A 129,825-nucleotide genomic window follows, 5' to 3' on the forward strand; every position below is an offset into this window, starting at 1 on the left:
TGACCCGATACCACTCCTGCAGTCGGTAGATGGTCCTAACATGAAATTAATGATTGGCGGTACCCTCGTGCAGTCTGGCCAACTTGCAATCGTCCCAAGACTTGGTTCCTCTGATCTCTCGTAACTTGTGCCATGGCGATTGTGTCAAAACAAAAATGATTTCAGGCGAGTTTAGGACTCGCTTTCATTGGTAGGGTTGTCACGATATGCACGTGCATTTTCATTTTCATGAATGTCATACGGAACCTTTTCCCACGTCTGGTCGATATGCTTTTTCATCAGAAAACACACTAATATTGGTAATGTCTGTCAATTTGGATTGAAAAACATTTTAACAAAACGATACAGTCATAATATAAACACCATTTTGTAAGAACAAAATCTTGCGTTCGGTTTTGAAAAGCAACGTTTCTTTTGTGGTTCAGTATATGTTTAGGCATGAAAGGCTGTGCACAGATTACTAGTATATTGGAACGTTTATGAGTACAATACAAAAGAATATATTAATCATGCCCGTATCGTCCTTACTGTAATCACTTTAAGCATTCTTAAAGTCCAAATTTAAATTCTGAGGAGGAACTATTTTCCTATACCGAAATAAAGGCAAATCGAAAGAAACTTTTACCCAAAACAGCATAAAAAGGGCATCTGCGAGTTCTAAAGTAGTTTGCTGCGTGCGTGTGTGCGTTCTCGCAAACGACTCTTTAATGTTAGAGGGGCGCCCATTTATGGTTTCCCCTGCCATGACATTGCTTGAATGTTGGTGAAGGCGGCGTGAAACCCAACACACTTGAATGTTTCACCTTCAAGTACCACGCCCCAGATGTTATGTATGCGTTTGATTGGAGTACGCTATCGCATACATGTGTACAACACATGGAAGAAAACGCCAAGCTGTCCTCTCACACACCGAGAATGTGCCAAATCAAGGGAGCGGTGGGGTAGCCTAGTGGTAAAAGCATTCGCTCGCCACAACGGAAACCCGGGTTTGATTCCCCACATGGGTGCAATGTGTTAAGCCAATTTCTGGTGTCCACCGCCGTGGTATTGCTGGAATATTACTAAACGCGGCGTAAAACCATACTCACTCAATAACATATAAGGGTGAGCAGTTACTTTTTATAAGACATACTAGTCATATAGCATTATATATAACAAAACCAAGCCATCCCCATTTTTAGTCCCAAAAGCTGTGCCCACGTAAGTTCCAACTTACTGTTAACCGCCTCCGTGGTGAAGTGGTTAGAGCGTCCGCCCGGAGAACGGAAGGTCGCGGGCTCGATCCCCGACTGCGTCATACCAAAAAGACGTTAAAATATGGTACTTGTTGGTCCCTGCCTGGCGCTCGGCATTAATGGGTACAACAAGGACTGGTCGGCTCGGAGTCAGTATAATGTGTCTGAGTGGGGTATTCATGCTTCACTGCGGCGTGGTATCTCAGTGGGCTAGCACTATAAAACCAACTTAAGTCTGGGCTAGTACAAGTAGCCGCACATATACATACACACGCATGCACGTCGTCATATGAGCGAAATATTCTCAAGCACGACTTTAAATCCAATTTCACCTCACCTCCAACTAACTGTTGTTAATATCTCTATTATTACCTACGAGGGCGAACATATCGGGTTCATTTTTTTCCATACGATGCCCTAGGGCAAAATATCACTTTGTCATGGTGACGTGACGTCATGAACAATGCTATGACGTCACGTTTCTTCTGTGACGTTGCGTTCTCCATGCGGCGACGGCGGGTAGCCAGCCTGTTTTTGAAAGTAGATTTGGTTTTATGTACCTTAATGTGACGACTTGGGTAATAAACAGAATATTATATTCGTGCCCATACCATACTATGCTTACGACACTAGTGCCTAAATATCGGTATATCCCTCCCACTAGCTCGGGAAATACCAACATGTATTACCCACGAGGTCAACGTATGGGTAGTTGCATACTAATCTCGTACGTCACACGAGTGTCGTATCGCGTTGACCTGTGTCGTAACGACTTGACCTCTCAATTAGGTCACATTCTGACGTAACTATTTTCTCATTCATAACAAACACGTGACTTTATTCATTCTACAACTTACATGCATTGTGGGCATGTGAACATTGCGAACGTTGCCGTGTCGCTGTTTAATTGTGAGTCGAACTGAGACATTATATCCGTCGAAAAACATTAAAGCAATGTTTTCACCAGTGATGTTAGCCGAATGAAGCAACTGGAAACCCAGAAACGAGGTGCTACGGATCAGTTTACTGTAGGAGGCTGTACGAGGCGATGACAACTGACATGAATCGTGACGTCGGTTACCAAGGCAGTGACGTCATTAGAGCGTGACGTCATGCAAATATGTTACAACACTACAAACTCTTCCGCAACCTCTTTATGAAACCGGTTTCGGTTTGAAACCAAAAACATAACAAAAATACGCTATTTTGTCAATTTAATGCATGTAAGACGTGGGTAATAAATAAAATACCACACTCGGTCTCATTACATACGAATTATACGAAACCCGTGACCTTCCTATGGTTTCAGATACCATAGGAAGGACACTCGTTTCGTATAATTCGTATGTAATGAGACCTCGTGTAGTATTCTCTATTTAGGCACTCGTGTCGTTAACATAGTATGATAGTATGACATGGGCACTCATATAATGCCCTCTATTTACAATATGCATGGATCAAAATCGGTTGGAGCTTGTGGTTTTCAGCAGCTTCTGGTCTATGTCTTGATAAGAAAACAAATTTTATATCATATTTATCATTGTTCTTAAGAAAATAAATCTTATTCCGACACCAGTCAGCGAGGCTGAATCAGCCGATACTATTTTTAGACATTTTGTGAATGTTGTGAGAATGCGTGCGCTGACGCAAGATCGTGGGGAACCCCCTCTGAGAAGAAAGTAGTCCCGGTCTAGAGTCGTTTATTCAGTTATAGAAATGTAGTTTTAAAGCTGCAATCTTGAAAAAAAATGAATTTATTGATTTAATTAATTGGTAATTTATGTATTTATACATGTACTATTTCTTTCATTTTCACGAGCATATAACGTCACTGTATGCATGAGCTCACAAATATGATATGGCCACATACGTATAGAATGTATTAATACACAGTGCATGAGTTACAATTGTCTGATTAGTAACTACGAGGTCGTATTAAAACGTTGCATGGTAACAATGTTGAAAAATGCTTCAAGCGTACACTGTATTTAACTATAGAGTGTTCTGAAGCAGACATATACCCAAAAGCACGCCGTCAAGGATACACACACTCGCAAAAAACGCAATTTTCAGGCTCATGTCACCTGAACTATCATTGACGTGATGATAATAAAGTTATTATCACAGTCGTGTAATAAAGTCGCTGATTCAACACGTGATATAATAATAGTGACGTCACTTCAGATGATTACGTCACAATATATTATTGATGACGTCACGTGGGCACAATGGGTATGAACAGTGAGTGAGTGAGTGAGTTTAGTGTTACGCCGCTCACAGCTATATTCCAGCTATATGGCGGCAGTCTGTTACTGAAGATCAATTCTAACCCGGATCTTGAGGGGTCTATTTGAACAGTGACGGGACCGGTGGTGTGGCAGGAGCGATGTGGTTGTGGTCATATCTATTTATTTGATTTATTTAGTATGCGCATGAAAACATGAAAAGATGTTGATGAGGTTGTTATAGTTTACATTTCCAGCTGTTTGTTATTTATTGGCGTGGTCGTATCCACCGCCAACCCCCCCACCCTCACCACTCCGAGGTGAAACACGGACACGGGAAACACAGACATGGGAAACACATAGGCATGGGAAACACATAGACATGGGAAACACGAACATGGGAACATAGGGGGAAACACATAGACATGGAAACACATAACATGGGAAACACATAAACATGTGGAAACACAAACATGGAAACACATAGACATGGGAAACACATAGACATGGGAAACACAAACATGGGAAACACATAAACATGGGAACACGCAGACACATAGACAAAACACAAACATGGAAACACATAGACATGGGAAACACATACATGGAAACATGGGAAACACAAACATGGGAAACACATAAACACATGGAAACACATAGACATGGGAAACACAAACATGGGAAACACATACACATGGGAAACACAAACATAGAAAACACATAGGGACATGGGAAACACAAACATGGGAAACACACAACATGGGAAACACAAACATGGAAAACACATAGACATGGGAAACACATAGACATGGGAAACACAAAAACACATGGGAAACACATAGACATGGGAAACACATAGACATGGGAAACACAAACATGGAAACACATAGACATGGGAAACACAAACATGGAAACATGACATGGGAAACACAAACATGGGAAACACATAGACATGGGAAACACAAACATGGAAAACACATGGGAAACACAGACATGGGAAACACAAACATGGAAACACATAGACATGGGAAACACAAACATGGAAAACACATAGACATGGGAAACACACATGGGAAACACAGAGACATGGGAAACACAAACATGGAAACACATAAACATGGGAAACACAAACATGGAAAACACAAACATTGGAAACACATAGACATGGGAAACACAAACATGGAAAACACATAAACATGGGAAACACATAGACATGGTAAACACAAACATGGAAACACATAGACATGGGAAACACACAGACATGGGAAACACAAACATGGGAAACACAAACATGGGAAACATGGGAAACAAACATGGGAAACACAAACATGGGAAACACAAACATGGAAACAAACACAACACATAGAAACACATAGACATGGGAAACACATAGACATGGGAAACACAAACATGGGAAACACACATGGGACATGGAAAACATAGACATGGGAAACACAGACATGGGAAACACAAACATGGGAAACACATGGACATGGGAAACACAAACATGGGAAACACATAGACATGGGAAACACATGGACATGGGAAACACACAGACATGGGAAACACACATGGAAACATGGGAAACACAAACATGGAAAACACATATGGGAAACACAAACATGGGAAACACATAGACATGGGAAACACATAGACATGGGAAACACAAACATGGGAAACATGGGAAACACATAGACATGGGAAACACATAGACATGGGAAACACAAACATGGAAAACACATGGACATGGGAAACACAAACATGGGAAACACAGACATGGGAAACACACATGGAACATGGGAAACACATAAACATGACATGAAACACACAACATGGGAAACACATAAACATGAGGCATGGGAAACACAAACATGGGAAACACAGAGGCATGGAGAATGGGAACATGGGAACACACAAACATGGAAAACACATAGACATGGGAAACACAAACATGGGAAACACATAGACATGGGAAACAAACATAGAAACATGGGAAACACATAGACATGGGAAACACAAACATGGAAACACATGGAAACATGGGAACACACAAACATGGGAAACATAGACATGGGAAACACAAACATGGGAAACACATGGGGAAACACATAAACATGGGAAACACATGGACATGGGAAACACATAACATGGAAAACACATAGACATGGGAAACACAAACATGGAAACACATAGACATGGGAAACACAAACATGGGAAACACATAGACATGGGAAACACAAACATGGGAAACACATGGGAAACACATGGGAAACACAAACATGGGAAACACATAGACATGGGAAACACAAACATGGGAAACACATAGACATGGGAAACACAAACATGGAAACACATAGACATGGGAAACACAATGAAACACACAAACATGGAAACACATAGACATGGGAAACACAAACATGGGAAACACATAGACATGGAAACACACACATGGGAAACACAAAACATGGAAACACAGACATGGGATGGAAACACGAAACACAAACATGGGAAACACATAGACATGGGAAACACAAGGACATGGGACACACATGGGGAACACATAGACATGGAAACACATAGACATGGGAAACACAAACATGGGAAACACATAGACATGGAAACACAAACATGGGAACACATAACATGGGAAAACACACATAGACATGGGAAACACAAACATGGAAATGGGACATAAACATGGGAAACACATGGAAACACATAGACATGGGAAACACAAACATGGGAAACACATATGGAAACATGGGAAACACAGACATGGGAAACACAAAACATGGGAAACACAGACATGGGAAACACAAGACATGGGAAACACAAACATGGAAACACATAACATGGGAAACACAAACATGGAAACACAAACACAGACATGGGAAACACAAACACATGGAAACACAGACATGGGAAACACAAACATGGAAACACATAACATGGGAAACACATAGACATGGGAAACACAAACATGGAAAACACATAAACATGGGAAACACAAACATGGAAACACAAACATGGGAAACACAGACATGGGAAACACAAACATGGAAACACAAACATGGGAAACACATACATGGGAAACACAAAGATTGGAAACACATAGACATGGGAAACATAAACATGGGAAACACACAAACATGGGAAACATAGACATGGGAAACACAAACATGGAAAACACAAACATTGGAAACACATAGACATGGGAAACACAAACATGGAAAACACATAAACATGGGAAACACAAAGACATGGTAAACACAAACATGGGAAACACAAGCATGGAAAACACAGACATGGGAAACACGAACATGGGAAACACATAGGCATGGAAAACACATAAACATGGGAAACACAAACATGGGAAACACAGACATGGGAAACACAAGCATGGAAAACACAGACATGGGAAACACGAACATGGGAAACACATAGGCATGGTAAACACAAACATGGAAACACATAGACATGTGAAACACAGACACGGGGAATACAAACATGGAAACAGATAGACATGGGAAACACAAACATGGGAAACACAAACATGGGAAACACATAGACATGGGAAACACAATCATGGAAAACACAGACATGAGAAACACAAACATGGGAAACACGTAGCATGGGAAACACAAACATGGAAACACATAGACATGGGAAACACAAACATGGGAAACACAAACATAGAAAACACATAGACATGGGAAACACAAACATGGGAAACACAGACATGGGAAACACAAACATGGGAAACACATAGACATGGGAAAGGCAGACACGGAAAATACAAACATGGAAAACACATAAACATGTGAAACGCAGACACGGGAAACACAAACATGGAAACACATAGAGATGGGAAACACAAACATGGGAAACACATAGAGATGGGAAACACAAACATGGAAACACATAGACATGTGAAACGCAGACACGGGGAATACAAACATGGAAACAGATAGACATGGGAAACACAAACATGGGAAACACATAGACATGGGAAACACAATCATGGAAAACACAGACATGGGAAACACAAACATGGGAAACACAAACATAGAAAACACATAGACATGGAAAACACAAACATGGGACATGGGAAACACAAACATGGGAAACACATAGACATGGGAAACACAAACATGGGAAACACATAGACATGGGAAACACAAACATGGGAAACACAAACATGGGAAACACATAGACATGGGAAACACAAACATGGGAAACACATAGACATGGGAAACACAAACATGGGAAACACGTAGGCATGGGAAACACAAACATGGGAAACACATTGACATATATTTATCAAGAGAGATGTGGGTCAAATAAACATGCATATGTTAATATGGGTTTTCAGAAAATAACACTTCATTCTACAATCTAATCAGGAACATCAGTATGTATATACATGTTTGCCACACACACTCCGTGAATATTGCCTGATCTCGTTAAAAATGATAAATGGTATATGTAGTGTTTTTTTGTGTCATGTCAGTATAGTATAACTTGATTGATTATATATTTTCGTAAACAACATCATAAAAAACACGCTTCAGTAGGCATACTCGTACATGTATATTCCAATAGAACTACTGTACTATTTCCGGTACAACAAATATCAGCGAAGTGTTCTGGTCCAGCATGTATAGTGCGTTTGGCACAAAAGCGGACCGATGAATTACAATCTAACTCTAAAACTAATAAACATATAATACTCAATGAAACGCTGATCATAATCAAAACATCAGACCAGCTCTGTGATTTGTTTGCAGAATTTATGTCCTAAAATTAAAAAAGTTGTTTAACAAACTATCATTAAAATATTGACACAGTTCACTATTTGTTACGAAGGAGGAGTGCAGAGAAAGGGACAGCCAGGTGTTAGAGAAGCACGTGCACAAGTGCCGACAAAGTTAGTGATTCATTTGCCTGTGCTGTGCCGTCTCCATCCTTTCTCGCACACCCGGCTGTCCCTTTCTCTGCTCTCCTCCCTCGTAACAAATAGTGAATTGTGTCGATATTTTTTAATGATAGTTTGTTAAACAACTTTTTTATTTTTAGGACATAAATTCTGAAAACATCTCTCAGAGTTGGTATGACGTTTTCATTATGATCAGTGTTTCATTGAGTATTATATGTTTATTAGTTTTCGAGTTAGATTCGGTCCGCTTTTGAGCCAAACGGACTACACACATATACAATACATATACACTTCGGGTCGGTCCGGCTCGCTGACTTGGTTGACACATGTCATCGTATCCCAACTGCTGATCGATGCTCATGATGTTGATCACTGGACTGTCTGGTCCAGAATTCATTACTTTACAGACCGCCGCTATATAGCTGGAATATTGCTGAGTGCGGCTTTTGGAAACAACCGAATAAAAAACAAAGCATAGACGCTGCGTGAACAGTCGTGTTTTCCATCCACTCCGTGCGATCTGTCCAAATCGATCATAATTTGGCATGAGTTCCACTACTGGACCGCCTCCGTGGTGTAGTGGTTAGAGCGTCCGCCCGGAGAGCGGAAGGTCGTGGGTTCGATCCCCGACTGCGTCAAACCAAAAGACATTAAAATATGGTACTTGTTGGTCCCTGCCTGGCGCTCGGCATTAATGGGTACAACAAGGACTGGTCGGCTCGGAGTCTGAGTGGGGTATTCATGCTTCACTGCGGCATGGTATCTCAGTGGGCTAGCACTATAAAACCAGCTTCAGTCTGGGCTAGTACAAGCAGCCGCACATACACATACACACGCATGCACGTCGTCATATGAGCGAAATATTCTCAAGCACGACGTAAAACCCAATTTCACCTCACCTCACTACTGTCCCATGTCACGTTTCCGAAGCTTGGTTAGCTTGAGACGCACGCTCTCAGCTGACTGCACAGACACTTGCAGCGCCCAGAACTGGGATGTAAACAGTGACGCTGTCATCTCCCGAAAGCATACCGTCGGAGCCGACTGAACATTTATGCCCTTTCGGAGCACCTGTTCGAAGCTCTCTTTTTGCACGGAACAGTATTGTCTTGTTGTGTACGAGTTGTTTACGCACATCGCAAACTGCTTGCTCCAGACATTGCCTGGACTGAGAGACGCACGTACGTACGTATCGCGCACAGGGGCGGATACAGCTTTTTGAGAAAGGGGGTGTGCACACTATTGAGAAAAGGAGGGGTGCACATTTCATTTTCACAAGAGTTTCAATGGTCATTTAACAAACTTTCAGCAAGAGTTTCAATGGTCATTTAACAAACTTTCAGCACGGGGAGAACACCCTGCAAACCCCCCTGGATCCGCCTATGCGCACGTACGTATCGCTAGCTATCTTTCACTGCACATCGTCACTGAAAATTTTTACATATGACACAGACACGACTGATTTTTAATTTGTCTCACGGTCATAACACTGGTTAGGATTATTAAATATATTTCTGTTGACAATCACTGGTTGTTTGTTCATTAAAGTCAATATAAACAACTAGTGCGACCTTAATGCTTTCAAATAAAGGTGAAGGTCTTTTCCGAATATTTGGCCTTGAAAGCGAGATTTCGTTAGTGTTAGAAGCTTTTGGAGGTGCATAACAGACTGTACTTGTTTGTCACGCGCCAAAGAGAAAAGAATTTACAGGTTTGTTATTTGAAATCGTACAATAATTCGTCCAAGAGTTACCAGGAATAAACTTTAATATAAATGAATGTATTAACTCCATGGAACAGATGGGAGTTGTCCTGCATGTAATATACATGGTCCCTGCTGACCCTGGACAGTTGTTGATAATGTTGTGATTGCTGTTATGTCGTATACACTGACTGACTGAGTTTGGTTTTACGCCGCTTTTAGCAATATTCCAGCAACATCACGGCCCGGGACACCAGAAATGGGCTTCACACATTGTGCCCATGTGGGGATTCGAACCCGGGTCTTCGGCGTGACGAGCCAACGCTTTAACCATTAGGCCACCCCACCGCCCCTATGTCGTATTCATCTTCATGATGTCGGCTTTTAGGAACTGGATTAGTTTTTGTCATTGTATTGTATTGTAATGTATTGTATTGTATTACCTTATTCAGACTAATCCACCTTTGATCAGATTCAGCATATGAGCAGTAGTTAAGGTGTTGATGTATCAACTTCATTTTACTGTCAAAACACTTGCAGAATTTGAAACTTGGTTGGCACCTGTCATTGTATCCCAAATTAGTAGATCGATGCTCATGCTGTTGATCACTGGATTGTCTGGTCCTGACTTGATTATTTACAGACCGCCGCCATAAAGCAGGAATATTGCTGAGTGCAGCGTTAAACTAAATTTCGCTCCCCTCACTCCCTCCCTCCCGCACTCACTAGTGCAGCATAAAACTAAACTTCGCTCACTCACTCACTGCCAGCTGACAGGGTAAAGTTCGTGGTCCGTGGACCCAGGAATCATCAGGTGGATGGATCGAACCCTATCACATCCCTGAGAAAGTTTTAGCATATAAAGCCTGTTGCTGTATCTGTTTACAGATACTTATCAATCAATCATTCATCAGTATTTTAAAGGTCACATGCAACAAAAAAATCAAACATAATTAAAACACAATTATCACTTATTCATGACATATAATATACATTGCTGGTTATGAAAAAACATATAATCAAAATTATAAGCGTACAATCGCAAATCAAAAGTGCAATATTTTGTACTTGGGTTTACTTCCCAAGAAACGAAGCAGCCGGGATACCGAACCCAGTCAGAGCGGGTGGCTGTGCACTCAAGTGTCACGGCTGGTTCATTAGCAGATGCCCTCACGGCTCATTGTGTGTGTATGTAGAGATGTTGGGTTTTGTAAATACATGCTCATTTTTTGTGTATAACATTTTGTAATCAACAAACATCATAACATGTCATGTGAACAAGTATCACACCTGCTTGTCTGTGTAATTACATAATGTGACAGAGACCGAACTCGGGTCATAAATCAATGCGTTTTTGTTTATGGTGTGTAGCCTGATAGGTGTTAAGTTCAAATTGCATGTGGTCAGTGATCGAAGTTGTTTATTGAATATTGTCATTAGCAGACAGGCAGGCAGACAAATAGGTGTCAATAAAACAGACATTGAGTTTTATCTGTGACAACGACATATCTATATCACAGTTAGAAATTCTGTCAACGCTAAATAATGACATTGCTTTTAAGTATCGAACTGAGAAAGTGACTCGGTAAGAAGAACGTGTGGTGAAATAGACAAATGAAATTATACAAACAGTTAACCTACTGTCATAACATATAAAAAGCTCGCGCCTGTGAAATATAAAAAAACATTAGAAAAATAGCTCACACCAAAGCCTTCTCCGAGTATTCACCGGACAACCCGCTTCCAACCTGCGCGAACCTATTTCACTGCGCATGTGCAATGAGCGCAGCCCAGCTGTTGAAACCACTTGAATTCCCCCAAGCGCTGGGGGAAAGTTAGTGCATCGTTTGAACTACGATTTCGTGCGGTTTTTTCATCGCGTTATTTTTCAACTTTTTAAGTTGAATTTGCATTTTTGATGATTTGTTTCGGTAAGTCCATACCGAAAGGTATCAGAACCTGCAAAGTTGTGTTTTACATTGCTGATTGTGAAAAAAGAAATAAACAAAATTATAAGCGTACAATCGCAAATCAAAAGTACAATATTTTGTACTTGAGTTTACTTCCCTCGAAACGAAGCACCCGGGAGACCGAACCCAGTCAGACCGGGTGGGTGTGCACTCAAGTGTAACGAAGTCTTTCCATTGGCTGGTTCATTTGCCGATACGCTGAGGGCTCATTGTGTGTGTGTATATAGAGATGATCTGTTTGATTGACAATTTAAAAGTATTGTGAGTAATAAGAAAGTAAGATTCTTTATGGATAACAACTTCTTTAATTGTATATATATGCGACGTTTCGGTATGGATTCTTATACCGTTGTCAAGCAACGTTCGTCCAAGTACAAAGCAGGACTTGAAACTGACAATCTGAGTTTGCACCGGTTTCCGTCTGATCCATTCATCCGAGAAAAATGGATGCAGTTTGTTTGCAACCCCACCACCCACAGACATAATAACATGTCATGTGTACAAGTATCACGCCTGCCTGTCTGTGTAATAATATTACATAATGTGACAGAGACAGAACTCAGGTGCACGAGCCATAAATCAATTTATTTTGTTTATGGTGTATACCCTAATAGGTGTTAAGTTCAAATTGCATGTGTACAATGATTGAAGTTGTGTATTGCATATTGTCAGTAGCAGACAGGCAGGCTGACACACAGGTGTTAAGAAAACAGATAGGCAGACACATAAGTGTCTTTAAAACAGACATTGAGTTTTGTCTGTGACAGAGACAGCTTATCACAATCAACATATTTTTCTGTTTCCATAGACATGTATTAAAATATACTGCAACCAAGTATGGGACCAGTGTAGTTTTATTACTGCAGACCCAAGATGCTTGTAATCACAAGAAACATCTTTTGTTCTCCAACTTCGACCACAGCGATAATCCTTGCACGCATCACTTGCTGTGTTTTTACGAGTCGCCTTCCCGGTTCAAGCCGCGCGAACCTAATCATTGCGCATGCGCTAGGGGCGCAGCGCAGCACAGCTGTTGAAACCAATTTTCACCCCAGCGCTGGGGTGACATCGTTTGAACTTCGATTTCGCTTGCGTGCGCGCGTGCGTGTGTGCGTGCGTGTGTGTGTGGTTTCATCGCGTTATTTTTCAACTTTATAAGTTGAATTTGCATTTTTGATAATTTGTTACTATAAGTCCATACCGAAAGGTATCAGAATCTGCAAAGTTGTGTTTTGCGTTGCATGTGACCTTTAACACTAAGTCTTTGTAACACAGATCTCTTAGAGAGAATTTGCAGTGGATAAGGACATAATATTTTCGTGATGTTTTGTTCACGGAATTATCAAAAACAATGATAGTCAAAACATTTGTGACAAACGCGCACCTGGCCAGTGAATATACGCCATTGTTTTGTCTATAAAACTACATAAACAAATTCAATGAACAAGACAATTCCTTTTAAAATCTGTGCATATACATTTCATGAAGTAAATAAATAAATCATTTTTATCAATTTTGTCAGTTTTACTTAGGTTTAAAATACTAAATGTTGATAATGAAATTAGTTTCATGAAAACATATCTGAACGATACGCAAATTATACATGAATACTAAAAGTGTAATCCACAGGACAGTGTGATTGTGGGAAGTAGGGAGGGGAATCCCCGAATTTAATGAGACTATTTACATTAGGACGTCATTAGATAATGATACGCTAATAAGTGTTTGATACAACCGTCTTTAATGTTGCCATTAACTAATGATGCATTTAGGGTTTAATGTATCATTAGGGTTTAATGTTGACATTAGTCAATGAAGCAATGATACAACCGGATCCTGCTAATGTAATCTGAGACCTGTGAAGATCCTGGTTAGAGCTGGTCTTCAGAACAAATGCTTATCAAAGGTTTGGTGGGTTTGTTGTTTAACGTCGCAGTAAGCAATATTCCAGCTGCATAGTGGCAGTTCCGGTGGCGGTGGCGCATCCCATGTGTGTGGAATAGCCATGTGATCCAGTGTGTGGTATAGCCATGTGATCCAGTGTGTGGTATAGCCATATGACATAGTGTGTGATATAGCCACGTGATCCCCTGTGTGGTATAGCCATGTGATCCAGTGTGTGGTATAGCCATGTGATCCAGTGTGTGGTATAGCCATATGACATAGTGTGTGATATAGCCACGTGATCCCCCTGTGTGGTATAGCCACGTGATCCCGTGTGTTGTATAGCCACGTGATCCCCTGTGTGGGGTATATCCATGTGATCCTGTGTGGTATGTATATCCATGTAATCTACTGGTTGGACGACGCTTCCTGGAGGTCCAGGTGGGCATTGACCTCCCCAAGGCCATGTTGACAATGCTTGACCAGCAGGAGAAGGACTTCTCCGACTTGCCGGACAAGTGATGGGGAACGCCATCATCACCCAGCAGACACCAGAGACCAATTGTCCGATGTAGTCCAGCAATATGAACATTGTTTTGTTACCAATGACATTGTATGTACTCCTTTTTAGCGGTCAAACACATGCTTCTGGAGTGAATAGAAAGAACCATAGATGTCACATTTTGCATTGATCGGGTTCATGAGTATTATCCCCAGCAACGCGTTTACGGGGGGTATTAAAATGGACTCTGTCCGTCCGTCCTTCCGTGCACATCTTTTCCGGAGCATAACTCTAAAACCGTTCAATATTTCTTCACCAAACTTGGCACATAGATAGATCTGGTGGTCTACTGGTGCCTTTTGGTAGTTTTGGATTTCTGAATATAATATATTTTGCATTTCCATGGCATCTAGTTTGACAGACTAAAAGTGGTAGTGTGACAGAACTAAAACCGTTCACTATTTCTTCACCAAACTTGGTAAATAGATAGGTCTAGTGGGGTACTTGTGCCTTCTGGTAGTTTTGGATTTCTGAATAAAGTGTTTTGGGCGTTTCCATGGCAACAAGTTTCACTTTGACTGAAATTGGTGGTAGTGCTCTTTTCTGGAGCAGAACTTAAAAACTGTTCAGTTTCATCACGAAATTTCATACATAGGTAGGTCTAGTGGTGAACCTGGTGCCTTTTGCTAGTTTTGGATTTCTGAATAAAATATTTCTTGCATTTCCATGGCAACAAGTTTGACTTTGACTGAAATTGGTGCTAGTACTCTTTTTCCGGAGCAGAACTCTAAAACCGTGCAATGTTTCTTCACCAAACTTGGCATTTAGATAGATCTGGTGGTGAACTGGTGCCTTTTGGTATTTTTTGATTTCTGAAAAAAATATTTTTGGCGTTTCCTTGGCAACAAGTTTCACTTTGACTGAAATTGGTGGTAGTGCTCTTTTCCGGAGCAGATCTTAAAAACTGTTCACTGTTTCATCACGAAATTTCATGAATAGGTAGGTCTAGTGGTGAACTGGTGCCTTTTGGTACTTTTGGATTTCTGAATGAAATGGAGGTGGGTGGTGGGGTGTGCGTTTCCATGGCAACAATTTTGGCTTCAACTGAATTTGGTGGTAGTGCTCCTTTCTGGAGCAGAACTTTGAAACCTTTCAGTACTCTCCTTCCACTTTTATATACACACCAAAACATTTGACATAATCATAAGTCGTAGACATATTCATGAAGAGTATTTTGTCATTGCGGGGGATATTGATGACTTTGTCTTCTTGTTGACATTCAATTACAAATGTTAAAATTACAATGGTTAGTTTTCAGTCTATTCCAGTTCAGATTTCCCCAGGATCAAGTCTTATGTACATTCAAGCTTTCAAAATCTGGACACCATTGTGGCATAATTGTAACTTGCAACAGTAACTGTATTACTGGAAACTCCTGGGAAACTGCTTGTGCTTTTGCTACTTGCCAGTGTTAGTGTTCTGTATGTGTTGTAACAATATTTCGTCTATTAAGGGAAGCATTTTTTGTTTGATGTTGTTGTGTTTAGTCCTGTTTATGTTTTATAGAAATAGGAAAGACTGTTCAGGTGAGAATACAGTACAGTTTCATATACTGAAGAAGCCAAGGCTCTGTCCCACAAAGAGATATTAACATTAGGATACTACTACACTTGTGACAGTGGTAGGGCTAAGATCACTTTGTGGGTGGGGCCCTGATGCCAGTTCCAGTAACGCTCATCCTACTGTTAAGATTACTGTTTGAAGGCCAAGAGTTGGATGTGGCGTATTGTGCAGATTAAACAACTGATCAAATTTATTATATGGTTTATCAATGGGAGCAAATATTTTGGAGTGAGGACAAGATGGGTGATTGGGTCTTGTGAGGTCATGTGGAAACATTTAGAATAAGGACCATTGTTTCAGCTGACAAGACGGGTGGTTGGGTTTTGTGAGGTCATGTGGAAATCAGGGCTCCAGATAATTTTCAACATCAGGAGTACAGACTCATTATTTGTTCAATATAAGAGTACTGTAAATGATTCTAAGACCTTTCACCATTGCTGTAGTGCGTATCTGATACGTTTTCTAAATTATTTCCTGCTGTATCGTGTATATTTTCTATCCGTACATACGTCGATACGGCCGTTATCTGAAGCCCTGGGAAATATTTAGAATGAAGACAGTCGTTTCAGCTGACAAGATGGGTGATTGGGTTTTGTGAGGTCATGGAAACATTTAGAATAAAGACCAATGTTTCAGTTGTTTAACAGGTTCACAGATTCAACTCAGATTTGATAATTAATAGATAATAAAAGACCACCTTGAAGTTAATGTTTTGCATTGGCGGAGCCAAGGGGGGTCCGAAACACACAGACACACATTCCTGGATCCGCCCATGCCTCACCTACAGTTTCTGCCTCAAATCCAAAACTTGAAAGTTGCTTTAAACGTAGCCGAGAGCTTAAAAAAAAAAGCTGTAACTTTTTGCTGAATATTGCATTAAAAGAGACTGTGGGCCTGAGCTGACTTTGATTATGGCATATTTGTTGATAAAAAATAATGCCCCTTGTGAGTAAATTGTGTTCTCAGTTGTATATTAAGCACTAACTTTCACTAGTGACTATGACCATGTAAATTTATATATCAACCATGGATATAGAAGCATTTAATACTGTTAAAAGAACTGTTTTTTGATGAGCTGAAAATGGTATGTAAAACATATTAAAGCAATAAGAGACATTCAGAGTATACATACACACAAAGTATTAATATACATATATTTTACTGTGAAACTTTTGCCTTTGATACATTAACTGCAGGTTGTTATTTGTCTGCATTATGTGTGTTGTTCTTGTTATCAGTAAAATATATAATCGTCAGGTTTTGTGTTCAGTTTCACACAACCCATCAGTAACTCATGCTTGTCGTAAGAGGCGACTAACGGATCGGTTGGTCAGGCTCGCTGACTTGGTTGACACGTCATGGAATCCCAACTGTTAGATCAATACTCATGATGTTGATCACTGGGTTGTCTGGTCCAGACTCGACTATGTACACATAGCTGGAATATTGCCGAGTGCTGTGCAAAACTAAACTCACTGTTTCACAGAAGGATTTAAAGTTAAGAAATTACTGTGTATTCCAGGCCAGGTGTGACAGCTTGATGATTGGGCTGCAAAGACCATTAAGTAATAAAGTTAAACTAATAAAAAATGATTATTTAGTTATTATTATTATTATCATTATTACATATTAAGATTTTGTTCTGTACTGCTTGGGGCATGGTTAGGTAGCCTAGTGGTTAAAGTGTTCGCTTGTCACACCGAAGACCCGGGTTCGATTCCCCACATGTGTTGACACCTCGTCAACTACTCTAGTATTGGGACTGACTTACTGAGTTTGGGTGTACGCCGCTTTTAGCAATATTCCAGCAACATCACAGCCCGGGACACCAGAAATGGGCTTCACACATAGTACCCATGTGATGATTCGAACCCAGGTCTTCAGTGTGACGAGCCACTGCTTTAACCACTAGGCTACCCCACCGCCCCTCTAGTATTGGGAGAGAGTCTTGTTAACACCTGTTGGGAAAACGAAGACTAATGTTTTTGCAGAAATTTCCAAATAGTATTTAACACGAGTAAAACAGGTCATGGAATTTTAGTTTGAGTTTCCATGTGCTTTAAACCTAACAGGAAGTTATTAAAGTCACGGAGGAATATCATTTTTATACCATCATTATATTTTGATAAAGTTACAATGACAGGACAATAAAACCTAACCATCAGACATATTTCATACTTGATTTACCACCTCCCCTAATTTGATCATACTGGATGATGACGAACCTAAATCAGAGCTCACCTGAGATTCTAACCCATGGTCATGTTCCTGGTACAACCAAGGGATGTAACTCTGCATGGAAATCAGGGCACCTTGGATGACAGTCAATTACACAACTTTACCACTTGACATAATGACAGACAATTAAGGCATATATGCAGATGACCCAGAAAGTCTTGGCTGCCTGGCCATCGAAGAGATATTTATACATGAAAACAAAAACATAAAAATAGGGGTCTGTGAATAGTGATGGATATATCCAAAGTGTACCCTTGCGTCAACCCGACAAAAGTACTAGAATCTGTACTTTACTAAGAAAGTGTAATCCCAAATTTAACATATGTTACTGGAAATTATGATGAAAGATCAGATATGATCATATGAATGACAGTTGGACTTTCATCTCAAACTGATATGTGTTGACCAGTGATTGAGTTGGTGTGGTCGTATGCCACTTTTAGCAATATTCCAGCAATAATATCACAAGGGGGTGGCAGAAAGTACCTTCGCACATTGTACCAATTAATTTTGGACATATTTCAGCCTTCTCTATGCTTTTGATGTTGTTGCAATCATGTGGTTGTTAAAACAAATGAAAAGTCAAGTTCTATTTCACATTTTTAAAAGTTTTGCTCAATTCTAAAATGATGTTGATATTGTCGGCAGCCCTTTTTTGTCCAGCTCTTCTCGTCTTGATCGTTGACTTGAGACTCCATTCTTGGTCCTAATTCCTACAGCTTTGAAGCTCATCACAGCCTGCTGTTAATAAAACACTTAAACAAAAATAACTTAACAAAACAGTCGGGTAAAATATGGAGTTATATTTAGCAGCTTGTTCCCTTCATATATTGGACCTTACTTGAACCGTCAAACCACATTCAAGTTTTAAAACAGAAGTCAAATTCCCCTGTTTGTGGGTTAAACTGGATCTGGAGTGAGATGGTGTGTCCGGCACTGACGATGCGAGGAGTTTTCAGCAGATGCACTCCCTGCCTAGTGTAGTAATCCCAGTCCACATTCTCCCCGACTCGGAGACTTGTTCGTGGACCCGTGGTCACGGTCCCTGTGTCCCTGAACTTCGTACTCTGTCCACAGAGCAATACCATTCAGGCAGCCATTCCTGTAAGTAAAACATGGCTGATGTTATCTCATTAACACTCGTCACATTGCCAATATTTCACAGGGTTGTACACACTATTCTCCATCATCTGTGAAGAGTGAGTGAGTATGGTTTTATGCCGTTTTCCAGCAATTTTATGGCGAGGAACACCAGAAATGGGCTTCACACATTGTACCCATGTGGGGAATCAAACCTGGAACTCAGAGTGACGAGTGGATGCTTAACCACTAGGCTACCCACTGCCTCCATCTGTGAAGACATACAACTGAAATGTGATGTATAAATTTACAAGTGTTGTAACAAGCCTCAAAATATAACAAAGTCATGTAGATCATCAAGCCCTAGTTTCCTTGCATCCTTGATAATCTCCAGGGTATACGTTACGATAAATCTTTCTTCCCCACCAAATCTGAGTCGCACTGCTAACAAACTTTCGCGGCTGCGACTGCTATCCTTGTTGACACTGGCAAGCTCGGTTGTAATGGCGGCTTATCTGATTGGCAACTGTGAGAATGCCAGCAAAGGGAGGTAATAACATCATTGGCTCGAGCTGTAGATGCATCCAGAGTATAGTGGAGATTTATCGGAACGTATACCCTGGAGATTATCGAGGATGAACTCCTTGTACATGTTGAATTAACTTTGTGAGAACCCTGTGGGTGCCTGACACTGTAACAAGTCATAGTTTATAACTAGAGTGGGTGAGTGAGTTTAGTTTTACGCCACACTCAGCAATATTCCAGCTATTTGGTGATGGTCTGTAAATAATCAAGTCTGGACCAGACAATCTAGTGATCAACAGCATGAGCATCGATCTGCGCAATTGGGATACGATGACATGTGTCAACCAAGTCAGCGAGCCTGACCACCCGATCCTGTTAGTCGCCTCTTGCGACAAGCATGGGTTCCTGAAGATCAATATTCTAACCCAGATCTTCACGGGTCTTATAACTAGAGGGTTACATGAGAATTATTGCAGATGTAATCTCAACACTTACTGGCTTTACACTTATTGTAATGAGGCAGTGGTGTTAATTAAATTTTATACGTTGTTCTACATAATAAAGAAGTTGATATCCATAAAATTTCCTTCTTTAAATACTGAATGAGGTCTTTGAATGGCATTCCAAAGTAATACACATGAGGAAGAGAATTTTATGGATGTCAATTTCTTTTTTATGAGGAAATGTTCCATAAAATCGTCCTCCCTAAACACTGAATGGTGTCTGAGGTATGCTCACGAAAAAATGATGGAAGGATGGAGTCTGTTTCTGTATCACTGAGCTTGTACAGGGGATAATTCAATCATTTTGACATGAAACTCAGAAATATTTAGAGCATCAGCACTGCTTACGTTTCTATTTGTAGTTCCACACTGGCTTCAACACTCTTCCCCTTCAAGTCCTTGCAGTGAAGCTGGACGACATCAACAGCGGAGGACAGCGCTTTGCCAGGATACTCCCACAGCGGCTGTGGCTCAACGTTACTGTCCGATATATCAGACGAACTCTGTCAAAACAGACAGGAGTCACGAAAAGATGACAAATCTTCCAAACCCAACAAATTTGAAAAAATTAAACCAAATCTACGTTATCCAGTGATCAACAGCATGAGCATCTTACTACACAATTGGAACCGATGACATGTGTCAACCCAGTCAGCAAGCCTGACCACCCGATCCGGTTAATCAAATCTTATGATAAGCATGGGTTACTGAAGACCAAATCTAACCCGGATTTTCATGGGTCGATATTGATATGGAAACATACCACGGTAATAATCACTTGAATGTAATATCATGTGAACTTATAAAATAACTTTCCAATATTTGCCCATGAACAACAAACAGGGACTGCACATTTTTAGGCCCTGGGGTTAATTACAGATTGCTATTATTTTAATTGTTTACCCTTTAGTCAGAAATAAAACCTCGGTATTAAAATGGAAAAGGCAAAAAACATGATACGAAAACGAATAACACAACTTGAAAGAAACAATTCTCAAACATGGAATGAGAGAACACTTTCACAAAAGAATGATTTTCTTTTCCAAATTAAAAATGATGAATCAAGGACAGGACAATCCTCAGTTTTAAACTTTTATCAACTTGTATGATATATTTTAAATCAAAAGACTTTGATGACTTTCTGTACATCTTGGCACCTACTTCAATTAATCGGTCAAACTCTGTAATATCGAAGCCCTCACAGACACCGACAGGAGCCCGAATCTTCCACAGGTGGTCAAAGTCCATAGCGACAGCTTTTATCACCATCCTCCCTGGCAGAACGACAGCATCAGCAGCAAGGTGAGCTTCAAGGTCGGAAATGGCGTACCACACGTGCACATTGTGCCACGGCAACACGGAGGAGGAGAAATAGGGTTCGCCTACAACTACATCCACCTACAAATAGAACAATATTTTGTTTCAAACTTCACATGTTAAAGAAAGATTTAAATACTGGGTTATAACTTATTACTTCAACTAATCTGAATAATGAATATAGGGTTTAACCCTTTTGTATAATCTTGTTCCATTTTTTCCCAGGCAATTCAATTACTTATTAAATTAGTTTGTTTTGGGACATACTAGTACATTACAAAAAAGGATCAGTCCAAAATGATAAATACAATCTGATCAACAGAAACTCCAAGCCATTGGTTTATGTCACTGACAAGCAAATCTATTATCATTGACCCACGATTTATTGCTAAGCCATAGAATCATTACTTACAGACACCCAAGTTACCTGAACAAAGATTCAAAGATTAAAACAACTGAATGTTTCCTAACATTCTCAACTGCCTATTTGCACTTCTTAATACTTTTTCCCCAAATTGAGAAACATTTATGAATTTCACATTCCATGTTCCAAATCCTCAGTGTATTTTTTAGGGGTGGGTATTGCGCAGAATTTTCATATTGCAATATATTGCGATGCGGAAACATATATTGCGATATGTATTGCAATATATTGCAAGGATTATTTTGTTTAACAAAAACTACTTATAATCGAGTTAATGCTTGATTATAAAGCAAAAACACAACAAAATCACTATGATTGATTAACCTTTTATAAAAACTTTTAATCATGACAAAATAAAAATGTAAGTAATATTTGGCACTAATGAAACAGGGAAATACCTTAACAATCCAGTTAAATGTAATTTTCACCACGATCATTCCCACCACCCTTACCACAATTTCCACAATCATCAAGATTTTCCGAGTGTTACGAAGTTTTCCGAATGCATGTCAAAATACCGGTTTTCAATCAGCAATACGTATCGTTTTCATGTCTGAACTGGTAAATACCGGTAAACTGGTTATATTGCGCAGCCCTAGTTTTTTTACAGAAAGGTATCACAAGTTAGGAAATAATTCCGAGGTCTCAGTATTTTCAGTCTTCTCAACACCTAAACAGGAACAGCTGTAACACAAATGGAGACCACTAAAGATTCTCAAGACAAACAGGAACAATACTCCGCAAGTTATGTTCCAGCTCCTTCTGGCTTTTCTCAAAAAATCCCCAGCACTGATACATGTCATCAATGTAAAAACCTGATAGAATGATCAGGATCAGGGACTTGTTGCCGAGACAACATGGTTTGTCTTTTACTATATCAATAACTTGTGTAACTGTAAAATATACAACAACAATCAAATAAATTTCCCCTTATCATAAAGTGCAGAGATGCCAACCCCAAAGTGTTGCAAATACATGTAGTAGTGTCAAGGATCAAAATTAGTAGTTTGACCATAAAATTAGTAGTCATCTAAATGTTTAAAATCAAGAGTGAAGCTTCAATTTCACATTCCGGTTTCGTATAATCGAACGGAAGGAACGGTCACGTGGTTAAATCATTCAGATTGGATCATCATTTTCCGCCAGTACACAATAAGTGGGTCAAATCGCAAAAGTATTGAAATCAGCTTCAGATTTCTGATAGACAATTTTGCTAAAATTACGCTTGTTACTTGCAATGATTCCAGTTCAAATATGTCATTAAATTTGATGAATGGAAGATAAGTGAAGTCCGAAAATGTATTAAATCGACAAAAATATATGTTTTTGTCTATATATCCGAATTTTAATTAATTTTCTTCAAATTTCTTAGAATTTCTAGTGCAATCGTATTGGCGTAGTTTGAGGCTAAAATTTGTAGCGACTACGATAAACTCATAGAGGTTGGCATCTCTGAAAGGGGTATGTCAGGATCACACCTGTGCTAGCAGGTTACATAGAACTGAAACTCTTCATAAGAGCATTGAATCCAACACCTGCTCACTCACTCACTCACTCACTCACTCACTCACTCAACGTTCCACTGTTTGTACCTGCAGGTTGTCCAGGTCATTCCGGTTAATCTCATGTGGCTGTTTGTCGATGACAGTGACTCGATCTCTGAGACTGTTATGCTGGATGAGAGTATCAGTGATTTTCTTGTACATGGGGTTCGTCTCAATCACAAACACCTGGAAACAAAATCAGGGACAATATCTGGTTTGCAGTGTCACAAAATATAAAGAAAACATCAACAGTCTTGTGATTTATTTCTCTCTCTTTTTCTCTCTGCGACAAGATAACTCGGAAAAGACATACTTTGACAAGACTTTTCTGTTGAACCATTTCAATTTTTGTTGTTGAGCCTGAAGCAAAACAAATGTATGAACTTTTTCACTTGCTGAATTTCATTATCTTTGCCTTCCTAAATTACATCAAAACAGAATCCTTAATATTGTTTCTTTATACAAATGAACTATTTCATTCACTCAGATAAGATATGCATTACCTTCCTTGCTCTTGAGGCGGCCATCAATTACATCAAAACAGAATCCTTAATATTGTTTCTTTATACAAATGAACTATTTCATTCACTCAGATAAGATATGTATTACCTTCCTTGCTCTTGAGGCGGCCATCACAGACAGCAGGCTTCCATCGCTGATGCACAGACATACACTGGTCTCCTTTACATGCTGTAACACAAACATACAGTATCATGATCCATCAGTGTAACACAGGCATATAGTGTCATGATCCACCAGTGTAACACAATCATACAGTGTCATGATCCACCAGTGTAACACAAGTATACGTCATGATCCACCAGTGTAATAAGCAGTGTGTCATGATCCACCAGTGTAACACAAGTATACAGTGTCATGAACCACCAGTGTAACACAAGTATTCAGTGTCATGAACCACCAGTGTAACACAAGTATTCAGTGTCATGATCCACAAGTGTAACACAAGTATTCAGTGTCATGATCCACAAGTGTAACACAAGCATACAGTGTCATGATCCACCAGTGTAACACAAGTATACAGTGTCATGAACCACCAGTGTAACACAAGTATTCAGTGTCATGATCCACAAGTGTAACACAAGTATTCAGTGTCATGAACCACCAGTGTAACACAAGTATACAGTGTCATGAACCACCAGTGTAACACAAGTATTCAGTGTCATGATCCACAAGTGTAACACAAGCATACAGTGTCATGATCCACCAGTGTAACACAAGTATACAATGTCATGATCCACCAGTGTAACACAAGCATACAGTGTCATGATCCACAAGTGTAACACAAGTATTCAGTTTCATGATCCACCAGTGTAACACAAGTATACAATGTCATGATCCACCAGTGTAACACAAGTATACAATGTCATGATCCACCAGTGTCACACAAGCGTACAGTGTCATGTTCCACCAGTGTAACAAGCATAGTGTCATGATCCACCAGCAAAACAAACAGTGTCATGATCCACAAGTGTAACACAAACATACAGTGTCATGATCCACCAGTGTAACACAATCATACAGTGTCATGATCCACCAGTGTAATAAGCATAGTGTCATGATCCACAAGTGTAACACAAGTATACAGTGTCATGATCCACCAGTGTAACACAATCATACAGTGTCATGATCCACCAGTGTAACACAATCATACAGTGTCATGATCCACCAGTGTAACACAAACATACAGTGTCATGATCCACCAGTGTAATAAGCATAGTGTCATGATCCACAAGTGTAACACAAGTATACAATGTCATGATCCACCAGTGTAACACAATCATACAGTGTCATGATCCACCAGTGTAACACAATCATACAGTGTCATGATCCACCAGTGTCACACAAGCATACAGTGTCATGTTCCACCAGTGTAACACAAGCATACAATGTCATGATCCACCAGCAAAACAAACAGTGTCATGATCCACAAGTGTAACACAAACATACAGTGTCATGATCCACCAGTGTAACACAATCATACAGTGTCATGATCCACCAGTGTAATAAGCATAGTGTCATGATCCACAAGTGTAACACAAGTATACAGTGTCATGATCCATCAGTGTAACACAAACATACACTGTCATGACCCACCAGTTTAACACAAGCATACAGTGTCATGTCCACCAGTGTAACAGACAGTGTAATGATCCACCAGTGTAACACAAGCATACAATGTCATGATCCACCAGTGTAACACAATCATACAGTGTCATGATCCACCAGTGTAACACAAGCATACAAAGTCATGATCCACCAATGTAATATTACAATGATAGCGGAATCCACCAGTGATATCAAAACTTGAAGACGAAGAGATCCTCCCGTACCTACCTTCTTCAGAGCAGCCTTGAGGATACTAACTCGGTGTGGGTCACCCATCATCCCGATACGTGTCCGACTCAGAGTCGTGTGGAAAGCACAGGTACACAATGGCCGCTCCAATACCTGTGATGTATCTCTGGAACAAATAGGACATCCTGAAGCACCTGACCACCCAATCCACACAGTATATCCTGTTGCCTAACCACCCAATATATCCTGTTGCCTAACCACCCAATCCACACAGTATTTCCTGTTGTCTAACCACCCAATCTACACAGTATATCCTGTTGCCTAACCACCCAATCTACACAGTATATCCTCTTGCCTAACCACCCAATCTACACAGTATATCCTGTTGCCCAACCACCCAATCTACACAGTATATCCTGTTGTCTAACCACCCAATCTACACAGTATATCCTGTTGCCTAAGCACCCAATCCACACAGTATATCCTCTTGCCTAACCACCCAATCCACACAGTATATCCTCTTGCCTAACCACCCAATCCACACAGTATATCCTGTTGTCTAACCACCCAATCCACACAGTATATCCTGTTGTCTAACCACCCAATCTACACAGTATATCCTGTTGCCTAACCACCCAATCCATGAGACATCCTGTAGCTGGTGACTAACGGGATCAGGTACCCCAATCGCTTAGAGGTTACCAAATGGATCAAGTTCTGCCACTTGACTTATTGTATATTATCATACACCAATTTCCTGGATAGATTCTCTTGATCACTGGATTGTCTGGTCCTGATTTGATTATTTACAGACTGATGTCATATAGCTGGAATATTGGTAAGTGCTGCATAAACAACAAACCAACCAACTGACCAACATATCTGTACAGGGTGTCCTGTAGGCTGACCACCAAATCTTTTTGGACATCTCTTGGTCTTATAACAAAGTTAGGCCACTCGGGACCTATTTTAATCTAAAGTGGCTAAATATCTGATGATCTTGTGTCTGATAAAGAAACTATAAAGGCATTACCTGATTACCTGAGACAAAGTAATTCCCAAATTCAATACCTACCCTTGCTTAGTGGCATCAAACCAGAGACTGTATTCGTCATGGCAACTGACAAGTGTGAAAGGTTCACTCTTAGTCACAGGTAAGGGATTGCTGGGGTAGTAGATAGCCTGCATCCAGTGATCCCGCCACTGCAACACAGACATCATCATCATCATCATCACTACCAACAACATCATAATCACCAGAGGTGAGGTGAGGTGAAATTGGGTTTAACGTTGTGCTTGAGAATATTTCGCTCATATGACGACGTGTATGCGTGTGTATGTGTATGTGCGGCTGCTTGTACTAGCCCAGACTGAAGCTGGTTTTATAGTGCTAGCCCATTGAGATACCAAGCCGCAGTGAAGCATGAATACCCAACTGCGACACATTATACTCCGAGCCGACCAGTCCTTGTTGTATCCATTAATGCCGAGCGCCAGGCAGGGACCAACAAGTACCATATTTTAATGTCTTTTGGTATGACACGGTCGGGGATCGAACCCTCGACCTTCCGCTCTCCGGGCGGACGCTCTAACCACTACACCACGGAGGCGGTACTAATCACCAGAGTAAACATCATCTTCATTATGCTGTCAAATCATTGGGGATGCAAAGACACAGAGACTAATGATTAATCACAACACGTTTTCTTCCGTACAGTCTAAGTAAACTTAGGCTCAGTATTAATGCTGTGGTAAGCTGTGTTCTGATTGGACCGTTGAAACGGTCACCTGACGCGACCTTCCACAAGGTTTTGTTAGACTCAGTATAGCAGTGTAACGAATAATACTGAGCCTAAGTTTACTTAGACTGTCTTCCGTATGACCGCTATCAGCCCTGTGTTGAACTGTTTGTTTGACTAAAAATATGGAATAAAAACATGGTACATACATAACCTGATCCAGACACTTCACCATATTTACAAGGTGACAAATATCAGTAGATATCTCCATACCGGCAAATTGCTTCCATCTGGATGGGCCCATCGAGGTGCACAGCTAAGAGTTATCTCCCCTTTGGGGTCCATCTCACAGTCCCACCACATGAAGACAGCATCCACTGCTCCATCACTGTCTGCAGACACTATGACTTCACTCCTCCGGTCAGGCTTCAGACCTCCTTTACAGTTGAAGTCAAACCTGTCAACCGAATAATCAGTTTGACCCATGGTGACTGGACAACTTCACAAATATGAATTACAGAGTATCCCTTATGATTTGACAAACACCAGAGGGAAGTACTGAAATCCCTGTTAATATGATAATCTTGCTAATGAGAAATACAGCGTAATCTTGTTAATCCAACAACCTTTCTAAAAAGGAAATAGTGAAGTCTTGTTAATCCAACATCCCTTCAAAAAGAGAAATACCATTAAAACTTTGATAATCTGACAACCATTCCATTTACAGTGGAATTTTATTAATTCAGCATCTTTTTAAGTGAGAAATACTGTCAAACCTTCTTAAGCCATCATTGTTTGAAAAGAGATATAACTGAAATCTAGCTACTCCATCATCCCTTTCAAAGAGAAATACTGTGAAATGGTTTTAATCCAAGACCCCTTCCAAAGAGAACAAGTGTATGCCACTGATATGGCAATGTCCCCCGACACTAAAGAATAGAATATTTATAACATATTTACTACTTTTTATTTTTTGGTCACATACAAGATGCTTGAAATGACTGGTGTCTGCATAATCACCCAATGTAGGCTGTCACCTAATTTGAAGACATTGGGTAGAACAGTGCATGAGATATCATGTTAACAACAGTTTGAAAAGTGTTGTGGTGACCTTGAAGGTAAGATCAAGGTCACCCAAATCGACTGGTGTCTGTGTAATCCCCCAATGTAATCTGTCACCAAATTTTAAGACATTGGGTACAACAGTGCAGGAGATATTGCGTTAACAAGAATCGGGATGTACGGACGCCACTGCATACATAGTCCCCCGATCTGCATCACGACGGGGGACAATTAGAGATAAATAACCCTTTCATACAAATAAACAGTGAAACATTGTCAATAGCCTCCTACCTAAACACCTTCAATGGCGTCGACAGCGGTGTGAACTGCTGTTCTGGTATCTGGTCCAGTTGGAGGTCGTGCAGGGACGGCGCTCCACCACACCGCGACACTGCACCTGGAACGCTGCCTTCAATGGTGGAGGTGTCAATTTGGTTCCAGCGTCGTATCAAGTCCGAGGACACCGGCTGTGCGAACATGTTATCGGCTCGGGGGATGACAATACAGTCGTCCTGACAACAGAGGAGAGATCTTGATATCGTTAAAACTCAACAGTGAAATACTGACCCTTACCTACATGACAAAGGAATGAACAAAAATGGCTTCTGGGCTAAAAAGACCAGTGCAACTTCACCTGATCACATACATAGTTTGGAATGACAGTATGGTTTTACCCAGCTTTTAGCAATATTCCAGCAGGTGACACCAGAAGTGGGCTTCACACTTTGTACCCATATGGGGAATGAAACCCAGGTCTCTGGCATGATGAGTGAACACTTTAACCACTCGGTTAACCTAACGACATATTCAAGACTATTGCACTTACAAAGCAACAATATTCAGTGATCAGATGACTTGAATAAGTGGCCGAACAAGATCAGGTTCCTTGTTGACTGTTGTATACAGAGCTCCAGATAAGATTTAGCTCACGTGGGTACTGTACCCACTGTATTTTTTTGGAGTGGGTATCATGAATGTTGAGTGGGTATTTCATTTTCCGTTACCCATTGCTTTCAAATATGTGCATATTTCAGTCATTTCACTCACCTAAGTATTACGTCATTGAGTAAGTTTACTAAGCAGGTATTGTCTGCCTCATGTCATACCTAATCAAAACCTACTTAAATATAATGGAAATGATTTCATAAAAAATCACTCATCCTATACTGACAGTACAACACTTGTCCTATACTAACAGTACAACTTGATAGGAATCGATGTCTTTTTCATTAAGCAAGCGATTTTTATAAATATACTCTGTACGCATTTGTTTTAAACTTTTTGCGTATCTAACATTTTAAATGCGTAAATGGTACGCAACAATTATATTTTCAATGCGTACTTGGAAATTTTCTGTGCGTATTTTACCCGGATACGCAGCTTATCTGGGCCTCTGTGTATACATACATCATGATACATACCACTAGCAGTTCCTTGTGAGCATGGTTGAATGTTCCTATGGCTCCAAACACTTCCGCCAATGAGGCTCTGTGGGGCATGTCATCAAACATAAAGTTATTATGTATACTGACTGACTGAGTTTGACCAGAACATTGGCTCTGTGGGCTTCACTCATTGTACCCATGTGCATGTCACCATCTAAAGATAAAGATATTATGTTTATCATGAGTTATTGTGTATGAGATATTGTTTATATCATGTGTATACAGTGTGCGAAATAGTTTCCAAATTTTGCTAGCCAGTCGGGCTCGATGTGCCTGACAGTTACTAGCCCACAAAATAATTTATTAGCCCGAAATTTAATGTAGGGTTTCTTCATTAAGCTGCTAATATGGTGACTATTTTATCAGGACATAATCTTGCATGATTTAAAAGTGTATTATAACTTAACAAGTCAGAGAGAGTGATATATTTACGAAATGACCCCGTGATAATTCATTAGCCAGTCGGGCCAGTGACTGTGGAGATTGACTGGCCCAACTGGATTTTTACTAGCCATGGGCTGGTGGGCCAGTGGCTATTTTGCACACTGTGTGTATATCAGGTGTATCACATGTACATCAAGAGTGTATCATGTATATATCAAGAGTTACTGTGAAACATGTATTAGATCTTGTTTACAGATGTGTATATCAGGATAATCATAGATCACATATTCAGTCAACATGTCAAACAATGTTGTACATTTCAAGTCCCTTGTAACTCTACACAGAATGACTCACCTGGACCTACTGTCAGTTCAGTTGATCTCTTGGGAATGAGATTAATTTTGTCCCCCAATTTATTTCTCTGCATAATCTTTGCAGCACACTTTGCCATGGGTTTGAATGCCTAGAAATACAAGAAAAGTATCAACATGAACAGATCATGATCACAGACAAGATCTTTATTTGTGGTTTATATCAATACAAAACTCCGGAATAGAGTCACAATATTCTTACCATGTCAGCTTGATGAATGAGGTGAGGTGAAATTGGGTTGAACGTCGTGCTTGAGAATATTTCGCTCATATTTCGTGCATGCGTGTGTATGTGTATGTGCGGCTGCTTGTACTAGCCCAGACTTAAGCTGGTTTTATAGTGCTAGCCCACTGAGATACCATGTCGCAGTGAAGCATGAATACCCCACTCAGACACATTATACTGACTCCGAGCCGACCAGTCCTTGTTGTACCCATTAATGCCGAACGCCAGGCAGGGACCAACAAGTACCATATTTTAACGTTCTTTTGGTATGACGCGGTCGGGGATCGAACCCGCGATCTTCCGCTCTCCGGGCGGACGCTCTAACCACTACACCACGGAGGCGGCGCTTGATGAATGAGTTCTCCTCCTTGGTCATGTAGCAAGGTGTTTGATTTTGGATGAGATTTGTGGTTCAAATCTCACCAAGTATTTCGGAAACGTTATGGATTGTCAGTCAACCATTAACTATTTTGCCAGCTTTGTATCTGCATTTTACATTCTATTCATTCTAGTAGTTAAAGGTGTAATTTGAGATACAAGATAAATATAAAATTACATAACATTATTCCTGAAGGATACTTTGACCAATGTACTTAAAGTCATGCACACATCCTGGTTGGTTGGTTGTGTTTCTGCACATAACTGTGATCAACAAGGGGAAGAGTCTATTTACTGGTTACATAGGTGTGTGAGTGCCAAAGAACACTCCAACAAATGTTATCATCTGATATTGTCCTGTTTTACATCAGTTTTTCTCACCTCACATGCAGTTACAGAGTCAGCCCCAGCTGAGGCGGCCATCATGGACAGAAGACCAGTTCCTGTTCCAATGTCAAGGACATGGGCTTTTTGCCTTTGATCATGTAGCATCTTGATGGCTATTTTCAAAGCATCATAGTACTTCTGGTTCTGCAAGGAACAGGTTCAAGTACAAATTAGTAGACAACATTCATGTATGAATTATGCAATTGTTATTACCTCTAAGAGATTTTACCTTGTCAGATAATGGAACAAATTTGATAAAATCTATGAGCAATATTGTCATGATAGCTGGAAAGTCATTACAGGGATTAATCTAGGCCTGCTCAGCCTGCAAATTCAGCTTGGGTAATCAAATTACAATTTATATTGCAACCATTAGCTCTCACTGCCACCTGCTCTGTTTATTTGCTACAGATGACATCTTGTCATGGAGTATTCTGGTCACAATCTTCATGGGTACATAAATTAATCAGATGTGATAGCCACTGACAATGATGATGATAATGCTTGCTACCATGACTAACATTCATATTAATTCATGTTGATATTAATAAGTAAGTTCCTACATGATGATAGTACATCATCCATTAGTTAATGCAATATGCCACATTCGCACATCACAATGATTAAACTCCCTTTTACAGTTGGTTCAATCTTTAACACGAAATTTAACTTGTGTCATGGGCACAACCTTTATACTGAGTGAGTATAATTTTATGCCATTCTCAGCAATATTTCAGCTATATGGCAGTGGTTTGTAAATAATCGAGTCTGGACCAGACAATCCAGTGAATAACAGCATGATCATCGATCTACACAAAAGGGATACAATGACATGTGTCAACCAAGTCAGCGAGCCTGACCACCTGATCCCGTTTAATTGTTGCCCTCACGACAAGCATTGGTTACTGAAGATCAATTCTAACCTGCTGACCACCTGTATAATTTTATGAAAATGGTAAGTAAGTTTAAGGTTTGATTGGTACATAAATTCCTTACCCTCTCTGTGTCATGCAGCATATCTGCATAAGCTGACCTGAAACAAGATTCACCTTCATCAGAACCACCAAGACGCCAATCATATGTTAATAAACAGTACTGCACTTTACCGGGCGCACTTTTCAGATTAATTAGCGCTAAGCTGTCGTTCCCTAACCACAAGGATCGTCAACTGTAATAATGTGCCTGTCCCTATATTTTCGTATATAATGGCATACCCTAACCCTAAACCCTAACCCTAAGGATCGTTTCAAACAGGAGCAGTCTGGAACAAATATTATTTGAAATAAACCAAACCGGCCATCGTCGTCTTTTTCTTAAAATATGTAATCAGGTTAAAGGAATACCTGCATATCAGTTACCATATCAGTTACTATAATAACAAAAAAACGAGAAAGAATTATATTTCCATCACGATGATGTAACTGACCTGGCTATTTCTTGGTGGTAATCATAATTTTCGTCTTGCATGATCCAGTCCATTTTGCCTGTAACTGGATTTGCATGAGAGACAAAAGTGCTCATCTTAGAGATAAATCGTGATAAAGGTTGTTCGGTTGAATACAGCAGGCGCGTCAGCACACAGACGATCAGCATTACATATTCACACGACTGACATGTTCAGCGAGATCATGTGCGCATGGAAGTCGCCATTTTGTAACATTATCGAAGGGAGGCTACTCTAATGAAACACACATATGTGCAGACCACAACAAAAAGATGACATCACACACAGACGATATGTTGTGCGCATTTCCCCATGCATAATAGTTCATTTCACAATACTTATATTTAAAAAATCTTTTTTTAATTACTGTCACAATTAAGATGCAATAAATTTCACATAGCTGAGTTGTTTCCATTACAGATGTTCTTCATGAAAGAACACCTCAGGTTTAGATATAAAATCTGGACAAAACATTACAACGGACAGACAAGCTGAATACTATACCTACCCGTATTATATACCAGGGGACTAACAAGTGTTGCATCTGTTTCCACAAATAAGACCATAAAGATACACAAAACACTAGAACAACAATAATAATAATACGATGCTTGTATCTCATCCCCGAATTTATAGTACATCGACCCGTGAAGATCCGGGTTAGAATTGGTCTTCAGCAAACCATGCTTGTCGTAAAGGGCGACTAACGGGATTGGGTGGTCAGGCTCGCTGACTTGGTTGACATACCTCATCGTATCCCAAATACGTAGACCTGTGCTCATGCTGTTGATCACTGGAATGTCTATTCAGGACTCGATTATTTACATACCGCCGTCATATAGCTGGAATATTGCTGAGTGCTGCGTTAAACAACAAACCAACCAACTACAGTGTATCACCATATCATGAATATTAACATACACTGGGGAACATAACATCAGAAGAGAGTTGAGATATAAACTTGGACCAAGGACTGTCTTTTATGTCGCTGAACCAGTCCCAAAAATACTAGGGCTGCGCAATATAACCGGTTTACCGGTATTTACCGGTTCACATATGAAAACGATACGTATTGCGATACGCTGATCGAAAACCGGTATTTTGACATGCATTCGGAAAACTTCGTAACACTCGGAAATCTTGTTGATTGTGGAAATTGTGGTAAAGGTGGTGGAAATGATCGTGGTGAAAATTACATTTAACTGGATTGTTAAGGTTTTTTCCTTGTTTCATTTGTGCCAAATATTATTTACATTTTCACTTTGTCATGATTAAAAGTTTTTATCAAGGTTAATCAAGCATAGTGATTTTGTTGTGGTTTTGCTTTATAAATCAAGCATTAACGCGATAATAAGTAGTTTTTGTTAAAAAAACATCTTGCAATATATTGCAATACATATCGCAATATATGCTCTCGCATCGCAATATGAAAATTCTCTGCAATACCCACCTCTACCAAATACTGATATTGTTTTGTGTTTCTTTTGAGAACATATGCCTCCTACCCCATCCACAAAGTCCCCTCCACTTTTGTTTCGTCCATTTTTCATGCCAACCCACACGACCTTGTAATACACGGACTGCTCCTTAGACAACCTGCTGATGGTCTTATGTGCAGTGTTAACATTTCTGAGTTTGAAATATATATTTCGAAAGAAACCCCGACTTCTGCACCAATAGCAGAGAGAAACGTTGGTTTCCCAAAAATGAAATAATTTTGATTAACGGGGGGAAATTGTGAATAGCAAACATAATCTTTTGTGTTCGATTTTTCTTTGGTTAGTTTCACTTCGAATTATTGACAATAACTGACCCGTACTGTGATTTCATATCACGCCGATGGGTACCGGTAGTCTAGTGGTTAAAGCGTTCGCTCGTCACGCCGAAGCCAGGGGTCGATTCCCGACATGGGTACAATGTGTGAAGCTCATTTCTGGTGTCCGCCGCTGTGATACTGCTGGAATATTGCTAAAAGCTGCGTTAACTAAACTCACTCACCCACTACTTCATATCAACGATATCACCATTAGTTTCTCTCTTTCTTTTTGTTGACTGTTTGTAGCAGACACATAATGTACCTAAAACGTCTGTGATTGTATTACACAGTGTCCCAATCACACGAGTTTGCTTGTTTTAGCAGTATACAACTACATAGACCCAAAATGCTTCTACCACCTGCTACCGGAAAATTAAACATTAATGACATTGTTTCAACGACTTGTAGGTCCGGTAACGTTTAAACTACTTTTTTTTAAAGCATTTTCTTATGTCTGGCAGTTCGCTGAGTGAGAGTATGGTTTCACAACCCTTTTAGCAATGTTCCAGCAATATCACGACTGGGACACCAGAAATAGGCGTCACACATGGGGAATCGAACCCGGGCCTCGCCGTCACCTCCCTTGATACGGACCGCCTCCCTCCCTAACCTTGTCTATAAAAGAAATCAGAAGGAATTGGGAATGGTTTTATTCCTTGCGTGCAAACAATGGGTTTGTTTAAAGTGTTTTAGAAACTATGCCACTTTAACAGCTGTTTTATTACACTCAAAATAATACAACGTTGAATGTACAGCTGTTTGTGAGTGAGTGAGTGAGATTTGTACACAGCGTTATCAGTGCGGGGAACAGAGTAAATACAAACATGTGTTAGGTTTAACAGTACACCCGTTATTTTGACTTTTTTTTCTCCACTGCTAAACGTCGCAATCGGCAATATTCCGATAATGTGGCGGCGATCTGTAGATAATCGAGTGATCGACATCATGAGCATAGATCTACGCAATCGATATGCGATCATATGGATCAAACAATTTAGCGAGTCTGACCACCCGATCCCGTTAGACAGCTCTTACCCTTTTTTTACTGTGTGTTGACCAGCTGAATGTGTGAGGATAGATCAAGGTGGGTGAGATGAAATTGGGTTTTACGTCGTGCTTGAGAATATTTCTCTCACATGACGACGTGCATGCGTGTGTATGTGTGTGTGCGGCTGCTTGTACTAGCCCAGACTGAAGCTGGTTTTATAGTGCTAGCCCACTGAGATACCATGCCGCAGTGAAGCATGAATACCCCACTCAGACACATTATACTGACTCCGAGCCGACCAGTCCTTGTTGTACCCATTAATGCCGAGCGCCAGACAGGGACCAACAAGTACCATATTTTAACGTCTTTTTGGTATGACGCGGTCGGGGATCGAACCCGCGACCTTCCGCTCTAACCACTACACCACGGAGGCGGTCGTGAGGATAGATCAAAGTTGTACAGGTCTCGGACGTTTGTCGCTTCGGTGAAATCACACGAGTAGGGGCGTGGCGTTGGCAAACCTTGAAAAATATTCGGGACGGAACTAAATTCGAATCAATAATGAAACATATGGATAACAACTTGTTTATTGCATAGTTCGTCGTTTCGGTGTAGATTCTTAGCTTGATAAACGGCGTAAAATCCGCATCGAAACGTCGCTCTATGCTATAAACAAATTGTCATCCACAAAGTCATATGCTTCACTATTGACTCACCAACTTCTTGAATGCCAATACAACGATTAAATCCGAATCATGTCCAACAACGCAACTCCGCACATCGACACCAGAAGTCTGTCGGAGTAACGTGAAGTTTACACAGTCTGTGCTTGGATGACCAGATCATGCAGTTCAGAATGCAGACAATCACTTCAAATCACATATTGTTTCATTCCGCATGGATTCGCTTTTTGTAGGGTACGAGTAATTCAGTTGTTCAGACACGAGTGGGTTTGGGTTGTCCAATATTTGGGTACGAGACCACCAAAAAGGTTTGGGTACGAATCACCTGGGACGGACTATCCAGTTCCGGTCAGTCTACACTGAACTTGTACCTATATCTGCCCAGTCTCTTGATATACTTCTCTTCAGTTGAGGTTAGGCTTTTGACAGGACAAGTCATAGAAAGTCCCTTAATTAATTGTTATTAAGCGTATTTGATACACGTGGACCAACAAGAAAGGACAAAAGTACAGTAGCTCACCTGGTCTGATGAGCATAATGTTCTTCTGTAGTTAAACTCTCAGTCATAAGAAAATGTTTTCAAAAAGGGAAAAGTAATTTTGGTTTGGTTGTTGCTTCACGCTGCACTCAGCAATATTCCAGCTATACGTCTGTGGTCAGTAAATGTGGACAATCCTGTGATCAACAGCATGAGCATCGATCTACTAAACTGGGATTCGAGTGAGCTTGACAACCCGATCCCGTGTGTTGCCTCTTACAAGCATGGGTTGCTGAACACCAAAGCAGTTAAACGTTACCAAAGCTAACCATCGTACATATACGACACATATACCGTATATAAACTATTATGCTAAAAAACGCCAGTGAGTAAAAACTTCAAGAATTGTTTAACTGTAACAAATGTGTTTTAAAAACACTATGCACATTCTTTAAAAACCAAGAAAACTAAAAACCTCCATGTAAACCATATATCTGACTATCCTATGTATTCAAATTTGTTCCTCTTATGCCAAGAATCCTTGCCTGAGCCTAATAAAAGTTCTGGTCTGTTTTGTTGAAACAGGTCATTATTCTTCTGAAATGCTGTAAGTATTGAGAGATAAGTTCACCATCCCATTCTATGTTAAAATTACATGCTATCAACAGCCACAAGGATCCTGACTAGGGGGATCACGTTGCTGACCTCCACAAGCATATCTTCCTGGAACCCAGTTTCACTATTTTCTTCGGTTATTCAAAACAACAATCTTTCTACATTTGTTTAGTTTATTAACAATATAGACTTTGTACAACCTAACATACAAGCTCAAGGTGGACTCGATCTTCAGATCCTCAACACGCTCTTCTTCAATATGAACGTTTAGGTGAGGGGCTTGGCAGACTGATAGGATGTGGGACAGATCTGAAACACAGAACATCACACACTGGTAAACAATACCCCTGGACAATTTGCTGATCTAAAAAGTCATGATATACAGGTCACGTCTAGAATAGTGATCTGGTTGTGCTTCGTATGTACATTACATATATCTTTCATGTACATTACATACACTTTTCATGTACATTACACATATCTCTCGTGTACATCGTTGCAATATGGGTGAAACAAGGCCTTTGCGATGCACTCACTCTCATGGAGTCATAACATGTATATCTCATGTCAATATGGACAAAGGCTTTCATGTTTGGTAATGAAACGGCAGGTAGACGGAAATACTGTCACTGTGGAAAACATCTTCTGTTCAAGTTTCTTCACTCCATAGTTTATTTGACATACTAGATTGACATCTTGAAAGAGTGATAAATTGAAAGACTTTATTTTTCCATGGTATAAAATATCACTGAGACATGGATTGAAATTAGAGAAAAAAAACAGGCTGCATCTGAGTGCAGATGTACCTACAGCGGTGTCTGTGACCTGTGGAAGTCGTGGATGGGTGTCACTTGACTGCTGGCTGAAACCACAGATACAGAAGCAGGGTTATCATGGCCAGTACATTAGGGTTATCATGGCCAGGACATTAGGATATCATGGTTAGTACATCAGAGTTATCATGGCCAGTACATCAGGGTTATCATGGTAAGTACATCAGGGTTATCATGGTTAGTACATCAGGGTTATCATGGCCAGTACATCAGGCATATCCTGGCCAGGGTTGTCATGACCAGTACATCAGGGTTATCATGGCCAGTACATCAGGGCATCATGGTTAGTACATCAGGGTATCATGGTTAGTACATCAGGGTTTTCATGGCCAGTACATCAGGGTTATCATGACCAGTACATCAGGGTTATCATGGTAAGTACACCAGGGTTATCATGGTTAGTACAGGGTTATCATGGCCAAGTACATCAGGCATATCGTGGCCAGGGTTGTCATCATCAGGGTTATCATGGCCCAGTACATCAGGGTTATCATGGGTCAGTACATCAGGGTTATCATGACCAGTACATCAGGGTTATCATGACCAGTACATCAGGGTTATCATGACAGGTACACCAGGGTTATCATACAGTTATCATGACCAGTACACCAGGGTTATCATGACCAGGTAGTACATCAGGGTATCATCATGTACATCAGGGTTATCATGACCAGTACATCAGGGTTATCATGACCAGTACATCAGGGTTATCATGACCAGTACATCAGGGTTATCATGACCAGTACATCAGGGTTATCATGTACATCAGTACATGACCAGGGTTATCATGGCAGTACACCAGGGTTATCATGACCAGTACACCAGGGTTATCATGACCAGTACACCAGGGTTATCATGACCAGTACATCAGGGTTATCATGACCAGTACATCAGGGTTATCATGACCAGTACATCAGGGTTATCATGACCAGTACATCAGGGTTATCATGACCAGTACATCAGGGTTATCATGGTTAGTACATCAGGGTTATCATGGCCAGTACATCAGGGTTATCATGGTTAGTACATCAGGGTTATCATGGCCAGTACATCAGGGTTATCATGGCCAGTACATCAGGGTTATCATGGCCAGTACACCAGGGTTATCATGGTTTAGTACATCAGGGTTATCATGGCCAGTACATCAGGGTTATCATGGCCAGTACATCAGGGTTATCATGGCCAGTACATCAGGGTTATCATGGTTAGTACATCAGGGTTATCATGGCCAGTACATCAGGGTTATCATGGCCAGTACATCAGGGTTATCATGGTCAGTACATAGTCAGTACATCAGGGTTATCATGACCAGTACATCAGAGTTATCATGGCTAGTACATCAGGGTTATCATGGTCAATACATCAGGGTTGTTATGGCCCATATATCAGGGTTGTCATGGCCCACATAAAAGGGTTGTCATGGTGAAAGTACATCAGAGTTGTGATGGCCCATATATCAGGGTTATCATGGCCAGTGTTGCAGGGTTATCATAGCCAGTGTTTCAGGGTTATCATAGCCAGTGTTGCAGGGTTATCATGGCCAGTGTTGCAGGGTTATCACGGCCAGTGTTATCATAGCCAGTGTTGCAGGGTTATCATGGCCAGTGTTGCAGGGTTATCACGGCCAGTGTTTCAGGGTTATCATGACCAGTGTTGCAGGGTTCTCATGACCAGTGTTGCAGGGTTCTCATGACCAGTTTTGCAGGGTTATCATGGCCAGGGTTGCAGGGTTATCATGACCAGTGTTGCAGGGTTATCATGACCAGTGTTGCAGGGTTATCATGGCCATCATGGCCAGTGTTGCAGGGTTATCATGGCCAGGGTTATCATGGCCAGTGGTGCAGGGTTATCATGGCCAGTGTTGCAGGGTTATGACGGCCAATACTTCAGGGTTATCATGGCCAGTGTTGCAGGGTTATCATGGCCAGTGTTGCAGGGTTATCATGGCCAGTGTTGCAGGGTTATCATGGCCAGTGTTGCAGGGTTATCATGACCAGTGTTGCAGGGTTATCATGGCCAGTGTTGCAGGGTTATCATGGTCAGTGTTGCAGGGTTATCATGACCAGTGTTGCAGGGTTATCATGACCAGTGTTGCAGGGTTATCATGGCCAGTGTTGCAGGGTTATCATGGCCAGGCCAGTGTTTGCAGGGTTATCATGGCCAGTGTTGCAGGGTTATCATGGCCAGTGTTGCAAGGTTATCATGGCCAATACTGCGTCAGGTGTACAGCAGGTCAGTCATCAAGGACAAGTACAGAGCAAAGTTATGGTTGATTCTCACACACACTTTTATACAATATCATATCCTAACAACTGGACATTCATTTGGCCGACAACCATCTGAAACGTAATACTGTGCTATGCACAAGTATCAACACCTTCATTTTGAATCATCTAAAATAGAGCTTAGCCAGTGTAAAAGACTGTAACTGAAAATTAAAAACAAAATATGCTACCTATTCTGCCACCAGAGGGCGGTGTCCTCACAGAGATGCGGCCAGAAGTCATTGGTGAGGTTCCTGAAATCTGCTGCTAGAAAGGATACAGAATAAAACATCTGAGGAAGGGGTCATAATTAACTAAACCCACCAAACCCAAGGCCTTCTTAAGCCATCTTAAATGCAATGATCATACATTTCAGTGATAAACAGTAAAATTTACGTTTAATTTCAAACAGATTAATTTCAGCATCTTTACTAACACTTCCTCAAATGACAAATCTTACCATTTCTACAATTCCCAATACAGTCTTATTCCACTGTCTTGTTTCATAAATGGAAAACATAAATGGCACGAATGTTGCATTTGGCGGAATATATCTGGTTTGTTTGGCTGGCTTGTTACTCAAGTCTAGTGGTGTTCTGATTAATTGAAATAATCGAAGATTGCTTGCAGTGACCAAATGACCAAGCGATCGATCACCTTTTCTCATAATCAAACACAAACAATTTTAGAACTACTGTTTTAGTATTTGAAACACTTGATGATGGAACATATCTTCGAAAGTTGTCAGGGCCTGAAAACATGTTTAATTCTTAGAAAACTCTCTTCACTTACTGAAAAGTCATGACTGAATATTTCTTGAAGATTCTGGGAAGTTTATGTTCATGAGTCATCAATTTAAAGTAGCAATTTGCATCATTTTGCATTGGATGTGAAATTTGCAAATGGAATTTGCGCAGTTTCTAAATAAAAAACCACAAAACAACAACAGAAAACCATGTTATACTTATCTGTAATAACAACCTGAATAGGAAAATCTGAAAAATGATGCTAATAATTTTTTTCGATGATTGCTCGTTGGCAAGGAACCAATTATCAATTGTGAAATTTCAACCAATTCCCAACACTACTCAAGTTCCACGACAACATGGATGGCGTTCCTTCTCTAGTTTGGAGTGGTGAGGTAGTCTAGCGGTTAAAGCGTTTGCTCGTCACATTGAAAAGTTTTCGCTTTTATGAGGACGGTATCCATTGCCATAACATAATTGGCTGCCTTAGGTCATGTGTCTGATTTTGACCAATCACGACCCATATAGCAGACTGTGGTGAAAAAGCGTCATTAGAAACGAATCTTTATCCAATAAAATCGCTTCTTACAACTGTGAAAATACTCTCGACAAGGGTACAGTGATATTGTTGATGTTCAGAGCTTTCAAACGATACCCGACATCAAACGATTCGCCTCGCATGTTATTCATACGAAGCTTCAAAAATGGGGGTATTTTCCGCTGTTGTGTCATGTTACCGAGCGGAAGCTACTGATATCGGGAAATTGGCGACCATACATATTATTTAAAAAATCTTTTTATTATAATTTTCTGATTACGTAAAAATGAAAATATAAAGGAAAAAGGCACGGGCATGTTATGACATGTCACAAATGGAAAAAAATCGCCATAGTTTCTGCTTCTTTCATGGTTTATCTGGACATTATAAATGTAAGCTTGCATTTTCACATAAATAACGAAGTTTACTGTGAATTTTATTTCTAAATAGCAGTAATGAAAAAAGAAGTTTTAACCCCATATAATCGCCCACCTAAAATAAGCGCCCATGGGCGATTTTTTGAGTGGGCGGCTTTCTGGAAAATCCTGGAAGACCTGGTGATTATAGTGTATGAAGCGTATTTCTGGGGTCCCTCTACGTGATACGGCATGAATATTGCTAAAAGTGGCGTAAAGCCATACTCATTCACATCTCTAGAACTTACCGACTGAGGCTGGGAACTGGAGTAACTGAAAATCAGAGCATTTCATCATCAAACAGTCAGCATTTCTTTTATTATAGTTTATGTTTTAAATTGAAAAAAGAACATATCAGCTTTTATATTCCAATGTAAGGGCAATTGTAACATGAAATAAGGTGTTGATCAAATGGGTATATCAAAAGGGTATATCAGTGTCAAGGTTTTATTCCAAATGTGCTTTTGGCAGAATTGCTGGCAACTTTGGATCAAATTTGGGACATTTTAAATTTATTGTAGGTTTGTTTTCTTGAAATTTTCTTCACATGCAAGGATTCTTCATTGTTTTGCTAAAAAATATTTCACATTTTACTGCTGTGAATACACCATGAAGTATCTATTCATAGCAGTCTGTGCCAGAGCCTTGTGAGCAGCTGTTTCAAATATATGTTTTTCAGCTCAGTGACTAAGCTTGACTGAATTTTTTTCTAGACTCTGTTTTAAGACTACTTGTCAGTATGTGTGCCTAGCCTATTATAAACACCAGAATATGTTAGTTTAGAGTGGACTTACTGCGTGGGGGCAGAGTGTGCCGCGCCCCTGGATTTGTAGGGTGAAGTCTGGGTGCCAGGGGATCTGGTTGGGGAAGCTGCAACCACAGGGAAAAAATAGCATCTTATGATGAAACAGACTGTTTTTTTTTAATTTTTTCCTGTTACCCGTGAAGGTCCGGGTTAGAAAATTGATCTTCAGTAACCCATACTTGTCGTAAGAGGCGACTAATGGGATCGGGTGGTCAGGCTCGCTGACTTGGTTGACACATGTCATCGGTTTCCAATTGCGCAGATCCATGCTCATGCTGTTGATCACTGGATTGTCTGGTCCAGACTCGATTATTTACAGACTGCCGCCATATAGCTGGAATATTGCTGAGTGCGGCATGAAACTAAACTAACTCACTAATTTTCCTGTTTATGAAATGCAAATCACCTATGTAACATCAGTTATTACTCAAATACATTAATTTATTTATGTTTTAATTCCAATTAAGTATGGGTTTTTTCAGACAGATTTGGGTCAAATATCGGCCTTTGAACAGGTCCAGATAAATCCTGCAGTCCCAGTTAATCAAATTGCCAAGCAACAAATTTTCATGTCAACAAATCACATTGTGTAGTTGAGTCTCTTACGCAATGACTGTAGTCTGGATATAATAAAGTCTGGACCAAACAGAATATTGATACTGTGAACAATTCACTCCTTTTGGGGGCGGTGGGTTAGTCTAGTGATTAAGGTGTCCACTCATCACGCTGAAGACCCTGGTTTGATTCCCCATGTAGGAACAATGTTTTAAGCCCATTTCTAGTGTTCCCCGCTGTGATACAGTTGGAATATTACTAAAAGCAGCATAAAACTAAACTCACTCACTCCTTTTGTACAATGACACAATATCAACCAAGTAAAGGCACCCAACCACTGATTAAGTTGCCTTTAAAGACCAGCAAAGGTTGATTAAGACCAATTCCAAACCTGATTCACCAATGTTGCATGATCTCCAAGAGAATGCACTAGCATGCATGTTAATAATATGATACAGTATATTTAGTCATGAAATACTTGGGATAAAAATTTACTGATGAAATTGTCCGACATATCTTTGCCAGTTATTGATCTTAATATGCTGATTAGCGAAATAGCCTGATGAATATAACAAGAGTGCTTTAACTAGCAAGACTATAAGAAGTGATACAAGGCTGTATCTCGGCAGTGAGTTTAGTTTTACGTCGGTTTTTAGCAATAATCCAGAAATATAACAGCAGGGGGCCATGAGTCTTTGGCATGACAAGCGAACGCTTTAACCACTAGGCTACCCCACATCCCCTGTACCTCGATAGCTCCCCGGCGATGATGATGCTGGACGCATGCTCCCGGTACTGGACCCCGGGCCTGTGGTACAGAGGGAAGGAGTGATTACCACAGAGGGAGGGAGTGAAAGGCATCCTCGTCAATACAAACAGCAGCCAGAGTCAACATTAACTTTCCAGTAAATGCATCTTTATTTAACATCATATTTCATAATTTATAAATTAATAGTCGGTTTTGGTTAATTACGTCGCGATTACCCAAGATGCTTGTCATATCATTTCTCGCTCCCAGGTCAAGAGACACCAGTAAGCGAGAGACCCAACATAACAGTTGCTGCATATCAAAATGTATACATCACACAATGTTTTAGTTTTATTATATTTATGCTACTTACCTAGAATGACTCCCAAGTCCCTACACATTAAAGAAAAGAATATAATTCACCACATTTAAAGTATAAATCACAGATGTCAACATATATCGCATTACAATAAAATATTATGATCATGCTCTAATGATACAAATTAACAATTACTGATGGTAAATTAATAATCTTGTGTTACAAAAAGTATTTTTTCAATTAACACGTTAAGATGGACAATAAGAAAGGCAAAAATTCAAATTTTAAAATTTAATGGATCATGCTAGTACATATTTTGCATGAAGTCAATTAAATGCAGGTACCAGAAATTGTATTCATCTCAGGGCTTCAGACAAGTAGCTAAAGCCACTTCTAAATCTCACTACCATTTCTGGTGTCCCCCACCGTGATATTACTGAAGGCCTGTGTCACAGTATTGATACCATATATTACTGAAGGTAAGTCTGTGTATTCTTAGTCACTGTCTACTTCACATAATCCTCTCTCAAGACTAAAATATATGACAGCCCCTAACCTGTGCCCAATAGAACTTGTAAAGGGCTAGTGTAAAGTAGAAGGCTACATGTTGACTAGTTCTGTTTTACAGAAGAAATTTATTGTTTCCTGTGCGACTAACAATTTCAATTATTAAATGTTGATATTTTTATTATTACTTTATTTTAATTATTTTTCACATAATATTACTTTGAGATAACCCGTGAAGATCCGGGTTAGAATGAACCTTCAGTAACCCACGATTGTCGTAAGAGGCGACTAACGGGATCGGGTTGTCAGGTTCGCTGGCTTGGTTGACACATGTCATTGGCTTCCAATTGTGCAGGTCGATACTCATGCTGTTGATCACAGGATTGTCTGGTCCAGACTCAATTATTTACAGACCGCCGCCAGCTGGAATATCGCTGAGAGCGGTAAAACTATAATCACTCACTCACTTTGAGATAACTTGTCACAACCAAAACAAGAATAACTCACTTTCCAAGTTTAATCTTTGTCACTAGCAAACATGGCTTATGACTCTCTTATATTTATCTCCCAAGCTCAATGTTATCCAAAGTTCAATTCTTGTTCCTACAGGACATACCTGCGGCAAATAACACCATTACCTTTTCTGATATCAATCGTTTCAAATATGAGTTTTCTTCTCTCAACCGTATCAATTCTCTGAAAGAATAAATACAACAATCATGTAATGATGAAAGATAATGAACCATCAATCTCATGTACACACCCTTTACCATGATTTGATACCTCTCCCCCTTAAGACCTGTGAAACTTTCCATTAGGAGTGTAACAACACTGGGAAAACATCTAGGACTCTAAAATAACTTGACTGTGGCAGGCATTTGAGGAAAGCATCATCATTTTGTTCAATAACGTAAAACTAAGCATTAAAACCTCTTTGTCTTTCTTGGACTGGTCCTTTTATAAGAAAAACATAGGCAGCCTCCTTAAAGTCATTAACTTAGGTATAAGTTACTGTAATTACAATGTTTCAGGCAATTTTCAATGCCATTTAAATTTAAAATTCTAAGAGAGACTTAATCTGCTCACGTAAATTATTTCCTATGGAGGGCATATCTGCCGTACAACATTGGAGCCCTGAACAACATTAACTTTACAATAACACTTCCAGGCCTTACCTCTCTACTTGCTGGTATTTCAGTATAGAATGCTGGGCCTTGTCCAACACCTCCTGCTGCTTCGAGACCTGAGACGAATGTGGTTCAACAAATGTCTTGTTATAACAGCAACAGGAGAAGTGACAAACCTCTATCAAAATAGATCGTGCAATTATTCCAAATTTCTGTTCATTCAAGCTGTCATGGGGACAGATTTTTCACTTTTCTCCAGGAACAGTATCTGTATTGTTAGTCAGCATATTCATGAAGGAGGCGGTGGGATAGCCTAGTGGTTAAGCGTTCGGTTGTCACACCAAAGACCTGGATTCGATTCCTCACATGAGTACAATGTTTGAAGCCCATTTCTTACCAAGTGTCCCCCGTCCTGACATTGCTGGAATATTGCTAAAAGAGGCACAAAACCATACTCACTGTCACTCATGAAGACAGGGAGTATTTACAAAATCCTGGCCCGATTTCTCGAAACAAACTTAAGTCTTAGTTTCGACTTAAGTTAGAGTTTTTACTCAAATTTGAGAAAATGCATTTCCCAGAATGAACTAAAATCGATATTAAACTCAAACATAGTAAACGATTTGAGTTTGGTGGATAGATTACTTAAGTTGTTTGGGCTTTTTTATTTAAAAAATGCAGTTGAGTTACAAATTCAGCTGTTTCAAATTGTCCAACTCAGTTTGAAATTTGAGAAAAAACTTAAGTTTGTTTTTAGAAATCGGGGCCTGAACATTGTTAGTGTTGGAACTGTACCTTTCCCTTAAAGTGACTCAGCATCCTCCCGCGATGGTTCTTCTGGAAGTCTAACACCTACAACATAATGTGCAACATGATGACAACATGATGACAATGAGGATATGGATTGCTGTGCACTACATTTTCACCCTCAGCTCCTTAGGGAGTATAAATCCCAAGTTGCTCGAAGATGAACAGTCACATTACCATCAAATATTCAGCAGAAACCCATGTGATGTCGGGAGAACATGCAAACACCTGTCTGAAGATACACTTCAATCTGGGTGCTGCAAATTGTTCTGAGCAAAATTTAAATTATTAAAGGTCACATGCAACGTAAAACACAACTTTGCAGATTCTGATACCTTTCGGTATGGACTTACCAAAACAAATCACCAAAAATGCAAATTCAACTTATTAAGTTGAAAAATAACGCGATGAAAAAACCCGCTCGAAATCAGAGTTCAAACGATTCACTAATTTTCCCCCAGCACTTGGGGGAAAAGTGGTTTCAACAGCTGGGCTGCGCTCATAGCACATGCGCAGTGAAATAGGTTCGCGCAGCTTGGAGGCGGGTTGTCCGGTGAATACTCGGTGAAGGCTTTGGTGTGAGCTATTTGTCTAATGTTTTGTTGATATTTCACAGGCGTGAGCTTTTTATATGTTATGACAGTAGATTACTGATTTAACTGTTCATATAATTTCATTTGTCTATTTCACCACACGTTCTTCTTTCCGAGTCACTTTCTCAGTTTGATACTTAAAAGCAATGTCATTATTTAGCGTTTACAGAATTTCTAACTGTGATATAGATATGTCGTTGTTACAGACAAAACTCAATGTCTGTTTTATTGACACCTATATGTCTGCCTGCCTGTCTGCTAATGACAATATTCAATACACAACTTCGATCACTGACCACATGCAATTTGAACTTAACACCTATCAGACTATACACCATAAACAAAATGCATTGATTTATGGCCCGAGTTCGGTCTCTGTCACATTATGCAATTACACAGACAGGCAGGTGTGATACTTGTACACATGATATGTTATGATGTCTGTTGATTGCAAAATGTTATACACAAAAAATGAGCATGTATTTACAAAACCCAACATCTCTATATACACACACAATGAGCCGTGAGGGCATCTGCAAATGAACCAGCTGTTACACTTGAGTGCACACCCACCCGCTCTGACTGGGTTCGGTATCCCGGCTGCTTCGTTTCTTGGGAAGTAAACCCAAGTACAAAATATTGCACTTTTGATTTGCGATTGTACGCTTATAATTTTGTTTATATGCTTTTTCATAATCAGCAATGTATATTATATGTCATGAATAAGTGATAATTGTGTTTTAATTATGTTTGATTTTTTGGTTGCATGTGACCTTTAACAATCACTCTTTGTAAGTTAATTCATGTTGTAATAGTTTTAACTAATATTTTGGCTTTGTAGCGTTGACTTGTATTTCAGTTTTCATCTCATATACATCCAATGTTGCCTATAAGGAACAAGACAGTGAACCTATGCATAGAGTAGATGGGGCCTAGATGTTAAAATGTAATTCGCAGAATGAATGAAATGTCAAAACACCTCTGAAATTAAGTACTTAAGAAAGAAAAGAAAAGAATTACAGGGTTCGAAATACCCCATATACTAGTGTGCCATGGCACGGTAAATACAGAAATGGCACGGCTAAAAAATGTTCTCGGTGCCCTTTTGACACGCCTAATTTTTTAAGAGACATAACTCACATTTAGTCATTTAATCCCCCAAACAATTATTTTTTTCCAAATTGAATAATACCATACATATTTGAATGCTCATAAACCCATTTCTTTATTTAACAATAAATTTCAAATGATCATCATCATTGTCATTTATTCTAAAAACATGTGGGCATACTTGATTTCAGAAAGGCAAACCTAAATATATTTGTCTGGTGCCCTAAGGCACACTTAGAAAAAAAGTATTTCTATCCCTGTTTTAAATTATTTGTGCCCAATTTGTTTTGAATCCAAGACAAGTACCAGGCATAAGATCATCTACTGTACCTGTATGGCTTGCTTCAAACATTTCCTCAGGATGTCCACAGGATCAGTGAAAAACAGTTCCACTTCTGGTTTCATCTGAAAGTGTTGTAATGCTTCATATCAACAAACCAAACAAGTAATTTTAAGATTTAAACAACAGTAATCATGATACATATCTCTTTACAACATACTCAGGGCTCGATTTAAGAGATGTTAACCTACTTGATAAAAACCTAGTTGCACCAGTCAAATTCCAGTTGCACTGTTTTTATTGCAATATGTAATATCAGAAATATGCTATTGAATTATTTAGATGTTTTATTCAGAAGTTTACCCACTCAAAAACTGACTAGTGCAAGCAACAAAGCACTAAATCGAGCCCTGATACTGCATGAAAAGATCACTTCAAATCCCCAATAACTCTAGAATTATAAGATGACTGCTTTAGAGTTACCTATGAAAGTTGTTTGATCGGCATTCAAGAAGTTGGTGAGTCAATAATACAACACACGTTTAGCTTTAAAACCATGTAAACATCTACGCAAAAACATTGCAGGTCATGCAATAAACAAGAAGTTATCATAATACACAGGAAGTTGTATGTTTTATTAGGCCACATAAACATATTCTTGTTTCTCATCACTTTTAATAAGAATTATGGGTTGGACAGGTGGATTTTATATTTACATTTTATTTTATTTTATGTCCAAAACCCCTTGATTTCTGTGGAAATTTACACCTTTTCTCCAACAGAAAATCAACACTTAGAAGTGTGAAAAATTCATGCACACTTTGAGAGTCAAAGTTGCATTTCCAGTCAGGAAATAATAGGTCAGGTTTAATAACAATTGACTTTGTGGTATATTATTGTTATTTTGTTACGGCTACTATCATTATTATTTGCTAAACTTAATCGAACTGAGTTTTTATTTTGGGTTTTATCAATTACTGCTGGACTAGTATACCTAGGTACATAAATATATCTGAGTACAGGGTTTGAAATACCGTACCCCATATATTAGCGTGCCATGGCACGGTAAATATCGAAATGGCATGGATAAAAAATGTTCTCGGTGCCCCTATGGCACGCCTAATATTTTTAGAGACATAACACACCTTTAGTCACTTAATAACCAAACAAAACACTTATGCAAATGACAACCAAGCAAAAACATTTATTGACTTTATCACCTAGGAAATCACTGGAATTATGATGGTTCATGTAAAGAAATCTGGTAGGGTTTTTTTTCATTTAGAGTGATAGTTCAGTTATTGAAGAGGAAATTATGTATGTTAGATTTATTGAAAAAATTCTCACACAATTCTTAGCTATTAAAGGTGTTGGGAAAGCAGAACAAATGAAACATAAGAAAGCCAACTTAAACAGAAGACATATTAGTGATAACAGAAAACTGGTTACATTTGTTGTTTTCTGACAATAAATTTCAAAAGATCATCATCCTTGCTACAGTCATTTATTCTACAAACGTGGGCACACTTGATTTCTGAAAGGCACACCTAAAATATTTGCCTGGTGCCCTAGGGCACACTTAGAACAAAAAGTATTTCTATCCTGGAGTAGACAGACAGTAGGTTTCAACATGATCTAACAAGCTAGAACTGTCAACTGCTGACAAAGCCAATTACGTCTCCGATTAAGTTAATTACTGAGAAATATGTGACTCACATTTGCAGATAGCTTGATGATTGTGCAGTTGGATCCACACATCCGACATCGTTCTTTGCAGCCTGAAACATCAACTATTTCTGAAAGTTTCTTTTATTTTACTTCATGTATAAAGTTGTTAAAATAGTTAGTGAGAGAATGAATTGGGTTATAATTTGAACACGAGATCATACATTTCTGGCATTCACAAGGGAGGCAACTCTGCAAAGCTAATTGCCATCAGATGGCTGCACCGGCCATGTCCCCATCATAAAATACTGACCCTCATGTGGTAAAACAAGAACTTGTACACTCAGAGGCAGTGTTCCATGTCTGATTGGGGTACCTGGTGCATGCACCTTGCTATTTCAGCACAAACAATATTGTATGTTAAATGCAGGATACAATTTTACCTTACTGCACCTAATCCCAACATTCTAATCAACCAAAGTACATAAAATCAGCTGGCAAACAAAAAGTATTATTTGACTCACCTTCTACCAAACATTTCTCACAGTAGATATGTCCACAGTTGGTGAGGGAGAAGTTGGCTCCTGCACCAGGCTGTATGAAACACAGGTTACAGTGGAGCCAGTCCACCATTTGTGGAGCCAGGAGGTTATTCTCTAAGGAAAAGATTATTAATTCTAAGTAAAAACAAACAAACCAGGATATTCTTGGCAATTTCGTTTTGTTGCATTTGCTCTGGTTCGGGCACATCGTCTTTACTCATTTCATCTACATAACATATTATTTCTACAACTTGTAAAAACTGAATGTACGAAATGCGAAAAATCTCTGCTGTGAAATCAGAAATGGCAGCATGATCGCTCCACACGAATGAATTTTGGTGTCAATAATGAGTTGACGATTGTGTTAACGTATCTTTGAGACACTTACTTGTTCGCTGTGTTATAAAATTATTTGACTTGCAGAAAAACGCAACACTTTTTCATGAAGTGAGCTCTGGGGATTCTAACATCCTATTCCGTTTCGAGTGTACAATCATAAACGTTCCCGCCAAGCAAGTACTTTCAGAGTTATCGCCCCTTACAAGCAGTCGGCACACCCCAATCAGAACATATCGTGTGACCTCTGATTGACGTATTACACTTTCACTGTTGATAGAGAATTTCTAATGGAAGATTGACCCAACATTGGGCCGAATATATTACAAAAGTGTTAAACTTGTCAGTAGATATGGTGATGGATTTAGAATATATTGATCTAGAATTATATAACATTAAATAAATAGCACATGTGTTAATATGAATTTTTAATGATAGAATACCTTCTTTAATAACAGGCTACGTACATATTCTTCACTTTCAAAAACCATATGTCTGGTTCTTCAGCAACCCATGCTTGTCGTAAGAGGCGACTAACGGGATCGGGTGGTCAGGCTCGCTGACTTGGTTGACACGTGTCATCGTATCCCAATTGCGCAGATCGATGCTTATGATGTTGATCACTGGATTTTCTAGTCCCGACGGAATTAAGGCCGCCATATAGCTGGAATATTGCTGACTACGGCGTTAATCAACAAAGCAACCAACTGAGGCCTGCATCACTTAGTGATTTCCACCCACATCAAGAGGACACGTTGTGAATAAAAACACGTAACTTCTTTTTATCCCCCGCCACAACGAAGTTGCGGGGGATATAGAAACGAGTTCCGTCCGTCCGGTCACACTTTGTCTGAAGCATATCTCCTAAACTATTCGTGATAGCTTAACCAAACTTGGTACACTTGTCAACCATGATCCCTAGATGTGCCTTTTGGGGGTTAGACCGAGATATGAATTTTATTTTTTGCTGTTTCTATGGAAACGTGACTTGGGCTGTGGCTATGAGGATGTCATCTTGTCCGCAGCATATCTTCCAAACTATACATGCTAGCTTCATCACACTTGGTACACATATCAAGCATGATCCCTAGATGTGCCTTTTGGGGGTTAGACCGAGATATGAATTTTATTTTTTGCTGTTTCTATGGAAACGTGACTTGGGCTGTGATGTCATCTTGTGAGGATGTCATCTGGTGTAGATGTGCCTTTCTGGGGTTAGATCTTAGAAACCTTTATTTACTCTCCATGGCAACAAACATTTGAGTTAGGCTTCAACATGAAGAGTTTTGTGGTAGTGCTCCTTTCAATACTCTCCTTCCACTTTATTCTTGATACAGAGCTAAATTTTGCCTCTCCATCACATGAATGTCCTGATATACCTGGAATGGCGTTGAACCCGACCATCTACCTCAAAGGGATAAAATACAACTCACTCCAAGCGTACGTGTATTTGTAGACATGCAGGGATTACTCATACTTATTCGCGACTTCACGTGTATGTGTACAAGTAATTGCTTGTAGCCCGTGTTTTAAATTGTAAATTTTATTGTAATGTTAAAATGTATGTACATTCAGTATTTGGGAAAAGGGGTGTGGGTGTGTGTGTGTGGGGGGTAACTTTGGCTTGTTGTTTAACGCCTCACCCAGCAATGTTACTTGCTGTTTCTCCGGATGAAAAGTAACAAAACGCAAGTGTCCGGATGATTCGATTGTATACCGATTACCTTCGAGAGTGGCCTTGTGTTTCTGATGGACTTGACAGTTGTGTATGTTAATTTGGTCTAGTCGCTATATAGTAGACCTTATATTTGAAGGTTACATGTTATAATTTGGTGTCGTGATCTAATTTTGAGCGTTTGAAGTTTAGGGTTTTCTCCACATACATAAACATACGAGCGTATGTGTTTGCACGTGCATGGGATTAGATCTATATTCATGAGACCAGAAACTTAACTTCACTTACACTTCAGCTTTCTAAGACCACTATTGTATTGATTTGCATACATTATTTTGTGCATCAATAGAGTAGGAATTATTGCACCACTGAAGGTTACAACACTTACCCTGCCTTGGATCTGTGATAGTCGACATGGTAGCCTTGTGGTTAAAGCGTTTGCTCGCCGAAGACAGGAGTTCGATTTCCCACATGGGTACAATGTGTGAAGCCGATGTTTAAAATGTTTGGGATAAATGTTTGAAATGTAAAACAAATACTCGGTACAGATCAACCTGTCCCCCCTCTCAAGTCTCCAATAGTGTTTGTCACTGTCAGTAAAAGATGCATAATTAGTTTGGGTGATTGAGTTTAAAAACCAAAATTTCAAGGAGGTTAATATTTCTTTGTTCAACTATACAATTTATTTATGAACCTGAAAACACAAAATAGTCCCGTCTTCTGAATCCTGTTGTTCCAAGTATCTCAGCAGCAGGCAAAATATCCCTTATCAATTTCGCAAAATGTATGTTCACATCCTACATAAAACTTCTTCATACTGTGATGATTCACTATCAGATGTGGCCCCAAATCTGGGACTTTTTTCAAAATGTCTGTAAAAAATAATTTGTTCCCCTGACAACAAAGACACACAGTTAACACTGACTTGTGACACACTGCTCATCTTGTGTGAATGATTTTCATGATTTATGAACCAGTTCATAAAGTTGTCCTTTGCCATATGTCAGTTTTGTTTTTCATAGAAGATGTGCCCCTTGTCTCACTGTGGTGGTGTGTGGTTCTTGTGCATAGAGCTCATGTCACAAATCAGCTGATGTTAAGCAACGCTGGGCATGGATGGGTGACCATGTGACCGTGTGTGACTCCTGAAAGTTTCTTGGACTTCAGTCCTGCCCCACAATGAAGCACATGTGATACATGTGGTCTCACTTTAGGCAAGTGAGTTTGTTCAAAATTGCTTCTGTTCACCCAGCAGAAAATGGGTACCCGGTGGAATAAGTCATAAGACTATTAACCTTCTAGGCCTCACAGGCAGCTTGGGTTATTTGGGGTAATAACAATAGCGCTTTTAGCAAGATATCAATCCTGGAATGACACTATGGAAGTGGACCATTTATTATTATTATTATTATTATTATTACATTAAATAAAGACAGAACACAAATTAACAGTACAAATATAGTAGATTTATTAACAAGGTCACAGTGTATTCAGGTTGTTGCAAAGAGATGGAGTGTGCCTTTGATCCAGTCAGCGATCTCACTTCCTCCAAGTTTAGATTCTCCATACACTCGGTCAACAAATGAGATGGGAACCTGTTGAAACAAATACAACACAGTTGACATCAGCAAAATGATTTGGATTCTATTCTAAGATTCAGGAAAAGTAAATTCATACTCAAAACATGCAAAATCAAGGCTGTCTAACCCTGTATAATTGTATGAAGTGATTTTCTATGATTCTTTAAGCTTAACTGACAGGCTTCTCCAAATGTTTTACATAACAAATAAACTGATCAATATTCAGCAGCCACTGATCCAACTATATATACAAACATGGGTTTGTTGATGACAACTGCCATCAACATGCTGCACTCGGGTTTGTTTTGTTTTTTTTCAACAATATTTCAGTTATATCTTGACGTGGGAGGAAAACACAAATTGACCCCCGAAGATGAAGACGTTTACCACCTTGGTGAAACCCAATGGTATGGTGCAGACAAACCGTGAAACATTTAATCAGGCTGATGGGATTTGTACCCATGACATCAGATCCTAGCATGCCAATTTGATGCCTTCACATTGCTTTGGAGTACCTCTGACAAAAGGGCCACTTACCAAAGAGTGAGTGTGTGAGTGTGTGAGTTAAGATTGATGCTGCTTTTAGCAATATTCCAGCAATATCGCAGTGGGGAACACCAGAAATGGGCTTCACATTGTACCCATGTGGGGAATCGAACCTGGGTCTTCAGCATGACAAGTGGATGATTTAACCACTAGGCTACACCACCGCCTACAAAAGGAAAAGCAGGCGATTCTGGGATTAGTTTTCTACACATTACAGAGTTGTCTCCCCTACCTCTCCTATTGATTTTCCAAACTGTCTGGCTCGGATGATCATTTCCACCTGGAACATATAGCCCCTGGACTGGCATGAGTGAATGAGGCTTTCCAGTACATCCTTCTTGTACAATCTGCAACCAGAACACATATTGTCTTCCTCTCTTTCATTTGTTTTCTAGTGCCTCACTCAGCAATATTCCTGCTTATTGGCAGAGGCCTATAAATAATCAAGTCTGGACCAGACAATCCAGTGATCCAAAGCATGAGCATTGATCTACACAAATGGGATACGATGACATGTTTCAACCAAGTCAGGGAGCCTGACAACCCGATCCTGTTAATTGCCTCTTACAACAACTGACTGACTGAGTTTGGTTTTACAAATATTCCAAGCAACATCAGGGGGACACTGAGAAATGGGCTTCACACATTGTACCCACGATCCTGTTGTGATTCGCGAGCCTCCACTAGGCTACCCCACCGCCCCTCTTACAACAAGCATAGGTTGCTGAAGATCAGTTATAAACTGGATCTTCTCAGGTGAATTCATATCAAGTTCACACAAGAGGCAACTTCTTGCTCATACCAAACATACAGTAACATACAGTACTGTTCACAGGGAGTTTGAAAAGATAAAGTACTGGTACTTATCATTGCATATGTTTATTTAAAAAGAAACAACAAAAATAAATAAAGATTAAGAAAAATTCTGTAGATCAGCATGGATCATACCTGAAGCTGCCGGTTACATCTGAGGCTCCAGGCCACAGCAACACCTGTGTGATGTAGTTAGCACCACGACTGAAACATCAACATCATCGGTCACTTAAATCCTGACTGAAACATCAACATTTTCAGTCATTCAAATCCTGACTGAAACATCAACATCATTGGTCACTTAAATCCTGACTGAAACATCAACATCATCGATCACTCAAATCCTGACTGAAACATCAACATCATCGATCACTCAAATCCTGACTGAAACATCAACATCATCGGTCACTCAAATCCTGACTGAAACATCAACATCATCGGTCACTTAAATCCTGACTGAAACATCAACATCATCAGTCACTCAAATCCTGACTGAAACATCAACATCATCGGCCATCTCAAATCACTAAATCCTGACTGAAACATCAACATCATCGGTCCACTTAAATCCTGACTGAAACATCAACATCAACATCGATCCACTCAAATCCTGACTGAAACATCAACATCGCCGGTCACTTAAATCCTGACTGAAACATCAACATCATTGGTCACTTAAATCCTGACTGAAACATCAACATCATCGGTCACTTAAATCCTGATTGAAACATCAACCTCAACATCGATCACTCAAATCCTGACTGAAACATCAACATCATCGGCCACTTAAATCCTGATTGAAACATCAACATCATCGGTCACTTAATCCTGACTGAAACATCAACATCATTGGTCACTTAAATCCTGACTGAAACATCAACCTCAACATTGATCAATCAAATCCTGACTGAAACATCAACATCATTGGTCACTCAAATCCTGACTGAACCATCAACATCATCGGTCACTTAAATCCTGACTGAAACATCAACATCATCGGCCACTTAAATCCTGATTGAAACATCAACATCAACGATCACTCAAATCCTGACTGAAACATCAACATCGGTCACTTAAATCCTGACTGAAACATCAACATCATTGGTCACTTAAATCCTGACTGAAACATCAACATCATCGGTCACTTAAATCCTGATTGAAACATCAACCTCAACATCGATCACTCAAATCCTGACTGAAACATCAACATCATCGGCCACTTAAATCCTGATTGAAACATCAACATCATCGGTCACTTAATCCTGACTGAAACATCAACATCATTGGTCACTTAAATCCTGACTGAAACATCAACCTCAACATTGATCAATCAAATCCTGACTGAAACATCAACATCATTGGTCACTCAAATCCTGACTGAACCATCAACATCATCGGTCACTTAAATCCTGACTGAAACATCAACATCATCGGTCATTTAAATCCTGACTGAAACGTCAACATCATCAGTCACTTATATCCTGACTGAAACATCAACATCAGAAACCGCAACCCACTGATGCTTGGAACCATTTTAACATCACATACTGATGCTTTGAACCATTTTAACATCACATACTGTATGTGCACAATTCATACTGTATATACAGCTAGGGAAACCAGAAAAGGGCTTCAGATGTACCTATGAAGGGAACTGAACCCAGACACTTAGCATGATGATCAAACGCTTTAACCACTGAGTTACACAACTGCCTTTTACCTAGTCTAAACTAGACATCTGAAATATAACAGCTGTTTACTTGAAATAAAATATATTTCTTATTAGATATAATTCTGATATTGACTGAATAACATACCTAATGCACTTTCGCTTTACATCCCAGCCGAACACTCCACCATCACCACTGTAGCGGGTTCCAAGCACAATGTCATAATCATGTGTCTTTTGTTTCCTGTAAGGTAAATTATTCTGATATACATTTGTAGACAAATAGGAATAAGTATATCTGGCCAGTAGTAACACATGATCACAATATTAGGCATCATTTGCATCTGATGAGGCAGTGTTGAAATTGCTAAAAAACGATGTACAAACCAGGGGAGATAATAATGACATTCATTTCTTCATTACCTCCCCTTGACTATTCACAGATTGCCATTTGGCAATTCTGATATATGATAATTCAAACTATTTTTAACATATCTATATTGTTAAATTGTTTTTTATTTAATTACCAGTTTAGTTTAGTTTAGTTACATAGAATATTGTGGTAAACATTTGTCCAGGAATGTGGCATCACTTGCATGTTTATACTTACTCAATAAACTGTGAAATGAATTTTGGCTGAAAGTAAAAACATTTTCTTCATTATAATTAAAGAAAGCTAAAATACCTAATATAGGTTTGTACTTTTAAAGATCCAAGTTTGATTTCTTTTTTGATGGATATTTTTACATATTCAAACAAATACATGTATGGTATAGAATGGTACACAAAATAGTACTCTGTAACCCCAGTTCACATTCACTAAGGAGAAATGATGATTGTACACTTTTCTGACTCTGAGAACAGTTGACAGATACATGTGCTGTGAAATTAAATCATTCATAAATCATAGCATACTAATTATTATGTGTTATGATGATCATTTGCTCTGCAGTATTCTGTGTACCCCAATGACAACAACATGCACTCACATGGTGGGAGAGATCTGCATCCATTATAAAGATAAAGTTTCCTGTAGCATGTTTGATGCCATGGATGTAGGCCGTCCCTGAAACAGTATAATACCCATAATTACAATAATCCTTTTTATGGAACCCTTTCAAATAGTAAAGATCAGGACTTGGGCTAAAAGATATAAAAAAAACAATTTCTGTTTTCTCGAGATTACGGAGGAAGTTTGGTTGAAAATGTGAATAAAGTTTACATGCTTTTCATGACTAATTTCATTGCAAGGATTAATCTGCACAGTTTTAGTTTCATAATCCTGCCACAAAGATTCACAAGATGACAAATCCTTTGATACTGGAAAAGTGACAGATGTTGACCTACCTAGTCCAAGTTTCTTTTCCCTTGGCCTGAGGACCTGCAGAAATAAATGTCATGTTGGATACAACTTGTACTTGTACTGATTTGTTTGTTGCTTAATGCTGCACTCAGCAATATTCCAGATTTATGGAGGTGGTCTGTAAATAATCGAGTCTGGACCAGACAATCCAGTGATCAACATTATGGGCATGAATCTATGCAACTGGGATGTGATGACATGTAAGTCAGTGAGCCTGACTACCTGATCCCATTAGTCGCCTCTTACGACAAGCATAGGTTGCTGAAGACCAATTCTAACCAAGACCTTAATGGTTGAACACATATCAAGTTTACACAAGAGTCAACTTGCTGTGCATAATAATCATACAGTGTAATGCATTAATTGTACAGATCTAGTAGAACATTACTGATACATTCATTAATGAAATGTGATAACTTCTTGAATGGCAACCACGATTTTTTATTTTCAAAGTTTTCATTAAAAGAAACTTAGTTACCTTTAACACAAATAAGCAAACATCAACAGAAAGTAATTTGTTTATTGCTCTGCACATGTCAGCTGTAAAATTGTGTCCTGACCAGTAGATACAGCGAAAGAAACTGTAACACTCACAATTCTTTCTTTTCCATATATTCTCTGTAAATCCTTGGCAACGTCCAGAGTTCCATCAGGGCTGCCGTCATCAATGATAATCACTTCATAGTCATAGTCACTGGAGAGAAAATACTTTGTGATATATATAATATCATGTGTAGCTATGCATGTTGAATACTTAGGAAAGGCAAGTCAAGTACTTTTAGTTTTCTGTTTCTATCATTTATATACATGAATCTTTTTGAGCCATTAAAAGCTGTATGGACATATCATTTATATACATGTTTATTTTGAAAATACTGAGTTTTCCTTGTTGTACCCATAAATTTATTACCTTCCGCTCTCGGACGGGCGGCTCTAACCACTACTACACCACGGAGGCGGTCTAAAAGCTGTATGGAATAGTGATTGAATGCGTGTACTAAGTATTCATTAGCATGATGCAGGTGATATTGTTCGTGGCACTTTAACATAGCATTTCAGTTTTGTCACAGCATGTCGGCTTTAATATGGGAGGAAAGTCCAAAGAGATGCACTTTGGTGAAACCCACAAACATGGATATAGTGTTGACAAACCAAGAAACAAAATGGCTCAAAGTCAAACAAGGATTAGAATCCATGACCATACTTTTCTGGCATGTCAAATGGACACCAATGTGTATATGTTAATAGTTACACTGTATTTTTGTATACTCACTGCCAGATTAAAATGTTGGTATATGTTGAACGTAAAAAAATAAAATATTCGTAAATGTGTAGAAGTTTTAACAAGTGTAAAACAACCTGACAGAGTGTGTTTGAGTGAAGATACAAGAATTTCATAATGTTACATATTGTATTTAGGTAACCTTGTCCTTTTTGTTGGATTAGACATGTTAGATCATAGATAATAATCAATTTGTGCCACTTCTGTATGAATTCTCCATGTCCCTTATGACTCTGCTTACATGTGGTTATTGTTGTTAGCAGTTTGACTCACATGATGAGTTAATGAACACCATAATAACAACAGCAGATGTTATCAGACATGGATATCATATCGTCAGATCACAGATGGCAGTGCTTACTCAGACCATAACATGGGGTGTTGCATCACACAGACATGATAAATTCTTGAATATGCTGAATGATAGCTTGTGTTTAGAATGAAGTTAGCTTTTATCATGTTTATAAGTCAGTGACATTTTTACAATTGTTCAAACACCCTTAATCCTAGACACTGGATGTTTTAGTAAAGGGTGTCCGAAAACACATAAACTTCCACACATAATGGGTAACATGACACATTCTAGCCTAAACACAACAAACACAAAAATTACGGTCAAATAGGAAACTGATAAATCAGACTAAACTATAATCGATATGAGTGAAGTCCACGTCACAGCTTTAGTTTATCTGAAAACACGACCATTGACGATATTTCTTTTCAACCATATTACACATGTTCGGCAACAACCCACCCCCACCCCCACACCCCCATTTACTTTGAATCAATATTTCTTTTAGCATCTGAAAGCTATGCTGCGAAGATAAGAGCTTTTCTGATGAAATCATGCCAATTTTGACAGATCCTGCTAGTGACGTTTGTCTGAGTATTGACGACAAGCGGACAAGGATGTAATATTTTCTCATGATTGACACTTGTCTTGCCTAAACTGAGTCATACCTTTCAGAGAAATATTTAACCAACAGCCAAACTATCAGTGGGAGATTTTCTCGCTCGTTGTATGTTGGCAGCAATACCGTGTACTTATTCTTCGACGCCATGTTTGTGGGTTCGAGGTCAACATAAGGGACTCTTCATTTTCATAAATTTTCATGTCACGGAATGTTCAATTTAAATGCCCTTTCAACTTAGACATTGTTAAAAGAACTATAGACTAAAGATATAAATATATCACAGAAACTCAGTCGTTGCTGAAGATTAAGATTGCGTTTGTTTCGAAACCGTGTAAATTACAACAATAAATGATCCTTCATATCAATCACGTGATTTCCTATTTGGAAGGGCAGATAATTCTGTCTTCCGTAGAAAGAAAAGGGCGTTTTTGACTGTGATGGCATTTCTGGAAACTGATACACTTGGGCAGGAAAGGTATGTTTTCATGTATACTGTAACTTTATCTATTTAAGACTAATTATCGAGATCGGGACCTGTTACAAGAAAAACATGTCATTACTTTTGAAATTCAGTCAGATCCGCTTTAGATTAGAATGTCAGTTACACTGTTAACTTAAACTTTATCTTTACAATATTTCAGTTACATCGTGACAGTCAGTTAACACTTGTCACTTTATTTGTGTGAAATGTATTGTATATGTTGAGATGTATAAGATGCATTTATGCGTATTTGATTTATATCAGGTAAACATAATTGTTGTAAATATTAGGAGAGGGCTTCATTAAGTTGGATAACTTGTGCCCAATCCTTTTCTTCAATGAATAAAATTTGTTTAAATCAATCGTTTATTGGATGTGAAAAAATGCATACATGTTAAACACTTATAAGACGCCTAATGAGTAAAATTTCAGTTTGGTAAATATTTTTCAACATTGTAAAATCCCCATAACTTTGTTTGGAGGAAGTCCCTCCCAGTAATACAAGTTGTGTAGCAGGTGGTCTGTACAGTTGTTGGTCAGCTTGATAAATTGGTAGTTTGCTGACTTCAGTTTTAATCAATAAACATTGCTCATGATGATTAAACATGAAAGTCAAGGAGGCCTTGGCCTTACACCTATTGCTTAAAGTTTAAGATTCAGAGTGTCCTGGATTCAAATACTAGACGACAAGGACCCAAGAACCCCACTTAAACTTGAAATGCTGACACAAGATTATGGTGAATTGACATGATTAAGTCACTCAAATTACCATAGACATATCACCTGTGAAGATTCAGGTTATAATTGGTCTTCAGCAACCCATGCTTGTCAGAAGAGGCTTGCTGACTTGGTTGACACATGTCATCTCATCCCAATTGTGTTGATCAATGCTCCTGATGTTGATCACTGGATTGTCTGGTTCAGACTAGATTTTTACAGATCACCGCCATATAGGTAGAATATTGCTGAGTGTGGCATTTAACAGCAAACAAACCGACAGACAAACCACAAAATTATTTACTTTTTCCTATTTCCTATTTTATTCTGATTGTTGTGTTTTGACCAATTTGACTCATTCATTGAGACTTTTTCATATGTACTGCACTCGCTATGTAAATTTGTTCACAGACTTTTAATGAAGCATTAGTGCAAGCAGATGCATGCACATACATCACTCTATAATATGCAAACACTGAAAGCTATTTATCAATATGTTACGAGGTATATAATGAAACCTCTTATATATAGTTTGAATTTGACTCGGCTACATACTTGTGGCTAAAGTAGCAGACAAGAGGGCTGTGTCCTTAAGTCCATGTATTTCAAACAGTAATTTGTTTTTATCAATTTTAGATTTTCCCTCCTGCTGCTGGAACCTGGCGAGATCTACTTTGAGGACTTCAGTGTGTTTTATTATCCAGCAGGATTATCAGAGCAAGATGCTATCAGAAGGTGAGGTTAATATTGGACGACATTCGTCTTTTTTCCGATAATTTTTCTATTTCCGAAATCCCTATTACAAGTAGAGGCTCCTGACCCTTGACAATTCGGGTTAGAATTGGTGGTCTCAATCAATCCATGCTTGCCATTAGAGGCGACTAATGGGATTAGGTGGTCAGGCTCGATGACAACTGTCATCGTATCCCAAGAGTGTAGATCAATGCTCATGCCGTGTTGATCACTGGATAGTCTGATCCAGACTTGATTATTTACAGACACTGCCATTTAGGTATAATATTGCTGAGTGAGGCATAAGACAACACCAACAACAAAAACAAAAGAGTCTCCTGACCAGGGAAGCATGAGCCCCATGTAAAAAAATAGTGTGAAAAAGGATTTCTTGTTTTTGTCTGAGAAAAAGATACCAGGGCAACACATTCTTTCTCGTATTTACTCTCTAAACAAATTTATGATATATTGTACAAGCAATAGACAAAGAAGAGGATTTTAATGAAAAAATAAAATATACTGAGAGAAATAAATAAAGGATCACAGGAAAATTCAAGTATTCCTTTATTATTTTCCAGTTTTCATTGCCACAGTGCTATTCAAAGCTGGTGATTAAAACTGGAAAATATTAAAGGAACACTTGAATTTTCCTGTGATCCTTTATTTGTTTCTCTCAGTATATAACATCAATGAAATTACAAGTACATGTCCAGGTACCTCACTCACAAAGGGAATGGTAGCGCACCCATTTCTGATAAAATTTCACTTGTTGACGGTTTGCATAATAGCCATTCATTTGAACATAATATCTGTAATGTTGGTAGAATTAATGGTTGATTAATATTTTAGTGTTACTATATTGCAGTGTGTATTTTATTACTTACGGTATGCGAGGACGAGTTATGTCTGTTAAGTAGTGTTGGGAATTGGTTGAAATCTCACAATTGATGATTGCTTCATTACCAACGAACAATCATTGAAAAAAATTGGTTAGCGTCATTTTTCAGATTTTCATATCCAGGTTGTTATTGCAGATATGTATAACATGATGCAACTTGCTACTTTAAAGTGATGACATATATCATGAACATAAACTTCCTGGTGTCTTCAAGAAATATTAGGGGCGGTGGGGTAGCCTAGTGGTTAAAGCGTTGGCTCGTCACGCCGAAGACCCGGGTTCGAATCCCCACATTGGTACAATGTGTGAAACCCATTTCTGGTGTCCCCAGCCGTGATGTTGCTGGAATATTGCTAAAGGCGGCGTAAAACCAAACTCAGTCAGTCAGTCAGTCAAGAAATATTCAGTCATGGCTTTTCAGTTAGTGAAGTGATTTTTCTATGAATTAAACACATTTTCAGGCCCTGACAACTTCAACGATATGTTCCATTGTCAAAGACTAAAACTGTAGTTCAAAAATCGTTTATGTTCGATTATGAGAAAATGTGATCGATTGCTTGGTCANGTTTGGTCACTGCGACCAATCTTCGATTATTTCAATTAATCGGGACACCTCCACTGTTAAGACCGCTACAATATCTAACCTAATCAAGCTTAGAGTGGTGGTTTGCATTTGTGAATGTAATGTTTTGCTGTTAACAATATTAAGACAAAGGTGTATTGTGAACAAAATTCTCTTTGAGACAAACAACAACAAGGTCAAGGTCTAAATTGCATTCATATGTACACTTCTCTTTTAACATGTCTGAAAATAACCTCCAAAATGTTTTGATACGAGTACAGTCCCAAAAGAGATGAGGAATTGTTTCTACCTTGACACTGCAGAATGCGCATTAATTATTGGAAGCAATGTGAATTTTGACGTGAAATACTTGGAGTAAAAAAATGGTCTGACTTGAAACCACCATAGTTTGGTATTTGAGGTAGGTTTAAAAGATTTGATATAAATAATTTTCTAGTCCATAGTTAAATGTGATGCTAGATCACAGCATTGATATTATCAATAGACATAATAAAACAAAAGAAATAGTAATAATGGTTTACCATGTTTACTCATCCAATTTCCTTATGTGACATGTGTTGCTGTAGTTTATTTCTGTTTGTAGGCCATCGGCCCATGTATAATAAGCAATACAAATGATATCAGGGATGGAAATAACCCACTGCCCGATGCCCGAGTCCAGTGTTTTTTTCTGTCGGGCAAGCAAATTTGTATATCACACTGTACCGATGTCCAGTTGATATTCCAATGTTAATTATGTTGTTTATTTAAAAAATCAACAAGAAAACGGACGGTATAGTGGAAAAATTATCAGGGCAAGTGATTTTACATGTGCCACTGTACTGGAGTACCCTAGCAATTATTTCCACCCCTGGATATTTTGCATAATGGCAATAAGCAGAACATTTGTGTTGTCAATATATGGAAGATCGACATTTAAGAGATAATTTGATAAATTTAGCTCAATTTAATAAAAGTACCATGTCATTAGAAGTTATTAACTTTATGAATTTACAAGCATTTGTTAAATTATTCCATAGAGGTAAATACGGTTTTCGTAGTGTTTCATATTTATCACATTCAAATAGGAAGTGGACTTATCATCATTTCTGTTACTATTACACATCTTACAAATTACATCTGAGTACATAGTTTCCTTCCATCTTATATTCCATCGTAATGGTAGTGCACTGAATCTTAGCAAACATAACTAGCTTCTTAAGTCTCTTACATTAATTCTTAAAATGAGATTATCAGGCGGCAGTGATGATATTATGCTTTTAAAATGTACAAGACTGGATGAATCCATGATATTGCTATTCTTTTTCACTAATGCGGCTCATATTTATTTGTATTACGGGCTGCTGAGGTGTTATGTTTTGTGTATTTTGTATTTTTTAATTTTTTAATTTACATATATATATTTGTCATTCAGTAATTTGCACCATTACATAGAAAAGTGTTTTATTAGTATTTTATTTTTTCGGCGGTAATAATGCATTACACTAGACACGTCAGTCGTGTTTGCGCCGGTTCGGTCAATGCATTCTATTTATTAGGATTAATTCAAGGGATTGGGGTTAGGGTTAGGGTTAGGGTTAGGGCTAGGGCTAGGGCTAGGGTTAGGGTTAGGGTTAGGGTTAGGGTTTAGGGTTTAGGGTTAGGGTTGGGGTTGGGGACCTAATGCAATATATAGTAGGTACATGTCCGGTGGTTCGGTCAATGCATTCTATTTATTAGGATTATTTCAAGGGGTTAGGGTTAGGGTTAGGGTTAGGGACCTAATCCAATATAGCAGGTACATGACCGGTGTAATACGTGAGTACCATTTGTTGTTTTTCCTTTTTGCATTTTAATACTTTTTTCACACAAAAGCGGGGAAACCAAAAGCGTCGAAAGTACATTATGAAATGGGTTAATGTAGAAATTTTGGGCTAATGGAAATTGGTCTGGAATTTGCACTCAAGCCTCTTTCACGCATACATAAATTTTGTAAAGTAATGATTCGAAGGCTAACTCACCCGAGTGCCGTCACTACACATGCTCATGTCTCCCTCGATTTCCTTAGTGCGATCCACATTATCCTTACAGTGTTCCCTACATCACTTTTCTGTCACAAAATCACCGATTTATATAAAGCGTGTCATTCATGCATGCACCGTGAAATCCACGTCTGACGCCTGGCGTCAACAACCCTTTTCAGTTTGAGGCATATCGGCTCATTCCACGCACACGTTAATTTGTAGATTACAGAATGGGACGAGTGTGCCAAATGGCATCGGATCCATTGACAATTGTCCGGAGAATAAAATCACGAGACACCAAGTCTACCCGTAGCATTCGTAATTGTCCGTGACCTATTCGACTCTTTCCGTTCATTTCCGTGACGTCACAGGAATGACTCGATAAATTTGCACATTGTGCAACAGTGTGGACGTAGCTCAGTCGGTTAGCTGTCGAGCTAACAATCCGAAGGTCGCGGGTTCGCGTCTGACGGGTTCTCACAAACTTGTTGCTTGTCTTAATGACACGTGACCTACGGCAGGGATCGTCCTCACGAGAAGTTGTGGTGCTGTATTCTAAAGGTGCTCCCCAAATCCATACTCATTTTTAAGCTTACGTTTTTTTGAAACCCAAGTAATCCTACCAACAGAATCTAGTCTAAGTATATAACATTGTTTAGGATAATGATCATTAGACATTCATAATAGTTTACACCAGAATGTAACACAAAGATGATGATAATCTACATTCATACTATATCTTCCACATTCAGCTAATGCTGCTTTACTTGATGTATGTTTACCAACCCCTAAAACAAATTTAGAAAAATTGTTATGAAATTTGTCAACAACACTTCTTTCCTGAAATCCCCACACCACAGCAATATTGGTTTTATTTTACAGTCAAAAAGTTTAAATAATACATGAACAGGAATATTTTGTAAAAGTATGTTATAATTGTTTTATAACTAATCAGGCTTTACTGGCTTTTACCACAAGCGTCTTAGTACAAACACTCCAGGACAACCTAGTAGAAAACATGATACCAAGATAATTATAATATCTGGCTGTTTTCAGTTGTACATCATCGAAAAACCATTTTTCAAAATTACGAAGGTAACCCCAATTTCGAAATACTACTATCTCTGTCTTATCCATATTAACTTGTAACCCCCAAGACTTACACAATTTACACAAGATGTTGATTTTCCTTTGCAGTCCAACCACACTGTCATTATGTGACATGCATATTGCCTGACGAAACAAGGATAACCTGAAGTAAACATGTGTAAATGTTAAGGCTGTAACGATTCACTCGCATATTCGGTGAATCGAACCGTAGCCCTTCATGAATTCAATTCGTTATTCGTGGTCACCAGAACCGAATATTAACGATTTTTTAAGGGAGCATGTTTTACTTGAACCCTTGTGTACTTTTGGAAAGTGAGATATGCAAGGATTGAATATGTACTAGCAATGCAGTAGCGCAAGTCATGTTAGTTTGCCAAGGCCGCACATGGTACTGTCGACTATAACTATTACATACCAAATCTGAGTGTCCTGAGATCACTGGTTATTGCTGTGACAAAACAAAACTGTCAACATGGGCATTCAATATTGTACGTTAATCACTTAACTACAATATTGTTTTCGTGAATAATTATTCGTATTCGTTACCCAATATTCATGATACATATCATATTCGCCACCTTGCTTGAAGAGATCCTGTATCCTGTATTAACATTATAAACATGATAAATCGTACACCTATGGTAACGCCAGTGTCTCCTCTACTGTAGTTAAGTCAAGCTTCTGTATATACCTTGTTGTTCTGAGCTTGACAATGCTAAACATGCTAACCGATAATGTTCATCCTCTTGTAGGAAACAAAGGGGACATCTCAAGATGTGTTCCAAGTCCATTGTGTTTGTCCCGAAGGATATACAGTTTCCTATTATTAAGGTATGTGCAATATCAAGAGGAAGGGACCTTAGGACATATCTGAAGTCTTGAACTGTTCCTATCCAAATATCGGTCCTCTCTATCTAGTCCATAGTGTGTTTTGGATTAATGCATTAGGTTAAATGATTAGACTTTGGGACGTTGTGTTCCTCATAATAAAGAAGTTGACATCCATAAAAAGTCACTTCCTTATGTCTATCACTTCTACCGGAGAGCGGAAGGTCGCGGGTTCGATCCCCGACCGCGTCATACCAAAAGACGTTAAAATATGGTACTTGTTGGTCCCTGCCTGGCGCTTCGGCATTAATGGGTACAACAAGGACTGGTCGGCTCGAGTCTCTTCAGCTCCCTTTGTTTTACATGATAAGCAAGTTTCTGGACAGATAACAAATGGATGAAGTTCTTGCATGGTACCGCAATGTTTTGTCAAATAGCCAGCATAGCTCAGCCCGAATTTATGGGTTGCAGACTTCGCCGGTTAACCAAAGACCATGTTGTCCGTGATTTTTTGTCACTGTGTGTGTAACGCTTTGCAAATGGCGGACTACTGTTTGTTCACCGGAATTTTGATGATTAGAGTGACTATGAAGTGCCCTTGCAGAATTCTCTTGGTCCCATGAATCGGATACCAAGTCCAGCCTATAAATGCAAGTAACAACGAAGCGCTGCCATTCCGATGAGAGTGACTGTGTCGGATTTTGACAGCCAGTCGAGAGACTGCTTATTGAGGGTGACGGACAGAAACACCCATGAGCGGTTTGCCTAGTCAAGCACGAAGTTCAGAGGTCACTGCATTATGCAAGGATTGTCACCAGGCAGCGATCTACTACCTATATCACTCCACCTGGCTTAATTCCATTATTTTGTTCGGCCAAAAAGCGTTCCTGAGGTCACCGATCCTCTGAATTTCTACAATTTGTTTATAATGTGAATGTTCCTGTAGATTGACTGACAATCTCCATGCTCGAACATACTACATTGAGCACTCCCTCAGAACTGACTTAGTTGCTTTCGACTTGAACGTTCTTATATCAGGAGATATCTTTTGTCAGAGGCAAGAGTGGTTAGACCTCTCATTTCCCTCGACCTCGCGATGGCCGTGGGGTAGCCTAGTGGTTAAAGCGTTGACTCGTCACGCCAAGACCCCGTTCGATCCCCACATGGGCACAATGTGTTAAGCCCATTTCTGGTGCCCCCGCTGTGATTTTGCTGGATTATTGCTAAAGGCGTGTAAAACTAAACTCAGTCAGTCAGTCAGTCAGTCCCCTCGACCTGTGAGGCGCCTACCTTCACATCCGGATACATCCAGACTATTGGAAGTATCTTCGAATTACTTTTATGGGGTCCATTGATACCAATGGAGGATCCTGCTGTATGGGCATATCGCAGCCCGTGGGTTTTACTCAGATACCCATTCTGTTAACCAGCTACCTGCATTGTCGGCGTGACAATTGACAACAATATCGGCGACTGTGTTCAAGCCCAGCAGGATCCAGTCGTCCTTCCTTTCCACAGACAGTTCATCATCAAGTTGCTCACGCAATTAGGATGGCTGCTAAATTGAACAATCAGGGTAACACCGACCAGCTGTTTCTTCTTATTGGGACAATATTCACCACGCCAGGTCATGATGTTTGTGCCCCAGGAGAGGTGGGACAAGATTCAGTGCAACGCACCACTAGTGTTGGTCCAACCCACACCTTTTCGCCAGTGGCAGAAGTTACTAGGGTGGTTGGCGTCGGCACAAGTGCTGACTGACAGGGGCCAGCTGCAGCTTGCCCTCTTCAGATGGTTCTGTGCCCATACATCGGGACGACAACCCCAGGGAGTTGATTCGTCCCTCCCGCACAACTACATTCAGTCTTTCGTTGGTGGCTCAACAAATTGGAACGTTTGTGTTGGAGTCTCTAGGGTGCCCTTCATACCCGACTCAACACCTATTCGTTGGCACATCTTGCAAGCTGGAGCTCACTTTCTCCATCAAGTGGCCTAGCAGTGGTCATCAGGAGAAAGGGCCCTTCATCACAACGAATTGGAATTCAGCATCGTCATTATCGCCTGTTGGGCACTTGGGACAACCATCAGCTTCAGCGCAGATGATCACCAGTTGCGATTGTTTCTGCTTTGTGTACAATCTGAATAAAATTCTGAATTTTATTTCTGATTTGTGTCTTCGATTCTTCTGGGACTTGTGAGTTTCCGATTCAATTACCCTTTCACTCTCCACGGGACGGTGTCTGTGGGGGTTGTGTCGAAGCAGGGGCTGGCCCGATACTGGTCGTCAGACCTTGGAAATCGTGGTAATGCGACTGTTTACACTCGCTAAGCTGCGTCCTTTCACTTTCATGAAGGTAGTGACTGAACACCACATTGCTCGGGAATCCCGGTCCCTGGAGCACTTGTGTTTAGTAAGTCAATGGGTTCGAACTGACCATTGCAGGTCTCGCTTTTGAGACGCTGGAGGGTCGCCACCTCACTTACTGTCCTCTGCTCCACGGATTAATTACGTCAGTAAAGTGAGTCATTCGAAGTGTTACACTTTGTAGCGTTACCTTAAAGCATCGCAAGAGCCGCCCGCTGCGTAGGAGACTGTTTATACACTTGTCTACTGCTTCCAAGGCGGAAGTCTCTCGCACAACACTCTCATATTGGCTACGAGCTACAATACTACGAGCCTACACTTTTGCCGGTTTGCCACCACCTCCACGGCAGTCAACCCTCATGAAACCAGGGCATTGGCTTCTACTATGGCGCTGCATAGCAACTGCTCGCTAACTGCCATAATGGAGGGTTGTTTTTGGCGATCTGACACAGTATTTTCGCCTCATTACCTCTGAGATGTGTCGGTGACGGATATTCAAGACCTTCATCAGTTTGGACCACTGGCCCTTGCCCAGCAGTTATCAGCGCACAACATCGCAGATAATGAACTTCCTTGTGCTCCGATGCTATATGGATCCCACTGTGCAGTTGATCCCAAGTCAAGCGATCGCTTTCTGCTTGTGTACAATCTGAATAAATCTGAAAAACTTTTCTGATTTACGTCTTCGGGGATTTAGATTTCTCCTCTCATTTGTTTGAGACTACAGAGAGTCGCCACCTCACTTACTGTCCTCTGCTCCACGGAGTAATTAAGTCAGTGAAGTGAGTCCTTCCCGAAGTGTTACACCGTGGCGTTCATGCTCCTAAGTGCCTATACACATCTATGTGATCTTATTGTGGTAAGTAATGGAAGTCATAAGATGATGTTGTGGTACTGAGCGTTAAAATTGTGAGTTTTACCGATTCAATTTCTCTTTCACCCTCCTCGGGGCGGTGTCTGTGGGGGTTGTTTGAAAGCAGGGGCTGGCCCGATACTAGTCGTTAGACTTTTATTACGGGGGTACCTTGGAAATCGTGGCGATGCGACTGATTACACTCGTTAAGCTACGCCCTTTCACTTTGTGAAGGTAGTGACTGAACACCACATTGCTCGGGAATCCGGTCCCTGGGAGCAATTGTGCTTAGTAAGTCAATGGGTTCGAACTAACCCTGCATGCGTAGTAACTTGGTAGTTATTGGCCTACCTTGTAGTTGCTTCCTACGGTTGTTTGGGCATAACACTTAGCTGTTATCGCTTGAATTTCGGGTAATCTATGACCCACCTTCCTACCGTGGGATAAGTGCAAGTCGTGAGATAGGATAAGTTTAAAAATTTGAAATTTTAACTATAAATTGTATATTTATATACTTATCCTATCTCACGCGATAAAGTCCCTCCCTACCTCCCCACTACATAGATTACCACCGTTCCGGTTTTGTCCTTTTATGGCTCCAAGATCGAGAATGAGTATGTGAGGTGATCACGTGGGTGAGGACTGCGCATGCCTCGTGCTGTCATGGACTAGTGAGCACGACTGACACAGAAGGCACGCACAGCACGGGAGAGGGGCAAGGTAGGCCTTGGAGCAAAGTTTTAATTCGTTTCCACTCATGGTCGAATGAAGAGAGAGAGGTGCAAGTCGTGAGATAGGATAAGTATATAAATATACAATTTATAGTTAAAATTTTCAAATTTTGAAAGAAGACCCAACCCAAATATATTCTTTACCATGTTGACAGCACATGTTGTTTGTGTAGATGCCATGGTGTTGTGAAATGGTAAGATGTATCGAATATGTTAAATCACCCTTTTTATTTTACACAGCAGAGAATCTATTTATTAACCTCTTGGTCGAATCTATAATGTCAAACAGTTTGATCATGCCAATAAAAATGATGATGATGATGATGATGATGATGATGATGATGATGATGATGATGTGATGTGGTGGTGATGATGATCATGATGACTGATGATGGTGGTGGTGGTGGTGGTGCTGATGAACATACTGCATAACATAATAACCCTGTCCAATGCTGGTAATGCTGATGATGATGATGCTGCTGCTGCTGCTGCTGCTGACAACTACCACCATCATCATCATCATGATCACAATCATCATTATTATTACAGGCTGGACATCAAGGACCGAGTGTTGAAGGTTGTTTCGGAGCAGGCCGTGGAGATGAAGGAGAAAAATATCATCGCCCCCTTTGTCTTCAGGAAGGTAGGTTTACCCAAGGCCACACTACATTCTGTTTATAGCTGTAACCATGGTAATCAGCTTGGGTAAGAACAGAAAATCCCATATGATATGATACATGAAAGACATGTTCAATAAAAGGGACAGAGGATTTGAAAAATCTATCAATACAAACCTATTGTGTGCAGTAGCAGTGTACATGGGCAAAGCAAATTATGTGTTAAGGGCTATGAAATGAAGAGTGCTGTGTTTGTCAGGAAACAGCGGAGCACCGATTCTCACTGAACTACGCCACCCTGGACGACTGTCTGCCACTGTTCTGTCAGCTACAGAGAGCTTCCACCCTCCCGCCAGCAGACCAGTCTCACATGGTACGGCAAACACTCCCCCTCAGTCATTTTTGTACAAATCATACGAAAGTTGGTATTTGTTCAGTTAATTGTGAAACTTTTCTCACATTTTTCACCCTTCTTAAATGTTTGACCTGCTCTAGTATATTACAACAATGTAACATGTTCGGTTTTTAAATTACATTTAGTGGTCTTAAATCAACGACAAAGGACCACAGAATTAAAAACCTACCGTATATGACCGTCTATAAGCCGAATTTTGAGGACCAAAAAGAGCAGTCTGTAGAAGGGGGTCGTCTTATCCATGGGTTACGCTTTCGTCAAACTTTTTTCCAGGGGTAAGAAAACAACATCGTATCACTTCACATGAACAAACAACAGAAGACGATTTTGTCAGTAGAGACGTCAAATTTGCAATTAAACATCACTAGACAAGATTATTTACCTTTTAAGTTATAAGTTGTTTTGCTGGGCATTGTATTATTTGCAGGGATTAAGATTACCGTGCGTATCCTAGCATTGTGTAATAGTTTTTATGTAAAATATATATAATCAACACTGAGGTTATACGGACCCTCATGAACGTGGTAAGCACGTGACATGGAATGGGGTAAAATACGGAAGCCATTTAAATTCGCACATTTTTACCGATGTTATTGTAAACTAGCAGTCAATGGAAAACGAGGCGGTAATCAGTTCGTGATTGTTGAATGGGGTAAAATAAGCAAGCCAGTTTGTTGCTACAATAAATATGATATTTAGAGAATCTATATTATGCATTTTCTGTCAACTACACTTCGTTTCGATCCGTGAGTAGACACAATATATATGACAGTGAATTCTTTGAATAATGTGGACCAAAGTTATAATTATTGGTAACTGCCAGTTGTCTGTGTTTGCCTCGATTAGGACCCCATCGCGGGGGATCGACTTATGCACGAAACATACCATTTTGACACTGATTTTAAGGGTCAAGTTTGGGGGTCGTCTTATCCATGGGGTCGTCTTATAGATGGTCATATACGGTAGTAGCTTTATCTTATAATTACGTTTAGGCTCTGTAAATAAACCAGTCTGAAGAAGTAGAAATCAGGAATGTTTCTCTTAATGATGAGATATTATTTTGTTTTTTCATTCTATTTTTGTTATAAAGAAAATATTTGACTGTCAATTATGACAGCAACCTTTGTTTAGTTGCTAGCTCTGTGACAGTTTTACACCTATTGGCTCCATATCTAATATAATGTCGTGGCGCTATTGTGTTACTTTTAAGGCTGAACTGATGGAATGTCTTGTTTTGTTTGTCAGGTTTCATGGCAGTCATGATTATTCTTTCAGATCAATGCCATTGTTTTGTCAAGACAGTCGAGAGTGAAATTCAACACTAGCTGGTTAGTTTACTAGTTTCTTTCTTTACAATGATATGTGTTCAGTATAAATATGTATAAATGTCACATTTACAGTATAAAACTGATGAAGAATTAATGAAATGGTGTGTTCAAAAATCATGTACAAGTATGAAGTATAAAATAGGTTTGTAATGACTCTTGGCTGTAGAACCTGAATGATGTGGTATCTTGGCTGTAGGACCTGAATGATGTGGTATCTTGGCTGTAGGACCTGAATGATGTGGTATCTTGGCTGTAGGACCTGAATGATGTGGTATCTGGGCTGTTGGATCTGATTGATGTGGCATCTTTGCTGTAGGATCTGAATGATGTGGTATCTTGGCTGAAGGACCTGAATGATGTGGTATCTTGGCTGTAGGACCTGAATGATGTGGTATCTTGGCTGTAGGCACTGAATGATGTGGTACCTTGGCTGTAGGATCTTGATGATGTGGTATCTTGGCTGTAGGACCTGAATGATGTGGTATCTTGGCTGTAGGACCTGAATGATGTGGTATCTTGGCTGTAGGATCTGAATGATGTGGTATCTTGGCTGTAGGCACTGAATGATGTGGTACCTTGGCTGTAGGATCTTGATGATGTGGTATCTTGGCTGTAGGACCTGAATGATGTGGTATCTTGGCTGTAGGACCTGAATGATGTGGTATCTTGGCTGTAGGATCTGAATGATGTGGTATCTTGGCTGTAGGATCTGAATGATGTGGTATCTTGGCTGTAGGACCTGAATGATGTGGTATCTTGGCTGTAGGACCTGAATGATGTGGTATCTTGGCTGTAGGCACTGAATGATGTGGTACCTTGGCTGTAGGATCTTGATGATGTGGTATCTTGGCTGTAGGACCTGAATGATGTGGTATCTTGGCTGTAGGACCTGAATGATGTGGTATCTTGGCTGTAGGACCTGAATGATGTGGTATCTTGGCTGTAGGACCTGAATGATGTGGTATCTTGGCTGTAGGACCTGAATAATGTTGTATCTTGGCTGTAGGACCTGAATGATGTGGTATCTTGGCTGTAGGACCTGAATGATGTGGTATCTTAGCTGTAGGACCTGAATGATGTGGTATCTTGGCTGTAGGACCTGAATGATGTGGTATCTTGGCTGTGTGATGTGGTGTGTTGTGTTGTCACCAGGCTGAAGGATCTGTTTGTTTGGTGTTTAACAATGCACTCAACAATATTTCAACTGTATGGTGGCAGTCAATCCCATGATCAACAGTATGAGTATCGATCTACGCAATTGGGATACGATGACAATGTCGACATGTGTCAACCAAGTTAGCGAGCCTAACCATGCGATCGTGTCAGTCTTAAGACAAGCATGGTTTCCTGAAGACCAATTCTGACCTTGATCTTCATGGATGTAAGATCTGTATGATGTGTTGTGTTGGCTTTGGGCTAGAGGATCTGTATGTTGTGTTGACTTTAGGCTAGAGGATCTGTATGTTGTGTTGTGTTGACTTTAGGCTAGAGGATCTGTATGTTGTGTTGACTTTAGGCTAGAGGATCTGTATGTTGTGTTGTGTTGACTTTAGGCTAGAGGATCTGTATGTTGTGTTGTGTTGACTTTAGGCTAGAGGATCTGTATGTTGTGTTGACTTTAGGCTAGAGGATCTGTATGTTGTGTTGACTTTAGGCTAGAGGATCTGTATGTTGTGTTGACTTTAGGCTAGAGGATCTGTATGTTGTGTTGACTTTAGGCTAGAGGATCTGTATGTTGTGTTGTGTTGACTTTAGGCTAGAGGATCTGTATGTTGTGTTGACTTTAGGCTAGAGGATCTGTGTGTTGTGTTGTGTTGACTTTAGGCTAGAGGATCTGTATGTTGTGTTGACTTTAGGCTAGAGGATCTGTATGTTGTGTTGACTTTAGGCTAGAGGATCTGTGTGTTGTGTTGTGTTGACTTTAGGCTAGAGGATCTGTGTGTTCTGTTGACTTTAGGCTAGAGGATCTGTATGTTGTGTTGACTTTAGGCTAGAGGATCTGTATGTTGTGTTGACTTTAGGCTAGAGGATCTGTGTGTTCTGTTGACTTTAGGCTAGAGGATCTGTATGTTGTGTTGACTTTAGGCTAGAGGATCTGTATGTTGTGTTGACTTTAGGCTAGAGGATCTGTATGTTGTGTTGACTTTAGGCTAGAGGATCTGTGTGTTGTGTTGTGTTGACTTTAGGCTAGAGGATCTGTATGTTGTGTTGTGTTGACTTTAGGCTAGAGGATCTGTATGTTGTGTTGACTTTAGGCTAGAGGATCTGTATGTTGTGTTGTGTTGACTTTAGGCTAGAGGATCTGTATGTTGTGTTGTGTTGACTTTAGGCTAGAGGATCTGTATGTTGTGTTGACTTTAGGCTAGAGGATCTGTATGTTGTGTTGTGTTGACTTTAGGGATCTAGAGGATCTGTATGTTGTGTTGTGTTGACTTTAGGCTAGAGGATCTGTATGTTGTGTTGTGTTGACTTTAGGCTAGAGGATCTGTATGTTGTGTTGACTTTAGGCTAGAGGATCTGTATGTTGTGTTGACTTTAGGCTAGAGGATCTGTATGTTGTGTTGACTTTAGGCTAGAGGATCTGTATGTTGTGTTGACTTTAGGCTAGAGGATCTGTATGTTGTGTTGACTTTAGGCTAGAGGATCTGTGTGTTGTGTTGTGTTGTGTTGACTTTAGGCTAGAGGATCTGTATGTTGTGTTGTGTTGACTTTAGGCTAGAGGATCTGTATGTTGTGTTGTGTTGACTTTAGGCTAGAGGATCTGTATGTTGTGTTGACTTTGTGGCTTGAGGATCTTTAGGCTGTGTTGAGGATAGGCTAGAGGATCTGTATGTTGTGTTGACTTTAGGCTAGAGGATCTGTATGTTGTGTTGTGTTGACTTTAGGCTAGAGGATCTGTATGTTGTGTTGACTTTAGGCTAGAGGATCTGTATGTTGTGTTGTGTTGACTTTAGGCTAGAGGATCTGTATGTTGTGTTGACTTTTTAGGCTAGAGGATCTGTTGACTTTAGGCTAGTTGTGTTGTGTTGTGTTGACTTTAGGCTAGAGGATCTGTATGTTGTTGTGTTGACTTTAGGCTAGAGGATCTGTATGTTGTGTTGTGTTGACTTTAGGCTAGAGGATCTGTATGTTGTGTTGTGTTGACTTTAGGCTAGAGGATCTGTATGTTGTGTTGTGTTGACTTTAGGCTAGAGGATCTGTATGTTGTGTTGTGTTGACTTTAGGCTAGAGGATCTGTATGTTGTGTTGTGTTGACTTTAGGCTAGAGGATCTGTATGTTGTGTTGACTTTAGGCTAGAGGATCTGTATGTTGTGCTGACTTTATTGTTGTGCTGACTTTAGGCTAGAGGATCTGTATGTTGTGTTGACTTTAGGCTAGAGGATCTGTATGTTGTGTTGTGTTGACTTTAGGAGGATCTGAGGATCTGTATGTTGTGTGTGTTGACTTTAGGCTAGAGGGATCTGTATGTTGTGTTGTGTTGACTTTAGGCTAGAGGATCTGTATGTTGTGTTGTGTTGACTTTAGGCTAGAGGATCTGTATGTGTGTGTTGTGTTGACTTTGAGGGCTAGAGGATCTGTATGTTGTGTTGTGTTGACTTTAGGCTAGAAGATCTGTATGTTGTGTTGACTTTAGGCTAGAGGATCTGTATGTTGTGTGTGTTGACTTTAGGCTAGAGAGGATCTGTATGATGTGTTGTGTTGACTTTAGGCTAGAGGATCTGTATGTTGTGTTGACTTTAGGCTAGAGGATCTGTATGTTGTGTTGACTTTAGGCTAGAGGATCTGTATGATGTGTTGTGTTGACTTTAGGCTAGAGGATCTGTATGTTGTGTTGACTTTAGGCTAGAGGATCTGTATGTTGTGTTGACTTTAGATGCTTGAGGATCTGTATGATGTGTTGTGTTGACTTTAGGCTAGAGGATCTGTATGTTGTGTTGACTTTAGGCTAGAGGATCTGTATGTTGTGTTGACTTTAGGCTAGAGGATCTGTATGTTGTGTTGACTTGACTTTTAGACTAGAGGATCTGTATGTTGTGTTGACTTTAGGCTAGAGGATCTGTATGTTGTGTTGACTTTAGGCTAGAGGACCTATATGTCGCGTTGTGTTGACTTTAGGCTGAAGGTACTGTATGGTTTCGCATGTTGTGTTGACTCGATGCTGAATGATCTGAATTATGTGGTGTGTTATGTTGACTTCAGGCTGGAGGACCTATATGTCGCGTTGTGTTGACTTTAGGCTGAAGGTACTGTATGGTTTCGCATGTTGTGTTGACTCGATGCTGAATGATCTGAATTATGTGGTGTGTTATGTTGACTTCAGGCTGGAGGACCTGTATGAGAAGATCGTGCTGGAGACCCAGGGAGACAGGAACACTCCCCTGGCCAAGAACCCGGGAAGAATCATGCTGACTTCCTCCAGACTCTATTTCCAACCATTCAACAACATCGACAGGGTGAGTGGTTCAAACACTTAATGTTTTGTCTGCAACTGAAGGGACATATCATAAGGGATATGTGTGCGTGAGTGTTTGCCTGCAACTGCTTGTGTGTGTGCGTACACACACACACACACACACACAAGCATGTACAGTGTGAATCTCACTCTCTCTCTCTCTCACACACACACACACACACACACACACACACACACACACACATTTAAGGTCCCTGAAGGTGCTACCTTTAAACCTCGAAAGATGATGCTGTCACTTAGTGATGTCTTTTACTACTTTGGACTGAGAATAAACGAGCTGCCTGGTGGGTGGATGGGAATTTGTAATGGGTCTACTCCTGGATCAGCCTCTACAGGCTCTAGAATGTTAATTTTTCATGTGTCCAATAGTCTGTGATGGTAGAATCTCGTCTTGGTGGCATGACTATGTCACCATATCAGAGTGAGTGAGTGAGTTCAGTTTTACGCTGCTTATAACAATATTCCAGCTATATCTCGGCGGAGGACACCAGAAATGGGCTTCACACATTGTACCCACGTGGGGAATCGAACCCGGATCTTCGGCATGACGAGCGAACTCTTTAACCACTAGGCTACCCCACCATATCAGAAGGAATGACACAGTGAGAAGTAAACCCTAGGAATTGTACCAAGGTCATTTGTGTTATTTTTAGTGGGTCTCTCTTCACACACTTTGAAATGAAACAATGCTTGAATACCCCCCAAAAACTTGTTTTTTCAGTGGCCAGTTTTGAAAATCAGACTCAAAGAAATCAAAAGGCTTATAAGACGTCGATACCTGCTCCGGCAGCTGGTAAGCTGATAAATGAAAAGTCTGGAGCAAGGATGACAAATAAACCTGTTTCTGATGAAGATGATCATATCCACAACAGCATTCTACTCAATTCTCATTCTTAATTCATCTCTAAATAAAATTAATATTTTCACATGAAATTCTGAAAAATTCTAAAGTATTTGTAAACCAAGCCATTAAGAAATTTGATCATTTAAATTAGTGGTGAAACAATTTAATGTATAAGATAGAGATTCATCACAGATCTGTTTTAGAAACAGGATCCTACAAGTGAATGTTGATACAGATTTCTATGTTGTCAGGGTTTGGAGATCTATTGCAGTGACAATGCACCTGTTACACATCTGTTTCTGTCCTTCAAGACAGAGGAGATACGGAACCAACTGTATGATCACATCCTACAACAAGGTAAGACCAACTTTCAATCACATCTTACAACATCAAATTGAGATGAGACAGCAACTCTGAGATGATCACATCAACCCTATGATCACATCCTACATCAAGGTGAGATGAGACAGCAAATCTATGATCACATCAACTCTTATGATCACATCCTACAACATCAAGGTGAGATGAGTCAGCAACTCTATGATCAGTCAGACATCAACTCTATGATCACATCCTACAACATCAAGGTGAGATGAGACAGCAACTCTATGATCACATCCTACAACATCAAGGTGAGATGAGTCAGCAACTCTATGATCACATCCTACAACATCAAGGTGAGATGAGACAGCAACTCTATGATCACATCAACCCTATGATCACATCCTACAACATCAAGGTGAGATGAGTCAGCAACTCATCAACTCTATGATCAGATCACATCAACCCTATGATCAACTCTAGGTGAGATCACATCAACTCTATGATCACATCCTACAACATCAAGGTGAGATGAGTCAGCAACTCTATGATCACATCAACCCTATGATCACATCCTACAACATCAAGGTGAGATGAGTCAGCAACTCTATGATCCTATGATCATCCTACAACATCAAGGTGAGATGAGACAGCAACTCTATGATCACATCCTACAACATCAAGGTGAGATGAGTCAGCAACTCTATGATCACATCAACCCTATGATCACATCCTACAACATCAAGGTGAGATGAGTCAGCAACTCTATGATCACATCAACCCTATGATCACATCCTACAACATCAAGGTGAGATGAGTCAGCAACTCCACATCAACCCTACGATCACATCCTACAACATCAAGGTGAGATGAGTCAGCAACTCTATGATCAGCAACCCTATGATCACATCCTACAACATCAAGGTGAGATGAGTCAGCAACTCTATGATCACATCCTACAACATCAAGGTGAGATGAGTCAGCAACTCTATGATCAACATCAATCAAGGTGAGATGAGTCAGCAACTCTATGATCACATCAACTACAACATCCTACAAACATCAAGGTGAGATCAGCAACTCTATGATCACATCAACTCTATCACATCCTACAACATCAAGGTGAGATGAGTCAGCAACTCTATGATCACATCAACAACCATCATGATCACATCCTCAAGCAACTCTATGATCACATCAACCCTATGATCACATCCTACAACATCAAGGTGAGATGAGTCAGCAACTCTATGATCACATCAACCCTATGATCACATCCTACAACATCAAGGTGAGATGAGACAGCAACTCTATGATCACATCAACCCTATGATCACATCCTACAACATCAAGGTGAGATGAGTCAGCAACTCTATGATCACATCCTACAACATCAAGGTGAGATGAGACAGCAACTCTATGATCACATCCTACAACATCAAGGTGAGATGAGTAGCATATGATCACATCAACAAGGTGATGATCACATCCTACAACATCAAGGTGAGATGAGACAGCAACTCTATGATCACATCCTCCTACAACATCAAGGTGAGATGAGTCAGCAACTCTATGATCACATCAACCCTATGATCACATCCTACAACATCAAGGTGAAGGTGAGATCAACCCTATGATCACATCCTACAACATCAAGGTGAGATGAGTCAGCAACTCTATGATCACATCCTACAACATCAAGGTGAGATGAGACAGCAACTCTATGATCACATCCTACAACATCAAGGTGAGATGAGTCAGCAACTCTATGATCACATCAACCCTATGATCACATCCTACAACATCAAGGTGAGATGAGTCAGCAACTCTATGATCACATCCTACAACATCAAGGTGAGATGAGTCAGCAACTCTATGATACATCAACTCTATGATCACATCCTACAACATCAAGGTGAGATGAGTCAGCAACTCTATGATCACATCCTACAACATCAAGGTGAGATGAGTCAGCAACTCTATGATCACATCCTACAACATCAAGGTGAGATGAGTCAGCAACTCTAAGATCACATCCCACATCAGCTCTAGGAGTCAGCAACTCATGATCACATCCTACAAACATGATCACATCCTACAACATCAAGGTGAGATGAGTCAGCAACTCCCTATGATCATCCTACAACATCAAGGTGAGATGAGTCAGCAACTCAATCAACCTATGATCACATCCTACAACATCAAGGTGAGATGAGCAACCAGCAACTCTATGATCACATCAACATGATCACATCCTACAACATCAAGGTGAGATGGAGATCACATCAATCAAATTCAGGTCTGCTCCTGTATGATCACATCCTACAGCATCAGAAGATGAGATGAGTCAGCAACTCTTACAATTACACTCTACAACATCAAAGTAAGATGAGACATCCGTTGTATGATCTCATCCTACAACAAGGTGAGATGAGTCAGAAACTCTATGATCACATTCCACATCAGCAAGGTTAGATGAGTCTCCAGCTCTGTGATCACATCCCACATCAGCAAGGTAACATCATTCTCCAATGTCTACGATCACATCTCACATCAGCAAGGTAACATTCTCCAATGTCTACGATCACATCATTCACATCAGGTAACATCATTCTCCAATGTCTAATCATCCCACATCATATCATAACATTATTCTCCAATGTCTATGATCACATCCCACATCAGCAAGGTAACATCATTCTCCAATGTCACATCAGCAAGGTCATCATCACATCCCACATCAGCAAGGTAACATCATTCTCCATCCCATGTAACTCACGATCATTCTCCAATCTAAGATCACATCCCACATCAGCAAGGTAACATCATTCTCCAATGTCTACTCATCCCATCACATCCTCACATCATCCCACATCAGCAAGGTAACATCATTCTCCAATGTCTACATCAGATCACATCCCACATCAGCAAGGTAACATCATTCTCCAATGTCTACGATCACATCCCACATCAGCAAGGTAACATCATTCTCCAATGTCTAAGATCACATCCCACATCAGCAAGGTAACATCATTCTCCAATGTCTAAGATCACATCCCACATCAGCAAGGTAACATCATTCTCCAATGTCTGTGATCACATCCCACATCAGCAAGGTAACATCATTCTCCAATGTCTCTCCCCGCCACGATCACATCCCACATCAGCAAGGTAACATCATTCTCCAATGTCTAAGATCACATCCCACATCAGCAAGGTAACATCATTCTCCAATGTCTAAGATCACATCCCACATCAGCAAGGTAACATCATTCTCCAATGTCTATGATCACATCCCACATCAGCAAGGTAACATCATTCTCCAATGTCTAAGATCACATCCCACATCAGCAAGGTAACATCACTCTCCAATGTCTAAGATCACATCCCACATCAGCAAGGTAACATCATTCTCCAATGTCTGTGATCACATCCCACATCAGCAAGGTAACATTCTCCAATGTCTATGATCTACATTTCTTGTGCTTTAAGTTGACAGTTTATATATATCCGAGATACAGCTCAACTCTCTGCTTATCCCAAGTGACCGTTGCTGTGTTTCAGACGCCATTGGACTGAAGTGTTTCAGACGTCCAGCTGGAAGAAGTGGGCCAAGAAGACATGACCCTGAGGTGGCAGAGTGGCTACATCTCTAATTACGAGTACCTCCTCTACCTAAACAGGTTGGACCCCATTGAGATTGTGGTTTGAAATGGTCCCCAACAACTTATGCTGGCTTGGGCCCAATTGAGATTTTTGTTTTGAAATGGTCCCCAACAACTTATGCTGGCCTGCACCCCCTTGAGATTTTTGAGATTTTGGCTTGTTTTTGAAATGGTCCCCAACAACCTATGCTGGCTTGGGACCCCATTGAGATTTTTGTTTTGAAATGGTCCCCAACAACCTATGCTGGCTTGGGCCCAATTGAGATTTTTGTTTTGAAATGGTCCCCAACAACCTATGCTGGCTTGGGCCCCATTGAGATTTTTGTTTTGAAATGGTCCCCAACAACCTATGCTGGCTTGGACCCCATTGAGATTTTTGTTTTGAAATGGTCCCCAACAACCTATGCTGGCTTGGGCCCAATTGAGATTTTTATGCTGGCTTGAAATGGTCCCCAACAACTTATGCTGGCTTGGGCCCCATTGAGATTTTTTTGTTTTGAAATGGTCCCCAACAACCAACCTATGCTGGCTTGGGCCCCATTGAGATTTTTTGTTTGAAATGGTCCCCAACAACCTATGCTGGCTTTTGGAAATGGGTCCCAACAACCCTCTTGGAAATGGTCCCCAACAACCTATGCTGCAGGCCCATTGAGTCCCCAACAACCTATGCTGGCTTGGGATTTTTGTTTAGAAATGGTCCCCATTGAGATTTTTTTGTTTTGAAATGGTCCCCAACAACCTATGCTGGCTTGGGCCCCATTGAGATTTTTGTTTTGAAATGGTCCCCAACAACCTATGCTGGCTTGGGCCCAATTGAGATTTTTATTGTTTTGAAATGGTCCCCAACAACCTATGCTGGCTTGGACCCCAAGATTTTTGTTTTGAAATGGTCCCCAACAACCTATGCTGGCTTGGGCCCAATTGAGATTTTTGTTTTGAAATGGTCCCCAACAACCTATGCTGGCTTGGGCCCAATTGAGATTTTTGTTTTGAAATGGTCCCCAACAACCTATGCTGGCTTGGACCCCCATTGAGATTTTTGTTTTGAAATGGTCCCCAACAACCCAAGGCTTGGACCCAATTATGAGATTTTGTTTTGAAATGGTCCCCAACAACCTATGCTGGCTTGGGCCCCATTGAGATTTTGTTTTGAAATGGTCCCCAACAACCTATGCTATGCTGGCTTGGGGTCCCAACCTATGAGATTTTTGTTTTGAAATGGTCCCCAACAACCTATGCTGGCTTGGGCCCCATTTGGAGATTTTTGTTTTGAAATGGTCCCCAACAACCTATGCTGGCTTGGACCCCATTGAGATTTTTGTTTTGAAATGGTCCCCAACAACCTATGCTGGCTTGGACCCCATTGAGATTTTTGTTTTGAAATGGTCCCCAACAACCTATGCTGGCTTTGAGATTTTTGTTTTGAAATGGTCCCAACAACCTGAGATTTTTGTTTTGAAATGGTCCCCAACAACCTATGCTGGCTTGGACCCCATTGAGATTTTTTGCTTGGTTGTCCCCAAGAACCTATGTCTTTGTGGATCAAGTTGTCAGAACCTATGCTCTTGGGTGCTATGGTTATCATGGATTGCACCAAACTCTCATTGATCATTGTAAATGATATTGATCACTGTATTGTCTGGTCCAGGCTTAATCATTTAAAGGTGCTTTCATGTAGCTGTAACACAAACCTTCCTCACTAAATGTTCAAATATTAGGCTAGGCTAGTTTATGCACCTGTCTTGTTTGTAGTTGAAGAAGTTAATAAGGAGAACAAAATATGAATGATGGTTATAAGAGCTGAGGTATCTTGTTATTTTGGGGTGTGTGGTGGTGTTATGCTTATGTTAATGATTAACTGTTTTCAAGATAATGAAAATTCTCTGTGAAGTAGAAAATATGATAATCAAAATTGGAGTGGCATAACTGAGTGACTAAATGCTTAATATTTAAGGGTTGAGAGGAATGGGATTGGAGATTAGTATTTTTTAGACATTTTTTTAGTCATTGCTTTTTTGGAAAAGAGGAGGTGAGAAATTGATTTTTTTAACCAAAATAAACTTTTATTCTGATGTCCCATGTGGCTAGGGAAGGGTTTTATTTTTGTTGTTGCAAGAGCTGAGGCATATCAGTTTATTTTCCAGAATTTTCTAGAACAAACAATCTCAGGCTTTAAGAATTGTCAGCCCCTAAGGTGATACAAGGCTTTGAAATGCTGATGTGTCATATTGGTGTGTTTCAGTTTGGCGGATCGCAGTTTCAATGACTTGACGCAGTACCCAGTAATGCCATGGGTGATATCTGATTTCACCAGCGATCATTTAGGTAGGTCCGCAGCTCCGACTGGCTTTCATATCTGAATTTTGAAACTGATTTGTAGTTAGATGTAGTTTCTTGCTGTTTGGATGTCACCTTCTCTCATTGCCTCAACAGACTTGCAAGATGAGAAAGTTTACCGTGATCTGAAGAAGCCAATCGGAGCCTTGAACCAGGAGAGACTGGATAGGATCAAGGTGAGTTGGGGAATAGGACCAGGGTGATTTGAGGAATAGGATATGGGTGAGTTGATGAATGGGATATGGGTGAGTTGATGAATGGGATATGGGTGAGTTGAGGAATAGGATATGCTTAAGTTGAGGAATAGGGTATGGGTGAGTTGTGGAATGGGATATGGGTGAGTTGAGGAATAGGATATGGGTGAATTGAGGAATGGGGTATGGGTGAGTTGAGGAATGGGATATGGGTGAGTAGAGGAATGTCGATATGGGTGAGCTGAGGAATAGAATATGGGTGAGTTGAGGAATAGGATATGGGTAGATTGAGGAATGGGATATGGGTGAGTTGAGGAATGGGATATGGGTGAGTTGAGGAATGGGATATGGGTGAGCTGAGGAATAGGATATGGGTGAGTTGAGGAATGGGATATGGGTGAGTAGAGGAATGTCGATATGTGTGAGCTGAGGAATGGGTTATGGGTGAGTTGAGGAATGGAATATGGGTGAGTTGAGGAATGGGATATGGGTGAGTTAAGGAATGGGACATGGGTGAGCTGAGGATAGAAAGAAGATAGGATCAAGGTGAGTAAAGGAATATATAAGGGTGAGTTGAGGGATAAGGTAAGGGGTAGAAGGAGGATAGACAAGGGTGAATTGAGGGATAAGGGTGAATTGTGAAGTGTGAGATAAAGAGAGGCTGAGTTGGGAGTTAGAAAGAAGGTGATCTGTGGTATAGGATCAAGGTGAGAACTAGGATAGATAAGGGTGAGGTTTGGGGTATAGGATCAAGGTGAGAAGGAGGATAGATAAGGGTGAGGTTTGGGGTAAGATATGGGTGAGTTGGGGGATAGGATAAGGGTGAGTTACGGGATGGGATATGGGTGAGTTGGGGATAGGATAAGGGTGAGTTACGGGATGGGATATGGGTGAGTTGGGGGATAGGATAATTGTGAGATGGGGAGAAGATAAGGGTGACTTTTGGGGTAAGATATGGGTGAGTTGGGGGATAGGATTAAGGTGAGTAGAGGATACGACAAAGTGAGCTGGGAGGATAGAAAATGGATGAGTTGGGGAAAAAGGATCAAGATCAGTGAGATTACTAAGATGAGGGATGACATACATGCTCATGAGACTTACTGAAAATAATCTAAAGGTAATGTTGATAAATGTTTTAAATATGCTATCCTGTGGTGCTTCTGTGAGCAGATTATCATGATATGTTCCAGGAGCGGTTCGTCGACATGCCGGAACCGAGGTTCATGTACGGCTCCCACTACTCCACTCCAGGCTATGTGCTGTTCTTCCTTGCTAGAATATGTAAGTGTTTCACTTTATTGTTTGATCAGCATTCTAGAGGTTGATGTGTAAATACTGAAGCATACAATTTTAGGATTGTGAGAATTGAAGCATATGATTTTATATCAACTCTGCAATAAACAAGAAGTTGTTATCTTGTCTCTGTGATATAGTGAATAGAACGTCAGTCTGGATGGCAAATCAGTGGTTAGATCCTTGACAATGTCGTACCAAGATGTTGAAAGATGGCAGAATGCATTTCCTTTTGGTACATTTGTTCTGAATGTCTATAACTAATAAAACACTTTGGACTGATGGCAGAGTTTTCACCACTCTCCCTCATACTGCTCCCTGATTAGAACCCGTGACGGTCCGGGTTAGAATTGGTCTTCAGTTTTTCAAGCTCTCTTAGAGCTAAGATAGTCGCAAGTTAATGTTAGGGGTATGGCACTTACGCCTATCTTAGCTTAAAGAGAGCTTCAAAAATCTAGGTTAAATTGGTTCAGCATCCCATGCTTGTCATGAGATGCGACTAACTGGATCAGGTGGTCAGGCTCGCTGACTTGGTTGACACATGTCATCGTAACCCAATTGCGTCAATCGATGTTCATGCTGTTGATAACAGGGTTGTCTGGTCCAGACTTGATTATTTACAGACCGCCACGATTTTGCTGGAATATTGCTGAGTCGGCGTTAAACAACAAACAAACAAAGCCTGATCAGAACAGTAACCCATGCTTGGTGACATCATGAATCAGATGGTCCAGATACGATTTTATCGTCTGCTGTTAGAAAACTAGAATATTGCTGCCTGGAATGGTCTCAAACTAGAATATTGCAGTGTGTGACATATTTACAACTAACACACTACCCACTGGTCATCAACTACATGATCAAAATGTTAAACTGAAAATCAAAACATATTGTTCATTGACTCAACTTGAAAGGAGGGACCTGGTAATGTCAATGCTTGTCATGTGATCTTCAGTATGGTTGTCATGGTAACTTCAGAGGTTCTTCTCATGCCAGGTCCCGAGTATGTGCTCTGTCTGCAGAACGGAAAGTTTGACCATCCTGACAGAATGTTCAACTGGTGAGACTCTCATATTGTCTGTGTTGCCACATAATATCAGATTGTTTCTGCTTTAAAGTTACTATGCTAACTTAACTTGTCACCAAAACTACTGTTATGATCCAACTTATCTGTGGACCTGTGAAGATCCGGGGTAGAATAGGTCTTCAGCAACCCATGCTTGCCACAAAAGGTGACTATGCTTGTCGTAAGAGGCGACTAACGGGATCGGGTGGTCAGGCTCGCTGACTTGGTTGACAAATGTCATTAGTTCCCAATTGCAGATCGATGCTCATGCTGTTGATCACTGGATTGTCTGGTCCAGACTCGATTATTTACAGACCGCCGCCATATAGCTGGAATACTGCTGAGTGCGGCGTAAAACTAAACTCACTCACTCACTCAACTTATCTGTGATCTTCCTTTTGTCAATGTCATGCACATAGTTTGAGTTACATGTGTCATGGGGTGTGTATATTTTGAACGTCAGTAGATAAACATTACAAAGTTTGAGGGTCGTTCTGTCAGCCATAAAATCCTGTAACCAGTTTTTCACACATTGCAGGGCTTGATTTAGCAATAAAACATGCACCAATGCAACTATTACAACATCAATCTTCTGAACACACTCAATCCCCCCAAGCTTTTTTACATGCTGCATTAGTTATCCCCCAGACCGCCTCCATGGTGTAGTGGTTAGAGCGTCCGCCGGGAGTGCGGAAGGTCGCTGGTTAGATCCCCGACCGCGTCATACCAAGAGACGTTAAAATATGGTACTTGTTGGTCCCTACCTGGCGCTCGGCATTAATGGGTACAACAAGGACTGGTCGGCTCGGAGTCAGTATAATATGTCTGAGTGGGGTAATCATGCTTCACTGCGGCATGGTATCTCGGTGGGCTAGCACTACAAAACCAGCTCGGTGGGCTAGTACAAGCATCCGCACATACACATACACACGCATGCACGTCGTCATATGAGCGAAATATTCTCAAGCACGACGTTAAACCCAATTCCACCACCACCACCAGTTATCCCCCATAGTAATTTGTCTCTCTTCTTAGGGATTGATGTCATTAAAATGTGGGTACTTCAAGATTCTGTAGATTCTCAAGATATTTATTGTACCAGGGAGCAGTAGCAGTCTGGTAGTAACATGCAATATTGTAATTGTTGATCATTTTGTGGCAGTTTCTGTTTTTACCCATAGCTTACCATACCTCCAGATAGAATACATGCACAATATATCACTATTATGCCATTAATATATACATGAAAAGATGAATAAACCTAGTAGTATAATGACCTTGAGCGTGATAACCCAAGGTGACAGTTACTGATTGAAGTCATCGCATATACATGTATTCTTCTGCATTGAAGTCATCGCATATACATGTATTCTTCTGCATTGAAGTCATCATGTATATACATGTATTCTTCTGCATTGAAGTCATCGATGCATATACATGTATTCTTCTGCATTGAAGTCATCGCATATACATGTATTCTTCTGCATTGAAGTCATTCTTCTGCATTGAAGTCATATACATGTATTCTTCTGCATTGAAGTCATCGCATATACATGTATTCTTCTGCATTGAAGTCATCATGTATAACATGTTCTGGAAGTCATCGCATATACATGTATTCTTCTATTGAAGTCATCGTATTTACTGTATTCTTCTGCATTGAAGTCTTGTATTCTTCTGATTGAAGTCATCGCATAACATGTATTCTTCTGCATTGAAGTCAAGAAGGATGTTTGGCTTCTGTTCATTGTTATTTAGACATGTACATTACATGTATTCTTCTTTGAAGCAATGAGCTTGGGAGATTTCTGTAACTCTTGCCACATCCAAGAAGGATGTTTGATCAGAATCATGTATGTTAAAGGTTCACTAATTTAGTTAAAATCACTGAATGGAATAACTGCTAGATAGTAAGAATAAATTGATTTCCAAAAGACAACTATCAATGCCTATTAGAGAAGATAATGTGTTTTGATACTTAAACCAACAATTATCTGCAGCCGTGACACATAAAACTTTTAGTCTCACCCTCTATAGGTCTTCTGCCTTGTCACTAAGTGCATATGTTCTGAACAGCCTCCAAGACACCTGGAACAACTGCCTCCTGGGAGCTGCCGACTTCAAAGAGTTGATACCTGAATTCTATGATGGCGCCACAGACTTCTTTGTACATAAAGGGGTGAGTTATCTCCACGTTGTGTCAAGGAGCTGATACCCAAGTTCTGTAACAACTCAACTGACTTCTTTGCTGCTATAATAGTGAGTTGTCTCCACTTGGCTTCAAGGAGCTGATACCCAAGTTCTGTAACAACTCAACTGACTTCCTTGCTGCTATAATAGTGAGTTGTCTCCACTTGGCTTCAAGGAGCTGATACCCAAGTTCTGTAACAACTCAACTGACTTCTTTGCTGCTATAATAGTGAGTTGTCTCCACTTGGCTTCAAGGAGCTGATATCCAAGTTCTAAATTGGTTCCACACACTTGATTGTTGATGGGAGTGTGAGTTCGTCTCTGGTATGGACTTAGTATTGCCACTTCAGCTGTAGTGTATTGAAGTAACTAGAGTTGTAGAGTAGTTTAGTCTTTCAAGACCTGGACTCTGGGGATGCGTGACTTTGTCGAGTGTTCATATTGGAAGTGTTCAGGTTTTAATATTGGTCACAAGATGTTCAAGGAATTGTTATCCCCTCGACATGTAATGCAGGGGAAGTGGGGGTTGGGGGGAATTGGGGTTGGGGGTATAGTCAATGCCTCGTCCATCTGTCCATAATCATTTTGTTTCTGGAGCATAACTAAAAAAACGTTCAATATTTTTAAAAAAAATTGGTATAAATATCAAACAGAACCTAAAGTGTGCCTTTTGCTATTTGCAGATATTTGGCTTTTTAATTTTTCTTGGTTTCCATGGAAACAATTTGGACTTATTCTCAGAAGGGAGGGCTGGGCTTTGTTTCCAGAGCACAATTTGAAAACCTTTCAATATCTTTCAACAAAATTTGGCAGATCTTGAAGTGGTGCTTTTGCTATTTGCAGATTTTTTCGCATTTTTGTTTGTCATGATTTCCATGGAAACGATTTGGACTAAGTAAAAAAAATCAAGTTGGACTTTAAGTAACTGTCAGATGATTTGTCCTTTCAAATTTGTGGGGGCCGGGGGGGATTTGTCATCATTTGATGACTCTTGTTCTTTTTCAGATCATTAACTTCGGCATCAAACAAGACAGTCGCCCCGTTGCTGATGTTGAGCTGCCTCCCTGGGCATCCTGTGAGTTGGAGCTGTGTTGTGTAGAAAAGATAAAAAAAATAGATCTAGTCTTATTGCACACTCACACTGCATAGATCTTTGAATAGAAATAAATCCTAGCAACATATACGGCTAACGCTGTCAGTATGTGATAACATACGCTGAACCAAATTACCCAGCCAGACCAACCATTCCATTTGGTCGTCTCTATCTTTGTCTTCTTCTTCCTAATTATTTATGGGGCGGTGGGGTAGCCTAATGGCTGCAGTGTACACTGGTCATGCTTTAGGCTGGGGTTCGATTACCCATGTGGGTACAATGTGTGAAGCCCATTTCTGGTGTCCCCTGTCGTGATATTGCTGGAATATTGCTAAAAGCGGCTTAAAACCTACAACCATATCTCCTCCTCCACTCCACCCACTCACTCACTCACTCACTCACTCACTCACTCACTCACTCACTCCTCCCACCCACTCCACTCCACTCACTCACTCACTCACTCACTCACTCACTCATTCAGGTTGGCTGGCAGCCACGTTGATTGGGTGGTCAGACACTGACATATTAGTTGGTGGTGTATCGTACCTTGATGACATGGATCATTGCCCTTAATATCAATCACTGGATTTCCTGGTCCAGTTGCCATCATATTTCCACAATATTACTTGACATTGAAACAACACTCTCTTGGAAGTCAGCCATAGGGTAGTGTTAGCTTGCAGATGTCATATGATGTTTCTGGAATATTACTAAAAGTGGCGTGAAACATAACTCACTCAATCATGTGTTGTGTGTAGTGTTGTGTGTCGCGTGATGTTTCTGGAATATTACTAAAGTGGCATGAATATTACTAAAGTGGTAGTGAAAACATAACTCACTCAATCATGTGTTGTGTGGCGTGATGATGTGGAATATTACTAAAGTGAAACATAAACCTCACTCAATCATGTGTTGTGTGGCCGTGATGTTGCTGGAATATTACTAAAAGTGGCGTGAAACATAACTCACTCAATCATGTGTTGTGTGGCCGTGATGTTTCTGGAATATTACTAAAGTGGCGTGAAACATAACTCACTCAATCATGTGTGTGGCCATGTGTAGCGTGAAACATAACCTCACTCAATCATGTGTTGTGTGGCGTGATGTTGCTGGAATATTACTAAAAGTGGCGTGAAACATACCTCACTCAATCATGTGTTGTGTGGCCGTGATGTTGCTGGAATATTACTAAAAGTGGCGTGAAACATAACTCACTCAATCATGTGTTGTGTGGCCATGATGTTGCTGGAATATTACTAAAAGTGGCGTGAAACATACCTCACTCAATCATGTGTTGTGTGGCCATGATGTTGCTGGAATATTACTAAAAGTGGCGTGAAACATAACTCACTCAATCATGTGTTGTGTGGCGTGATGTTGCTGGAATATTACTAAAAGTGGCGTGAAACATAACTCACTCAATCATGTGTTATTATTGAAACATACCTCACTCAATCATGTGTTGTGTGGACCATGATGTTGCTGGAATATTACTAAAAGTGGCGTGAAACATAACTCACTCAATCATGTGTTGTGTGGCCATGATGTTGCTGGAATATTACTAAAAGTGAAACATACCTCACTCAATCATGTGTTTATTGTGGACGTGAAACATAACTCACTCAATCATGATGTTGTGTGGCTGTGATGTTGCTGGAATATTACTAAAAGTGGCATGAAACATAACTCACTCAATCATGTGTTGTGTGGGTGTGATGTTGCTGGAATATTACTAAAAGTGGCGTGAAACATACCTCACTCAATCATGTGTTGTGTGGCTGTGATGTTTCTGGAATATTACTAACAGTGGCATGAAACATAACTCACTCAATCATGTGTTGTGTGGGTGTGATGTTGCTGGAATATTACTAAAAGTGGCGTGAAACATACCTCACTCAATCATGTGTTGTGTGGCTGTGATGTTTCTGGAATATTACTAACAGTGGCGTGAAACATAACTCACTCAATCATGTGTTGTGTGGGTGTGATGTTGCTGGAATATTACTAAAAGTGGCGTGAAACATACCTCACTCAATCATGTGTTGTGTGGCTGTGATGTTGCTGGAATATTACTAAAAGTGGCGTGAAACATACCTCTCTCAATCATGTGTTATGTGGCCAAGATGTTGCTGGAATATTACTAAAAGTGGCGTGAAACATACCTCACTCAATCATGTGTTGTGTGGCTGTGATGTTTCTGGAATATTACTAAAAGTGGCGTGAAACATAACTCACTCAATCATGTGTTGTGTGGCCGTGATGTTGCTGGAATATTACTAAAAGTGGCGTGAAACATAACTCACTCAATCATGTGTTGTGTGGCCATGATGTTGCTGGAATATTACTAAAAGTGGCGTGAAACATACCTCACTCAATCATGTGTTGTGTGCCACATTGGCCAATAGGTTGCAGTGATTACCCTCAGACCATTATGTTCATGCCTAGAGTCCTAACTTATCCCTATTATGAATAGACAGACCCTGGTAAAGCCTTGATCTCATCACATGTTTGTGTACAATACACATGTCTAAAGTTGGGATGTCTACACAGGTCCAACAGATTTTGTCCACAAGCTTCAGGATGCTTTAGAGTCGGAATATGTGTCCTCCAACATCCATCACTGGATTGACCTCATCTTCGGCTACCAGCAGCGGGGCGAGGAGGCGGAGAATGCTGACAACTGTAAGTTTCAGAACTCCGGAGAAATCAGTCATGTTGATGGCGATCATGTCTAATTGTTGTTGGATTCGTTCAGTGCTACATTTTAAGATACTTATTGTATTTTTGGTAGACTTAGTTGCCTGTGTTTTGTTGGTTTCTCATGTTGTCTATTGTTTCCAGTGTTCTACTACCTGACATATGAGGGAGCCATTGACTTGGACAGGTAAGGCAGTGAGTGTGTGAAGGGGAGATGGGGGGGGATGTAGGGGACAAAGAGTGGGAACTTGGAAAGTGTGAGAAAATATGGAGAAAGACTGTGACAGGGGAGAAAGACTGTGAAAGGGGAGAAAGAGTGTTGGAAGTAGGGGAGAGAAAGATCAAATTACTGAAAGAGACAAATAGAGGGAACTGTTGGAAAATGGTGGAAGAAAGGAGGGAAATGGAGAGTAGGAGGATTGGAGAGAAAGCAGAAGTTAGGGAAAGAGACAAAAAGGGAGGACAGGGAGAGAGAGTGGGAAAGTGAGGAGAAACTGTGGTCAGGGAGGAGGGAGGGTGGAAATAGATAGTAGGTGGGATGGGAGGGGAGACAGGGTGGTGTGTGGGAAGATGACAGGGAAGTGGGAATGGTGTGTGGGAAGATGACAGGGAAGTGGGAATGTTAGGAGGGAGGATGGGAGAGAGAGTTGGAAGGTGATTTCTTCCTCGGAAGTGGTCGAAGTGACAATAATTTTGTAAGTAGTGTTGTGCATGTCAAACAAAATCCTATTGGCCATCAATCAAATACATATTTTACTACCAGTAGAAAGTAGTTTTGATTTTATAACTCAGTGAATACAAACCTAAACAGCATTTATTCTCAGACTGGCGTGTGTTCTCGACAGGGCGCCGCCATTTTTAAAAATCGTGACGTCGTGGGCTAAAGTCTGTTAAAGAATGAATGAGATTACGGTTTGTTTTCATCAAGTTAGAAAATCAAAACTTCTTTCTACTCGTAATTGTATCATTACCAAAAGGATTTTGCATGACACAACTTGTAACATAACCATTTCTTCCACGGAAGCAAGGTGGGGGTCAAAGTGACAATACTGCGCGATAAATTTCTTGCTAGATTCACGTGGTTAACATCCACTCACCAGTATGTAGATACTAGTCAATGTACGTCTTTATATTTGGTCTTATAATCCTACCGGTAATTAGTTTATTATCATATTTGTATGCATTTTGAAACTTAATAAAAAAGCAGACGATCTGCTGATACTTATAGTGAATTTATAACAGGACTGTAATATCTAGACATTTTATAGTTTCCCAATGCGAATCATAATTCGCACAGACACCCTAGTGTATGTTGTCTTTTTCATTACACTTCACGGCGAAAACAATGATTCTGTTGAATGCTACGACAACTGAATAAAAACAAAATGCAAATAAAATTAAGACAGATTAAAGTTATAGGAACAATGTCAGGCTATCACCTTGTTCGAGGAATGTATCCATCAATATCCACATATGCCATTCATCTGCATCTGTTCCAAGTGATGTGTCTTTTAACAGTCTAATATGCGAAAACGTGATATATCGTTTCAGGTTTTTCACATTGGTGTATAGTCTCATTGGTCACCCAAGATAGCACACATGGCAACTAATTGCATAATGTCTGCCATTCTTTAAAAAAAAAGTAATTTAGTTAGCCAAAAATGAGCAATCAATCAATGTATTGGTGGTTAATCCTTTGAAAGAAGGACATTGTTTTTACACAGACACTTTACGACAGAGTGTATTCAGTATAAATTAGTAAATCTACATACATAAACACTACCTTTCGACAAATCCGCTGTGCAAGATAAAAGTAATTAATCAATTAGCGTGTTATTGGTTAATCCTTTGATCGATGTTTGTTTTTGTAACTTGGGTGATAATTCTTCTCGCTGCACTTCCATGCGCATATTACATAACATGTAATACATTTTCCACATCAGACCTTTATTTATTACTCCAGACACAAGAAATGCCAAATGGGAACCTTTGTCGGGTAATCTAAGCGGTGTTACCACTAATTATACCTGTTATAAATTCATTAACTGACTACAAGTGATGATGACAAATAACATGTGTAGGTTTATACCACCTAACACAGGTTACAACAAGGGAGTATTAATTGCTGTATTGCATGTGAAAACTTATGGCCCGACACTGTTTTGAGAATATGAACAGAACTTCATTGTTGCATAAGAAATACATATAAGCATTTGCTGTGTGCTAAAACTGCATGTACCTATTTACCTAAGCAAATTTTCAGATTCTTCTAGCAATGGCAAAGTGGGGTTGTTTAGTTTACGGATTCAAATAAATCAAATGTACATTTTTAATAGCATGCATAATAGATGTCATATTTTTACAAGACATGATTAAATATCGAGGTAAAAAAACCCACAGAAATGGGATCAATTTGGATCAGTCATTTTACCATCCAAGCATTAGAATTGTCTATGAAAACAAGTTGTAACTCGGAAGCTAGGCAAAGCAGGTGACAAAATTAAATGAAAGTAGATTGTGAGAACATAGCTTTCATTTTTCACAACAATTTTCACGATTTCAGGTTTATACAAACCTGTAAACAAGATAATTTACCCCCTGAAATGTACATGAATTCTACATCGGCCCTCATATCTATTCCTCATATGACAAGCCGTCACGGAGACGCGCCCCTCTGATTGCTTGAAATTTTGTTCGTGGGTGAGAATTGTGCACTGTTGTCAAAAAGGTCGAGTTAAGTTAATTAAAGATCGAAATGAGTAGTTTTAATGATGGGGTTTCATTTATGACAATGTCAATTAGTGATTTATGTATTTGTACCCCCCGAGAGTATATGTGATCTTTAAGCATAGTATAGCCGCTATTGTCTTTCTTCCGTGTTTCAGCATCGAGGACCCGAACGAGAGGGCAGGCCTGGAGACCCAGATCATGGAGTTTGGCCAGGTCCCCAAACAGCTGTTCACTACCCCCCACCGCCGGCGCTTCTGTACCACACCGGTGCCCCACCCTACGTCCCACCCAGTCCCCAAACTGGGGTCACAAGTAGAAGTGAGAGGGGACTCCGACTCAGATAAACGATCATTAGGTGAGAAAAAAGTTATTTTGTTTGAATTTAGGATGTTTTATTACTTTTTGTAATTTTTTAATTTTAGAGGTATTTTTACATTTCATTCATTGCAATCATATATTTCCAAGCACTCAGTCCTATACTATTTTACTGGCCTCAACAGCAAGATGTATAAGTAACACCTTTACAAATCTACCTTTATAAATTAAAATCGTTAGCTATTTAAGTATGCAAATAATTTTTGTTAGGATGACAACTTATGTATTTTATGGTATTGATCTACCAGTAAACAGTTACGTTGATTTTATTTAAGAAGTGGGAAATTATATGAAACAATGCAGGAAAATATTTTGGTATATTCTGATATTTATGGGAATAACAAACTGTGATGATTGTTGGTTTCAGAGTCATCCATCGAGAAGAGTCTGGAGGTGGCGGAGCCAATCATCAAAACTGTCGACTTCAGCAAAATCCGAACACATCTTAAATACACACTGCATAAAGAGTGAGGATAGTTTTGTCTCACCAGTTTTAAGTTCTGCATGATATGGTTTTGTTTAGGATTATATTTCATTGTAAACCAAAAGTCACTGTGTTCTTTAATCTGATTGATTGAAAAACGTGATCAAATGGTATTTGATACCCGGAAATTCTCTGCGTATTAATACATACATTCATCGCTCACACCATTGTATTGTTATGTCGTCAGCTGTGATGACGTCATTCAAATCATATTGTGACGTAAAGTCCGAATGACGTCACAAATGAGCAGTTCCAGATGCTACCATGGGAGACAGCCGAAACGGCCGGCTGATGACATTTCACTGCTGTACCCGTACTCGATGTCAATGAGTGCAGACACAAAAACCGTGTGTGGTCCTTTTGGTTTACTTTTGCGTTTACAATGTCGATAAACATCATGTGTTGGCCAATTTCCGGGTGTTATTGAGTATTTGAAGCACGGGAATATTTCATTTGAAACCTCCGGCTTACGCCGTTGGTTCCAAATGAATTCCCGTGCTTCAAATGCTCAATAACACATGATGTTTATCTCCTAATTGGAACATTAAGAAAAGTTTTTGGGGCCTGTTAATTGTTCTGAAGACATAAAAGTCTTAGAGATAACAACTCTGTAACAATACATCTGAACTGCTTTTTGCGCTTTCACCAAGTGAGGGGTGGTGAGGTAGCCAAGTGGTTAAAGCGTTTGTTTGTCACACTGAAGACCCGGGTTCGATTCTTCACATGGGTATGGGTAAAACGTGTGAAGCCCATTTCTGGTGTCCCCTGTGATGATATTGCTGGAATATTGCTAACAGTGGTGTAAAACCATACTCACTCACCTCTGTGACGCCCATTTATGGTGTCCCGGCCGTGATATTGCTGGAATATTGCTAACAGTGGTGTAAAACCATACTCACTCACCTCTGTGAAGCCCATTTATGGTGTCCCCGCCGTGATATTGCTGGAATATTGCTAAAAGTGGTGTAAAACCAAACTCACTCACCTCTGTGACGCCCATTTATGGTGTCCCCGCGCCGTGATATTGCTGGAATATTGCTAAAAGTGGTGTAATGCCATACTCACTCACCTCTGTGACGCCCATTTATGGTGACACCGCCGTGATATTGCTGGAATATTGCTAAAAGTGGTGTAATACCATACTCACTCACCTCTGTGACGCCCATTTATGGTGACCCCGCCGTGATATTGCTGGAATATTGCTAAAAGTGGTGTAATACCATACTCACTCACTCACCTCATCAGGTGAATACTGAGTGCACTTATTGATGCCTTTGAAAGATTTGTCCATTGGTCACTGAATACAGTCCCTCTTCCAAAATGCTAATCCTGAACTACTAATCTTATTGGGTGGTATTTTTTTCATAACCTTGTTTATGGATCCTTTCACCCTACAAATCTGAAATGGTGAAACTGATGTTATATACAGTGGGATCCTGGATACCAGGACCCCAAATATCCGGAAACCTCGCCTTCCTGTCAATTTTCATAAAAAAACAATCTCTTACGTTATAAAAGTGACTGTCTATAACGGATATGCGGTTTCCGTTCCCGGACGGTACATTTTACAAACCAACTAACTAAATCTACACAAAATTGACTGACTTATCCGCATGAAGCTTTGATCTTCCGCTGACATTGTGTTTTGCTTTTATGGGGTTATTTTTTTGTTTCAGCGCTGTGACTGACGCCAAACTCTCAGTTGATGGGAAGAATGTTTTCTCAGTCTCTCAAGGTAAAGCGTTACTCTCTTGAAGATAGTTACATTTTTCATACCAAGTGTATGATTCAAATAGCACCTGCCTGCACAAACATACTTTGTGCCCTTGTTATGTAACAGGGGCGGTGGGGTAGCCTAGTAGTTAAAGCTTTTGCTCGTCACGCTCAAGACCCGGGTTCAATTCCCGACATGGGTACCACATGTGAGGCCCATTTCTGGTGTCTCCTGCTGTGATGTTGCTGGAATATTGCTAAATGTGGTGTAGAAGTAAACTCGCTCTGATGTTACAGAGGTATTAGTTGTTTGTCCTATGTTGTTGCAGACAGCCTGCTGAAGATGTACTCACTGGAGGAACAACGTCAACTCCGCAGTGTCAATCTGTCCAGCATGGTATGTCCTCGTTCCATCACAAACATGTTACAGATAGTATGTGAGATTAGACAAGTACAGTGCACCCTGGATATAATGTCCCTGGTTATAATGCCACCCTGGATATAATGCCACCCTGGATATAATGCCCCTGGATATAATGCCCCTGGATATAATGCCCCTGGTTATAATATATAATGCCACCCTGGATATAATGCCCCTGGATATAATGCCCCTGGTTATAATGCCACCCTGGATATAATGCCCTTGGTTATAATGCCACCCTGGATATAATGCCCTTGGTTATAATGCTACCCTGGATATAATGCCCTTGGTTATAATGCCACCCTGGATATAATGCCCTTGGTTATAATGCCACCCTGGATATAATGCCTCTTGTTATAATGTCACCCTGGATATAATGCCCCTGGATATAATGCCACCCTGCATATAGTGCCATGTTTTGCCAGAACGGATTTCCTGCCTATAATATACCCTGGTTATAATACCACCCTGGATATAATGCCATTTGCCAATGGTTTGGGGAACAAGAGTCATTTTCCCCTGATTATAATGCCAATTACACTGACATGACTCAAATTATTTGCCTAAACTCATTAATGCTTTAGGTAGCCATGTAATCCCAGATAGGATAACACATGTGACAATACACTTCCTGCCACCTACAACAAGTCACCTGCAGCCCCTAGACGCTGGAATTATCCAGTCATCCAAGGTTCATTGCAGGAGAGGGGCGGTGGGGTAGTCTAGTGGTTAAAGTGTTGGCTCGTCACGCCGAAGACCCAGGTTCGAATCCCCACATGGGTACAATGAGTGAAGCCCATTTCTGGTGTCCCCCGCCGTGATATTGCTGGAATATTGCTAAAAGCGGCGTAAAACCAAACTCAGTCAGTCATTGCAGGAGACATCAGCTCAATCACCTTGTTGAGTGCACAGGTCCTCTAACTGTCCTACCTGGTTATAATGCCACCCTGGATGTCATGTCATATTTTCTCCTGGACAAATGGTGACATTATAACCAGGGTATACTGTACAACAAATAAGTCTCGCATGGTAGAAATCAAACTATAACTGAAGCTGGATGGTAGCTGACTCCATCTTGCCTTTGACTGTTTTACATTAATTCTAATTTACTTTTCTAAGTTTGCATGAAAGGTTTGTCACAAAGTAAGGTCAATGGTGGTTTTCCTACACTTCATGTTTCAAGTAAACGACACACAGTATTCAAACATTTGTGTGCACATTGTCCAGTATCTGTGTTGGGCAGTGGGGTAGCCCTTACCATTTTCACAAAATGTATGTTCACATTCTTCATATGCCGTCTTCACATTAGGGACGGTGGGGTAGCCTAGTGGTTAAAGCGGTCTGCTACATGGCACAATGTGTGAAGCCCAATCCTGTTGTCCCCTGCCATGAGATAGCAGGAATTTTGCTATAAGTGGCATCAGGGATGGAAATAACCCATTGCCCAATGTCCGAGTCCAGTGTTTTTCCCAGTCGGGCAAGCAAATTTGTATATCACGCTGTACCAATGTCCAGTTGACTTTCCAATGTTAATTATGTTGTTAATTTAAAAAATCAACAAGAAAATCAGCTGGTATAGAGGAAAAATTATCAGGGCAAGTGATCTTACATGTGCCACTGTACCAGTGTACTCTAGCAATTTTAAAGTTATTTCTACCCCTGGGAAAAGCCATACAGTGTCTGTGAAATTGTTCCTGAATTGGTTTGTGTAATATAATATTGACATGAATCCAACTAGATGTTGTGATGAAATCCTATCTGTTTGTTTGCTGACATCCATTCTTCGTCTCCTGTAGGCCCTGTCTTCGTGTTTAGCTATGCCAGACAACAAGACCATCATAGTGGGTTCCTGGGACAATAATGTGTGAGTATATACGGCTCAGCCTCCTGTCACCATGGCAACAAACAGGCTCTTCCTTTGTTTGAACTCTGAATGAGTGTAAGGCTGAAATGAGCTAGTGAGTAATTGAGAGTGATTTATTTCAGTTGGTCACACTATTGAAAAATGTATTGTCAGGTCCAGACCCAGTGTAAGTAAACTTAGGCTCAGAGTTATTCGTTATACTGCTATACTAACAAGGTCTAACAAACCCTAGCAGAAGGTCGCGCCAGCTAACCTTTGAGCGACCTATGACCATACAATCAAACGCGAGAGGCCGAACAGATTTAACCAATAACACAATGGCTACTATTTAGGGTTTGGCGGGACTTACGAAACGGTTTGGGGATTTTCCATCTCCCGGTCCGCTGACAATGATCTATCAACAAACAAAAATCTGCATGAAACACAGATATTTGACCTGCAATATATACGCTTAGGGGTTTCTAATGACATGGTTACTATTACTACAAGATGACATCCTTGAATATTGACAAAATACGCTATTTTCTGCGATTGCTTACACATTGCGTCCTCAATGTGTATCACTCGGAAGTGATCGTGCAGAAAATAGCATTTGGAATCGTTCGAGTTTTTGAGGTAAAGGTTCAAATGGTATGTGCGAATGTGAACTTTCGCGATTTGGTAAGCTGTGTTCTGATTGGTCAGTCCAAAGGTTAGCTGACGCGACCTTCTACTAGGTTTTGTTAGACTCAGTATAGCAGTGTAACGAATAATACTGAGCCTAAGTTTACTTAAACTGGGTCCAGACTGTTAGACGACCGTCATATGGCTGGAATGTTGTTGAATGTAGCATTAATCAACTAACAAGGTATGTAATCACGGGATAAAGGAACCTGGAATATGCAAACCCTTGAACTAATGATGTGTCTAACATAACAATTTAAATTAAATCTGAATATATCAAAAGATGGATTAATCATTTGTCTTCAGCCATCACTGGTGTACTGAGACAACTCACTCTTACTCGTTTTCTTAACCACATGTTTGTGTGAAAAATTGGACGGCTTCACATGTCACATGCTTCTTGCCTGGGAGGAATTTTGCTGACATATTATTGAATGGCATGGAAGTTCAAGGTCACTCGTTATTAACTATGTGTCAGAGAAGCTTTTGTACTCAAAATTTATCTATTTATAATTTGATGAGGCTTACATGTTCTCCAGTTATAATAGCTGTTGATTTTGTGCGCTTCAGGTACTTCTACAGTATCGAGTACGGCCGGGTGTTGGACACGCTCCACGGCCATGATGATGCAGGTGAGGGTTGTAGTGCTGTGACATGTTTAAACAATCCTTTCTGATTTTGGCTCATAGTTTTGCAGACTGTCGTTATAATAATTTTAAACATACTGAAAAATATGTTATTGTAATCAAATTGTTTTGTCTTTTATGATATGGCAATTAAATCTGTGCTTCCAGTGTCTTCTATAGCATGGAAGTCTGGCACCCTGTACACGGCCTCGTGGGACTCTTCAGTAAAGGTAAGATCGTATTCTAGTACACTGGCACTTACACAGGGGCGGTGGGGTAGCCTAATGGTTTAAGCGTTGGCTCGTCACGCCGAAGACCCGGGTTCGATTCCCCACATGGGTACAATGTGTTAAGCCCATTTCTGGTGTCCCCCGCCGTGATATTGCTGGAATATTGCTAAAAGCGGCGAAAACCAAACTCACTCACTCACTGTCACTTACACTGTCTACATAGAACAGAGGAAAGCAGCCTATATTACACTCATCCTATAACAGAAGCAGAATAATGCTGGTTTATATCAACTGAGCAATACTGAGGATAGTCCAAGTACCATGCTGTTTGTTCCAGATCTGGAGGCTGCCCCAACCGGAACCAGGCCAGGCTTTCTCTTCAGCGGAATACCTGGTGAGTTTAGGAACAATAGTGGTTCATGATAACATAGTTATACCTCCATAGGACTTGTGGAAAAAGGGATCACTTACATCATTTTGACATCTTATTTCATTTTTGAATAATAAGGTCATTTATATAATGCTGAACTCCACGCCACCAGGACCTGCTCTAAGCGCATACAACATGATGGACATTATTGCCCCAGATAACCCAAGCTGCCTGTGAAGCGCTAAGCATAATAATAAGCATATGATTTATCCCACCGGGTACCCATTTTCTGCTGGGTGAAGAGAGGCAATTTTGAAGAGACTCACTAGCCTTAGGTGAGACCACATGTATCACATGTGCTTCGTTTTGGGGTGCAAGACAGAAATCACAGAAACTCTCCAAAGTCAGTCACCCATCCAAGGACTCTCCATGACCATCGTTTCTTAACTGATTTGGGGGAGGTGGGGTAGCCTAGTGGTTAAAGCGTTCGCTTGTCACGCCGAAGGCCCAGGTTCGATTCCCCACATGGGTATAATGTGTAAAGCCCATTTCTGGTGTCCCCCGCTGTGATGTTGCTGGAATATTGCTAAAAGCGGCGTAAAACCATACTCACTCACTCACTCACTCACTCTTAACTGATTTGTGACCTGGGCTCTATGCACACACACACACCATTTGCAATGTGAAATTGTCATACATCCTCATTCTGGGTAAGGGGGGGCGGTGGGGTAACCTAGTGGTTAAAGCTTTCGCTTGTCACGCCGAAGAGCTGGGTTCGATTCCCCACATGGGTACAATGTGTGAAGCCCATTTATGGTGTCCCCTGCCGTGAAATTGCTGGAATATTGCTAAAAGCGGCGTAAAACCATACTCACTCACTCACTCTGGGTAAGGGTGGTAGGGTAGCTTCGTGGATCAGTCCATTACTCAAGCCATCTCTTTCTTAACACTGATGTTCAACATGTTTTCCGTTCACCCCTATCCATCTGGATTGTCTGTATCCTTGGGTCCGTGTTGCAGGGCCAGTTGGACCATGACGAGGGGGTGACGTGTCTGGACCTGGATCCCGAGAGTCGACTGCTGGTGACGGGCACCAAGGACGGCCATCTGTGTGTCTGGGATCTCTACACTGAGTACATCAGCAACCAACTAGCGGGTACACAAGGCTACCTATTCTCGAAACGTTCGGAACCCTAAGAACTTCTTAAGCCCATTCTTAACACATTGGCTTCGATCAAAGTTAAGAATTCTTAGGACTACGAACGTTTCGAGAATAGGGGCCAAGGTCGCCCACACAGTCGTGGTTAACACTATATGTATTAGACATTAACACTACGTGTAGAGTCCGTGATCGATAAATGCAGGTCGCCATGTTTTGTGGAAAACACAATTTAAGTTTGCAAAGAAGGAAACTGCACTAAGCTGTATGAAAAAAGTATGGTAATATTGTAATTATTTACATTTATTTACACAGTACAAGCTAACACTGTTTTTCTTGTATTCACAGTGCATCATGGGAGAATCAATGCAGTCCTCGTCAGTCCAGGTAACTAAGTCACGCCGTTGTTGCCTGGTTCCCATGTGTCTGGAATAGCATCTTAACTCTGTATGTTAAGGATAGGTGCTGATCTGATTTCAGAGTAATTTTTTTTCCTAAGATCTCTGTTATTTAATCTGATTGTCCAAATAGTGTGCCTTTGTTAAGCAAAGGTGTGTTTGAGAGGTAAAGACTTAATAAATAAGACATAAATGCTGAAGATGTTGTTGAAGATGACCTTCAGAGTAGATGTTGTTGATGTTGACACTCGGCGAGCACGAGTTTAGTTTTACGCCACACTCAGCAGTATTCCAGCTATATGGCGGCGGTCTGTAAATAATCGAGTCTGGACCAGACAATCCAGTGATCAACACCATGAGCATCGATCTGCGCAATTGGGAACCGATGACATGTGTCAACCAAGCCGGCGAGCCTGACCACCCAATCCCGTTAGTCACCTCTTATGACAAGCATGGGTTTCTGAAGATCAATATTCTAACCCGGATCTTCATGGGTCAAAGTTGACATTCGGAGTAGATGTTGTAAATGGTGACTTTCAGGGTAAATGATATTCATGTTGACCCTCAGAGTAGATTGTAATAATGGTGTAGTTTAGAGTACCGGGTACATTAAAATATTTTTAAGAACAAAAAGGTTGTCGATTTTTCTGCTGGCAGGATATGCTTATTCTTGGTCAGATGCATTGTGTACTTCTGTATGTAATGCTATATTCTTCCAACTATGTATTGTGTCTATGTGCTGCAGACGTGAGACGGATCCTGTCCTGTGGGGAAGACAACTACATCAAAGTACTGGACACTGGAACCGGCACCGAGATCTTCACCAAGGACGTCCATGATGAAATACTGTAAGGACTCTTTTTTTCAATTTAAGCTGAAATTTACTGTGAACTTGGGATAAACAGGACATAAGAAATAATTGCTTCTACTTAAAAAGCTGGTGGGAAGAAGATAGATTATTCCGTCTTCTTGAAATATTGGCTCAGTTTACGGATAGATCATGTTATAATTTTAATGCTTTTCTGTATTTAATTGTTTACTCTATAAAGTCTCACTGTCCATCTGTTGGCTGGTAATATTGAAATCTATTTTATCGGCCAATACCATATTGGCTAAAAATGACCTGTGCTTTGTGTCATGATACAAAATAGTGAACTTAGCTTGCTCTTTGAATCAAATTGTCAAACTTCAGCATGATGCATGTACCAGGTCTTCATGAAAAATAACAGTGGAAATAACGGACGCTTGTGGTATAACATGGAATATTGCCTGTGTTGTTCCAGTTGCCTACAGTGGGCTGGTGGGCTGGTGATGTCGGGGAACAGCGCAGGATTTGTTCAGGTCTGGGACATGGACAAGGGGCAGATACTTCACCAGTCAAAGGCTCATCAAGGTACGACACTCCTTTGGAGATTCCACGGAAGAATAGACCCCCAGTACCCAATGATTATCTTTATGTTGGGGTTTAAGGTGTGGAATAGGTACCCAGTACATCATTCATATAATACCCTGTGGGTATTTTGGTATCGTGGAGGTCCCCAGCTCCCAATGCCTGACTCCCTGTGTGTATTCTGGTATAGCGAAGGACTAAAGAAGATTGGGTGCTGTGTTGTTTAACACCGCAATCAGCAATACTTCAGCTATATGGCAGCAGTCTGTAAATAATCAAGTCTGGACCAGTTAATCCAGTGATCAACAGCCTGACATATGTCAACCAAGTCATCGTGTCTGACTACCCAATCCTGTTAGTTGCCTTTTATGACAAGCATGGGTTGTTTAAGTGGCCGTCACATTGCAAATTTAATCTTGACAACACATATTGTCAAACTTGATTTTGAGAGTGTGAACATTCCAACAACTTGCCAACAACACTAATTTCAGAGTTGTCAAACTGTTGTCGTCGTGAGTTCCACCTGTTGTCGAGAAATAGGATCGGTCTCTATTCTCACCAACTTTTCCATCAAACTTTCAGTGTTGTCAAACCTGAGTTTGACATGTGAAGTGTTGTCAAACTCATGTTGTTCAGAAACAACCAATTGCAGTCAACAAAATTGTCACGTGATGTTTTGGTCACACCAATAGAGACATGGTGCTCAAATGAAACGAAAGTTTGACAACAATGTGTCTTACGTGTGAAAATGTGAGTTTAACAGCTTTTAAAAATTTAACAACATGTGTAAGCAAACTTTAGTTTAACGTGTGAAGGCCGCTCTAGGACCAATTATAACTCGGATCTTCACGGACTAAGGAGGGTCTGTAGATAACTCCAGGTGATGTTATGGATTGTGTGTCACATTACCACGATGGTATTCATGTCATCAACCACTAATTTGCCTGGTGCAGACATGACATCTTTTATGTCACAATGATGTAACTGGAACATTGATGGTTGTCTCATTAAAAAACATTCACTCGCTCAACAAATAGTTACCCTTTCACTGATGTCTGTTGCAGATGCTGTGACGAGTATCGATGTTGCTGAAGATGGGAGGCTGTTGTCAGGAGGATATGATAAGACTGTCATAGTGTGGCAATGTGGATAACTAGTCTCACAGTGGCTGAATGGATAAACCTCCAACCAGTGATATACTGGGATCGTAATGGATCAGCACAGCTCCATGGAAATCATCTGAATGCCACCATTTGGATCTTCTTCAGCGATGGTTTAAGACATATCACGTCCATAATTCAAATCTGAAAATACATCATTCAGTTGCATCCTTGACTGTACAGGGTATTTTATTTGCAATCAATGTTGTTTAAATTCCCTGGACAAATTCATTTTTATAGTTTTGTATTTATTTGCTAGCAGATTCGGATAACACAATGTTACAAGTGTTGTCCATTTAAATTAGTTTATGTTAAGTTAAATATAAGCGAGGTTTACGTGGTGATGTGATGTCTGAAAATAAGCTAGATCGGTAATTTATATCCAAGGTAATTATCATTATTGTATGGTAATATGATAATCAAGGATGAAGGATATATACACTGAGTTCTACAGATACTCATATTGTTTAAAGTGTTTGAGTACTGAAGAGAAACTAGTCTCACATTCTACTGCCCATGTTTGCCTGTCTTGATGTTAGAAGCAAGACCTTGTGTGAAGCTAACATTTATTCTGTGTAGTTATAGTTACTGTATCTTTAGCTAAAGGGGCAATGGGGTAGCCCTGTGGTTAAAGCGTTCACTCGTCACACCGAAGACCCAGGTTCGATTCCCCATATGTGCGAGTCCCATTTCTGGTGTCCTCCATCTTGATATTTCTGGAATATTGCTAAAAGTGGCGTAAGACTAACTCACTCACTCACTCACACATTTTTAGCTAAACAACGAATCACAACCTGACAACTGAATCTGCAGATCTGTGTCATCTGTGCAGTTGAATTTAGCAAGGATTGAAGGTTTCAAGATTACAGGGACCCGTGAAGATCCGGGGTAGAATAGGTCTAAACTCACTCACTCACTCAAGATTATAGGATCAACATTGCCATATGTTCCGAGCACAATATTTTTTTCTGTGGAAAAAAACCAAATCTGTGATTAATATCTAAACAGTTTATTGTGAACACTTATTTTAACTTGTTGAGTTGATATGTCGCATTGACAAACACACACATCGCATGAACTCCATGTGAAGTACACGTGACAATGTCACATTCTACATTTTTGCAATGTATTGTTCCGTGGTAATAGATTCTTCCACTGCATGAAGAATCCCTCCCATCCCGAAACATAGTGTTCACACAGATTGTTAACTGATGTTATTGGTTGACCTTCAGTCCACCTGGGACTGCCAGTTGAGCAGAGTGTAGTGCCCCTTTAAGTGTTAAACAGGCTGATATATCTAAACTGCCAACTCACCTTGGAGCACTAAGTTTGCAGGGCTATGTTTGACAAAGCAATTGTGATACAAAGACAATACTAGCTAGTCTATGATACTGTAAGGGATTTACAATCATCTTAGTGCTACGAGTGTCGTAAGTCAGTGTTAAAGTATACGTTTTATGACCATCTTGGCGATATAGCTGTCGTTAGTCTATGTTAAAGTAAGGGATTTACAATCATTTTAGTGCTACAAGTGTCGTAAGTCAGTGTTAAAGTATACGTTTTATGACCATCTTGGCGATATAGCTGTCGTTAGTCTATGTTAGAGTAAGGGATTTACAATCATCTTAGTGCTACGTGTGTCGTTAGTCTATGTTAAAGTATGGGATTTTTTTTAATCATATAAGTGCTACAAATATCATAAGTCAGTGTTAAAGTATGGGATTTACAATCATATTAGTCCTATTACAATCATAAGTCAGTGTTAAAGTATATGTTTCATGACCATCTCAGCACTAAAGTATGGGATTTATAACCATAATCATCTTAGTGCTACGACAGCTTTGTGTAAAGGACCACTGTTCACAACACGTCCAAGTCAGACTCTTAGCAAAATCAGGAAAGAAAAACTTTAAAGTCATTTTTGTATAACTACATGTACTTACATGATCAAAAGGGACACCCTTATTTTCTGACACTGGTACTGTAAGTAAGTGAGGGAAAGTGCCAAGGTTGATATCTATTCTTGTTCGTTATTCACTCAACATTCCAACATGTGATACAGCATTAACATATCCAACTGGTGCTCATTACGCTTCTACAAGAACTTTTAATGTTACCAATAGTAATATTTTGAATATGTCATATATGCGAGGGGCTGTGTCAAAGGTTTCCATGGATTTTCAAATGTTCATGTGAGTTTGCCGCTGCTGATGTTTATTCTGTAAATTTGCTTGTACAAAGATTGCACATATTTTCTGTTTATCTTTGGGTTTTTTTTCCGAGTATGCTGATGTTTGAGCATTCTCTTCCACTTTGTCATATTTTCCCACGTAACGTAGGAAGATATGACAGGAGTAACTCTGTGGGAAGAGAATGATGTTTGAGGGACTGTCTCAAAAGTTTCCACATCATTTTTAAATGTCCCAATGTGTATGTTTAGACTCATGTTTTGTTTGTACACAGACAAACAATACCCTTATTGTACCCCCTTGTAATACAAACCAATAATAACAATTTAAAACTATGATCGTTTGTTAAAAACTTTGTATCCTAAGTTGAATAAAATCCTGAGATTTGAATGTTCAATTGGCAAGGTAAAATTATGAGGATTTGTAATCTTAATTTCGCTTTAATCGATTTACTTTTTTGTTTAGAGTGAAATTCATCGGTACGTTTTCACTGCAAACAGACTATAAAGCTCGGTTTGAATGCCAATGGTACAATGTGTGAAGCCTATTCTTTTTATCTGTAGATATGATGTTGCCAATGGCTGCTTAGACCACACTGGTACATGTTCAGTTCCCATAACTGAAATTGCGACTTGTATTATTTTGAATAGTGAGTTTAGTTTTACGACGCTTTCAGCAAAGTTCATGGCAGGGGACCCCAGAAATTGGCTTCACACATTGTTCCCATGTAAGAAATCAAACTCCATTCGCCGTGACTAGCGAAGGCTTCAACCACTAGGCTACCCCACCACCCTGTAATATTTTGAAGGGCGTGGGGCCTAGTGGTTAAAGCTGCTATTCGCCACATCGAAGAATCGGGTTCAATCCCCATGGGTACAATGTGTGAAGCCCATTTCTGGTGTCCCCAGCCGTGATGTTGCTGGAATATTGCTAAAAGCGGCGTAAAACCAAACTCAGTCAGTCAGTCAGTGTAATATTTTGAATAACATTCCACATGTGATAATTTGTTGAAATAATGGTAGTGTTGAAAATGCAGATCCAGATGGTGGGTAGGGGTCATCAGATGCTGAGTTCCAACTTCAGGGGACAAACTGGTTGATGGAGCTAGTGGGATGTGGTAGGGATGGAAATAGTTGGTTTGCGATCCTGAGGGTTTTATCAATGGTGAAAAGGAACTATTTTTATATTCATGGGGTTCAGATGTGATTTTCATCACATACCACACACTGGATCTGCTGCAGGTGCTTGATCCTGGCCAGAGTGGGGGTGGTTTGCCAGCCTAGTGGTTAATATGTTCGCTCACCACGCCAAAGAGCCTGTTTCGATTCCTCACATGGGTACAATGTGTGAAGCCCATTCCTGGTGTCCCTTGCTGTGATATTGCTGGAATATTGCTAAAAGCGGCGAAAGACTAAACTCTCTCTCTCCTGACCAGTGACACATCTTTGTTTCCAGTTAGGGCTGTTGTTTGTTGCAGTTTCTCCACTATTGTAAGTACAACATATTCAGTAATATGTTACTGATTGATGCTAAGACATACAAGATTTCTCCATCATCATATGAGCTACAAACTTAATCATTCAATACAAATGAATTTCATCAGTGATTGTGTGAGATTACGGACAGTGACACCCTGTTAGACTGGACACCCTTCCTATTGGCAGGTAAGATATTGGGGGTGAAACTGTTATTTGATGATGTTGATGATGTTGATGATGATGATGATGATGAGTGTTTTATTTTGGTATCTGGGCATGTTTAAATAGGTTTGGAAATTCTATGTTTTGTTGAAAGAAAAGACTGACTATTTGAAAAACTGGCAAATTTTAGTAAAATACGAAGTTGAACAGTTGGTTGATTAAGTGATACCTTAGTGCCAAGACATTTGAGACATGCCCCTGCAAGTCTTTCCAAGTTGTACTCTAATACTGACAAGATATTCATTTCATGTAATGTTTGTTAATTCTTATTAAACATTTGTTGTCTTGACTTAAAGTTACAGATTTGCTTCCAGACCAACAGTTTGTTCAGCAAGAGGGTCCATATTTAGAGCGTTTTGTCATTTAAGAATATTAACCAAAGATTGATGCCAGCTGTGATTGTCACTCTAATACAAATTGTATATGTGCCAAATTTAATTCCTATTTCGCCAACAGATTTTGCTGAACATTGTCTGTTGGGACCCAAGTTCACAGGGGTTCGAATCACTGTTTGGATAATCATTTTTAAGAATAAAATCTAGACTTTACAGTTGTATATTTTTTTATTGGCAAGGTAAAATTATGAGGATTTGTAATCTTAATTTCGCTTTAATCGATTTACTTTTTTGTTTAGAGTGAAATTCATCGGTACGTTTTCACTGCAAACAGACTATAAAGCTCGGTTTGAATGCCAATGGTACAATGTGTGAAGCCTATTCTTTTTATCTGTAGATATGATGTTGCCAATGGCTGCTTAGACCACACTGGTACATGTTCAGTTCCCATAACTGAAATTTCGACTTGTATTATTTTGAATAGTGAGTTTAGTTTTACGACGCTTTCAGCAAAGTTCATGGCAGGGGACCCCAGAAATTGGCTTCACACATTGTTCCCATGTAAGAAATCAAACTCCATTCGCCGTGACTAGCGAAGGCTTCAACCACTAGGCTACCCCACCACCCTGTAATATTTTGAAAGGGGTGGTGGGGCAGTCTAGTGGTTAAAGCGTTGGCTTGTCACGCCGAAGACCCGGTTGAATCCCACATGGGTACAATGTGTGAAGCCCATTTCTGGTGTCCCCGCCGTTGATGTTGCTGGAATATTGCTAAAAGCGGCGTAAAACCAAACTCAGTCAGTCAGTCAGTGTAATATTTTGAATAACATTCCACATGTGATAATTTGTTAAAATAATGGTAGTGTTGAAAATGCAGATCCAGATGGTTGGTAGGGGTCATCAGATGCTGAGTTCCAACTTCAGGGGACAAACTGGTTGATGGAGCTAGTGGGATGTGGTAGGGATGGAAATAGTTGGTTTGCGATCCTGAGGGTTTTATCAATGGTGAAAAGGAACTATTTTTATATTCATGGGGTTCAGATGTGATTTTCATCACATACCACACACTGGATCTGCTGCAGGTGCTTGATCCTGGCCAGAGTGGGGGTGGTTTGCCAGCCTAGTGGTTAATATGTTCGCTCACCACGCCAAAGAGCCTGTTTCGATTCCTCACATGGGTACAATGTGTGAAGCCCATTCCTGGTGTCCCTTGTTGTGATATTGCTGGAATATTGCTAAAAGCGGCGAAAGACTAAACTCTCTCTCTCTGACCAGTGACACATCTTTGTTTCCAGTTAGGACTGTTGTTTGTTGCAGTTTCTCCACTATTGTAAGTACAACATGTTCAGTAAATATGTTACTGATTGATGCTAAGACATACAAGATTTCTTCATCATCATATGAGCTAACTTAATCATTCAATACAAATGAATTTCATCAGTGATTGTGTGAGATTACAGACAGTGACACCCTGTTAGACTGGACACCCTTCCTACTGGCCGGGAAGATATTGGGGGTGAAACTGTTATTTGATGATGATGATGATGATGATGATGATGATGATGATGATGATGATGATATAACTATATGCTATCATCATTTTATTTTGGTATCTGGGCATGTTTGAATAGGTTTGGAAGTTCTCTGTTTTGTTGAAAGCAAAGACTGACCATCTGAAAACCTGGCAATTTTTAGTAAAATGCGAAGTTGAACAGTTGGTTGATTAAGTGATACCTTAGTGCCAAGACATTTGAGACATGCCCCTGCAAGTCTTTCCAAGTTGTACTCTAATACTGCCAAGATATTCATTTCATGTAATGTTTGTTAATTCTTATTAAACATTTGTTAAAGTTACAGATTTGCTTCCAGACCAACAGTTTGTTCAGCAAGAGGGTCCATATTTAGAGCGTTTTGTCATTTAAGAATATTAACCAAAGATTGATGCCAGCTGTGATTGTCACTCTAATACAAATTGTATATGTGCCAAATTTAATTCCTATTACGCCAACAGATTTTGCTGAACATTGTCTGTTGGGACCCAAGTTCACAGGGGTTCGAATCACTGTTTGGATAATCATTTTTAAGAATAAAAATCTAGACTTTTACAGTTGTATATTTTTTTTATATGTTATGATTAAGGTATATTTCAGATTTGAACGAAATCGGTGAAGAAATGAATATTTTATACAGTGTTACATAAAAGTGTATTTTATGTAATGAGTGTAGTGATATAATTTTCTAATGTATTCATTTCTTCACCGATTTTGTTCAAATATGAAATATATGTTAATCATAACACTCAAAAACAATATACTTTTGCAAAAGTCTAGATTTTTATTTTTCATTTTTTTTGTCCAAACATGGATTCGAACCCCAGTGCCCAAGTTGCTGAACTGTGAGCCATGGATGACTTTGTAGCCAATGAAATTGGTGAAATGTGAACCTACAGAGGTCGTAACCTTTCAGGTTTCTTTTCCTGTTGGTCTTAATGAACTTATACTCTTTCATGAACCTCAAACTTTGTGATACTCAAAAGTAAATTAATATTGTAAATTATTGATTCTTTAACATGGTATTGTCAATGTCGTGTAGAGTATGACAAGGTGTGTATGCATATATACTGTTAGGTCACCGTGACTGTTCCATCACAAGTGGAGGTTTTCAGCAGACTTGTTCCAAGTTTATATATTTTAGCATATTGGAGATCAATAAATAAACTGCTATAATCAATCAAATACAGGCTCCCTTGTTTGTTGTAAGTGATCAATGTGGTCATTGTCAGGCCACAGGGTCCAGAGTATGAAATAAGGCCAGTCCGACTGCCAGAGACGGGCTATGATTTCTGACGGACATCTAAATTTACAGCTAGCCAGCCCGATGGTCTGGTAATTTTTTTAGATGTTCCATACATCTGAGTAAATTCACCATATCTTGGTGTCTGGTCTGGTTAAATCCATTTTGGACTGGTAACATTTTGAAGTTATAAGCCCTGATGTCTGGCTGGGTTTTGGGTTTATTTCATACACTGGGACACCTAAGAAAGAACTAGCACTAGTGAGATTTGCAGATGGTCAGTGGATCTTTATACAAAAAGGTAGTATTTTTGTTACCCTGCCAGGCAGTATGACGGAACATAATGTGGTTGGGGTATCTTAAACTGCGACTTGGTAGTTGGTTTGCTAGTGCTATAAACACACATAGAGACACAGACTTGGAGTTAGATACATACTAAAACGTACAGACTCACATTCCAGGGGCGGATAGAGCTTTTTGAGAATGGGGGTGGGGTCGGGTGGGGGTGTGCACACTCTTGAGAGCGGGCGAGGCGGTGTGTGTGTGTGTGTGCTCACATGCACACTTCATTTTCACCCGTTGTCCCGAGCGTTTCAATGGATAGTTAATAAACTTTCAGAACAAGCGCACCCCTGCACCACCCTCCCCTCTGGATCCGCCTATTCCTTCACATGCAGACACTGACATGCAGACAGACACACATACGAATACACAAAGACACACAGACCTACTGACGCACAAACATCTCGTTCCACTTCTGACATTTTCTCGAAGGAAATGTTCAACCCCACTTGATCTCACCTCGAGCAGCAGGATTCTTGGAGTGAGCTAAAATATTTAAAACAAAGACAGAAGGTTTGTGGATCATATGAATAATGAACATCTGAATAGAAAGTCTCATCTCCAACTGATTTATTGATATAAGAGGCCCTGTGATCTATATATATAATCCAATATTTTACATTGTCAGAATCAACCTGTGATGGGTTAGATCCCAAGTCATGACTTGGATCTTTGGAGGTTCATCCCAAATGTTAAATTTAATCAATTATTTTCAGGCGTTCACCATGAAAGTGGCATTAAAACTAGACTCATCCGTTCACTTTAAGAAATTCATTGATTATCCAAATATTATTTAGGCGACAACGCTGACAGAAATGAAGCGCCAGTAAAATGGCAGGCTAGCGCTCACAGTCTATGGCGGTCTCATGTCAGTCCTGCATCTTCTAATTTATTGAAGTTAATCCATTTACCAACACATACTGTTGAGATTCAACCCTGATAAATAAGGCTGGAACGCTAGCCATCTGGCTAGTAGGGTTAGAGCTGATGTCTAGTTCTTGAACAACAGGTGAATATATGGATCACGTGATCACCTGCGGCGACTTGGCCGATTGACTTGACATAGGATATTACGGAAGAGGTTAGTCACTGGCACGATTTCTTTGGGTTGCACTAAAACACTGGCAAACTGTAGAGCTTGGCGTTCTGAAAATTTATGTTCCAACAGGACACATGATACAGTCACATATTGGGTGTCCGAATCCTTGTACGCCACGTTCCCGTGAAGGTCTGGGTTAGAATATTGATCTTCAGTAGCCCATGCTTGTCGTAAGAGGCGACTAACGGGATCGGGTGGTCAGGCTCGCTGACTTGGTTGACACATGTCATCGGTTCCCAATTGCGCAAAACGATGCTCATGGTGTTGATCACTGGATTGTCTGGTCCAGACTCGATTATTTACAGACCGCCGCCATATAGCTGGAATACTGCTGAGTGCGGCGTAAAACTAAACTCACTCACTCATTGTACGCCACGCCTGGTCCATGCAGGCCAGGCTGAAGTAGGTGGGGACGCTGTGGTGTGTGTCACGTTACTCCGACATAGACTAACGCTTAGTTTCTGAATATATATGATTTTGATAGTAACAAATATACCCATTTAAATTGAAAAGGAGCCACAGCTTCATTTAGGGCATTAGCATTGCCAGAAAGGCAGTAGGGAAAATGTGGTTCAGGGACTGTGAAACATGCTATACCCCGACAGTATAATATAATTAATGTTTGGTATGCATCCAAATCCACAATAAGACTTTTGAATAATCACACAGCGAGGCATATGGAATATATTTACTGGAATAAATCACGCGACCTCTTATTGGGTTTTCCTTGCATTTACATTTTACGTAAACACAGTGAACCACCGCGGTCTAGTGGTTAGAGCGTCTGTTAGGACAGCGGATAGTCTTTGTTCGATCCCCTTGTCACGCCATGCCCAGAATCGTTAAAAGATGGTACTTTTTGTCACCCTGCCTGGCGCTCGACATGAAAGGTAAGAACAAGGGCTGTCCGTCCGGAGTCAGTTTGTTTGTTGTTTAATGCCACGCTCAGCAATATTAGAGCTATATGGCGTAAATAATAATAGTAATTTCTGTAAACAATCGAGCCTGGACCATACAATCCAGTGATCATCATCATGAGGATAGATCTACGCAATTGGGACATGATGACATGTGTCAACCAAGTCAGCGAGCCTGACCACCTGATCCCGTTAGTCGCCTCTTACCACAAGCATGGGTTGCTGAATACCAATTCTAACCCGGATCTTCACTGATAGTCAGTATAATGTGTCTGAGTTGGGTATTCATGTGAAGCATGGTATCTCAGTTGGCTAGCACTATGAAACCGACATCAGTCCGGAATAGTACAAGGAGACACACGTATGCCTGCATTCACGTTGAACTCGACGTTCAACCAATTTCACCTGATAGCCCTGTGTGCGAGTCGCCGCACCTGCTGTGTAAAGTGTGTGAACGATGCTCAATTTCGAAACCATTTTTTATTGGGGTGAAATAAAATAATGAAACACTGTCGTGGGTTTTCATTCAACACTCAGACCGCAGCTGCTCAAAAAATTTAATGTGTTAACCTTACTCGCACTTCTTTATGTAATAAATCATCTCGGGTCTATGTAATTGATCTTGGTCTCAAACCTTGCCCGAGAGTAAAAATGTGGAATTCAAAGAATCGTTGAAGGGCGAACGTAGGTACACTATCAGTTCTGAAAAAATGTCTTGAATTTAAGGAATAGCTGTGTATTTGAAGTGAAATCTACACACCCACACCTGTCCACGCGATCAAAGGTTTAAACTCAGAGACGGGTCGTTACATGTGCCCTTGATCCACAGGTTCACATAGCTCCAAACTTACAATCCAAACGTACACACATAGCTCCACACGTACGATTAGGTCCATACGTACACTGACGTCCAAACGTACACAGAAATCCACACATACATACAGCTCCACACGTAATATTAGCTTCAAACGAACACACAGCTCAAAACGTAGTTATGTCCACACGTACACACAGCTGCACAAGTACAGCAAGATCCATACGTACGCATAGCTCCAAACGTACAAATTGGTCCCCACCGATAACTCCACATGTACAACTAGGTCCACACACACACAAACAGAGTCGCGCGCGCACGCACGCACGCACGCACACACACACACACACACAGAGTTACACATGTACAATCATGTTCATACGTACACATAGCCATACAGGTACATAGAGTTCCATACAGGTCCACACTCATTTCTAAACGGACACACAGGTATACACGTATACACAGGTCAATGAGTACACTCAGCTACACAAGACATTTCGACAAAGACACACAGCTTCACGTGTTTATTCTGCTCTAAACTTAGAGACAGGTACACAATTGCAAGACCGACATTTCCACAAAGATCCACACATCCACACGTTTATTCTGCTCCAACTTCCACACAGGTACACAATTGCAAGACCGACATTTCCACAAAGATCCACACATCCACACGTTTATTCTGCTCCAAACTTACACACAGGTACACAACTGCAAGACCGACATTTCCACAAAGTTACACACACATACACACGTTTAGACACTGCAAGACCGACATTTCCACAAAGACACACCTTCACACGTTTATTCTGCTCCAAACTTACACACAGATACACAACTGCAAGACCGACATTTCCACAAAGACACACACCTTCAAACGTTTATTCTGCCCCAAACTTACACACAGATACACAACTGCAAGACCGACATTTCCACAAAGACACACACCTTCAAACGTTTATTCTGCTCCAAACTTACACACAGATACACAACTGCAAGACCGACATTTCCATAAGGACTACTCCGCAGAAGATGGGAAAACTTGACAATATCAACAACCTTATTTGTTGAAAGTGTAATAGGATCACCTGAAAACTCCACACTTTCGTGGTATCAGAGCATACCATATGCTGACAGAATTATTTAATAATTTTCAAATTACAGTAAGCTGAAAATCTGTTAAGATTCCAGTCATTGCTGGCGCCCATCATTGCTACAAGACCTGTATCCTCGCTTAACAACACCTGAGGTCATTTGTTCTGCAGAAAATGAAAACCAGGAATCATCTTAAGACATTGTTATTTTGAGAAGCTGAGTATTCCGGATTTAACTGTGCTTGGTAGATTTAAGTGAAAACACAGCCATGATTGTTCGAACTCGCCCCACTTCCAGCAAAAGGCAAAAACACATTGAGGAGACGAGGTCGTTAACGTGTTCAGAGTGTCAGATCATAGAAACTTGATGAAAGTCTTTGTCTATGTGTAGATGAACACATGAAATATGGGAATCGCAGGGTGCGTCGTGTGGGTCGACATTACACTAGGGCAGTCAGTGTACTTCCGGTTTATCATGTCCTGGACCGGAAGTAATCGTTGAACGGTTTCAATGTATCATCTTCCAGAGAGGAAAGATGACGCTACGGAAATATGGATGTGTAGCGTCGAGTACTTTGAAGCGGCCACACATTTGAAAGGAAAAATCCACGATATCTAAGGCCCACACGTTTAGATAGGATACACTTACATCCATGGTCCACAGGTACATACTGGTCAATACGTACAATCAAATCCATGCTACGGAAATAGAGGAAGAACGTGTCGAATTTCGGGTACGCTGAGTGCAGACGTGCATCAGCCAAGCACGGGATGACCGGAAGTCGCACCTGCAGCTTCAACCATTGTACCAGAGTCACGTGTAGATCCTTCCTTCACGATCAACACCAGGTACCAACCTCGACCATCAGCTTCCACAACCAACCTTACCTACTTTGACAGCCAGTCCAAACAAGCAGTCTTTGCTACCAATCTCTTTCATCGATATTGACTATCAGCTTTATATCCCAATTTCAACAAACAATATTTACAAGAACCCACGGCAAGCATCTTCATGTTCAATCTCTTCAACCAAGGCTGACCATACATTAAGGTACCAACCATGATATACAGCTTTAAGGAGACCTCTCCCAAACCAAACCTCACAAGAAGTCTCAGGGACCAACCAAGAACGCCAACCAGTAAACTGAAAAGGGGGCGATGGGGTAGCCTAGTGGTTTAAGGCTTCGCTCGTCATACCGAAAATCCGGGTTCGAATCTATACATGGGTACAATGTGTGAGCCCACTTCTGGTGTCCTCGCCGTGATATTGCTTGAATATTGCTAAAAGCGGCGTAAAACTAAACTCACTCACTGCAAGCAGGCAATAAACTTTAGGTAACAACCACTACGACCAGCCTCGAGAACCAATCTTGACAACCAACCGCAGAGGGAGAACACCATATCGCAGTTGTAGGAAATAAGACATGAAAATATTAAATGTTACAGATTTAACTCGTAATAGGTTCTTTACATTTTTTAGTTCAAAACGTCAAAGCACTTGCTTTGAAAACATACCCGTTTCGTTACTTCTGGGTCTCTTTGATAACATCGTCATAGCGTACTTAACTCGTTCCATGTAGGATTTCCCGTAAGATAAACACCGGGCGTTTTTAAGGTGGTATTTCAGTCCTCCTCGTAAAACTTGAAAAGATTCCTCGATTCAAAAACCAGAGGTGGAAATTGCTGTAAAGGTATTAGTTGTGTGTTAAAGACTTCTGGGAGTACCTCTAGCCAACCGTGGGTTTACTGGGGGCGTCTCGCTACAACCCTGTACCTGAATCCGGGATGAATGCTTTGGTGCAGACCATTTGGTATTCTGGAGTGTGTCGTGTGTAGGGGTTTATAATTAGGGGCGTAGGGGTGTAGGGGTGTTAGAGGGTGGAGGACAGGAACACAATGTTTTTCGGTAAAAGCTGCTCCGTGATAAATGTCTCTTTCTGAAAGGAAGTCTTCACTACACATTTCACCAGAACATGCAGCATGCAAACAAGCAGTTCTATTTTGTATGGATGTATGCGTGTGTGCGTGCGTGCGTGCGTGCGCGCGCGAGCATGTGTGTGTGCACACGGGTTCCTATCTGTAGTTATTTGTTGTTGGTACGCGGGTTTGACTTATGGTTTGTTCTTGAGGCTGGTTGCCGAGGGTGGTAAGTGAGGTTTATCGATTGTCGAGGTTGGAACCTTCGCTTTAGGTTTATTGTTAGTGTTGGTTGTCGAGGTTAGAACCTTCGCTTTAGGTTTATTGTTAGTGTTGGTTGTCGAGGTTAGAACCTTCGCTTTAGGTTTATTGTTAGTGTTGGTTGTCGAGGTTAGAACCTTCGCTTTAGGTTTATTGTTAGTGTTGGTTGTCGAGGTTGGAACCTTCGCTTTAGGTTTATTGTTAGTGTTGGTTGTCGAGTTGTTAGGTTTATTGTTAGTGTTGGTTGTCGAGGTTAGAACCTTCGCTTTAGGTTTATTGTTAGTGTTGGTTGTCGAGGTTAGAACCTTCGCTTTAGGTTTATTGTTAGTGTTGGTTGTCGAGGTTAGAACCTTCGCTTTAGGTTTATTGTTAGTGTTGGTTGTCGAGGTTAGAACCTTCGGGTTTGTCGGAACCTTCGCTAGGTTTATTGTTAGTGTTGGTTGTCGAGGTTAGAACCTTCGCTTTAGGTTTATTGTTAGTGTTTAGGTTTATTGTTGTTGAGAGTTAGAACCTTCGCTTTAGGTTTATTGTTAGGTTGGTTGTCGAGGTTGGAACCTTCGCTTAGTTTATAGTTAGTGTTGGTTGTCGAGGTTAGAACCTTCGCTTTAGGTTTATTGTTTGGTATTGTTGCGTTGGTTGTCGAGTGTTTCGCTTTAGGTTTATTTGTCGAGGTTAGAACCTTCGCTTTAGGTTTTATTGTTAGTTTGGTTATTGTTAGAACCTTTTAGTTTTATTGTTGTTAGTCGAGGTTAGAACCTTCGCTTTAGGTTTATTGTTAGTGTTGGTTGTCGAGGTTAGAACCTTCGCTTTAGGTTTATTGTTAGTGTTGGTTGTCGAGGTTAGAACCTTCGCTTTAGGTTTATTGTTAGTGTTAGTTGTCGAGGTTAGAACCTTCGCTTTAGGTTAGGAACCTTCGCTTTAGTTTATTGTTAGTGTTGGTTGTCGAGGTTAGAACCTTCGCTTTAGGTTTATTGTTAGTGTTGGTTGTCGAGGTTAGAACCTTCGCTTTAGGTTTATTGTTAGTGTTCGGTTTTTAGAACCTTGTTTAGGTTTTTATTGTTAGTGTTGGTTGTCGAGGTTGGAACCTTCGCTTTAGGTTTATTGTTAGTGTTGGTTGTCGAGGTTAGAACCTTCGCTTTAGGTTTTTATTGTTAGTGTTGGTTGTCGAGGTGGAACCTTCGCTTTAGGTTTATTGTTAGTGTTAGTTGTCGAGGTTAGAACCTTCGCTTTAGGTTTATTGTTAGTGTTGGTTGTCGAGGTTAGAACCTTCGCTTTAGGTTTATTGTTAGTGTTGGTTGTCGAGGTTAGAACCTTCGCTTTAGGTTTATTGTTAGTGTTGGTTGTCGAGGTTGGAACCTTCGCTTTAGGTTTATTGTTAGTGTTAGTTGTCGAGGTTAGAACCTTCGCTTTAGGTTTATTGTTAGTGTTGGTTGTCGAGGTTGGAACCTTCGCTTTAGGTTTATTGTTAGTGTTGGTTGTCGAGGTGAGACACGCATTAAACCATCCTGCTAGGTCTGAAAATTCGATTTATTGAGTCGTAAGCATATAAGATGCCTACACAAACATTTACACGGAGCAGCTGTGCAGAGTCACGGTACACACTGTACAGTTGACACTGAAACATATAACTTCATCGATATATATTGTATTAACTGGGTGAGCCACGTTTTAATATTGTATTGATGTGTCAACCAGGCGATAGGGTAGCCTCGTGGTTAAAGCGTTCACTCGTCACGCCAAAGGCCCGAGTTCGACACCCTACATGGGTACAATGTGTGAAGACTATTTGTGGTGTTCCACGCCATGTATTTTGTTGGAAAATCGCTAAAAAGTGGGGCAAAACTAAACTCACAAACTGATTGTCAATGTTTGAAAGACAAATAGACGAAGAAATATTTTAATCGAATTTTGAAATAAGGACATCCGCGTATCAGATAAACTGTTTCCTCCCTCATAAAAAAGTGACATTTCCTTTCTGACTCGTATATTGATTTCAACCTGTGGAGAAGGAGCGGATACAGCTTTTTGAGAAAGTGGGGTGTGGGGGGTGCACACACTCTTGAGAAAGGGGGGTGCACGCTTCATTTGCACGAATTTCAATGGTGATTTATAAACTTTCAGGACAAAAGAAGGTGGTGTGTGTGTGTGTGTGTGCGTGCGTGTGTGCGTGTGTGTGTGTGCGCGCGCACCCCTCTAGATCCGCCTATGCCAGTCTTTTTCGTTTTGATTCCCATGCTCTTTTTATAAAACCCATGCAAACGGGTACATATAAAAACAAGATTCACCTGGAATATCGCTGAAAACGGCATAGCAAACAGCCACTCACTCAGTGTGAATATAACTGTCTCTGAAATTAAGCTGGAATATCATCATATTATCAGCAATTTGTTACTTTGTTAATAAGCTAAAGACAACATAGCTTGGGTCACTTGACAGGTTGAGGAGAACAGTGGATGAGAATTCAGGATAAACCAGCTGTCGGTGTCAAGAAGCCAATATTTGGAATCGCTACTCACACCCGTACAGATAACACGGTGTTATCTCACGAAGAAACATGTTTAATTTGATTAAAACATGTTTTCTCTGCGAAGTCAGGAACTTCCTTTGTTCTTCATAAAGGTTGTATCTCTGAATGTTTATTTGAGGGAAAAACATAGGACAATATACAAAAGGAAGATTTCTTTGAAAATAAATTCGGCTTTAGAAGTATTAATGATAAAAGCCCATGCATTTTGTCAACAGGGGGCACTGTTTATGTTTCTAGTTATCCTAGGAATCAACGCCCTGGGGAAAACTAAACTATACCTTCTCTGTTCTTTCGTTAGTTTTTTTTAGTTTGGAAATCTCGACCCTCTTTGGAACACAGGTTGAACTCATCACCTCTGGACCCCTCTCTCCAGTGATTGTTATTACGATCCCTTTTTCAAGATATTTTGGAAATCAAGTAGCGTAATTTATGACTCATTTGCTACTAAAAGTGTCTGTAAATATCCTTCTTTTGTACAAACTACATTTTGTCACGGATTCTTACTGCTAACTACCTTAAGTTTAGAAACCGGCGCACGCGTAGGAATACTAATGCGAAAAGGCTGTTTTTCTCACGTATTTGCCTTTGTTCTACCCTAAAGAATACACGAGAACGAGTTTAGATGTTACCTAAGGGCGTTACCATACCTTTGATTGATGTATGCTAAGAACGTCCTATAACGTAAAATCCTGTAAAAACATATAGAAAAGCCAGATGGTCGATGATAAAAACCGGAGTTCCTGGTGTGAGGTCTAGCGAGGATGAACACTAAAAACATTTACCATTAAACCCAAACTGACGTGTAAGAAAAGATGAAGAAGACGACATGTTGGGGTTTCTTGTACTGTTCGTGTCAGGTATGGGCCGTGCCAAGTACAACAGCTCTATCGTGATTGTTACCGTAATATCTCTTTTATACGCTCGGATGTACCATCTACATTTATAAACTAATGGAAGTATAGACCTACTTTAATTATAACTGGCTAAACTTGAAATAAGCAATAACTTGTGTCTCGATGGTGATGGATTTGATAATATAATAAGTTAATAACTTAATTGTGTTTTGGACCTTAGGTTGACATTGTTTCAACGACTGTTTTCAGCCTAGTAACGTTTTGATAAGATTTTTAACAAATTCTTTTAACCATTATTGTGAAGAGTAAAAGGCTGTAGTTTTCATTCATATTTGTCAAAATTAAAAATTCATTCAAATTTAGAATTTGCTCGACTATAAAGTCAACAATCTAAATAGAACCATATTTCCTTCATGAACACCAAACAGACCAAACATATTTATAGCATTATTAGGAAGTGAATACTTACAAATTATGAAAAATATAGGTAGGATGAAGGTGTATGAGGACCCTGTACTCGAAATGTTGGATTTTTTCGTTTCGTATTTATACCATTTTTAGGCACACATATTTTTTCAAGTCTCTCAGAACTTTACTACAGATTTCTGACATTGAAACCACTTTGGATATGATACATGTATCTGCATGTGAACGAAAATTCAAACGAATATCTGGGGACATCCAACTACTGTAGTAGATTTAAGATCTGATTTTAATGAGATTGGTAAGTGCCAAAGATGGCACTTGACATGGCACTAGACTCAAATATTTAGCGACTTCCTTGATATAGTTGGAATGTTGTTGAGTGTGGCACTACAGATCGCACATGTTAACCTAGCGGAGTAGCGTTTACAGAATGCGAGGATAGTTTAACTGACTTACTGACTGACTGAGTTTGGTTTTACGCCGCTTTTAGCAATATTCCAGCTACATCACGGCGGGGGAACACCAGGAATGGGCTTCACACATTGTACCCATGTGAGGATTCGAACCCGGGTCTTCGGCGTGACGAGCCAACGCTTTAACCACTAGGCTACCCCACCGCCCCGGATAGTTTAACGTTGTTCTGTGGTACTACACTTGTACGTTGTTTGCTAGTCTGTGTACTGAGAGGGGATGTTGTTTTTCGCCGCAGTCGTAACAGAATCGCTAGATCACGATAAATAATTGACCATGAACCGTTAGAACCGGTGGTTGATAACAAGAAGGACTATCGAACGGTAACACAAAATGTGACAGTTGATCACACTCCCATTGTGTCCAACCGATTCTCAGTTGGTCGGTTCTTACAAGTTTGGGGTTCCCAGAATCTCCTCTGCCTCATTAATTCTGTAACTAATGTCAACTACCCCCAAAACAAGTCTTTCTTCTCCAGGTGCAATACCATAGGGATTCCTGTGAGGGCCTCATTCTCTGTCGTAACTTCGAAATAAGGTGGATCGGGTGGTCAAGGTCGACGAGTGGGCTATTTGCGATAGATCGTTGCTCATGATTTCAGTCCGTAGTTTAGCGGTCTAGGCTCGAATTGTGTGTCTGAGTCGCGCCGATTTTGACTTTTATAAATTCAAAGTTTGGGATTTGGGCTTTTATAAATTCAAGGTTTGGGGAAGTCCATTATTCTCTGGGAGCTTCATGGTAGGAAGGGTTTGGCAGCTGGACATTGACCTGAGGCTTTTGTCGGTTTCGGTCCTGCTTCACAAAGAGGGTCATTTGTCACCTTAGGCCACACACATACACGGAATTGCAGGAGTTGGTCACGATTGAAACTGGATCGAAGACAGACAGGGTTCTGCCACTTCGTCACCATTCACCCGTTTCCATAACCTCTGGTTCGGTTTGCCCAGGAATTACACGTCCATTACAAATGACATTCGTGACCACTCGTGGCATTCCGGAACAGCCGAATGGCAGGTTACGGACAGAGGCGAAAAGCGACCAGTGAAAGATGGCGGAACTAACACGGAGGTAGAAATAATTTCACGCTTGATCAAGATGGATATTGATGCCATAGATTGATCAGGACAGGTAGTGAGGTTTCCACACGTTGCAATGGTAGACACGGGACTGGCACATTCACCACATACCGCAGTCTGACTGTACAGCTCGTGTTCCCTTAGCATTGGGAGTAGATTGTGTGATGAAAGAATCTCGGAAGTCAGGTAACCGACATGCTGAAGACGTACCATTCCAGCATAACCAGTTACCGGCGATATTCATACTGGCATGGCCGTGCTTTAAGAAAGCGCTTCTATGTCCCCATGTACAATATGTAACGTTGAAATGTTTTAAAATGTCTTTTGAAGTTTGATTTAAAAATCTGATAGAAAGTTCGTAAAAGTGAAGAACATTAATAATCTTCCATATCGACTCTTCCATATCGACCTTCTAAGTTGCTAATCGAGACATATGTCCTTATAAAAACTAAAAATAGATCCAGAAGGCCCTTGAGGGTTTCCGGGTTGCCTTGTTGGTCTGCGGCACCTCTTTTCGCTTGGTGGAGTTGCGTCCCTTTGGTGTCATGGAAACCTATGATCGTGTTTATCATGTTTGTAGGTTCGTCAGTTTGTTGATGATCACTGGATAGTCTGGAGTTTCACCAGTGTAGTAAATGTCCTGCACAACATGCCGTGAATTGGGCATGCATGCATAAGGGTACGTTGTTTAAAGGCGCACTCAGCAATATTTCAAATATATGACAGCGTTTTGTTATTATGTTTGTGTTTGTGGCCCGAACCATTGATAATAAAATGCTTGTTTGTTGTTTGACGCCGCACTCAGCAATAGTCTAGCTATATGACGACGTCAGTTAATAATATAAACTGGATCAGAAAATCCAATTCATCGATCTACGCAATTGGGAACCGATGACATGTGTCAACCAAGTCAGCGAGCCTGACCACCTGATCCCGTTAGTCGCCTCCTACTACATGGGTTGCTGAAGGGCAACCCTAACCAGGATCCAAACTATTCCAGTTAAGTTTCATCCTGGTTTCCGGGCCTCTCATTAGTTTATATAAACTAATGAGAGGCCCGGGAACCAGGATGGTTAAGTTTTGGAAATGTCACCGGAAACCTCGAATCTCAAAATCTGAACAATCGTAGGGTTATATAGGCCTCACGGATTCAGCTGTGTCCAAGAAAAAAATGGACTGGCATCTAAAATCTGAAATGAACATATTTTGCAGCTGAAAGGCTTTTAAATTTACTGTATATATGAAACAGAAAGAAGCCAAGAGACTTACTTCATTTTCAGAAACTGCAGCAATCTAGACTTGCAAGTGCTTTCATGGATATATTTGTTTCAGGTCTGCATGAAAGGCACGGGTGTGAGTGAGTGAGTGAGTGAGTCAGTGAGAGTATAGTTTACGTCGCTTTTAGGAAAGAAACCAAACAATAGCACTACAATCCCAGGAATACATTATACCCAGGTGGGGAATAGAAACCGGCTCTTACGCGACACGGGTGAACGCTTAAACCACTGGGCTACCC

General features: G+C 40.2%; 4 protein-coding genes and 1 long non-coding RNA gene across 7 annotated transcripts; 2 read left to right on the forward strand and 3 right to left on the reverse strand.

Annotated features, from left to right (window-relative positions):
• Positions 1–18,162: 18,162 nt before the first annotated feature.
• Positions 18,163–33,667, reverse strand: LOC124290150 (protein arginine N-methyltransferase 7-like). The gene is made up of 15 exons (XM_046726842.1): positions 33,443–33,667; positions 33,013–33,049; positions 32,011–32,160; positions 31,009–31,117; positions 30,358–30,424; positions 30,247–30,313; positions 29,117–29,337; positions 28,037–28,220; positions 27,100–27,227; positions 26,064–26,190; positions 24,318–24,398; positions 23,757–23,894; positions 21,585–21,821; positions 20,772–20,926; positions 18,163–19,417 (listed from the first exon to the last, which is right to left on the reverse strand). Exons 1-15 carry the CDS (start codon positions 33,607–33,609, stop codon positions 19,291–19,293), a joined length of 1,995 nt encoding a protein of 664 aa, XP_046582798.1. The 5' UTR covers positions 33,610–33,667; the 3' UTR covers positions 18,163–19,290.
• Positions 33,668–38,199: 4,532 nt separating this feature from the next.
• On the reverse strand, positions 38,200–52,412 carry LOC124290165 (RING finger protein 212B-like). Of its 3 annotated transcripts, none has more exons than XM_046726862.1 (14): positions 52,284–52,412; positions 51,878–52,009; positions 51,405–51,466; positions 49,739–49,813; positions 47,694–47,750; positions 46,947–47,014; positions 46,410–46,467; positions 45,319–45,338; positions 44,946–45,005; positions 43,632–43,707; positions 43,086–43,110; positions 41,329–41,404; positions 38,851–38,902; positions 38,200–38,349 (listed from the first exon to the last, which is right to left on the reverse strand). In XM_046726862.1, the coding sequence occupies exons 2-14, from the start codon at positions 51,984–51,986 to the stop codon at positions 38,308–38,310; spliced, it is 780 nt and encodes a 259-aa protein (XP_046582818.1). In that variant the 5' UTR covers positions 51,987–52,009; positions 52,284–52,412; the 3' UTR covers positions 38,200–38,307. The 3 variants fall into 3 exon arrangements, with proteins under 3 accessions (XP_046582818.1, XP_046582817.1, XP_046582816.1); XM_046726861.1 differs by having other exon boundaries at positions 41,329–41,401; positions 51,405–51,478; XM_046726860.1 differs by having other exon boundaries at positions 51,405–51,478.
• A 2,938-nt stretch (positions 52,413–55,350) lies between these two features.
• Positions 55,351–62,264, reverse strand: LOC124290170 (dolichol-phosphate mannosyltransferase subunit 1-like). Its single transcript, XM_046726865.1, has 9 exons — positions 62,120–62,264; positions 60,472–60,571; positions 59,862–59,895; positions 59,504–59,580; positions 59,125–59,150; positions 58,663–58,758; positions 56,981–57,049; positions 56,265–56,379; positions 55,351–55,501 (listed from the first exon to the last, which is right to left on the reverse strand). Exons 1-9 carry the CDS (start codon positions 62,218–62,220, stop codon positions 55,397–55,399), a joined length of 723 nt encoding a protein of 240 aa, XP_046582821.1. The 5' UTR covers positions 62,221–62,264; the 3' UTR covers positions 55,351–55,396.
• Positions 62,265–62,466: 202 nt separating this feature from the next.
• On the forward strand, positions 62,467–69,428 carry LOC124290166. Its single transcript, XR_006901843.1, has 3 exons — positions 62,467–62,548; positions 63,908–64,006; positions 69,350–69,428. It is a non-coding gene; the product is annotated as an uncharacterized LOC124290166 (long non-coding RNA).
• Positions 69,429–70,785: 1,357 nt separating this feature from the next.
• Positions 70,786–112,058, forward strand: LOC124290151 (protein FAN-like). The gene is made up of 29 exons (XM_046726844.1): positions 70,786–70,820; positions 73,924–74,017; positions 74,251–74,364; positions 75,682–75,734; positions 80,057–80,189; positions 80,931–81,002; positions 81,305–81,410; positions 84,964–85,057; positions 87,282–87,364; positions 87,473–87,552; positions 88,761–88,851; positions 89,860–89,923; positions 92,006–92,108; positions 93,125–93,194; positions 95,763–95,894; positions 96,054–96,096; positions 98,795–98,994; positions 99,382–99,481; positions 101,175–101,233; positions 101,541–101,608; positions 103,429–103,496; positions 104,730–104,791; positions 104,954–105,015; positions 105,353–105,409; positions 106,406–106,541; positions 106,893–106,931; positions 107,688–107,790; positions 108,226–108,335; positions 109,397–112,058. Exons 1-29 carry the CDS (start codon positions 70,786–70,788, stop codon positions 109,483–109,485), a joined length of 2,520 nt encoding a protein of 839 aa, XP_046582800.1. The 3' UTR covers positions 109,486–112,058.
• Positions 112,059–129,825: the final 17,767 nt, after the last annotated feature.

This window comes from Haliotis rubra, unplaced genomic scaffold (assembly GCF_003918875.1).
Source record: "Haliotis rubra isolate DU_JTF1 unplaced genomic scaffold, ASM391887v1 Scf459, whole genome shotgun sequence".
NCBI classification, from domain to species: Eukaryota; Metazoa; Mollusca; class Gastropoda; order Lepetellida; family Haliotidae; genus Haliotis; species Haliotis rubra.

What these genes read in the sequence shown, in the direction of transcription:
- LOC124290165 (XM_046726860.1), bottom strand. Translation starts at nt 51,986, where the DNA reads ATGGTGGACTGGCTCCACTGTAACCTGTGTTTCATACAGCCTGGTGCA. An exon ending in GTTTGAAGCAAGCCATACAG is followed by an intron (nt 47,751 to 49,738) that starts GTACAGTAGATG and finishes ATTATGTTGTAG; the next exon opens with GTGTTAGACTTCCAGAAGAA. An exon ending in GCACACTCTGCCCCCACGCA is followed by an intron (nt 43,111 to 43,631) that starts GTAAGTCCACTC and finishes TCTGATTTTCAG; the next exon opens with TTACTCCAGTTCCCAGCCTC.
- LOC124290170 (XM_046726865.1), bottom strand. Translation starts at nt 62,220, where the DNA reads ATGGCGTCGAAGAATAAGTACACGGTATTGCTGCCAACATACAACGAG. An exon ending in TATATGGAAAAGAAAGAATT is followed by an intron (nt 59,896 to 60,471) that starts GTGAGTGTTACA and finishes TTATTTCTGCAG; the next exon opens with GTCCTCAGGCCAAGGGAAAA. An exon ending in TTGGAAAATCAATAGGAGAG is followed by an intron (nt 55,502 to 56,264) that starts GTAGGGGAGACA and finishes TTGTTTCAACAG; the next exon opens with GTTCCCATCTCATTTGTTGA.
- LOC124290151 (XM_046726844.1), top strand. Translation starts at nt 70,786, where the DNA reads ATGGAGGATCCTGCTGTATGGGCATATCGCAGCCC. An exon ending in GTATGGGCATATCGCAGCCC is followed by an intron (nt 70,821 to 73,923) that starts GTGGGTTTTACT and finishes TTATTATTACAG; the next exon opens with GCTGGACATCAAGGACCGAG. An exon ending in GTTCTTCCTTGCTAGAATAT is followed by an intron (nt 88,852 to 89,859) that starts GTAAGTGTTTCA and finishes TTCTCATGCCAG; the next exon opens with GTCCCGAGTATGTGCTCTGT.
- LOC124290150 (XM_046726842.1), bottom strand. Translation starts at nt 33,609, where the DNA reads ATGCTGATCGTCTGTGTGCTGACGCGCCTGCTGTATTCAACCGAACAA. An exon ending in CTCACAAGGAACTGCTAGTG is followed by an intron (nt 29,338 to 30,246) that starts GTATGTATCATG and finishes CTCTGTTGTCAG; the next exon opens with GACGACTGTATTGTCATCCC. An exon ending in ACGCCATTGAAGGTGTTTAG is followed by an intron (nt 28,221 to 29,116) that starts GTAGGAGGCTAT and finishes TTCGGTTGACAG; the next exon opens with GTTTGACTTCAACTGTAAAG.